At 38.8% G+C, this 144179-nt stretch overlaps 2 long non-coding RNA genes and 2 pseudogenes across 2 annotated transcripts; 2 read left to right on the top strand and 2 right to left on the bottom strand.

The window, feature by feature from the left end:
* LOC139363961 (transcription factor NF-E4-like) overlaps window positions 1-6971 on the top strand; it is a 7775-nt pseudogene extending 804 nt beyond the window's left edge.
* A 5427-nt stretch (window positions 6972-12398) lies between these two features.
* On the top strand, window positions 12399-12966 carry LOC112423191 (large ribosomal subunit protein uL13 pseudogene; annotated as a pseudogene).
* Window positions 12967-61598: 48632 nt separating this feature from the next.
* LOC105499362 (uncharacterized) lies at window positions 61599-138092 on the bottom strand. The gene is made up of 3 exons (XR_011624292.1): window positions 137993-138092; window positions 100369-100511; window positions 61599-61738 (listed from the first exon to the last, which is right to left on the bottom strand). It is a non-coding gene; the product is annotated as an uncharacterized lncRNA (long non-coding RNA).
* LOC139363614 (uncharacterized) lies at window positions 103426-126099 on the bottom strand. Its single transcript, XR_011624291.1, has 3 exons — window positions 126029-126099; window positions 124996-125108; window positions 103426-103950 (listed from the first exon to the last, which is right to left on the bottom strand). It is a non-coding gene; the product is annotated as an uncharacterized lncRNA (long non-coding RNA).
* Window positions 138093-144179: the final 6087 nt, after the last annotated feature.

The raw sequence follows: 144179 nt of genomic DNA, 5'->3' as shown, positions 1-144179 counted from the left end.
CTTCAGCTCCTTTCCCACAGCTTCAAAGATTTAGCTTGAGAGTTACTTGAATATTTTAAGCTCTACCTCCCAGAGATAAAGCCATCAGTAAATTTCACAAGATTCCACATGTAACCTTTAGTCATAGATCAATATGTAATAACATACTTTTAAATGTAGATCACATCGGAGAGGCCATGTCTACACAACAACAAACAGATGTTTTGGCAAAGAGAAGACTCTTACTATGTTTATAAGTAACAGTATCTCATGGTGAGAACCAGTTCTGACTCTTCCCTCATCTCTGTTTTCAGTTTTATTTTAAAGCATTTGTTTCTGATACAGAGAGGTAAGTAAGAGGTCTTATTTCTCTTTTTCTACTTTATTCTTTTCTGTCACAGCTTCTAGACAGTCCCAAAGGGAAATTTATCAATGCACATCCCTTTATGTGTCACCTTTCTACAATAGATCCAATAGGGAAGTAAGAGGCTTTCAAAAAGCCAGGTTTCCTTTTAAAGTTGGCAAACAACATGCAAAAGAAAAGCAAAATGGGTCGAGTCAAACAATTTAATGAATTCAATATGATGAATGTTTCGAGTGGTTTCTGTGTATAGAGCACAATCTTAAGTACTCTAGGGATAAAAACATCTAAAAATATATCCTTCAAAGATTGTAGCTTTGATAGAGATAATAGTGCCCACAAAATGTTCTGTTTGCTCTCCTGAATTTGTCAGCCCCTTTGTAGTTAGGCAAGGCTGTGTGGCTAGTCCTGCCAATGATCTGTGGGTATAAGGCCAAAGCATGGCTGGCTCTTTACCCCTCTGTCTCTTCTCCCGTTGCTTGACACTCACTAAGGCTATTTTAGATGGGATCATGCCACAGTGAGAAAGCCTCTACCACCTGGAATCCTGAGTACCTGGATCAGATCTTCCCACTGTCTCATGTCAAACATATAGTGTTACAAATATTTTTTTTTTTCCTCCAGTTAAGCACCCAGCTGATGTCTAAGCAGGGCCAGAAATCTAGTCTGTACTCTGCTCTCCAGGCTACATACTCTTGTGCAGAGCTCTAACTGCCAGGGAAGGGGTGCCTTTGTCAAATTTGCACAAAGAATCTTCAGAGACTGTGGTTGACCCTGGCAGGAAACACATATTTTAATTTGATTAAATCCTCACAGCATCTACAGTATACCAAACACAAACTGGTGGGGAGAGAAGGGTCTTCAGAAAGTGCCTCAAAAAAATAATAGCAGTCTTAATTTTAAATCTCTTGTGAAGAAAAGTTTGAAATCTCTTCTGAAGAGTTAAAAAAAACCTATTAAAAAGTAGATGTAAAACAGAGAACAGAGGACAAAGTACTATAAAAATAGTGGATTTTTTTGTTTGTTTTTACTCATCTCTAAGACACAGAAGACATAAAAGCATTCAGGTTCTATGGAAAAAGCAAACTCAAAATGCTGTGTGATAACAAAATATGTTTTTATGCATCTCACATCTACAAAGTATATCTAACCACTGGGATCACAAAGTATTAAGGCAATTAAAGGATCTGCCACCTAACATGATATTACCACATGATTAGAAAAAGCCTGTGTAAGCTTTCTTGCCAAGTCCAAGTCATCAGCAACATATGAGTTTATTCTCTTTTTATGTCAATGTTCCTAGAAATAAAGTATTTTCTCAGTGATACGGTAGAGAAATTATGGTTGTCTGGGAATTTTCGCTTCCCTCTCTTTCTCCTTTTCTCCCTTCCATGAAGAGTGATTATGGACGCCAAGGCCTCTTTCCTGCTACTTCTCTGGCATCTCCCTGCATGCAAAAAAGAGGAATGATGCAGATATAGTCATGCAATATAGTGGATAAATAAGTTATTCCTACTTAGTAGATGTAATAAAAGTCATACATTTTAAAGTGCTGCCTTTTGTACATGATAAAACTCAATAGGTGAAGGATTTCTATTTGTCATTTAATGTCTCCATTCCTAAGCTCTTCTCTCAAGAGCTTTCCATACCACTTGGGCAACATGCTTCCATTACAACCCAGCCCACTAAGAAGCCCAAGCCAAAGATTCATGTAAAAATCACCCTCAAATGTCCTCCTGGTGTGCAAGTCTTCAATGGCATTTTTATCTGTATTTAACCAATATTGCCTTTCAGTCTCTTTGTATTGATATATTTATGGCTATCATAGCTGTATGCATTGTAACTAGATGAATGGAACTAAGTTTATAACGATCAAAACCGTCTTTAAGTATATGTTGTCAATATTTCAAAATGTTCTAAGCACAGAGATGAGTGTACACTCCAAAGCAATTTATGGTTTTTAAATTATGAAATACTTGAACTAAGGACAGATTGCTGATTAATGAATGTTTGTAAGTAGTCTGAACTGCAGAGGTAAAAAAATACAAATAAGTCAGTTGATGCAAACTGTGTATTTTAAGGAAATACTCTTTATCCTGTTGAGGACAATTTCTTCTTGAATATCGAAGGCACTGGGACTAAAACCAGACGCATGAAGTCCACACTTGAAGTTGTCAATGAAAAGAGTCAAACTCTGTAAGATATTTTAAGAGATTGATTCTGAGCCAAATATAAGTGACCATGGCCCATGACACAGTTCTCAGGTCTTGCGAACATGTGCCCAAGGTGATCAACATACAGCTTGATTTTCTATATTTTAGGGAGACATAAGATATCAATCAAATACATCTGAGAAATACATTGATTTGGTTCAGAAAGGTGGGACAATTCAAAGTGGGGGCTTCTAGGCTATAGGCAAGTTTAAACATGTTCTGGTTGACAATTGGTTGAGCTTATCTGAAGACCTGAAATCAATAGAAAGGAAGTGTTCAGGTTAAGATCCAGGATTGTGGGGAATAAGTTTTATTGTGCAGAGGAAACTCTCAGATAGCAGGCTTTAGAGAAAGCAGGTTGTAAAATATTCCTTATCTGACCTAAAAGGGTCCCCGTCTCTTAGTTGATTATCTGCTGGATCTGGAAAGGAAGAAGGAAAACAAAGGGGAAAGGGATTCTCTATAGAATGTGTTTTTTTCCCACAAGAGACTTTGAGGGGCAATTTCAAAGTAGGGCAAGGAAATATATTTTGGGGTAAAACATTTGATTTTCTTTCTTGTTATGCCAGAGTCAGACTGGAAAGTAAGTCACCACATACAGGGTTAAATAAAACCCATCTGACAAGAATTTATGTCCTGTAGGGCATGACTTCCCAGACCCCTTAGATAGGAATTTGGGCAAGATTTAAAAAAAAAAAAAAAAAAAAAAAAAAAATCAGAGCTTAGTCCTCAGTTCCCGCTCTTGGTTAAAAGGCATTCCATAGAATGCACATGCAGGCCAGCAAACAGCAGCAGATCCTACAGCGCTAGGAAGGCTCATTCCGAGAGTTGTCTAATTTGACCATCTAGCAGGGTCCCACAGTGCTAGGAAGCCTTGTTCCTGGAGTCCTCTGATTTGATGGTAATAGTTTGAAGCATTAGCGATTTGAAATTAGGGGAAGGACACGGCCTGACCTGATGTAATAGCCAATTCTTTAAGGGGTGAAATGGTCAGGCTTACGGTTTAGCCAAAAAAAAAAAAAAAAAAAAAGCCGGATCACATCTATTTTCTGAGCTATCATTACCTGGGTCTTTAATTGTGCCTTTCCTTCTGCTGTATTTGGCATAACATTTACAAGAAAATGTCTATCATAAAGACAGTGAAGATTTGGGCATCCAAGGTTATAGGTGGACTCAGAGGGCAATTAACAACCCCATCGCCAGAAAGAAAACCCTGAATGCATCATCATATTCTTTGATCAGATCCAAAATGTGTTTACCTTCCTTATTAAGGGTTATTTGAACCCTACGATAAATCTGATTTGGAAATTGTGGGACCAACATTGAATTATAATTTAATAAATTTAATCTCTTTTCTGGCTAGTTTATCTCCATAAGTATAGCATCCTGAGGAAGATGTAAATTAAATGCAAGAAACGCCTGGTCCTTGGTATCTAAATTATTATAGACTTGTTAACAGCAGACAAATCTATTCCCCCACCCCCACTTTTGTATTGCATCATATACTGGTATTTGGGAGACAAAAGGTTTTGTCACATGAAAGGTCATATAATTCTACAGTGTCATTTTTTTTTCTTGGCAGGACTCCGTATGACTGAGGGCCTTAAGGGTCAAAAGATTTATAGCCAATTAATTGTTCTAGGCCAGGTAAGAATGGATGTAGACAGGTATTCATTACTTCTGAAAATTATTATTTTAAGTAAAGTTTTAAAAAACTGACAATACTGTGGCACTGTGAAATCCATCATCATATTTATGCTGAAACCAGGTTTCCTTCAGGCTCCTTCTAGCTAGTGAAATGTTCTCCCTGGGGCCTGAAAGCTTAAGATAATGAATAAGTCTCCCTTTTCAGCCCCAGTCCCAAGGTGCAAGATGACTTGCGCAAGCAGTGAGTGTCAGCAAGATAGCAAAAGCAGGAAGAGAGCTGGCAAGAAGACTTGTACCCCCTGAAGATCAAGAGAGAGGCATAGCAGTTACATCAGACTGAGACACCTCCTGTTTATAGGAGACTGTAAAACCCCTGCCCCGTCCTCATTTGGGGGTGACACCATTTTAGGCCTCAGCCAGCCTGCACCCAGGCACTCACTAAAACAGAGTGTTGCTCTACACCGCCTTGTGTTTTTGTTGGTGCACTTTTGGGGTTCGAACCAATACAAGAGCCTTGTGTCTGGTGCCGAAACCCAGGAGGGGCTCCAGTCCATGTCCCCGGTGGACCTACCCCTCCACCCCAGAGAGCAGGTCACAGCAGCCAGACAAAGGAAGCTCCTCAGTCGTCTCTCTGTGCATGCACATCAGTCATTGATCTCGCCTACTGGTAAGTTTCCCCGGGAGCCCGGTTAACAGGAAAAAATCCGCATGGCCTCTTTTGGTTTCTCTGGTTTGAAAATCCAGTGTTGGTCCAAGAACGCTCCCGGCAGGTGCCAGGCACTCGCTGATCATCTGGTTTTAGGGAGAGGCCTCTAAGTCATTTGATCCCATTCTGGGAATGAAAAAGGCAGCGGTGACAATTGCTCCTTTTATTGTCTCCCTCTGGCTGTCCAGGATGGTCTCCTTTTCCCTGTTCTCCCAAGCTGACCCTCTGTTATGGGAAATTCCCAGTCTTCCATTCCAAAGGCCAGCCCTCTAGGTTGCCTGTTAAAAAAACCTACAAACCTTAGGCCTCAGGCAAGATATCTGCCCTAAATGCCTTGTCTTTTTTTGCAATTCAGTCTGGACACAAAACAAATTGGATAATGGGTCCAAATGGCCTGCAAATGGAACATTCGACTTTACAATTTTAACTGCTTTAAGCAATTATTGCTGATCATTGGAGAAATGGGGAGGCCTTTTTGTCCAGGCCTTTTTGCACTCAGATCACAATGTGACCTCTGCAATTCTTGCTCACCTGTTCAAATCCTTCTCCATTCTTGCCACCCAGATCACCTTTCTCCTCCCGACCACACCTCTTTTTCCTCCATTGATCCAGCAGACTGCTGCCTACCCCTCCCAACCCCTACCTCTCCTTCTCAACCATCTTCTTTAACCCCCCAGCCTCCTCTTTATCTTCTCAGCCGCTGTCTTCCTGGTAGCCATTTTCCCAGCCGCCATCTTCCCAGGCAGGAGTATCCACTTCTTTTTTCTACACCATCCCCTCCTCAGGACAATTCTAGGATTGCCTGTACCCATTCTTCTCCCACATCGCCCTCTCATGAGGCTTATAAACCCATCCTGCCACCTTTCCCCTCTATCTATCCTCTACTGCCTGTTCATTCAACCCTACTTCCCCCTTCAAACCCTCAGCAAGAAGGACTTCCAGGTTCTTCCTTCTCTCCCACCCATACTCAGGCGCCATCTTTGGCCCATGCTCTACCCTTACTTCAGTGCCTGTGCTGCAGTGCCCCCTTTGGGAAGTAGCAGAAACAGAAAGTGTTGTTAGAGTTCATGTTCCCTTCTCCCTCACTGCTTGCTCTCAAATTAACGAAGGACTTGGTTCATTACCAGAAGACCCTACCTCTTACATTAGAAAGTTTCAGTACCTTACCCAGTCTTATGAACTAACCTGGCATGATCTCTATGTTATGCTCTCTTCCACCCTCACCCCAGAAGACCTGGACCTTATCTGGACCCTAGCTCAGGCACATGCTGATACATCACCAAGCTCCTGCCCTACCTACTGGTGCAGAGGCAGTCTCCAACCAGTATCACCACTGAGTTTATCAAGATGGAGCCCCTGGATGCCACCATCGAGGCCACATGATTGTGTGTCTCCTTGCAGGACTCAAAAAGGGTGCCCATAAAGCAGTCAACTATGAAAAACTTTCAGAAATCACCCAATGTCCTGTCAAAAACCCAGCCCTTTTTCTCTCTCATTTAACTGAAGCCATAAGAAAGTACACCAACCTAGACCCAGCTAGCCCAGAAGGAACCACTTTTAAAACTTTGGTTCATCTCCCAATCCATATCCGATATTTGATGCCAGCTTCAGAAGCTTGACGACGGCCCTCAAATCCCACAACGAGACCTTCTGAATTTAGCCTTCAAATTCTTTAACAATCATGATGAGGAAAGTAAAAGGAAAAAACAGGCAGATTTTCAAATGCTTGCCTCTGTCATCAGGAGCCCCACAGGGCCATGGGGCCACAGCTCCACACGGAAGCCTCCTAGCAATCCATCTCCACCTGACACCTGTTTCAAGTGTGGCAGTGAAGGCCACTGGTCCAATCAATGTTGAAACCCAGGTAAGCCCACCAGCCTGTGCCCCCTCTGCAGAGGACCCCACTGGAAGTCAGACTGTAAGCAGCCCCCACAAGGACCACACCCATCCCTTCCTGAGCTGGCCGAAACCTACTCAGATCTCAGTGGCCTTGCCACTGAAGACTGATGGTGCCCTGGAATGGATGCCCCAGCAACTACCATCTCTTAATTTGAGCCAAGGGTAACCCTGATGGTGGCAGGTAGGCCCGTATGTTTTTTGAATTAATACTGGGGCAACCTAATCTGTTTTATCTAATTTTTCAGGACCCACCCAGTCCTCCCAAGTCTCTGTTGTGGGAATTAAGGACCAGTCTCCAAACCCCGAGGTCCTCTCCACTTTTCTACTCCCTGCACACCTTTTCTTTCACTCACTCTTTTAAGTCCTGTCCTCATGCCCAACTCCACTCCTAGACAGAGACATCCTTTCAAAACTCCAGACTATTCTCTACTTCCACATTCCCCATAGTACTCAACGCATCCACCTAGACACCTCTGGTACTTACAGCTTTCTTCTACTCCAACCTCCCACCCTAAAACACGCAACCTTTCCTCATCCCCTATCTGTACTTCACCCCACTGTTTGGGATACTTCTACACTCTCAATCACAGAACATGACACCCCCGTCCACATTACCCTTAAAGAGCCCACCCAGTTCCTATCACAGAAGCAGTATCCAATCCCCCAAGCAGCTCCTCTAGGCCTAAAGTCTATCATTTCTCACCTCCTCATCAATGACTTACTCTGCCCAACAAGCTCCCCTTTTAACACACCAGTTCTACCTGTTAAAAAGCCCGATGGAACTTCTCCCTTAGTCCAGGACCTCAGGCTCATTAACCAGGCTATACTCCCAGTATGTCCCATAGATCCTAACCCATATACTTTACTTTCTGCAATTCCCTCTAACACCACCCATTTTTCTGTTCTAAAACTAAAGGATGCTTTTTTCACAATTCCTTTACACCTTGCTTCCCAAAACCTCTTTGCCTTTACGTGGGAAAACCCCACACCAACATTTTGTGTCAGCTCACCTGGTGCATACTACCTTAAGGTTTTAGAAACTGCCCCCACCTTTTTGGACAGGCCCTTGTTCATGACCTCTGTACCTTATCCCTAAAACTGTCCACTCTCCTTCAATATGTTGATGATCTGCTCCTATGTAGCTCTCTCAAAAGGACTGCAATGCCCATACTATCTCTCTTTTAAATTTCCTGACAGAGCGGGGGTACTGGGTCTCCCCTTAAAAGGCACAAATATGCACCACTTTAGTCACCTATCTAGGCCTAGCACTTACTCCATGAACCTGAGGGCTCACAACTGACCGCATATCCCTCCTCCAATCCTTCCTGCCTCCACAGACTAAACAAGAAATTCTCTCTTTTCTAGGACTAGCGGGATATTTTAGACTCTAGGTTCCCTCCTTTGCTCTATTTGCCAAACCATTATACCAAGCCACTAAAGGCCCTCTCCAGGAGCCTTTAAATGCTGCACAGACTATTACCCAACCTTTCCATCTACTGCAGAAGGCTCTCACCTCAGCGCCTGTCCTCACTCTCCCAGACCTCACCAAACGTTCCTCCCTTTATACTGATGAACAGCATGGAGATGCACTAGGTGTTCTAACTCAGTCTAAGGGATCCACCCTTCAAGTTGTTGCCTACCTCTCCAAACAATTCAAAGTCAGTCTTCAGATGGCCTGCCTGCCTCCAAGCATTGGCGGCAGCTACTGTCCTCACCCTTGAAAGCCTAAAACTATCTCTTCATGCCAACCTAACAGTTTAGTCAACCCTTAACATCAAAGACATGCTAGCTCACCACAGTGTACTAAGTCTCATCTGCCCCACGCCTCCTCCAACTATATGCTCTATTCGTAGAAACTCCCCACATCACCGTGCTAACCAGTTCCCATCTAAACCCGGCCATAATCTTACCTGAAGCTACAACAGCCAAAGACCCTACATGCTTCTGTGTGAACAATGTTCAAACCTTTCTCATACCTTTTCCAAACCTAACAGACCAATCCCTTCCAGATGCCTCCTTTACTTGGTTTGTAGATGGCAGTTCCTTCCTACATAAAGGATGCCAGCATGCCGGCTATTCTGTAGTGTCACCCCAACACTATTGAAGCCAAGCTGCTCCTCCTAGGCACCACCTCCCAAAAAGCTGAACTCATCACCCTCACTCAAACTCTAGCAGCCAGACAACAGATCAACATATATTCAAATTCTTGTTATGTGTTCCACATAGTACACTCACACTTGTCCATCTGGAAAGAACAGGGTTTTCTAACTGCAAAAAACACTCCTGTCATAAATGGCTCTCTTGTCAGCAAACTACTTCAAGCTGCCAGGCTCCCACAGAAAGTTGCCTTCATTCATTGCAGGGGTCACCAAACCCCAGACAATACTATATTAGCTGGAAATGTGCTAGCAGATCATGTAGCCAAACAAGTAGTCCTACAATGCATGCAAGCCCAGTTTCTGTCCCTTTCCTTGTTCTTTCCTCTTTATTCCTCAGAAGAAAAGGAAGACTTCCAAGCCCAAAACATTCAAAAGCAAGGACCATGGCATGTCAAGGAAGGGTGCTTCATTCTTCCTCACTCTCAAAGCCTTCCTCACTTCCAAAGCTTCAACTCTTTCCATGTTGGTTACAAACCTCTCTTGCAACTTCTCCACCATATTCTCACTCGTCCTTACTTTTCCAGCCGTGTTTGAGAAATTACCCAGTCCTGCTCTATCTGGCACTCACACAAGGGCTCCCTCCGGCCACTGCCTTTTCCTACCCACCAAGCCTGGGGCCAGGTACCTAGCAAGATTGGCAAGTATACTTCACTCACATGTGGCCTGATAAATGGCTCCACTATCTTCTAGTCTTTGTCTGTACTTTCTCTGGATAGGTAGAAGCATTCCCAACAACTTCAGAAGGTGCAAATGTCATCACACAATCTCTCATCATGCATATAATTCCCCATTTTGGTCTCCCAACATCCATCCAGTCTGATAACAGGCCCACCTTCATCAGCCAAATTACCCAAGGCGTCTCTACATCCTAAGGTATAAAATGGGTTCTCCACATACCCTACAGGCCTCAATCTTCAGGCAAATTGAAAAAAATAACTGTCCTTAAAGCCCAACTCAGCAAGTTCACTCTAGAAAACTGCCAGTTGTGGACAAAAAAAAAAAAAAAAAAAATCTCCCTTTCACCCTCATGAGACTCCACTCAACACCAAAATCACCCTCTTTTTAAAGTCCCTTTGAAATCATGTATGGCCAGACTTTTGTCTTAGGGCCTCCACCCTTAGCAGACTCTGAGCCACTCGGGAGTTACCTCCTCTCCTTAATCCAGACACGGTCTTTCATTCATGAAGCAGCAAATGAGACTGTGCCCCTCCCTGTCAACACCTCCTTGTCCTCTCAACATAACTGTCTTGTAGGACAGACGTGTTTATCTTCCAACCTGACCCTCACAAAAAGCTACAACTGAAGTGGACAGGCCTCTACACTAATACTCAGCATGCCAACTGCAGTGAGAGTCCAAGAACTCCCCCACTGGGTCCATCGCACATGAGTCAAGCTCATGCCCAAGGTTACTCCTTCCTCCGAAACATTAACAGCAGGCAACACCCTCAGAGTCCCTGTATATAATAACCTAAACAACAACAACAAAAGGATCCTTAAAGGTAGAAAGAAGCCAAAGATGGCAATAGGAAGAATGGCCTCCACAGCAGATCATCGAATATTACAGTCTTGCCACTTGGGCTGAGGATGATTCATGGGGTTATTGCAACTGCCATATATATGCTAAATAGAAGAATTAGACTAACGGTGATTCTAGAGATAATCACCAACCAAACCGCCTCAGCCCTGGAAATGCTCGTGTAATAACAAAGCCAAATGCATGTGGCAATTTATCAAAACAGGCTGGTACTAGACTACTTATTAGCAGAAGAAGGTGGGGCCTCTGGTAAGTTTCATATCTCCAATTGTTGTCTTAACATAGACGATAACAGAAAAGCAGTACTAGAAATTGCTTTAAACATCAGAAAAGTAGCCCCTGTACCAGTCCAAACCTGGAAGGGATTGGACCCAACAAATCTTCCAGGAAGGTGGTTCTCTAATTTAGGAAGATTTAAAACGCTGGTAGGGACAGTAGTCTTCATCACTGGGTTCTTCCTGTTTCTCACCTATGTTATCCCACTAATAATAAAAGCCATTAAAATTCTTGTTGAAACTGCAGTTAGCTGCCAGACAATCTAAATGATGTTCCTGCTACAGCGACACAATGGATACCAACCTATCTCTCAAGAATACCCCAAAGTTAAGTTTATCTTTTTCCAAGGTGCCCACGCCACTCCTATGTCACATTTAAAGTAATGACAAACCCATCCCTTTTCCCTTTTCGATAACCAAATAGACAGGAATGAAAGATTCTCCCCGGGGCCTGAAAGCTTAAGGGAATGAATAACTCCTCCCTTCTCAGGCCCAGTTCCAAGGTGTAAGACCACTTGTGCCAGCAGCAAGCATCAGCAAGATAGCAAAAGCAAGAAGAGAGCTAGCCAGAAGACACGTACTCCTGAAGATCAAGAGAGACTCCATTTGGGTACTGCGTAGCAGTTACATCAGACTGAGACGCTTCCTGTTTACAGGAGACTATAAAACCCCTGCCCCATCCTCATTTGAGGGTGATGCCATTTTAGGCCTCAGCCCGCCTGCACCCAGATCCTCATTAAAACAGCATGTTGCTCCACACCACCTTGCGTTGCTTGTTGGTGCACTCTTGGGCTTCAACCCGATACAAGAGCCCTGCAGCTAGTTGCTGGGTATGGAAGGGATACTAAGGCAGGTACATTTCTGGGAGACATGCTAGATGTGCCTTTGGAAAAATGTTTGTAATTCCTTTTCCAGAAAAACAAACAAACAAACAAATGTTTTGTTTTGTTGACTGAGCTGAGTAATGCCAGGCTAGTGGCTTTTTTTTTTCTTTTTCTTTCTTGAGATGGGATCGCACTGTGTTGCCCAGACTGTAGTGCAGTGGTGCAATCACGGCCCACTACAGCCTCCTACCTCAGCCTCCCAAGTGGCTGGGACTGCAGGCAAGTGCCACCACCCTCAGCTAATTGTTTTTGTATGTTTTGTAGGGACAGGGTTTTGTCACGTTGTTCAAGTAGGTCTGGAACTCCTGGGCTCAAGTCGTCCACTTTCTTTGGCCTCCCAAAGTGCTGGGATTACAGGTGTGAGCCACCGTACCTGGCTACTGGCTTCTTGTGGTAAATGGTCCCCTACAGCCCTGGAGGTCAGACCCTGCACAGCCCCTGTAACTTCACACCTTGGCTTTGTTCTTCATAGCAGAGTAGGGAGCAGGAAATATCAGAACTCCAAGAATTAGGAGGGTGAAGTCCTAATCCTGCTGTTCCCTCTGCACAAGGTCATCTTGGTTCTTTCTATTATTTTGGCTTCTGTTTCCTCATACGGACAATGAGGATTGAAATTGATCTGTGGTTTTCAAACAGGGTTCCAGGGAAATCTGGCAGAGGTACCTCAGGGGTGAGGGGGCCCCATACCCTTCCCTGTTTCATCTAAAAACAGGGAACTCTTTTCCCAGGTGGCTGCTGAAGATGGTGTAGGGGCAAGGCCTGGAGCTCTGTGGTTGAAGCCATCTCCTGGGCTTCCTGACTGCCATGGTAGCTAAGCTGGCTGGAAGGTGGTGGTCATATGCTGCAGGGGCATTAACATTTCTGGCAATGTCTACAGAAACAAGTTGAAGTACCTGGCCTTCCTCTGCAAGGGGATGAACAGCAATCCTTCCTGAGACATCTACCACTTCCTGGCCCCACCACTTCCTGGTCCCCATCACTTCCTGGCCCCCAGCTTTATCTTCCAGCAGACTGCGAGGCATGCTGCCTCACAAGACCAAGGAGGCCAGGCCTCCCTGGACCCTTCAAGGTGTTTGACAGCATCCCAACACCCTATGACAAGAAAAAACAGGTGGTGGTTCCTGCTGCCCTCAAGCTAGAAGTGCCAGACAGTCACAGCCACCCTGGAGGAGAAGAGGAAGGAGAAGACCAAGATCCACTACTGGAAAAAGAAACAGCTCATGAGGCTATGGAAACAGCCGAAAAGAATGTGGAGAAGAAAACTGACAAATATACAGAGGTCCTCAAGACCCACGGACTCCTGCTCTGAGTCCAATAAAGACTGTTTATTCCTCAAAAAGTAAATAATTCAATCAATAAAGCCGACAATAAAACCAAAAGGCAAAGTTGCAAGATCAACTTATTTTTAACTTTTATGTGTTGAGCTACTGTAAGCTTCATTTGTGTTAGACTTAACAGCAATTAGCTATACACAACATAAACATTGTTCTGAAAAATAAAAAATATAGATAGAAAGATTTATCTCCACAACTCATAATTGGGAGTGTTATACCCAGGAGGCTTTGTTACAAGGTATTTTATCCTGTTAGGAAATATTTCCCTTTAATTTTATAGTAAGCAGAAAAATTTATGGTTGGGGTGGATGCAAAAGTGACACATAATAGTTTAGAAGGCAACTAAAATTGTTTTACCAGCTGTTTAGGCTTTTTTTTTTTTTTTTTTACCATCTTTTTGATTTGGAGGGTTTGATCTTGACCCAATTTTATCCCTCAAAATGGTCTCTTACAATCTTATGTACCCACCTCTTCCACGATAGTACCTGGGCCTAGAGGGAGGCAGCTTGTAGAGTTTTGGCTGCAGAGCATTAGCAGTGAAACAGGTCTGGGGTCAGCGGGATGCCAAATGAGGGAGATTCATATTTCTGGTTTTCAGAATACCATGATTTTGGTTTCCTTGGAAGTAAAACAAGGAGAGATAAATAACATTTATAGTTTGACAGTTATAAGAGTAATTCATATGTTAGAACAGAAAAAGAAACCTATTTCATTAGAGCACCAATGACAAATATACAGAAAAATTATAATCTGGTACCTTCTAGAGGATTATTGTAGCCAAGAAAGAATGAATTAATCTGCACCTAAAAAGTTAAGGCTGAAATCTAGTATTGAATGTCACGCTTTTCCCTTAAAACAATTTTTTTTAAACTATTACTGAACTCATGCAGACAACTATACTGTTATAAAATTACAATCTAAATTTTGGAGAATTCAGAAAGGTAAATTCGCTTACAAAAACATACTTTACCCAAATAACTTAAAAAAAAAAAAAAAAAAAAAAAAAAGATTTTCCTGACCCTCCTTTAACCACGGCAGCAGCTTTTAAGACAAGATGTTTGTTTACCTTGGAAATGTTATTTACAAACCAGATAGACATATAGAATTTAGCAGCTTTTCACAATTAGTCCTAGGAAAAAGGCTCTCTACTTATTAGGTAGCAAGATTTATGTAAACTATTTTTTATTTGATCATGGAACTCTTTGGGAAACATTTTTTCCATTAGTATAGGGGTAGCTTCAGTTAACATTTCATAGCAAGGTAGTAAATGCCTCATCAAGTAGAACTTATCTAGCTCAGTTGGTGTTATTGAAAAGTACTCATAGTTTTTGCCATCAGCCCTGATAAATGTGTTACACAAAAGGCTATGCAGTGGAGGATTTACATGAGCAGACTGACAGGTCTTCAGTTTTATAGTAATAGAAAGGGGAAAACATCCCTCAATTAGATATAGTAATCATTTTCATAAGACATTTAGGTAAAGGGGGTTACAGCTACCTTACATAAAGTGTGTCTAAACATTTTATACTTCTATTAACCTATAAGTTTTTATGTTCTGGTCCCAGGAAGCCCTTTTTGTTTTTGCCCTAGACAATTTTACCTTTTCTTGTGAAAAGGGTTTGGGTTCTCATCAGGGAGTTGCATCTGTAAGACTCATGAGGGGCAGCAGACTTGATAAGGCTTCTTAAACAGATCTATGATTCTGTGGGAGGGGTACCCATGCAAAAGGGGCCCTCTTAACCCCCAAATTTGCCATGACCCAGGTAATAGACCTATTTGGTGGGAGGATAGTCCAGTTATCATAAAGCTAGTCCAACATGGCTTGCATATGAAACTTATTAACTGCTTCATCTGGGGTATTTCACTTGGTATTTTATAGGGAGAGTTGGGCAGTCCCCTTCTCAAGGCAAGTGGACCTTGTAATGGCATTATCTGGTCTACTAGGCTGATAGCTTTCTCAGGAATAACCCCCTGTGCATTTGGATCACATATACTCAGTAATCATTCAGTAATGAACTGTGGGTCCTGCAGTAATCCAGGCAAGCTCCTAAGTTCTCTGGCATTTAAAATTAAGAATTTGGTCCTTAAAGTGGTTATTTTTACAATCCACCATTTTTAAAGAAACTGAATGATACCAATCTAAAAATGGAACAATTCCTTGCATTACACCCTTTGGTTTTTAATAGTTACTTGGTTTTACTGTTCTCCCATATCAACTATTTTCTTGGTAACCACAGGGCTCAGAGTTAACTTTTGATGCCCTGGCTTGTGTTTTTCTAATTTATTTCATTTTATCTGTATAATTTTCTTCATTATAAAGCAACTCTTAAATAGTTTCTTAACAAAAAAAGTAACATATTTTTGAGAATTAACATCCTTGTGTTTATAAAATTCTAACAAAGGCACATTTCATGCTTTTACTATTTTAACTTTTTAGTAACCCAAATTTCTGTGGGAAAAAGAAAACAAGCATTTAAACATGACTTTAAGGTTTTTAAATTACTGGACAATTTTGAGATTAAATTTAGCAAACTAATTTTTACCAAAGATTACCAAAGTAATGTAAATTAAAAAACATCTGAGCTAGCTTTTACTAATCTGAAAAGCATTTACATTTTTGTAAGTTAATTGATTAGAGGTTTTTCATGCAGTTAGGTATTGAAATATCACCTCTACATGACACATATAAAGTTAGAGATATAACAGGCATGCACAATAAAAGACATGTTCAAAACATACCTTATTTGCCTGATTTTAGAAACAATTTTTCTCCCTTACTGCAGATAATTAGTAAAGTTACAGGAGCCAAAAAAAAGGTGAAGGAGAGAGTCATCATTCAAGACCTTTTCAAAAGAGAAAGCTTGTCACTTTTAAGATACCAACCTGAAGAATGTTAAAAAAACAGATTATGGCATTTAAAAATTTTTAAATATCTTGTATTAAAAATAACTCTATTTGTCATAAAATTTTGTTTTAAGCAATTATTTAGTTTTGTATTTGTGCATTTTTTAATATTTATTTCTTATTATTATTATCCTTTAAGTTCTAGGGTACATGTGCATAACGTGCAGGTTTGTTACATATGTATACTTGTGCCATGTTGGTGTGCTGCACCCATCAACTCGTCAGCACCCATCAACTCGTCATTTACATCAGGTATAACTCCCAATGCAATCCCTCCCCCCCCTTCCCCGTGATAGGCCCCGGTGTGTGATGTTCCCCTTCCTGAGTCCAAGTGATCTCATTGTTCAGTTCCCACCTATGAGTGAGAACATGCGGTGTTCGGTTTTCTTTTCTTGCGATAGTTTGCTGAGAATGATGGTTTCCAGCTGCTTCCATGTCCCTTCAAAGGACACAAACTCATCCTTTTTTATGGCTGCATAGTATTCCATGGTGTATATGTGCCACATTTTCTTAATCCAGTCTGTCACTGATGGACATTTGGGTTGATTCCAAGTCTTTGCTATTGTGAATAGTGCCACAATAAACATATGTGTGCATGTGTCTTTATAGCAGCATGACTTATAATCCTTTGGGTATATACCCAGTAATGGGATGGCCGGGTCATATGGTACTTCTAGTTCTAGATCCTTGAGGAATTGCCATACTGTTTTCCATAATGGTTGAACTAGTTTATAATCCCACCAACAGTGTAAAAGTGTTCCTATTTCTCCACATCCTCTCCAGCACCTGTTGTTTCCTGACTTTTTAATGATTGCCATTCTAACTGGTGTGAGATGGTATCTCATTGTGGTTTTGATTTGCATTTCTCTGATGCCCAGTGATGATGAGCATTTTTTCATGTGTCTGTTGGCTATATGAATGTCGTCTTTTGAGAAATGTCTGTTCATATCCTTTGCCCGCTTTTTGATGGGGTTGTTTGGTTTTTTTCTTGTAAATTTGTTTGAGTTCTTTGTAGGTTCTGGCTATTAGCCCTTTGTCAGATGAGTAGATTGCAAAAATTTTCTCCCATTCTGTAGGTTGCCTGTTCACTCTGATGGTAGTTTCTTTTGCTGTGCAGAAGCTCTTTAGTTTAATTAGATCCCATTTGTCAATTTTGGCTTGTGTTGCCGTTGCTTTTGGTGTTTTAGACATGAAGTCCTTGCCCATGCCTACGTCCTGAATGGTATTACCTAGATTTTCTTCTAGGATTTTTAGGGTATTAGGTCTAACATTTAAGTCTCTAATCCATCTTGAATTAATTTTCATATAAGGAGTAAGAAAAGGATCCAGTTTCAGCTTTCTACTTATGGCTAGCCAATTTTCCCAGCACCATTTATTAAATAGGGAATCCTTTCCCCATTTCTTGTTTTTCTTAGGTTTATCAAAGATCAGATGGCTGTAGATGTGTGGTATTATTTCTGAGGACTCTGTTCTGTTCCATTGGTCTATATCTCTGTTTTGGTACCAGTACCATACTGTTTTGGTTACTGTAGCCTTGTAGTATAGTTTGAAGTCAGGTAGTGTGATGCCTCCAGCTTTGTTCTTTTGACTTAGGATTGTCTTGGAGATGCGGGCTCTTTTTTGGTTCCATATGAACTTTAAAGCAGTTTTTTCCAATTCTGTGAAGAAACTCATTGGTAGCTTGATGGGGATGGCATTGAATCTATAAATTACTTTGGGCAGTATGGCTATTTTCACAATATTGATTCTTCCTATCCATGCGCATGGTATGTTCTTCCATTTGTTTATGTCCTCTTTTATTTCACTGAGCAGTGGTTTGTAGTTCTCCTTGAAGAGGTCCTTTACATCCCTTGTAAGTTGGATTCCTAAGTATTTTATTCTCTTTGAAGCAATTGTGAATGGAAGTTCATTCCTGATTTGGCTCTCTGTTTGTCTGTTACTGGTGTATAAGAATCTTGTGATTTTTGCACATTGATTTTGTATCCTGAGACTTTGCTGGAGTTTCTTATCAGCTTAAGGAGATTTTGGGCTGAGACAATGGGGTTTTCTAAATATACAATCATGTCATCTGCAAACAGGGACAATTTGACTTCTTCTTTTCCTAACTGAATACCCTTGATTTCTTTCTCTTGCCTGATTGCCCTAGCCAGAACTTCCAACACTGTGTTGAATAGGAGTGGTGAGAGAGGGCATCCCTGAAAGACCTTTTTTTCCTATTTTAAAAAATCTAACCCTAAGCAGTTGTCAGCTAAATGGTCTTAATTTGCATATTAAAGGCAACTCAGGTAAACATCAGATAGCAAAATTAGTCTAGTGTGCTAGAGGGATATTAAAACGGATTCAATTGTCAATTGAACATAAAATAATATAAGTCTATTATTATAAAGACCTTTAAATATATACACACATATACACACACAAATACAAAGTTCCCATAGCTATTACTTCAGTACTTTAGCCATGAGATAAATACAATTTTGCCAACTTGCAAAAACACTGTTAGATCCGAACAGTGGTTTTTATCTCAGTAGAAAAGCTACAGCAGATTTACAGTAGGCAGAAGAGAAAATAGAACCTAGGTATTCTATAGTTTGCAGGTCTACCCTAGGACTCTTTTTCCCTAATGTAAACGTGCACAGAGACTGTATTAGTTCCATTTTACATAAACTTTGTCAAGTAGAGGTGCCATAAAACCTATGAAGTGCCCGAAAGGGGATCATTCTCCTTGTTTTGTACTTATTCTTAAATCGTTTCCCGCTTTTTTTGTTTGTTTGTTTGTTTTCTTAAAAGGAGAAACTGAGCTGTTGCCTGGGGTTATTCTGAGTGGATGGATGCGTGCTCCTTGTGGACAGGACTCCACAGTGTGTCACTACTGAGTCATTTCCACCCTCTGACATGTCTCAGTTTCTCTCTCCAGAGGTCTATGACCTATGAGAGGGCTCAGAACGCTGGGTGATCAGCCCTTATATGCGTTTCCTGGACGAGTAGTTTTTAAATTAATTCTTGTTGGGGATTTCCCTGCAGGGCCGCTGCACATCGTGGGGGATCAACCCCCCAGACACTCCCACGAGGCTCCTGGTCACCCAGGGGCGCCTTTCAGCCAGGAGGAGCAAATGTCGTTTCTCTTTGGAGATGAAAAACTTAGTCTCTCATTTATCTGTGAAAGCAACAGTTCCATTCCTCATGCAAATGCACACAGAAAAACCAAATCAAGATAAATTTTAGGAGAAAAAGCAATAGAGAATTCCCTTTAGAATGCATCTCCAAACTCAATTATGATCCTTAAACATTTTCCTAGGAGAAAACCAGCTCAGAATAAATCAAAGACTATCCACTAGGGGGGTCCAGGGCTCAGGAGGGCTTACCAGTTCCACCAGAGGAGAAACTCGAAGTTGGACAGGCTTCAGTGGGCCCCGCTGGTACCTTAGCTCCGAGTTTGGGCAACTCCTTGTGAGTCCTTAGTCTTCTCTGAGGCCCCATGTGTTTGGGCACCAAATTATTGTTGATGTAAAGAGTCGAATTCTGTAAGACATTTTAAGGGATTTATTCTGAGCCAAACCCTCAGGAGGTCCTGAGAACATGTGTCCAAGGTGATTGGGGTAGAACTTGGTTTTATACATTTTAGGGAGGCATGAGACATCAATCAAATACATTTAAGGAATACATTGGTTTGGTTTAGAAAGGTGGGACAACTCAAATCAAGGGCTTCCAGGCTATAGGTAAATTTAAACATTTTCTGGTTGACAATTGGTTGATTTATCTGAAGACCTGAAATCAATAGAAAGGAAGGGTTCAGGTTAAGATCAAGGATTGTGGGGAATACATTTTATTGTGCCAAGGAAGCTCTCAGACAGTAGACTTCAGAGAGAGAAGGTTGTAAAATATTTCTTATCTGACTTAAAAGGGTACCTGGCTCTAAAATGATTATCCCCTGGGTCTGGAAAGGAAGGAAGGAAATCAAGGAGGAAATGGGATTCTCTATAGAATGTGGATTTTTCCCACAAGAGGCTTTGTGGGGCAAATTCAAGGTATGGTAAGGAAATATATTTTGGGGTAAAACATTTTGATTTTGTTTCTTGTTATGCCAGAGTTAGGTTGGAAAGTAAGTCATGATATGCAGGGTCAGCCCATCTGATGAGAATTTATGGTTTTTAGGGCATCACTCCCCAGACCCCTTAGATAATAATTTGGCCAACATAAAGAAAAATCAGAGCTTACTCCTCAAAGTGAAGAAAATAATTCAGAGGCAAACTTGCTGAGAGAAATCATGAAATCAGATAATCTGACTTAAGTTTGTATTCCAAGTTCTTATTTTGCTTCAGCTAGTCTTGAATTTGATTATAAATCTGTGTTGGGGGCTATTTTAAGTGACTACATATATTTTGAACATACTACTGTTCAAAATATGCTTGAAATAAAATTTTAGAAAGTTTAATAGTACTTCAAAGTGTAACATAAAGTAATGTTTATTCATGAATACATATTTAGGGTTAATAAAATAAGGAAAAGCCTTAATAAAAGATTCTACATTTGCAAAGATACTGAGTGTAATTGTGAAGCAAAGATTGAGATTATTTTGAAGTCAAAACAATGTCTTGATTTTCGAAACATAAAGATCACTATTGAAGACGTTTCTATGCAGATCATTTCAAACAAAGCACAGAAAGGAAAAACATTATTTAGTTTGGGATTCTCTAAGGAAGTTAAAAAATATATACTGGAAATTATACAAATCAGAATTTGTGAATTATTGTTTGAGTTATCCAAATGCAACAGCAATACTGGGACATGTTGTTGGGAGGATCTCAGAGAACGAAAAGAGGAAGAAAGAGATAAAAAAGAGTAAAGAAATGAGTAGTCATCACTCAGCCAGCTCATGGAGTCTTTGTGCTTCAGTGAGTCCAGATCCAAGAAAGCTATTGCCTGTCCTATCACTCAAACTCACAAAGGCTCAGTTCCTGAAGACCTAAAGCAGATGTATCATACTTGTGACAGATCCTGAATAGCTTGTGCTTCCTGAGAGGGGGATCAGGAATGTTTCCAGAGTAGCTTTTTGTTTGTTGGTTTGTTTTTTGAGATGGAGTCTGGCTCTGTCACCCTGGCTGGAGTGCAGTGGTGTGATCTTGGCTCACTGCAACCTCTGCCTCCCAGGTATAAGCAATTCTCCTGCCTCAGCCTCCCAAGTAGCTGGGATTATAGGCACCTGCTGCCGTGTCCAACTAATTTTTTTTTTTTTTTTTTTTTTTTTTTTTTTTTGAGACACGGTCTCTCTCTGTCATCCAGGCTGGAGTGCAGTGGCACGATCTCAGCTCACTGCAACCTCTGCCTTCCGAGTTCAAGCGATCCTCCTGCCTCAGCATCCTGAGTAGCTAGGATTACAGGCACCACGCTAGGCTAATTTTTGTACTTTGCGTAGAGACAGGATTTTGCCATGTTGCTCAGGCTGGCGTGGAACTCCTGGGCTCAAGTGATCCACCCGCTTCAGCCTCCCAAAGTGTTGGGATTACAGGCATGAGCCACCATGCCCAGTCCAGCTAATTCTTCTATTTTTAGTAGAGATGGGGTTTTACCATGTTGGCCAGACTAATCTCAAACTCTTGACCTCAAGTTCGTCCACCTCAGCCTCCCAAAGTGCTGGGATTACAGGCATGTGCCACTGCACCCAGCCTCCAAAGTAGCTTTTATTGACTTTATTTTGCTTTTCTCACCAGCCTTAATATAAGTATTGGTATTTAGGTGATAGGATTCCTACAGTTGACATGTATGTTGTTGGCATCCCAGTTTGTACTGGTTTGCACATTTTATTCCCAGTTTAAAAGCAAGAGAGAAAGAAAGAGACTTAAAATTCAGTCATCAAGTGATTGAAAATAAAATGAAGTCCATTCCACCTAAATACCTACTATATTCACAGATATGGTTTGGCTCTGTGTTCACACCCAAATGTCACCGTGATAATCTCCGCATGTCAGGGGCAGGACCAGGTGGAGGTAATTGGATCATAGAGGCTGTTTTCCCATGCTGTTTTTGTGATAATGAGTGAGTCTCACGAGACCTGGTGGCTTTATAACCATCTGGCATTTCCCCTGCTTGCACTCATTCTCTCTCCTGCTGCCCTGTGAAGAGGTGCCTTCATGATTGTAAGTTTCATGAGGCTTCCCTAGCAGTCTGGAACTATGAGTCAATTAAACCTCTTTCCTTTATAAACTACCTAGTCTCGGGCAGTTCTTTATCACAGCATGAGAATAACTAATACATTTATAAACCACCTACAAATGGATTCATCAATTGATTGCTTGAAACTGACAGCTATGTTCTATGTCATTTGTGGTGGTGACTAAAATTTACCACCTGGATGCCTCTTCAATGAAGAAATCATTGCCTCAGCTACGGTTTGGTTCCTTCAATGAAGGAACCAAAGCCTCAGCTGAGGTTTGTCAGAAGACAATTAGAACTGTCATTCTCTTCAAGGACTGTCTCATTTGCAAAGTCTCCTCACTCAAGGTCATGTCATTCCCGGAGCAGTTGACAGCTAATAACAACTTCTTGATACAGGAGCATAAAGGCTTGGCTATTTTGGCCTGATGAGGAATACCTCTCAAGGACCTTTCTGGCTTTAAAGTTCCTCAGGCCTTCATCACAACTTGACTTGTCCCTTGGATAAGTGTTGATTCCAGCATAGTCCTTAGTAAATATCCTGCACACTAAACTCAGTCCCAGAGTCTCCTTCCAGGAGAACTGAACATGTACTCATAATAGATTCACATTTATGGGGCTCTCCTTTGTCTTACAGAAGCAGACAACGTGAAAAAATGCATGCCCTTAGTAAGGGGCAGTTCATCCTTCCCTATGAAAATTATCCAACTTTCCTAAATTTATTGGCCACCCAAGCTCTCAGTGTCTCTACTTTGTGCTTCTGCTTGAATATTGTGGCAGGCAAAGTCATTACTGTGATTAATTTAGTTAAAGTGGGACAGGAAATGGAGATGTCTTTGTAACTACCAGTATAATAAAAGTCTTTCAAGTATTTTAACATAATAGAGAAAGAAAGTAATCTCTCTGATCTGCATGAAAAGCTGTGCTGGAGAGTTTTTATATGGCCACATTCTCCAAGTCAGGCTATACTGATTAAAAAAAAAAAAAAAAAAGAATAAAGGTGTTAATGAGCCTAAATCCAACTGTTCTGTGAATCTGAGCTAATTGGGTGACAAACACAAGTTTGTATGCACCAAGAGAAAGAGAGAGAATCAGAGAGAGGGGAACAAAGAGAGAAAAGAAGGAAGGAAGAAAAAAAGGACAGAAGAAAGAAGGAAGGGAGGGAAAGAAGAAAAGAAAAATGGGTGGGGGGAATAAAGAAAACACCAAAAGTTCTAACACCCTCAAAATTTCAAAAGAAGTCATAACCCCAAATGCCTAAACAATCAAGGAATTGGTGTAAATGTATGACATGGGCTAAGTATGTGATCAGCACAGAATGTCAGGGACTGTGGCAAAGTAGAAATTGACAGCCCCATCCAAAAGGAGCAGCCACTTTTTACCTCCAGCCCACTGCTTTCTTGGAATAAAATAGAGGAAGCGTTGCCAGGTCTTTCAATTTTGTTAAAGAAGACATCAACTCAGAATTTTTATAAGGTTTTTTGGCTTACAAAATATCCTGAAATCCACAAAAAGTGCCTTTACAGGCCAGATGTTGCCCCGGAGCTGTAGTTTGCAAATCCTTTCAGAATACTGATTATAATATACTGGTGACCTTTTGATCACATGTTTCTTAAGGCATATGCAAATCAATCTTTTTGAATGTTATCATATTTTAAATCACAAGAATTTCACTATTCAATATAAACTCCTTAAAGATGTACCTGTTTGGTAAGTTTATTTTTATTTTTATTTTTTAAAGTAAAATGTCTTCATGCTGTAGTGGGATTACTTGCGGATCCCTTGGATAGACCAATCAGAAAAGAAGTAGTCACATTTCTAATGTAATGACATATAATGCAAAATCCATCTGGTGTGGAGAGGGGCAGATTGAAGGGGCATTCAATAAACCAAAGAGTTTACCTTATGCAGAATATTTCTCTCATTTTCTATTTCTAGATGTAATATCACTTCCAAAACATCATTAACAATAACTCATTAGTCGAGCTAAAACCAAACTATTCAATGTCTTGAAAGAGCATAATCTATTTTTAAATTGAGATATTATTCACGTAACCATAAGATACATCCTGTTACAGTGTACAATTCAGTGGTTTTTAGTATATTCGCAAAGCTGCATAGCCATCACCACTAACTAATTTCAGAACATTTTCATCACCTGCCCCCACTACCCTGAAAAAGAAAAAAAAAAACTAGGCTTATTAGCAGTCACTCCCCTTTTCCTTTGCTCCCAGCCCCTGGAAACAACTAATCTACTTTCTGTCTCTACAGATTTGAGTATTCTGAACATTTCATATAAATGGAATTATATATTTGTCCTTTTGTGTCTGTCTTCTTTCACTTAGCAAAATGTTTTCAAGGCTTATCTGATTGTGGCATTAATCAGACCAGTTGACCTTTGAACAATATAGGAGTTAGGGGCACTGAGCTTTGGCACTGTCAAAAATTTGAGTATATCTTTTGACTTCTCCAAACTTAATTACTAATAGCCTGCTGTTGACCAGATGTCTTTCTGATATCATAAACAATAGAAACAATATACTGCATGTTAAATGTATTACACAATACAATTGGTAAAATATATTTATCTTACAATAAAATAAGCTAGAAGAAGGAAAATGTTATTAAGAAAATCACAAGGAAGAGAAAATGTATTTACTATTCATTAAGTGGAAATGGGTCATCATAAAGTTCTTCATCCTTACTGTCTTCATATTGTCTGAGGAGAAGGGGCAAGAGGAGGGATTGGTCTCATTTCAGGAGTGTCAGAGGTGGAAGAAAATTTGTGTACAGGTGGACCCTCACAGTTCAAACATGTGTTGTTTGAGGGCAAAGTGTACTTCATTCTTTTTTTATGGCTAAATAATATTCTGCTGTATGGCCATACCACTTTTTATTTATCCACTCAATTGTTGATGGACATTTGGATGGTTTCTGCTTTGTGGCTATTATTAATAACCTGAGAACATTTGTATACATGTTTCCATGAAGATATATGAATTCATTTCTCTTGGCTATATACTTAGGTATGGAATTGCTGGGTCATATTCAGTCAGGAGCTTTTTCTGCTGATGCGTTCCTGGTCTTGCTAACTTCAAAGAACAAAGCTGCACTTCGTGGTGAGTGTTCACAGTCCAAAAAGAGTCCATGGACCAGGATAGTGAGCAGCAGTGCAGTTTATTGAACAAAGTGAAAGGAAAGCTTCCACATGGTGGAAGGGGACCCAGAAGGGTTGCTGTTGCTGGTTCGGGTGGCTAGGGCTTATATTCCTGTGTTACCCTCTCTTCTTCCTTTCTTTTTGTCCATTGAGAGTGGTTCTTTTTTCAATCCTCCGTCGGAGTGGTTAATTTTGAATCCTTCACTTGAATGGTTAAGAACTCAAACCCTGAGTCACAGGGGTCTTTTGCAAAAGTCCTCAAACCAGCCCAGGAAGTCCTGCCAACTCCACCCCTCAGTCCCCCCTCTCAATAGGAGAGCCCAACTGCTGTTGGGGTGTGGGACAATGACCACTATAACTGCTTCCTGCTGAATAGGGGCATAGAAGAGACCCTGCAGCTGAGGTTTCCTCATGAGAGGTGGTTTTGGTGTCAACATCTGGGTATGGGCTGGCAGGCCAGTCTAGGGGTCCTTGATAATAGGTGCTGGTTGAAGGCATCCGAGGTTCCATCTGCAGTACCATTTGTAGTTTCATTGATTCTATTCATGAAGAAATGAAACAGATGAGGGAATTGAAAAGACATGGGCCAAAAGTTACTCCTAGAATAATCATAAGGAGGGGACCTAAAAATGGAAGAAACCAGGGGAGAACACACTGTGAGAACCATGAGATAGCTTCAGTTATCCCACCATGTAGTCTGCTGCCTCTATCCTGAAGTGGTTTAATACCATATCTGACTATGCCTGATTTATTGACATAAAAACAACTCTCCTCATTCAGAAAAAGGTATGTCCCTCCCCTTTCAGTAGTGAGGAGATCTAGTGCTTGTTGGTTCTGGAGAACCACAGCTGCTAATGAGTCTATTTGGTCCTGGATTTGAGTAAGTTGGACAGAGATTTCATCTAGACTTTCTCTTAGTTCTTTAGAGGATGTTAAGGACACTGTGAGTCCAGTGATTCTGGTTCATAGGGTGGTAGTAAATCCTAAACCAGCCAATAGAGGAAGGAGCGAGATTGCTCTTGGCTGAAGCTTAGCGTGAATGGGCACAGTTACTGCCTCTTCTGAAAAGGAGTAAGTCACAGGAGGTACTGTGTAGGCTAAAGTACAAGTTCCCATCCAGTTGGTGGGGAGGCAAACATAGAAGGATTTCCACACTCAAAGAAAACTCCTTGCCAGGGTTCTATATACCCCAAAGCTGAAAATCTAATAAGGGCTGAGCTTGGTCTGCATTAATTTCTCATTCCCATGATTTGACGGTTCAGGACAAATGGGCCACTCCTAGTGGTTGGAGCTGCATCGAATTTGACAAGGATATATTATGGGGTTCCTCTAAGGCAAACCGAGGGCTAAATACATTAAGAAAAACTCATGCTCTAGGGACAGGAAGCAGGGAGCAACGGAGTTTTAACCCTTCACCTGTAAGGGAGGGACAAAGTCCCAGGAGGAGAATATCCTGGACAAAGGGAAGTCTGCCTCATCAGTAATTGCTTGTTGTCTTGGCCTCTGCTGGGGGAATTATTTGGCTCGGGTTGGTAAATGTTAAGGGATAGGTGACTGAAATGGGATCTCCAAGGAGCTCTTGTTTATTTCCACAAAATGTGGGAGTACCAGTAGTGGTACTGTAGGAATTAGAATATTTGGACTCTAAACCCAAGGCAAGTGTATAGTTGCAGCCAGCCACATGTCCCACATCTTGTGATCCTGGGAACACCTGACAGGAGATACGAAGGAGTGCAGGTGAAAAGAAGGAGGTTACTGTGCCCATAAAACCTATGATTGGGATGACTGATATGGTGAATTGTCAGAGAATGGTGGTGGCTGCTTTTAAGGCTGCTTGAGCCATTTCAGGAAAATTGGACCTACCACTAGGATGAAAAAATCCTGGGCCTTTTTAAGTGTTACCTATGTATAAGGTCACAGAGGTTTCCACCCTTATGCTGAGAGGCTGGAACTGCTGTACATAAGGGGGAATTATGGTTCATGCAAACCCATCAGGATGAGTTACTCCAGCTGGGATGTGCTTCAAATGAAAACCAGGAGGACATGTTTATAATTCCCTCAAAGTTAGGGGAAAATATTGAGTGGGAAAAGGTTAAGACTTAGGCAAACGCAGAGAAATTTAGGATATTAGAATACGTTCTGTTTTTAAAACAAGAACTGAGGTAGAGCTTATGAGCACTAATTACTTTCCTGTGCTTTTTCCTTCCAAAAGAAGATATGTAGGTCTTCCAATGGCTCACAGGTGTAAGAAGGTTTGTCTGGCTGACTCTTAGATTCCTGAGCTGATGATTGCTCAGGTTTTTCAGGTTGCCATCCAAGGTTTGATTCGGGTGTGATGGATCCAAGACTCTACTCCAACCACCTTGACTGCAGTCGCAGAGGAGAAGATAACCGAATATGGTCCTTCCCACAGTGGATCTAGGGATGGGGAGTCGGAAGGGAAGGACTTGACTAATACTAGATCCCCAAGATGGAACAATTATTTTCCCTTTTCTCAGTGGCGTCTCTCAGGTAATGTCTTAAGGATTTGTTGGTACTTAGCCAAAGAAGTTATGTCCTTGACTAAGTTGGCAGTTTCTTGATCAAGGAAGAGGTTGTTTGTGAGAAAATGTTGTTCATATAGCATTTCATAAGGACTGAGTCCTATCTTGTGGGGAGAATTTCAGACCCTTAATAATTCTACGGGTAAGATGGTAGTCCATGGGAGGTGAGTTTCTTGTGTTAATTTCCTTAAGTGCATTTTGAGTGTTTCATTCATCTTCTCGACTTTCCCTGAGGATTGTGGTCTCCAGGCATGATGAAGGTGATATTTTATCCCTAGTGTCTTGGAAATTCCCTGAGTCACTGTATCTCTGAAAACCGGGCCATTATCACTTTGTAAACTAAGGGGAAGTCCAAACCTAGGAATTATTTCAGGAACCAGGGCTTTGATTACCTTCTGGGACTTTTCTATCTCACAGGGGAAGGCTTCAATCCAATTTGTGAAGGTATCAACACAGACTAATAAGTATTGAAGTCCCCATGACTTAGGCATATGAGTGAAATCTAACTGCCAGCCCTCTCCAGGGTAGTGCCCTGTCCTTTGTTCTCCCTGAGGGGCTTCAGGATGGACCAAGGGGTTATTCCTTTGGTACACTTTGCAGGCTTTGACTATCTGCTGGAGAGCTTTAAGGAGGTCTTGTCCAGTGAACAGAGATTTGGTCTTTTGATGGTTATTCTTAATATCCATATGGAATGTTTGATGAAGCATTTTTCCATTGATTAGCTGAGGGTATGAGCACCTTTCCCTCCTCTGTAGCTAGCCATCCCAAGGGGAGAAAACTATGTCCCCATGAAAGTCCTCATTCTGTTTCTGCACGGGATACTGGGACCTGGTCTCCCAAAGGAGATTATCCCATACCAGGGGTCCCTCCATAGGTGTTTCTAATGGAAGATCCTGTCTTGTGGTGACTTTGGCCTCAGCTTCTGCCTGGTAATTTCCTTATGCTTCCTTTCCTTCTCCTTCCTTTCCTTCTCCTTTTTGATGGCCTTAGCAGTGTAAGACTGCCACTTCCTTGGGTTTTTTCACTGCCTGTAATAATTTCATGATTTATTTATGGTATTTATTGGGTGTTCCTCCAGAAATTAGGAACTCTCTTTCTTTCCATATGGCAGCATGGGCATGTGTAACTAGATAAGCATATTTGCTGTCTATATACACATTTATTCTTTTTCCCTTTCCCAGCTCTAAAGCTTGGGTAACTTTCACTAGTTCTGCTAACTGGGTGCTGGTCCTTGGGGGAAGGGGCTCACTTTCAAGTAACTGCTTTATCACTAACTACGGCATATCCTGCCCTTCATAATCCCCTTTCTACAAATGAATTTCCCTCAGTATATAGGTTGAGGTCAGGGTTGGTTAAGGGGACCTCTAAAAGATCCTCCTGGACGGCATAAGTTTGGGCTATGATCTGTTGACCGTCGTGTTCTATTGGTCCTTCGTTTTCTGGGAGAAAGGTAGCCGAGTAAAGAGGTGCACAAGTGCACATCTGAAGCACTGGTCCCTCAAATAATAAGGGCTGGTGCCTAAGTACGTGATTGTCTGACAGCCACAAACCTCCTTTGGCAGTTAGCATGCTGTTTACATCGTGAGTAGTCCATACAGTGAGGTCTCTTCCTGTATTATTTTGATGACCTCTGATACTAAAATGCCCACCCATAGACAATGAGGCCAACCCTTTGTGACCACATCAATTTCTTTACTCAAATAAGCTACAGGCTGTATGGTAGTCCCTTGAGTCTGGGTAAGGACTCCAATGGCTAGTCCCGTTCTTTCTGTGACATATAAAGAGAAATTTTGTCCCATACGTATATGCAAAACTGGGGCTTGTGTTAGGGCCTGTTTTAGGGTTCTGAAGGCTGCCTCTGCCTCTAATCCCCATTCTATCAAATGGGTGTTAGCTTTTTGGGTCTCCCTAATTAGAATGTAAAGTGGCCTGGCCATTTCACCATATCTGGGGATCCACAGTCAGCAAAAACCGGTTATTCCAAGAAATCTCGCAACTGTTTTAATGTCTTAGGGCAAGGATAAGCCAGTATAGGTTGGATACGTTCTTTGCTGAGGGCCCTGGTTTCTTTAGCCAAAAACAGCCCCAGGTATTTGACCTGCTGTAAACAAAGTTGGGCCTTTGATTTAGATACTTTGTAACTTCGGTCAGCTAGAAAGTTTAAAAGGTCTTGGGTAGCCTGATGACACAGGGTCTCTGAACAGGTAGCTAGAAGTAAGTTATCCACATATTGAAGAATTAGGGTACCTGGGTGCAAGAAGTGACTTAAATCTTGGGCCAATGCTTAGCCAAACAGGTGAGGACTATCTCTAAATACTTGGGGCAAGACTGTTCAGGTGAGCTGAGTTGTTTGATCTGAGGGATCCTCAAAGGCAAACAGGAATTGAGAGTCAGGGTGTAGAGGGATACAGAAAAAGGAATCTTTAAGATCCAGGACTGTAAACCACTCTGCTTCTTCTGGTGTTTGAGAGAGTAATGTGTACGGGTTAGGTACAGCTGGGTGTAAAGAAATTATGGCCTCATTAATGAGCCTGAGGTCCTGCACTAACCTGCATTGACCATTTGGTTTTTGTACCCCTAGAATTGAGGTGTTACAGGGGCTGTTACAACATCTTACTAGGCCTTTGGCTTTTAAATGTTTAACGATACCTTGTAATCCCTTTTGAGCTTTGGGTCTTGGGGGGATTGTCTTTGGTAAGGGAAAGAGATGGGGTCTTTTAGTTTGATTTGGACTGGACAGGCATTCTTTGCCCATCGAATTGTTCTTCTAATGCCCAAACCTCAGGATTGATTTATTCCTCAAGTAGGGGACAACAGATAGGTGTTTTGTTCCCTGTATTCATATAGATGATAACTCCTGCTTTGACTAACATGTCCCTCCCCAGTAAGGGTGTGGGATTCTTGGGCATGACGAGAACGACATGAGAGAAAATAAGTTTTCCAAGTTGCAGCTAAGGGGGTGGGAGAAACACCTGGTTACAAGTTGTCCCAGGATCCCTTGGATGGTAACAGACCTTGAGGACAACCATCCAGGGCAGAAGGGTAGAACCGAGAAGGCCATGCCAGTGTCCAGGAGAAAGTCAATTTCCTGGCCCTTGATGGCCAAACTTACCCAGGACTCTGTGAGGGTGATGACATGAGCTGGCACTTGCCCCAGGCACCCTCAGTCCTGTTGCTGGATCATCTGGTTGGGGGATTCTGGCCCAGAGAACCTTCATCCTCTGGGGCAGTGTGGCTTCCAGTGATCACCTTGACATAGTGAACATGGATGAGGGGGTGGCTTGTTTCTCATTGGACAATCTTTTTTAAAGTGTCCTTGTAAACTGCACTGATAACAAGCCCTGCTGGGTGATTGGCCTGTTCCATTTTTTCTCCTTTCTGAACCACCAAGGTTTGTTTGACTGAAGGCCATGATGAAGGTCGCGGCCTTTCTCTTATCCTGCTTTTTCTTTTTGGTCTGTTCCTCTTGGTACCTATTATAGAACACAAAGTTGCCAGGTTTAATAATGCCTCAAAATTTTGCTTGGGGCACAAGGCTAACTTTTGGAGTTTTTCTTAATGTCTACAGCTGACTGAGTAATAAATGTGTCCTTTAAAATTAACTGGCCTTCAAGGGAATCTGGTGACAGGGGAGTATAATTTCTCAAAGCCTCCCTCAGCCTTTTGAGGAAGGCAGGAGGGTTTTCTTCCTTCCCTTGAGTCATAGTAGACATCATTGATTAGGCTTTTTCCTAGTTCTTAACCCTTCTAGGATACAGGTCAGTAAATGCTTGCAGCTCCAGTCCCCATGATCCAAGTTAGGGTCCCAGTGGGAATCCATACTAGGAACTGCTTGCTGTCCCATAAGAAACCACTCTCTCTCCTCTGGTACCCTTCTATCACTTACTTGACTGAGGCACCAGGTAACCCCAAACTCTCAGGCTGCTGTTAAAGCAGAATTGTTCTCATTAAAGGTTAGGGTCTGATCGAGCAATAACATGAAATCTCTCCTATAAAGTTCAAAAGATTATCCCAGATCCTGTAGGACATCTGTGTATCTATCAGGGTCATCTGAGAACTTTTGTAAGTCTGCATTAATTTGCTTTAGATCAGAGAAGGAAAAGGGAACATGTACTCAGGCTGGGCCAAATTCCCCTCCTATAGCCTGAAGAGGACAGAGCCAAGGGCCAGTGGGGTCTCTTGGCTCTTTGGAGGCTCTTTTATTTGTTCCCTTTTTGGCCATAGAGGCCAGAGAGGGATCAGCATTAGTAGGAGAAAGAGAAGTGGGGTGGCATGGATATGGGAGTAGACTTTGAGGACTCCCTGTCGGGTGCAGGTTGTACGTCTTACACAATCGTTTGTTATCTGTTAATAAGAAGAAGGTCTGAACATATGGTACCTCGCTCCACTTGCCTTCTCATTTACAATATAGATCTAGTTGCAGGATGATATTATAGCTTCTACTCCCCTCAGGTGGCCATTGTTCTCCTCCTGGAAGAGGATATTGTGGCCAGGTAGTGCTGCAGAAAAATATGAACCACTTCTTCTTCAATGTCTGGGATCAAATTGGTTCCAGTTACTCAGAATATACCTCAGGGGTGACTTTGCTTTGGAGGGAACGTCTCCCATATTAAAGGAGAGCATAGGGATGCCTGCACTCCTAGTCATTCCCAGTGGACACTGGTACTAGGTGTCCCCTACTGTTTTAGTGTCCTTTTTCCAGGGTGCACAATCACCCATGGAACCCTGCTTATCAGCTTTAATTGTGCTTACTGACATAGCTGCACTCTTTTCCCTCCCTTCTTAGCCACAAAAAACGAGGGCAGGCTGCTGGGTTTATTGGCCTCTTACTAGCGTGCCTGAAACAGTTTTGTTCCTGTGAGTGGATTCTAAGTCTGAGGCATATTCTTAGGTGGTTAATGAGGCTCTAGTTAGCATATTTCTGAGCACGAAACTGCCCCAATAAGATAAACTCCTTAAAGATTGTACACAGACATAGCAATTTTAAGGTGGGGGGCAATGGGGTGTTGGGCCAAGGCTGAAATAGCATCTCATGTACTAGCCTTTGTCCCCACTTTCCATCATAAGAATATGACTTTTGGTCTCCCCGTCAATGGTCTATTATATTACTTAACTCCCACAGTGTGAGCGGTACCCCGAGTGGAAGAACTCCACAGTTAGGATTGCTGATCCCAAACAAGAGAGACGATAGGTGAAATGGTTCCCAGTGAAGTGGGGATGACAGAAAGATAAATGGCCTAAGCCTTCCAGTAACCATTGGCACACACTATATTGTCCTGGGTGTTGTCTTGGTTGCTGAATATGGGGAACACGCCCTGCACATTTGTATTGTTGCCCATCTACATAAGAATAAGCCATGTGACACCAGGAATATGGATCTGAGGGTTGCCATCCTAATTGTTTTAGATTCCTAATCCAGAGGGGTTTTGTCCCGGGGTAGAGAAAATACTGGAAGAGAGGATCTTAAGAAAGTCTTCCCTACAGACTTTTGGACCCAGGAGGCATGGGTCTAGAAGGGTGGGTAAAGTGCATTTGGGCAGATGCTTAACAAAGGTTTCACACAGCACCATGATCTTGACTGGGTAGTACTGGGAGCTCAGCACTACTGTTTTCCACCCTTGGCTGGCCCTCAGTTCAATCCAGAAAATGCAGAGAAAGTGGGAACTGGTTCCAGGCAAATCAACGCTCCCAACTCAGAAGGGTCAGGGGTTGTTACAGACCCATTTCCCAGAAAGACTTACACCCGTGTCTTTAGTCTGGCAGATGTGCTTGTCGCTTTCAAATGGCCAACAGGTGTCCAGTGTTTGCCCCTGATTCTAAAGAAAAATAGAGCAGAGTAGCAAGTGAAAGAGGTCCAATGTTGAGGTTCCAAGATGGCCAAATAGGAACAGCTCCAGTCTGTAGCTCCCAGAGTGAGCAATGCAGAAGACAGGTGATTTCTGCATTTCCAACTGAGGTACCAGGTTCATTTCACTGGGGCTTGTCAGACAGTGGGTACAGCCCACAGAGAAGGGTGGGGTATCGCCTCACCTGGGAAGTGCAAGGGGTCAGGGAATTCCCTTTCCTAGCAAAGGGAAGCCATGACAGATGGTACCTGGAAAATCAGGACACTCCCACCCTAATACTGCACTTTTCCAATGGCCTTAGCAGATGGTACACCAGGAGATTATACCCCGTGCCTGGATCTGAGGGTCCCATGCCCACGGAACCTCACTTACTGCTAGCACAGCAGTCTGAGATCTAACTGCAAGGTGGTAGTGAGGCTGGGGGAGGGGCGTCCACCATTGCTAAGGCTTGAGTAAGTAAACAAAGTGACCAGGAAGCTTGAACTGGATGGAGCCCACTGCAGCTCAAGGAGGCCTGCCTGCCACTGTAGACTCCACCTCTGGGGGCAGGGCATAGCTGAACAAAGGCAGCAGAAACTTCTGCCCACTTAAATGTCCCTGTTTGACAGCTTTGAAGAGAGTAGTGCTTCTCCCAGCATGGAGTTTGAGACCTGAGAATGCACAGACTGCCTCCTCAAGTGGGTCCCTGACCCCCAAGCAGCCTAAGTGGGAGACACCTCCCACTGGGGACCAACTGACACCTCATACAGCTGGGTGCCCCTCTGAGACAAAGCTTCCAGAGAAGGATCAGACAGTAACATTTGCCATTCTGCAATATTTGCTGTTCTGCAACCTCCGCTGGTGATACCCAGGCAAACAGGGTTTGGAGTAGACCTCCAGCAAACTCCAGCAGACCTGCAGGTGAAGATCCCGACCGTTAGAAGGAAAACCAACAAACAGAAAGGACAACCACACCAAAACCCCATCTGTACATCATCAACATCAAAGATCAAATGTAGATAAAACCACAAAGATGGGGAAAAGCCAGAGCAGAAAAGCTGAAAATTCTAAAAATCAGAAAGCCTCTTCTCCTCCAAAGGAATGCAGCTCCTCACCAGCAATGGAACAAAGCTGGACACAGAATGACTTTGACGAGTTGAAAGAAGAAGGTTTCAGATTACGGTACTAACAAACTTCTCCAAGCTAAAGAAGGATGTTGAAACCCATTGCAAAGAAGCCAAAAACCTTGAAAAAAGATTGGAAGAATGGCTAGCTAGAATAAACAGTGTAGAGAATTCCTTAAATGACTGGATGCAGCTGAAAACCATGGCATGAGAACTATGTGATGCATGCACAAGCTTCAGTAGCCAATTTGATCAAGTGGAAGAAAGAGTGTCAGTGATTGAAGATCAAATGAATGAAATGAAGTGAGAAGAGAAGTTTGGAGAAAAAAAAGTGTAAAAAGAAATGAACAAACCCTTCAAGATATATGGGACTATGTGAAAAGACCAAATCTACATCTGATTAGTGTACCTGAAAGTGATGGGGAGAATGGAACCAAGTTGGAAAACACTCTGCAGGATATTATCCAGGAGAACTTCCCCAACCTAGCGAGGCAGGCCAACATTCAAATTCAGGAAATACAGAGAACACCACAAAGATACTCCTCGAGAAGAGCAAACCCAAGACACATAATTGTCAGATTCACCAAAGTTGAAATGAAGGAAAAAATGTTAATGGCAGCCAGAGAGAAAGGTCGGGTTACCCACAAAGGGAAGCCCATCAGACTAAGAGCAGATCTCTCGGCAGAAACTCTACAAGCTAGAAGAGAGTGGGGGCCAATGTTCAACATTCTTAAAGAAAATAATTTTCAACCCAGATTTCATATCCAGCCAAACTAAGCTTCATAAGTGAAGGAGAAATAAAATCTTTTACAGACAAACAAATGCTGAGAGATTTTGTCACCACCAGGCTTGCCTTACAAGAGCTCTTGAAGGAAGCACTAAACATGGAAAGGAACAACTGGTACCAGCCACTGCAAAAACATGCCAAATTGTAAAGACCATTGATGCTAGGAAGAAACTGCATCAAGTAGTGAGCAAAATAACCAGCTAACATCGTAACGACAGGATCAAATTCACACATAACAATATTAACCTTAAATGTAAATGGGCTAAATGCTCCAATTAAAAGACACAGACTGGCAAATTGGATACAGAGTCAAGACCCATCAGTGTGCTGTATTCAGGAGACCCATCTCACGTGAAGAGACACACATAGGCTCAAAATAAAGGGATGAAGGAAGATCTACCAAGCAAATGGAAAACAAAAAATGCAGGGGTTGCAATCCTAGCTTCTGATAAAACAGATTTTAAACCAAAAAAGATCAAAAAAGACAAAGAAGGCTATTATATAATGGTAAAGGGATCAATTCAACCAGAAGAGCTAACTATCTTAAATATATATGCACCCAATACAGGAGCACTCAGTTTCAAAAAGCAAGCCCTTAGAGACTTACAAAGAGACTTAGACTCCCACACAGTAATAATGGGAGATTTTAACACTCCACTGTCAACATTTGACAGATCAACGAGACAGAAAGTTAACAAGAATATCCAGGACTTGAACTCAGCTCTGCACCAAGTGGACCTAATAGATATCTACAGAACTCTCCACCCGAAATAAACTGAATGTACATTCTTCTCAGCACCACATCGCACTTATTCCAAAATTGACCACATAGTTGGAAGTAAAGCACTTCTCAGCAAATGTAAAAGAACAGAAATTGTAACTAACTGTCTCTCCAATCACAGTGCAATCAAACTAGAACTGAGGATTAAGAAACTCACTCAAAACCACCCAACTACATGAAAACTGAACAACCTGCTCCTGAATGACTACTGGGTACATAACGAAATGAAGGCAGAAATAAAGATGTTCTTTGAAACCAATGAGAACAAAGATACAACATACCAGAATCTCTGGGACACATTTAAAGCAATGTGTAGGGGGAAATTTATAGCACTAAATGCCCACAAGAGAAAGCAGGAAAGATCTAAAATTGACACCCGAACATCACAATTAAAAGAACTAGAGAAGCAAGAGCAAACACATTCAAAAGCTAGCAGAAGGTAAGAAATAACTGAGATCAGAGCACATCTGAAGGAGATAGAGACACAAAAAAAACAATGAATTCAGGAGCTGGTTTTTTTTTAAAAGGTCAAGAAAATTTATAGACTGCTAGGAAGACTAATAAAGAAGAAAAGAGAGAAGAATCAAATAGACACATTAAAAAACGATAAAGGGGATATCACCACTGATCCCACAGAAATACAAACTACCATCAGAGAATACTATAAACACCTCTATGCAAATAAACTAGAAAATGTAGAAGAAATGGATAAATTCCTGGACACATACATCCTCCCAAGACTAAACCAGGAGGAAGTTGAATCCCTGAATAGACCAATAACAAATTCTGAAACTGAGGCAATAATTAATAGCCTGCCAACCAAAAAAAGTCCAGGACCAGATGGATTCACAGCCGAATACTACCAGAGATTCAAAGAGGAGATGGTATCATTCCATCCATTTTTAGAAAACCCCATCATCTCAGCCCCAAGTCTCCTTAAGCTGATAGCAACTTCAGCAAAGTCTCAGGATACAAAATCAGTGTGCAAGAATCACAAATATTCCTACACACCAATAACAGACAAACAGAGAGCTAAACCGTAAGTGAACTCTCATTCACAATTGTTTCAAAGAGAATAAAATACCTAATGTAAATGACAAGTTAATGGGTGCATCACACCAACATGGCACATGTATACATAGGTAACAAACCTTCACGTTGTGCACATGTACCCTAGAACTTAAAGTATAATAAAAAAGAAAGAAAGAAAGAAAGAGGTCCAATGTTACTCACCACTTTGGAAATCCTGGACAAGCCCTCACAATAAGTCAGGAGTTTTTTTTGATGGGCTCCTGGTCTTGCTAACTTTGAAGAATGAAGCTGCGGACATTGGTGGTGAGTGTTACAGCTCAAAAAGAGTCCACAGACCAGGAGAGTGAACCGCACTGCAGTTTATTGAACAAAATGAAAGGAAAGTTTCCACATGGTGGAATGGGACCTGGAAGGGTTGCCATTGCTGGCTCAGGTGGCTAGGGCTTATATCCCTGTGTTACCCCCTCCCCTTTCTTTCTTTTTGTTCATTGAGAGTGGTTATTTTTTCAATCCTCCCTTGGAATGGTTAATTTTGAATCCCTCACATGATTGATTAAGAACTCAAAACCCTGAGTCACAGGGATCTTTTGCAAAAGTCCCTGAAATGGCTCAGGAAGTCCCTCCAACTACACCCCTCAATATGGTAACTCTATCTTCAACTTTTTGAGAAACTTCCAGACTATTTTTCAAACTGGTTGCACCATTTTACAACACTATTAACGTATGGAGATTCCAATTACTTAATGTCTTCATCAACACTTGTACTGTCTGTCTTTTTTATTATAGCTATCCTTTTATATTTTTTATTTTTTGACAAGGTCTCATTCTGTCACCCAGACTGTAGTGCAGTGGTGTGATCACAACTCACCACAGCCTTGACTCACTGGGCTTAAGCAATCCTCCCACCTCAGCCTCCTGGGTAACTGGAACCACATCACCATCCCTGGCTATTATTTTGTAGAGACGAGGTCTCACTATGTTGCCCTGACTGCTCTGGTACTCTTGGGCTCAAGAAAACTTCCTACCTCAGCCTCTCAAAGTGCTGGGATTACAGACATGAGCCACCATGCCCAGTCTGATTATAGCTATCTTAATGTTAGGGTGTGAAGGTTAGTTCATGGTGGTTTTAATTTGAATTTCCCTAACACCCAATGATGTAGAGCATCTTTTTATGTGTTCATTGGCCTTTTGTACATCTTCTTTGGAGAAATGTTTGTTCAAATCTTTTGCCAATTTTTAATTGGGTTGTTTTGTCTTTTTATTGTTGAGGAATATATTGTCTTATATGAGAAAAATTGCTATTTTGTTGTCTTGTGAAGATCACATGAGTGGATGACCCTCTTGGTTACTGCTATATAGAGCAAGAAGATGGCCATTGCCCTGGAATTAGCTATTACTCAATTTTGGGGACTTTATCTAAACTGCTATGTCTTGTTAGAGAGCTAGTATGAGAAGTTAATCATGGGGAAAACAGTAGATCCACTTCCATAATGCATCCAGAGGTTTCCAGGATGTAGTCTCCAAATGTGATTCTTTAAGTTAGGGAAACCCATTGGAGTGAATTAAGACCATAAGAATTAGTAAGAACTAGAACAACAATGAGGTCTCCAAAATAATATTGTCCTGAGGAAGGCAGGCATCTAGCTTGTGATTCAGGCTAAACCTTATGTCTGGGGATTCACTAGCAAAAGCTAATTTCAGCTTTCTGGAAAAACTACTCTACTTAAGTGAGTATGACTGGGGGTGGGGGGAACAGCTTCAATGTGAATTAGTAGTACAATGACCTTAAACCTAAGGTAACTATGTAATTTCTTTCCCCAAACTATGACACCTTTAAATAGGAAAGGAGTGGCATTAATAATTTACCAGACCATAGGAAAAATCTTGTCCTCTTGCAGTGATGCCCCTGCTAGTCTGGGATACTTCTGGAGATGTTGGTCCCCACAGCACTTCATCCTTGTGACATCACCACAAAAGGACAGGCTTTTGGTGATCAATGAAGAAACAGTCCCTAACAATGACAGCACGTGGAGGTGAGGACCAATGGCAGTTATTCAACTGGCATTTAGAAATAGGAGAAACTGGCTTCCTGCTCAAAAGGCAAATGACTATTTGCGCACTTAATTGTATCCGAGTGTGTGGATCAGATCATGTTAGTTACAAACACACAGATGCCAAATTCATATATATATATATAGAGAGAGAGAGAGAGACAGAGTGAGAGAGAGAGAGAGAGAGACAGAGTTTCACTCTTGTGACCTAGGCTGGAGTGCGATGGTGTGATCTCGGCTCACTGCAACCTCTGCCTCCTGAGTTCAAGTGATGCTCATGCCTTAGCCTCCTGAGTAGCTGGGATTACAGGAACCCGCTACCATACCCAATTAATTTTTGTGTTTTTAGTAGAGATGGGGTATCACCACATTAGCCAGGCTGGTCTCGAACTCCTGACCTCAGGTGATCCTCCCGAGATCACACCATCGCACTCCAGCCTTGGTGACAAGAGTGAAACTCTGTCTCAAAATGTGTGTGTATATATATATATGAATTTGGCATCTGTGTGTTTGTAACTAACATGATCTGATCCACACACTCGGGTACAATTAAATGCACAGTCATTCGCCTTTTGAGCAGGAAGCCAGTTTCTCCTATTTCTAAATGCCTTGGCCTCCCAAAGTGCTGGGATTACAGATGTGAGCCACCACACCCAGCCTCATATCTTAAAAAATATTTGTCATATTTACAGTAGTTCCTATGCAATATAATGTCAATAAAATGTTTGCATTTATAGGAAACTTTCTATTTTGCTAACCTTTGAGCAGTTCAAAGCAATTTAGGTCAATTAATCTAAAAGCACACATATCCTAATGATCTGTTTTTAATGTGTATTTCTCAATGTAAAATACTTATATATGATTCATCAAGCTTTACCTCATTTGGATTAATTTCTCTTTTTTTTTATTACATTCTTATTAAAGACTTTATCCAAAACACAACATTTATTACTAAAAGGAAATAGTCAATATATCAAATTATAATACCTTTTTACTGGAAATCTTTTACTTATATCTCTGAAATTCAAAAGTTACTGAATTTTATAGTATAACTCTTAATTAAATTTACATTGCTAAAATTTTTAAGAACTTAAAGTTTATATTTCAATTTCTCTGGTCTCCTGATCATGACTATTAATTTTACCTAATCTCCCTTGCATAACACAATTTACTTAACAAATGAGATTACTCTCAAACATTTCATTTTCCTGTGGTTTAAAAATAGCATTTAAGTGAATGCCTTCAGTTGAAAGTATTCAGGTACCCTACATCCTAGGAAAGGAGTGTCACTGCTCGTAACTCGCATGTTCCTCTGCCTTTCATTATAATATCTGTTATAGGGAAAAGTCAAAGCACCAATCGTTACAATTTTATCAATCACAAGAAAGCTGTACTTTGTCTACAGCCTACAGCCTTTCACACTTCACTGGTAAGTATGTTACGTGTATGGATAAAGAGAGTAGAAAACAAGATGAAATACTGCCAGTGCAATTACCAAGGCTGATTTGCACTTTGCTAGAGTGCAACTCCCATGAAGTATTAAGATATGCATGCCAGCTTTGGGATTATCTTATTTAAAGGTCACTTTAATTGCCTCTTTTTCACTAAGTGGGGCCCCAGTTGCTTTCTGGTAGTCCCTTAAGTTCACGTTCCTTGCTGAAGTTGATTTGGGACACCCATTTGTTCCTTACATTAATGGACTTATTGGACACAATCTGGGTCACATGTTCCAGGAAAATGGGCCTAAGTATGTCTAACACCCAAAGGTTTCAGGAAGGCCTAAGTATGTCTAATACCCAAAGGTTTCAGGAAGGCCAAAGTATGTCTAACACCCAAAGAATTCAGCAAGTCCTAAGTATGCCTAACATCCAAAGATTTCATGAGCCTCTAAGTTGGTTAATTCAGGGTTGTCACCACTTGTTTAATAAACTTCAGGACAGTAATGGTTTTCTCAAGGTTTGGTTGAACATTTTGAATCTTCAAAAAATAGCAAAACAACCTGTGTATCAGAATGTTTCACAGCATTGCCCAAATTTCCATGTTTGCTGTTCCACTGAACCAAATGAAACTGCAGCATGTATCTACTTATGAACAGAAGAACCTGCTCATGGAGGTGGCCCCAGTGCAGACAAAACATAAGCTGGCAGACTCAGTGAGTGATTCTTCAGTGAGCACTGATTGCCAATCGTCAAACTCTGCATTGACACAGTGACCATTGTTGTGATCCTGCAAGCAGAAGTTTGGGCATAGAACAAACACAGAAGTTTAGGAAAGGGTCATGCTTGGCTATTTTTAGTTTTGAGATCAATAGAGAACTGGCAATCTTCATTGGCAACATAGTGAGTGTCGGACCCACACTTTGAGCTGTCTGGCACATGTCTGTGTAATGAGACCTGGTCTCACTAGCGATTAGGTTCAGAAGGTAGCACTTAGCCCAAACCAGCTCTGCTCCAATTCCTTCAGGATGAACCCAATTTTCCCCTTTTAGTTTTTTTTATTATTATTATTTTTTATTGGAGAGTGGTTGGGGTAGATAGTAGTAAAAATGAACCCTTGCCTACTTTTTAACACCTTACCAAAATGTTAAATACATTACCATGTACTCATTATTTTGTTAATAAACCAACTTATCATCTCTGAACTTTGTTTTTCACATCAAAATTGTAAAATAATATGAACCATGAAATAAAACTCAAAATGGACAACACTGGCTCCAACGTTGGTGCGCTCTTTAAGCAATCCCAATTGTTTACATTTGTGCTCCATGTACACACAGTTGTTTTTTCAGACTTGCACATTTCTCTTGCAAGGGGGCATCCAGCTTTTCTATTTCCCTGGTGCTTTGCTCATTCTGGATATGCTGTTTCAAAGGCAAAAAGGAACTCTGGAGTCTTGGGAGCCTCTACCCACTAGAATCCATGAGGTTGCTTTCTGACGTTAAAGTTAAGTGGCAATTGGGTGAATAAGCCATATTAAGAGGGTTCTAGTCTTGAAGGGACTGAGTGTATTTGTGGCCGGGAGCTCTCAGCTGTGTCTGCTTGAGATTGTCTATTATTCCCATATTCCCATATGACATGGACACCCTGAAGGAGATTAATATTTACTACCACTCTCAATGTTGAATGAAGCAGTAAATACAGGAACAAGCAAAGCTTCGCAGTCGTGTTCTCAGTGTGCTGTGGCTGGAACCTCAGTTACAATGGCCTATAGCGAACCGCTTTAGTGTCCATTACAATAAAATAAGGACTTCTGGTGAATCTCCAAAGTTTTAATTACACTCCTTTCTCTCTGTCTCCGCAGGGTACTATTAAGTGTTTTCATTTGTCCTCTCAGTTTTACTTAGGACACTTATATGCTATTGTGCACGTTGTAACAAAATGTGTGGTCTGCATTGGCAAAAGTATATGAGCATATAGGGTATTTTAGACGAGGCTTCAAGCTTTGTAAGAGGAAGCTCGTCTTACTCTTGGCTTGTGGATACCCAAAGGCGGGGTGTCACTGTGAAAGCCAGAGACGGCAGTCCAGCTGGTGGTGGTGGTGTTCTTTCAATACAAAATCTTTTCTTGGCTCCTTTTCTTCTTTATGTAATGTTATTTATAATTTGAAAAATATTGTATACATTTCAAACAATAGAAAATGTAAGTGAGAATTGAAGAATTCTCACAATTTCACACATCAAGAGAACAATAATAAATACTTTAAAATATGTTCTTCTGGATCCTTTTCTGACATCATATTGCATGGCTGAATAGAATTCCATGTTAGGAACACATCAGAAGTAAGCATATTGACTGAGAAGTGAGTCAATATGGAGGCAGGCTGTTTGGATCAGATCTTGGTCTTCTTCTTTACTGTGTTATCTCTGGGCAAATTATTTCACTTTTCTATGCTGCAGTTTACTCAGCCATAAAGTAAGGTTAATAATAGTTCTTACTGCATAGAATTGCTGCAAGTATTAAGTGCATTAATACAGGTAAAGTACTTAGAACATGCCAACACATAGCACGTATGTAATAACTCTCATTTTCATTACTCATATACACACATATATATATAAAGAGAGGCATATTCTTTCTTTTTTTTTCTTTTTGAGACAGAATCTCGCTCTGTTGCCCAGGCCAGAGTGCAGTGATGCGATCTCGGCTCACTGCAAGCTCCGCCTCCCAGGCTCATGCCATTCTCCTGCCTCAGCCTCCCGAGTAGCTGGGACTACGGGTGCCTGCCACCACGCCCGGCTAATTTTTTTTGTATTTTTAGTAGAGATGGGATTTCACTGTGTTAGCCAGGATGGTCTCGATCTCCTGACCTCATGATCCACCCACCTTGGCCTTCCAAAGTGCTGGGATTACAGGCATGAGCCACCACACCCAGCCAATACATAGGCATATTCTTATTATTGTTGGACATTCAGGTTCACAGTTGTCTTCTCATAAGTAATGCTATATTAAACTTTCTAGTAGTTAAACCTTGAGCACATCCTTATGTCTTTAGTATAGACTCCTAAAAGTTGAACTGCTGGTACATACATTTTGTGTTCAGTGCATTTTGATTACCAAAATGCTTTTCAAGAAGGTTACCATTTTATATTCTCATCAGTGTATATGACTGTCCATTTTGATTTTTTAAAATTAAAATTTGAAACTTTTTTGTCAGAGACAAAAAAATTGTATGTTATTGTGAATTTAATATACGTATTTCTTTTATTATTTATTCTATCACTGCTCAGCACTGCACTCCCAGCACCTAGCATAATATCTGGCACAAAGTAGATGGTTGAAAGGGAAAAAATGTATAGACATTGAATATATGTGTATATACATGTATACATGCATATGTATGTGTGCTTACACACACACACTCTTGCACATACACACACTGTACTTGAATTTTCTGTTCTTATTTTCATGACTCATTTTAGCAATGGATATGCCAGAACTTTGGAGCACCAGCTGAGCAGCTCCAGCTTCAGGAAAGGGGACAGCTCACTCAGGAGGATTCATAAACAGCTGCCATTAACCCCCCCAGTTTTTATGTGTGCAGCTCTGTCTAAGTGGTTGTGTCCTCCTCCGTGACTCATAAGAGCATCTGTGTCTGTTATCGCTGGAGTCCCACTCCGAAATGTGTTACCTTTTACATATTTAAGTCCCAGCATACCACTTACTTCTTGTATACTTTAGGCAAGCCAAGTATTCCCTTGGAATTTCAGTTTTCTTGTCTGTAAAATGGGGAAAATAATGCTTAAGCCAACTATGTCAGAGGGTTGTAATAAAGTGAGTCCTGGGAAAGTGTGAATTGCTTTGAAGAGGTGGAGGAGTGGCACAATGTGCTGTGGAAGGGGCACTAATGGTCTCCTGTGTACTGCTTGATTCAAGGTCCATGACAGAGTAGGATACTTTCTCTTCTCTTTCAGATTGCCCATCATGGGCCAGGCACCAAAGATTAAAAAGAAATGAATCGAGTGAAATAGGATTTAGTGGTTTATAGAAAAACTCTAGGTCTTTGACCCAGGATGTGTCTAGGACTTAAGTTTTTGTCAGGAGCAAGTGGATAAACTGTGGCGAGATGTTTCAGTGTTTTTCTTCCAACTGTGTACATTTTTACTGCTTCCGTGTTCTTAATGTTTCAAAATGAATGGGCACAGAGGAACTAAAAAGCAGTGTAATTCTGAGGAGAAAATTACGGAAAGGACAATATATTGTCCAAGTTTTTATTATAGACTTAAAAAATCATGCCGTACCTTGTCATATCACTTCAGAAAATATTGGAAATTAATTTCATTTTCTTCCCTATTGCTTCTCAAAAAATACTGCTCTAAACTTTAAGACATACCCTAATCTAGCGTCATGAAAGAATAGGATAAAAATTTTCAGCCGATTCCAAACTGATCAAACTTGCCCATTCTTTATGGAACTGTATTTTGACCTTCTAGTTATTGAATTTTGCCCCCTTTAGATATTGAATTACAGCCAGCTCCACAGTGAATTACAATTAAAGTTAACAGACAGTCTTAAAATTAGGAAGCCTGGTCAAGTTTTGAAAGGCACATGCCAAGTAAACGAGGTTTCCAAGTGCCCCTTGCCTCCAGGTATGGAAACATTTTTCATCATGACTGCGTTCTGGGGCAGGTCTCAGCTGGGAAAAGTTTTGTTTACAAAAGAAAAGAACAAGCAGCAGTTTCTGAAAGGGAGTAGCTCTGTTGAATTTACATGCAAGTTCCTTACCCGGACAGAAAAAACACATCATCTTGTCATTTGTTCTCCACCTGCAGGGATTGTTCTAATATTGTTGGGTTGGGCAGTCAGGACCAGGCCATTGGCAGCTGTCATGCTGGCTGCTCACTATGGCAACCTCAGAATGAGCAATTATGGAAAATGCCTTTTATTCACCTTCTCTTTGTCTCCTCCTCTCCTATTCAACTTTTTTTATCCCTAGCCTCCTCTGAAAACCTAGCTAAAGAGAGAAAAAAATTAACAATACACTGTGTTCTAGGATTATATTTCTTTCATGTTGGCTGACATCCTAACACCTTGAGCCATGGGCTGTTCAAAAAGGATTAACAATGAAAGGTCATTTCTGGCCAATACTACAATGAGACTCATCCAACAGCAATATAAATGTGGTCAAATACTGTCCCGGGAGTTTAGTGCTTCTCCAGATCTATTCCATCCAGCATTGCTTGGGGCACTGTGTCGTGGAAGATGTAGCCTTTCCAAACAGAGAGAAAGGCAAAATCACTGGAGGGGTTTAAAAACAGAAAATATCTTTTCTCAAATGGAGATAAACCCTGGACATTAAGAATCTTATCTAGTACAAAAAAAGAAAAAGAAAAGGCACAGCATCATTTGTTTTCTCAAATAAATGATTTTATTTCTTTCTTTTTTTTTTTTTTTTGTACTAGATAAGATTTTTAATCAATCTTTCCTGGATGGCAGGCTAAGGTTATTTTTGTTAGCCAGTATTTTGGGTTTTCCCCTTAGATATTTTTAAGCATGACATTAGAACCTCCTGTGAATGACCGATAATAAGATCGACCCAAGAAAAGAAGCAGATAATAATTGTCAACCTATCAGCAAGAGAAAAAGCCCATGTTTTCCTCATTTTCAGCTTCTTTAATTATCAGGAACTCTTTACACCTCCAGATGAAATTGAGGTTCTCCTGTACCACGTCTAGTTTATGACTTTGCCCAGATTTGCTGGGTTTTCCCTGCCCTGGGGCTTCAACTGCTTGCTCAGTGGAGTATCCCAGCAGTTGCTGTCTTGGCCTCATGTACAAACGCTGCAGGTTGTCTCAGGATCCTCTGGGGTGAGAATCGGGCTTTAGCCTAACTTCAGCAAACCTGCTGTTTCAGAGCCCACAACAGATGTGATCCAGTCAGACTGAACTTTTGGGTGGCTCTGGCTTCTCTACGACTTCCAGACTCAGATGACAAGAGTGAAATTTGCCCATAGAATGCAGATAAATCAACTTGGAAAGGGTGGATTTTGATCAGTGAGAGCCAGGAAATGGAAGGAACCAGACCAGCAGATGAACTCCTTTGCTTTCATTTTCCTGATGGACTGTTCTGGCATGATATGTACAAGAAGATGTCCTGTATGCCTGAAGAACCTGCTGTGTGTGTGTGTGTGTGCACGTGCATGTGTGCGTGTGTGTGTGTGTTTTAGGCTGTAGCCAATTCAGAAATTTGCCATCTAGTATTTGCTCTCCTTTCTTCCTGCTTTATTCATCCTTATCCCCTGTTATTGTTGTTGAGGGATTCCACCTTCCAATGCAGCTGACGCACTGCATCTTTGTTGCCAGCTCTAATTTTTAGGAAACCCAGACTAAAACACCATCAATAAGACAGTAGTTGTATTTTAAATTTCTGAATTATGAGAAATTACATGTTGCTAAAATACATTACATTCAATTATGTTTTAAAATAAGGTAATAGTCAAAACACAATGAAATGGAATCAAGAAATTGCTAATATTTGAGTGTTCTTGACCTACAAAAATGACCATATCATGTGGTCTAACCTAATAATATTTATGCTGGAAGCAATGCAATATGGTGGTTAAGAGCTTAGGAGTCATGTTGACTGAGTGCAAATCTGTTCTGTCACTAACTACCTGTCTGACATTGAACAAGTTATTAATTCGCTCTAGGTCCCAAATACTTTACTTATAACAAGAGGATAATATATAGGCTGGTTGTAAAAATTAAATTACGTAACACATATAAATAATTTATAAATTTTAGTTATTTTATATAATATAAAGTATTTATTGCATCCATAGGTAATGTGTCCTGTATACAGAGATTTAAGCATCCTTTAAAAAAATCTATTCTGCCCTCCCATGACTTTAGGCCAGGCATCTGTGCCCCTGAGGTTGGAAACCATTGACTCAAAACATATTTATATGCCACAGATAAACAAAATAATAAAAAGAGTGTGTGACAAATTACTATTATGCTTCCCCTTCTGCACCACTAATTTCAGTTCTGTTAATTGATTCATTTTTATATATGAATATTTAGGATCTCTACTAATTTTCTTAGATTATTATTGCTTGGGTTTTTGTAAATCACTTTCAAAAATATTTAGATGACACAAATTATTTGTCTTAAAAATATTAAATTAGGCCATTCCCCAATTTTCCACGGCTACTTTCCTCTACCTGTAGGCTAAATTTAATTTCATTCCTCATTTTATTACTAGATGAACAACAACAATGACCTAAGGTAATAGAGTAACACCTATCTCCATGACACACTGAAGAGCTTCTGAGAATCTGATCAACCTTTGAGTACATACTGCGTTGTCCTATTGAACATTTACCCACTTAGATTAGGACATTTTCTAATAATAACCATAGGTAATATTATATAGTTCTATATTATTTTCAAAGTCTCCCTAATATTACATGAATTGATCCTCACAGCACATCTATGATGCTTTAGTCAAGCATTTCAGCTGCAAATAACAGAAACCTATGTCAAACTTTAAGAAAAAGAGGACATTTCATTATCATCAACATCAGCATCTCATGAAATCCAAAGGGCAACCAGCCTCCAGAAAGGCTGGAACAGGGACCTGGAAGGCCAGGAAGAACAAAGGTCAGTATTCTTGTTTTTTACTCTACTTTTCTGTGTGCACCTGATTCATTGTACCCAACTTTGCCATCAAACTTTCCTAATTTACTTCTCCTCTCATCAAGTGACCAGCCCAGCTGAATTATCGTTACTCAGTTTCAATTCCAAATTACCAGGAGAATGTAGCTCTGATCACCCCAATTTGAAAAGGTATCTTTTCCTAGTTCTGTTGTATTTGGCCAGCAGTGTGGAGCCATCTATCACAAAAATGATTGCCACGGCTCACCTGTGGGTAAGGGGGCAACTCCAGAACAATGAGGATGTAATAAGTTAAGCAGATAACTCAAAAATGTGTCCACTATTTTTGAGGGAATTATAAGTGTTTCTGCTTTATAGATGAGAACACTAAATAAAAGGTTGAATCCTAGGGTGAGGTAGAAAAATCAGAAATCTACCCAAATATTTTTACTATAAATTTTGTATTTTTTTAGTTCTACTACTTAACCTCCCTGGAAGCTGACACAGAGAGAATTATCAACAAAACTACAGCAACCTTAACTGAAGTGGTAATATAATAATATGGATAAAATAGTCCACTTAACATTCTTTGAAAGAGCCTAGAGTTGGGCCTTGAGGAAACAGACCATGTTTGGTTGTCGAAATCTGGAAGACTGAACGAAGCAAAAATATTCTGTGAAATCTGATGATGGAGAGACAGAAAGAGGGGAAGGCTGTGGTAGAAAAAGGTAATACATGTCACCATATATTTGCCTTTTAATGGAATCTAATTCAAGAAAACACTTGTATCTATGGGTAACAGTAGTTTGTACTTTCTCCAAACATAAACTCCCATGTTTTGGAGATGAAGAGAGTCTAACTCATGTCTCTAAGGCATCTGATTTCCATTAAGCACATCGCCTGATTCCTTTGAGCACACAGTGATCACTTATGAGCTTTGGGCAAAGTTCTGGTCCCTCCAATGCTTGTTTTCATGGTTGATATAGACCATACCTACCTGACTTCAAACAATAGGATGATGGGTTCTCTACAAAAACATCTAGGTAAGCATTTTAGCTGCATAATGCCAAAAAAATCCTGGAATTTGGAAAAGTTCAGCTGATTAAGTTTTGGGTTTTGAGATTTTAGAAAGTCTTATTAATACATTCTCTAAGAAAGTGTCCTAATTCATTTTTTAAAATATGCAATATTGTTTGAAACATCTGAGCAACAGTCTCAGACTTGTAAACAAGATTTTGGCTGTCAGTGCTATTTAATTTAGTCCAAACAGTATTGGACTAAATTACATCTCAGAGATTGTATATTTGTGGGGAATATATTAATTAATACTTAAAAATTAACTAGTCCTTTAAAATGAGTATGTTTGGTAAACCTATATTTCTCTTCTAAGGATACAAATACACACATACAAGATGTATGCATACATACATACAAACATACACACACATATATACAGGAGTAGGCCATACTCTCTTGGATAGTCAGTGCTAGAACAAGACATTAGTATTACATTCTTGGTAGTTAGTTTTCAAATTAATCATGATATTGGGCTGCCCTTAAACAATAAGGAAATGTCATCATAACCCCCATCTGGGAAAAGAATGCCGAGTGAAACTTAGGAAAGCCTGATGGTGATTTCTACACATAGAGAGAGTGAATGAAGACGCTTGAAGCTGCTGGATTGAAATACTGAAGGGGACAGGTTACAAGAGCAACCTGCTTTTTGGTGTCTTATACCCTAAGAGTTATTAACAGAATGCAGCACAATGGGAAAAAAATAAATGCTTTCACAGCAAAATGCTTCCTAGTGCTACTAAGCATGTCTCAATTTAGCACATAGGCATTACTGATGAAATTTAAAAGGGCAATACTATTTTAAGAATCCAAAATTTTCTTTTAATTAATTTTTCTTTTTACTTGACGTTCCAAGATACATGTGCAGAACATGTAGGTTTGTTACATAGGTTTACACGTTTGCTACACCTATCAACCCATCATCTAGGTTTTAAGCCCAGCATGCATTAGTTATTTGTCCTGATGCTCTCCCTTGGGTCGCCCGCAAACCCTGCGACAGGCCCCAGTGTGTAAGTTGTTTCCCTCCCTGTGTCCATGTGTTCTCATTGTCTTTTTATAAATTTTAAAAAGACTGTTTTTAAAATATGGAGCCAGAAATGTTCCAGGTATAATGGCATGTTTATGGTTGTTTAATGAATAAATTGAACAGGTAATAACTTTATGCTTGCCTAACAGTATACAGTTTTCTTTTTATAATCGCCATTGATCAGAAGTGACATTAAAACTAAAATCAGGTTGTTTTTGGGGGGACAGAGCCTTGCTATGTTGCCCAAGCTGGGCTTGAACTCCTGGGCTCAAGGGATCTTACTGCTTTGGTCTCCCAAGAAGCTGGGCCTACAGGTTTACACCATTGTGCCTGACGATAGTTATTTTTATAATCAATAGTTTACTTCCAATATAATATAACAAAGTGGTTGGAGCCCAACATCATACAACTGATCTTATTAGCAATTCTGTGTACAGTGTTTGCTTTTAAGATTTTCTCCTAATTATGTAAGATAGATAGCACTGCATGCACAGACAACAGTGTGAGTTACGAGGAAAAACCCACCGTATAAAAAGAATGTTTTTCATTTAAATTGTTTTGCTTTTAGACAGCTTGACTTACTCAAAAGCAATAGAAGATCCTTGACTTCATTTCTATTTCAAAGCACAATCACCACTTAACATCTGTTTTTTTCTGGGCGGTTGAAACTATCTTGCTGACTGCATGACTGCAGATGAATGTTTAAAAAATCATCCAGTAATGTGCAATCTCATTTGAGGCAGGCACTATCATGTCAATTTGAAGCAATTGTGAATAGTCCTTACTAAATATTTCTAATGCCATTTGATAGGTGTCACTGACTTTTAAGAAAACCACTGAGCCACTTCCTTTCCTGACCGTGTTTGGAATTACTGTACACATCTTTTTCCTGGCCTCTGGCAGAAGCTTGTGATGTAAATAAGTTCATATGGCTGGTTGGAAAGGAAGAAGGTGTGTATTACTAGACGAAATACATCAAAGGGTGTGCATGGTTTCAACCAAAATTAAGAACAGGAGTGCCTTAGAGAGACACTCCTGAAATTCCTCTACAGACTATACCCTGCTTTGAGGAATACTTTTTCTCCCTATTCATGCTCCTCCTTCCTGTCTCTGTTTCCACCCGTATTCTAAAACTGTAGTGAAACCAGTGTTCACTATAAAAATAGTTATGAGGAAGTTTGAATTACCAGAAGATTTGAATAAAAGGGATAATGATATGCCCATGTCACAAACGAGATCCTAACAAATTTTTTTTTGTTTTGTTTCATTTTGTTTTGTTTTTTCAGAAGCTTCCATATGTGACTACTTTTTAAATTCTCTCCCATGGACACATTTATACCTTAAAACTTTGTCTTATCATTTCCTTAGCTACAGGATGAAAGAGAGTTTCAGAATTCTTTCAACACTTTTCAGAAATGACATGATGTGTGGTACAGTTCAGGTCACTATGCCTAAATCAAATGTTGTGTGTTTGTAGAAGCAATTATGAACTTTTAAGATTCTATTCTTACAGAAGTACTTAATATATAAGATGAAAACCTTCTAATCCTTCCTCCAGAAAGAGAACCACTCTCAATATTCACTGCATATCGTCATTTCCCAAGCAAAATATTTTTTCTATACAAGTACTAGAATATGTTATTACATCCTCTTTTTACAAAGTTATTCTTTGATCATGATTTCTAGCAAAAATCCACAAAGACAAGACTATTTTCACCCTTTCCCATTTGATTTTCAAATGGAAAAAGAAAACTTCCACATTCCTTTTCTTGTGCTTTTTTTTTTTTTTTTCTCTTCCTTGATCTAATTCTATTGTTTGAAGAAGCAGGGTCTTTGGTGATGGAATTCATAGACGTTTCCTGACATTCTCAAAAAATTCTATTCAATATTAAACTATAGCATTCATAACTAACATTTTTTTCATTCAGGAGAATTTAATAAATACATTCTAAGAAAGTTTGCTATAAAGAAAATTGCTGGCAAGTGAAACAAGCTCTCTTCTGATTTCCATTTAAAATTAAATGTGCCTAACAAAGGATTAAAATTTCATAAACCCTTTAAAGTTACATTTAAAAGAAAGGGGTTAATTTTGTGATTAACATAATTAGCACTCAATATAACATCATGAAAAAATATATATTGACCAGCTTAGTTCTATTAGGATTTTTAAGAATGAAATGCTTGTGTAGTTCTCTGCCTAATAGTACTTCCAAAAGCATGGCATAAATAATATTCACAGCAAGTTTGTCCTTTAAAATTTATCACCAACAAAGAAGAAAGTGACCTGGAATAGAAGGCAGGAGCCCAGGTATACATCTTTGGCTCTGCTACCAGCTGTTTGCATTTATCTGAGAAAGTAATTGAGCTTCCAAAACTTTGATTTCCTTATCTATAAAATTAAAAGCGTCAACTGAATTTGTTTAAAGATGTTTTGAAACACTTAAATCAGTCGATTACTGATCTTGGTGAAAACTGTGAGGGTCATCTAGTTGTTATAACAAAACATCCCAAATTCAGAGGCTTACCACAAGAGTTTATTCTGTGATCACTATGTGACCAAATCCAGTGAGCCTGCTCCTGGAAGCTTTCTTCCGTGTATATATTGAGGAACTGAGGTTTCTCACATCTTGTGGCTCTTTCATTCGCTAAACCTTGAATTCCTCTGCACCCGATTCACAAAAGAAAAAAGACAAAGCAAAGAAGGACAATCACTTAGTAAAAAACCTTTCATAGAAATAGCACACCTTATGTTTACTTAATTATAGCAGATTACATTATCCCACCTAGCTGCAAAGGGGACTGAGAGATGTAGTTCCTAGCTGTGCTGCCACTTTTCAGTGACAATGCTACATTATGGAAGGTGGAACACAAGTTTTGGCAGACAACCCCACAAACACCATCCTAATTAGAGCCCATGATTCTATGTAATATGTAATGGTGGGAAAAGAAGTAATGGTGTTGGGAAAATTCAGTGAGTACCAACATACTCAAATGGCTCCTATATTCTAGCAACACCCCAAGGCACAGCTGATGGAATAGTTTCAGGAAATACGAAGTTTTACTAATACACTGTAGAAAGTCAGAATTTGAGCTAATATCTGCCCTGCTACAGAGTCTGACAGGGATCCTGTGCTCTGCAGCATTTCATCCATCCAAAAGAGTCCTACCATTTCCAGTAGTAAGGCACATTGACTCTATTTCCATCTTAAACCTGAAACCATTTCAGCCAGCTCTCTCCAGTCTTCCAGCAATTATGTCTTACAAATTTCCTTGCTTAAGGCTGGCTGCATAATCTGTTGGTTCCAGTGCAAAATGAAGACCCAAGGGCCCTTAGTCAAAAAAACAGGAAAAAGGTGCCATTAAAAGTACTAAAATATCTAGTTTTTTCCTTTCTCCCAGTGATCACTCTCTCTTTGGCATGTTTTTTGTTTGCTGTCTAATGCTATCCTAAGTCAAGAAAAATTAAAATTTTAACTTATTAGCATAAATTTTACCATTCACCTTCACATTGTGTCGTATGCCAATTTTAAGCGTAAATATAAGAGCATTTAACTGGTAGGAGATCTCCAAAATCACCCAGTTCATATTTACTGGCTCAACCCTGCAGGCCCTTTGAGCTGACCAAAAAGGGAAAATGCATATCAAACTCAGGAAGGTTGGAAGCCAGAAGAGAGACTCCCCAAAACACAGAACTCCCCAAAACACAGAACCAATGCCTGGAGCAGTCTAAGCCACGGGTATACTTGCTAGAGAGAGTAGACGTCCTCCACCCTACTCCCACCCCTCACTTCCAAGCCCTGGCTGGGCTCCCGGTCCTGAGACATGGGGCACAATGTGCTGTGCTATCTCAGGTCCCACCAGCCACCCTTGGAGAAGTCAAGTTACGTATCTCCCCTTCCCACTGGCCTAGCTCAGGGCAGGCAGGTGAGTTCAAGAATCTTTAAACCTTTCCACCCAGAATCGCTCAGTCCCTAGATCAGGGTAGGCAACAGGCTGAATGCACCAGAGTTTACCAGTGCTGGAACAGCGGCCACCAGAGCTGCCTCCAGTTGCCACCAGCCTCCCACCCAGTCCTCCCGTATGTCCAGCCCAAGCCTCCCTGGTTCCTCCACCCCAACTCCATGTCATATTTCACCTATAAAACGCAAATTCAGAAATAAGATAATTAAGAATTTCAGGACTGCAATAGACAAACATGAGGTCCTTTGGAGCATGGGCCTTGCACAGTCCTGCTGGCCGCAAGTCCCGTGAAGCGAGCCCGACCTCTACTTCAAATGAATCAGTCTTGAGGAACGATGTGTCTTTCCTCCAGCCAGGATGTAAATAAGCCCTGAGACTCCACGTGAACCAGCCTTGCCAAGGAGTCTCACTCAAAGAAACAGTCCTGTAAAATAACCATGAGTAATGAAAAATAATTCCATTATTTGCTTGTGTTATGCAAAGAGAATTTAACTAACAACTCAAAGCAACAATTTTTCAACTCCTAGTCTTCTACTTTACAATTATCTCTCATTCAAGTTTCTCTATAGTCATTTATTCTTCTCCTCATTTTCCTCTTTGCAGCAAAATATGCACCTGACACCAACCCCATAAAGCTTTTGCTCTCTTCCTTCCCTTCTACACACTCTCTCAGCTGTTGTGGAAATCAACTCAGCCACTTGGTTTTCTTTCACTTTTTCCTCTGCTTTCACTGTTACTAAGGTTCTCTGACCCAAAGGGGAGCCCAGAAACTGATGCAAAGGACAAAAATCTTTCCCTCTGACAAGAGTGGGAGCAGGGCACAGACTGCACATACACTTTCGGCAATGATATGTGTCCCAAGTACATATTAATAATTCCATCACACATGTTGACTTCATTTATCCCCTAGAAGAGCTCTTGATGCTGTAGCCTCTAAACAGCAGCTCTCTCTCTCAATGAATAGTAGAAGCCACAAGCACTAAGTTTAAAGAAAACCTAAGGGTTCAGGTATGGCACCTGCTAACTATGTGACACTGGATGGGTCATTTAATCTGAGCCTTTCATTTCCTCTGTGGTGCGTATAAACCAGTATTTGGGGGTAATCCAGGAAGCCTAAGGAATGGACTCTTTCTCAGTCCCATACATTAATTTATATATTAATAAGTAATAGCAATTGATCTTAAGCAAATGTGTTTCAAGGAAAAGAGGGGGGCCTGAATTAAAGAAAATAATGTCTTTTTGGAAGAGACACTGGGGTAGTAATAGTTTATCAAGGCTTTCTGAACTTAAATAGAATATCTCCAAACACCACTTCCTATTTTCTATTTTCCAGTTACATATTTCTGATTAATGGTTTGACTCTCAAACTTTCCGATTAATAGTCTGACTCCCAAATACCTTGATTCCAGGAGACAGGACATAACTCCCAAGCACACCGACGAGAATTGATGTGTCATATTATAAATTAAAATTCTGGCATTCTGAATTCATTTGTCCCCTAACAAAGGGTATACATTGTGAGAAATATGTTGTTAGGTGATTTCGTGATTGTGTGTACATCATAGAGTGTACTTACACAAATTCAGAATTTACCCCCAAAAATCTTTTTTTAATAATAAGTTTTTAGCTTATTGTAACTTTTTTACTTTATAAGCTTTTTAGTTTTTAAATTTTTTGACTCTTTTGTAGTAATACTTAGCTTAAAACTCATGTTGTAAAACTGTACAAAAATATTTTCTTTCTTTATATCCTTACTCTATAATCTTTCTTCTGTTTTTTTTTTTTCTTTTTTTAAAAAAACTTTTTTGTTAAAAACAAAGACACAAACACACACATTAGCCAAGGCCTACACAGGTTCAGGATCATCAGTATGCCTGTCTTCCACCTCCACATCTTGCCCCACTGGAAGGTCTTCCGGAGCCATAACATGCATGGAGCTGTCATCTCCTATGACAATGCCTTCTTCTGGATACCTCCTGAAGGACTTGCTTAAGGCTGTTTTACAGTTCACTTTTTTTTTTTCTTTTTTCAGTAAGTGGACAAAGTATACTCTAAAATAACAATCAAAAGTATAGTTTAGGCTGGGCGCAGTAGGTCCTGCCTATAACCCCCGCATTTTGGGAGGCCGAGGCAGGGGGACCACCTGAGGTCAGGAGTTCAAGACCAGCCTGGCCAAAAGTGGTAAAACCCCATCTCTACTAAAAATACAAAAGTTAGCCGGGCATAGTGGTGCACACCTGTAACTCCAGCTACTTGGGAGGCTGAGTCGGGAGAATCACTTGAACCTGGGAGGCCGAGGTTGCAGTAAGCCAAGATTGTGCCACTGCACTCAAGTCTGGGTGACAGAGCCAGATTCTATCTCAAAAAAAAAAAAGAAAAGAAAATACATAAACCAATAGTATTTTTTTTATTATCATTACCAAGTATTACATACTGTATGTTACTGTATGTGTTATAGTTTTATAGGACTGGAAGCACAGTGGGTTTGTTTACACCAGCATCATCACAAACACATGGGTAATGCATTGCACTATGATATTACAATAACGGCTAGGACATCACTGGGTGATAGGAATTTTTCAGCTTTATTATAATCTTATAGGACCACCTTCGTATATGTGCCCTGTCATTGACCAAAAGGTCGTGTGGCACATGACTTTTTATCAGCCTTGTGTGAATTTAGGTAGTGTGAGACCATTGCTGAAATCCTGATCATTTCAGAGTATATACAATTCTATAAGTTATTAACTTGATAAACCGAGTACAAACTTGAAATGTAGTGACTCACTACTCAATATTTCTAACTGAATTCCACCTGATACCTTAGCAATATGCAAACCTGGATGACTAAAAGCTAACTACTAGGTTGCTGTAAAAATTAAGGAGATAATATATGTGAAAGTCTCAAGAACAAAGTCTGACATATACAGTTGCTTCAAGTTTTCATATAATAGATTTTCTTGTTTACCCAATTTGCATTTGTTTGAATGTGTGATCATTAAGACTACAAGGATCATTTGGGTTTAATTTCTGCTTCTAAAGGAAGAAAAAATACTCTGTGTCTTATGCTCTAACAATGGATCTGGAATCTTGTTTAAGGTTTTGATCAAGTTAAGAGAAAAAAATAAAATTTCAGAACTTCTGCTACTTTTTTGGCATGTGTTTTTGTTTTAGGTTAACAAATATTCTTAAACATTTTGTGCTGTAAAATGGTAGTCACCCACATTAAAAAGTCTTTTATCTTAAAATTTGCTCAACAATATGCCGGGTTAAGAGTAGGGTACAGAAAGCAAAATTATATTGCATAAAAAAATAACAATAATTTTGGGGCTGGAGTCTAGCAGGTAGACTGGGACCAGAGACAAGAAGATGAAGGCCAGACAAAACTTAAGGAGGGCATATAGATGGTAAAAATGTGGGAGGATAGAAATTTGTTAATGAATGTTAGAGCATGATGATTAACATTCTATTTCGCATTTTGTCTCTTCAGTGACACCCTGTAATCACTCCACTACTGTCTCAGTTTGGGCTGCTGTAACTAATTACCATAGTGGCTCAAACGAGTTGGTGGCTCAAACAACAACTTATTTCTCATGGTTCTGGAGGCTGAAAGTACAAATTAGGGTGCCAGATGGTTGGGATTTTGGTGAAGACCTTCTTCCTGGTTATGTCCTCACGTGGTCTTTCCTTGGTGCTTACAAGCAGAGAAGAAGTGAGCTCTCTCGTGTCTCTTCTCATAAGGATATTACTAATCCCAGCCTGAGAGCCCCACCTTCATGACCTATTACCTCCCAAAGATTCCACTTTCAAAAACCATCACATTGGAGATTAGGGTTTTCTATATATAAGTTTGGGGGAGATAAAAAACATTCAATTCAAAGCAATTATCCTCAAAGTAAAAGTCTGCTACACACCCAGCCTCATGTCGTTGGCACTTTGGGGAGTTGAAATAATCCAGGCAGTGAGTGTCCAGAAGGAAGCAAAGTGGTGTGGAGAAGGGGGAGAACAGCAGTCACATAAGCCAAGATTCAGAGCAGAGACAGGGAGTAATGAGAAGAAACAACCACCCCATGAATCCTTAGAGATTTTGGAGATAAGGAATGTGGTAAAGAATGTTCATTTCTTGGTTGGCATTGGGGCTGGACAGGGTGACCTCAGTCATCTGAAAATATTGTAAACATTCAGGCAGCTGATAATTAGGTTCCCACTGTGGGGCTCAGCATCCCAGAATGTACAGTGCCTGTTTGTCTATCGTGGTGATGGTGATAATGATGAAGGTAGCAGAGCCACAGCTGTGTGCTCCACCCTCTGGGCATCTTGGTTCTAAAAAAACCGCAAACACGCACACGCTTATCTATGAAACTGAGACAGATGCTCCTGGCCTATTCAAATAAACACATACTTTAATCAGTCATCTTTCTGATATGCAAAACTGTAAGAGTTATTCATGTTGCTTTATTTTCCAAGAATTTATCCATGCTGACATGCTCTAGTGTTAGATAACAATGTTCTGTAGGATTTATCTATATTGAATTTTCAGAAACATTTTTTCAATGTATTTCTTCCTCAAAACTTTATCTCTGCAAACATCTCACTTAACTTGGACCTGCAAATATGGATTTGGCATTTGATGATACCTAAACTGAGTAGCTCAATGTGCATTAGGCAAACTGAATTATTTCAACGTGTCTGACTTTATCTCTTTTCTCCCGTCTGAGTCTCTAGGTTTGAAATATCCCCTTCGCCATTTTTATTACATTAAATTATTATCGAGGAAGGCCTCTGCCTTTCCTTCTCAGCTAGCCATTCTTTCAGAATCCAATCTATCCTTATTTTATCAGACATAATTCTAGATGTGTAGACAATGGCTCAGGTGAAAACTCTATCTTCTTAAAATAGTTGAAAACAAAATAAAAGGCAGTATTACTCTTCCTTCATAAGTGACATAGAAGTCCTTCCATTTGGGTTGGTTGCTTTTTTATTTTCCTTTTCTTCTTCTTTTTTTTTTTCTTTTTTGGAAGGAATAAAGAACAAGGGGATTGAACTTTTAAAAAGGAATCATTGGGTGATGTTGGGCAAAATGAAAAGGAAACTCCTATGATAAAAAATTTTTGAGAATTGCCTGTGTAATACACTAAAACATTCTTTATAGACCGCATATATGCCTGCATCTTCGAAAAGTATCTTAGAGGAGAATGGAAACTTTTGGTGTTCCAAAGCTCAACTTTGACATTTTAATTATTTCCTTTAAAAAATCCACCCATTTGATGAAAAGACAAAGGACTATTGTTGTTAACTTACCAAAGAAACTTACTAGAATGCAAAACATGGATTATTGTATTACTGCTTATATAGTAATTTTATTTTTAGTTTTTCATTATCTTCATCCCTACCTGTCCTAAAGTTTTGTCTCTATCAGCACCAAATCTCAACCTTTTTTTAACCCCTAGTACTTCCCCATCAATAATCCAGTCACCTGAGATGATTAAGATATACTTATTTTATTACCAACTCAATCCACTAACAACTCAAAGCAAAACCATTAATGAACAAATGTCTTCATGTCCCCAGTTGAAACGCTTGTGTGCACATTTACACACACATATGCTCACACACACACACACACACACACGCTTCTTTGCATCATATTCTTTCCCCACTACCCAATACAAAAGCTTGTTCTATGGGACAGGCGATGGGAAGAAAGAAGATTTTGTGACAAATTAGAAGTCAAGTTAGTCAACAAATCATAATCTCTGTCTTTTCGTGTTATAGGCTTTGCTAGATTAACCTAATCAGTATGAACTAATACAACTTTGCATTGTCTTGGCAAGATGGAAACAGTTATAAAGTATAAATTTCTACTAAAATTCTCACTAAAATAACACACCCTAAATTAAAACATTTGAACTCCCACAAGCACAGATAGATACATCTTTCTCTGGGATTCATAACATGGTGCTTGCTGTACACTTGTTGCCAGTTTCTTTCTGTATTTTAAAAAAATTATTACATTGTATGACACGTTATTGTATTGTTCATGGAATGTATTTTTCTCAAACACGTTACTGAGGTAGGACCAGCTGCATCATCTGCAAGGCCCGGTGAAGAAGAAAATACAGAGCCCCTTGTTCAAAAATCTAAGAATTTCAAGACAGTAACATCTGAGCATTAAGCCAAGCATCAGACTCCCTAAGCAATGGGCTCTGTGTGACTGCACAGGTTGCATGCCCATGAAGCCAACCCTGCTCTAAGGGCAACAATCTATTTATTATTCATATTTGTAATCCCAGAAAGTGTTGCACACAGAATCTGAGAGTAAGCCCTTAGTCAATGAATGCTGAACCAATAAATAAATTCTGACATGCTACAGAGAAAAGTAGAATTCATTTGATATGAAAAATAAGAAAGTGCCCTCACTTTACATTTTACTTGGAATTCCTGGTGGATGAACAAGGGGTAAATTTAATCAATTAAAGGACATTTGCTGCCTTTGCACCTAAGTTCATTTCTATTTACTTCAAAGACTCTTAAAAAGATAAAAGTAATAAAAAAGAATTCCAACAGTTGCCAATCTCCACAAAACTGGATTTGGATACTTTGTTAGAAAGCAGGGGATTCACAGCAATGATGTATCTCTTTCCATACTCAGAGCCCTCCTCACAGTATGAGGAGGTATGTAGCCACCACATTCCCAGACCCACCATCCTTGCCCCTTTGAGAACAATGCTCCACCTTCACAATCTTGCCTTGTCTTTTTATCCCTGTAAGTCCCACACTGCAATCCCAATGGTTGCTCACATTCCAGAAGATAATGAAATTTTCAGCGAGTATGTTTTTTGGCTGTCTATTGACATTTGACTAAGGATTTGCAAGTCTAACCTCCATGTGCCAATTGGGATTCTTCTATTAGTGTTCCAACCTTGTTGACTTGAAAAAGCTGCTTCTCAGCAGAGGGATGACTCTGGTAGCAGCTGTCAGTTAGATGCCCATCAGAGCCACCACCTATATACAACTCTTCATTTGCTAGAGGAATGAGAGGATCAGCTTACAAATGTAAGAATACTCACCAGCATCTAGAGCAGAATCTGCACAGAACTGTCTGGGCCCTTCCAATATGGTCCATTACTTTCTTTTCTGTCAATGTCTCCAATGTTTTTGGCTTTGGGACAAGACCAAAACTGGCACTGGGCAAACTTAAATGGAGCAGGAAAAGCTGTTCTCGTGGTATTTATGACCTGATGGGAAACATAGAGTACCAGACATTTCATGGGAAATCATCTTACTGAAAGATTTCCAGTACAGATGTGCTGGATGTAAAGAGCATTTGGGGTTTGAAGAAGTGTGTTTCCTCTTAGATACTTCAATAGACCTGTGTGGCAAGTCTTTTGATTTGAGCTTATTACTTGCCTAGATCAGACCTTTCCAGGTTCCAAACCTCCAACCCATACTGGATGACTCAGAGGACTGGACCTGGGTTATCTGAGTTGTCCTGCAATGCAACAGAAAAACCTGGCACAGCAGTCTTCCAGAATGATATTTTCTTGGTTAAGTCTGTGAGAAATAATCAAGTAGGAAGGAATATCAGGGTGATTACATACAGCTGAACTTGGAGGGAACGCTGTTAGAAACAGGATTTCAAAGACTTGAAAGAAATTTCATAGGGCATTATTTAGTGAGTAGAATCTGTAAAAATCGCAACCTATAGCCCCCTTATTTATGCCACACATTTTCACCCATCCCGAGCAAATGTTCAGACACTGCTGTCATGGCCCCTTCTCTCCTTTGAAGTCTAGTCTTATTTCCACTCCATATTAGCCCTTTTTTAGACATTATTTTTAACTGTTCTCCTCACTCTGGGTAACTTGATGGGTATATCTCCCCAAGGGACATAAAACATCTTCACATTCATAGAAAAGGGCCTGAACAACTATTATTTATAGTGAGATAAAATCAATTTTCTAAGTTTTCTGTTGGTATTTTTGGTGTACGAGAGACTGCTGATAAGGCCAACTTCAAAAATAAATAGTTAATGAAACTAAACCAAATGTACTAAAACATTGGACCAAATTCACTTTGACATTTATTGAATATTTCAATAACTGCACATGTGACCTCAGTAGAGCTTCTAGCATGCAAATAAAGTGTTTTTTTTTTATTCTGGACAATTTTCATATTGAGATCTTCTAATAAATCTTGTTTACTCCTGCTTAAGTGTTGCTTTTCGCAAGTCATTAAGTATATTCTCTTGTCATCGTAACCTTAAAAGTATACATGCATCTCTATCTACAGGACAGATGATCTTCTCTCTCTCCTTTTTGCTATTTATAAATTCTCTTAGTAATGCTATATCTCTAATTGTAAAAGTACACTTACATCCAAGTCCAAAAAATTAGACCCAAGCCTAGTTTGAAGGCGTTATATTGCCTAATATAAGATCTTTCCAAAGTACATTTATAATTAAAAACTGCTTCACCTGTGTTCTTCTCAGTAGGCCATGTACCAGTTCTTTTCCAAGACATGTGATTGAGTCATACATTCATGCCAGGCACTCCCATGCATGCATGCAACTACATTCCTTTCCGCAGAGAAGATACATGTGCCTACAAGTCACTGAAACAGACATGCCCATCACTCAGTATTCAAACTTTGGCTTTTCCTCGTTGCTAAAAGGCAGACATTCGTAGACCATTTCGGAAAGGTAGAAGTTGACTTGCTCATTGAAACATACAATATATCTGTGATTTACATCAGAGAACTGCAAAGTAAATCCACAATGAGGCATCATCTTACACCAGTCAGAATGGCTATTATTAAAAGGTCAGAAAAATGACAGATGTTGGCATGGATGTGAAGAAAAGGGAACACTTACACATTGTTGGTGGGAATGTAAATTAGTTCAACTTCTGTGGAAAACAACACGGAAATTTCTCAAAGAACTAAAAATAGAACTATCATTCAACCCAGCAATCTCACTACCATGTATCTACCCAAAGGAAAAGAAATCATTATATCACAAAGATACATGTACTTGTATGCTTATTGCAGCACTATTCACAATAGCAAAGTCATGGACCCAACCTATGTGTCCATCAATGTTTTACTGGATAAAGAAAATGTGGCACAGATACAACGTGGAATACTATGCAGCCACAAACAGAATGAAATTATGTTCTTTGCAGCAACATAGATGGAGCTGGAGGTCATTATCCTAAGTGAACGAATTCAGAAATAAACAGAAAACTGAGTGCCACTGTTCTTATTTGTAAGTGGGGCTAAATAATAGGTGCACATGGACATAATAAACACTGGGGATACCAAAAGTGGGAAAAGTGAGGGGGGAGTGAGGGTTGAAAAATTACTTATCAGATACGATGTTTGCATTTGGGTAATGGGTACACTAGAAGCCTAGTCCCCATCAGTATGCAATATACCCATGTAACAAACAAGCACATGTACCCTCTGAATATAATATAAAATATATGTTTAAAATTTTAAAAACAAAATATATATATATTCACACAGATGGATATATGTGTATAAATTACAGATATATATTTATATATGGTATATATTTATATGTTTATGTATATATACACATATATAATGTATATTACATGTATATTTATATGTATGTCTGTGAGTATGTGTGTGCATCTTCCCTTACTAGAAAATCCTTTGTAATCGGTTGTGTTTGTAATTACTAACCATCAAGAGTCATGGACATTTTCTTTGTATAATACCTTTTCCTAAGTCAGTTTCCCTGGAAACAGAGCTACTGATTAGGATTATTGTGCAAGAATTTACAGAGAAAATGACATCAGAAGAAGGAGTAGAAGAAATGCAAAGTAAGGCAAATGATCTCTCTCTTTTATTTTGGCTATTAACAAGATATTGTGTCATGGAATGCCTGTAGCTCTAATTGCAAAAGTCCAGGTTGAGAGGCGAAGCTAAGCAAAGATATAATTGCAGCTGGTGACTCGCTTCAGCCTGATCCCATGAGGAGCTCCAGAGCAAGAATTGTGCCATAGAATTGGTACCATCTTGAGGCAAGGAAGCCATATTTTTGTATCCAATATTAGCTTTCCAAGGAAGGGAGTCATCTCGCAGGGAAGAGGGCTCCCATTTGGCTGGGAGCCAATCTCCAGAGGAGACAAGTGACCAGCATTCACAGCAGCTGGGAGTTAAGTGTACCTTTCTTTGATGTGGATCTGAGGAGGACACCAGCAACACCACTGTAGACTGAGCAGCACTGCATGCTGCTCAGATCCACTTGATTCTCACATTACCTCCCGTTCTTCCAGGTACAACTTCTCCAAGATTTATACCACTGAAACATTCTGGGAGAATTCCAAAATGAAGGTTGATAGATTAGACTACAGTCCCAAGGGCTACAATTGATTCCAAGGTTGTACCTGATACTCATTGTCTCCTCCTCCGCCACTCAGGGCATATTTCCTTTCCTTCAGCCAGCATTTGTGTTGGTCTAGGTGGTTTGCTTTGTAGGCCCTCATCCCTGTGGAGTCTGAATCCCTAGTGACTATGTCCTTATCAGACTGGGCTTACTATGGTTGCATTTACACCTAAAAGTGGACATGAGAAAACCAAAAGATGCCACAATCAACTTAATGACAAAAATATTCTCCATACCTCTATTATATAGCAGCAGCCAAACCTGTTGATGACTGGGGTAAATTACCCTCTAATAGGTAACTATTTTCTTAGCATGCTGGTCTACTACCATGAGAAGCCCCAAAATGACCACACAACAAGTGTTTATTCAGATTCTTAATGTGCCTTCTAGGGGAAGAGTCCCTCCCACCCCAGGAACCAGGACTTCCACAACAATAAAGCTTATGGTTGCAGGAATGAGAAGCACAAAGTCTCCAAGCGGTCAATGGGAATGATGTCGAGTAGAGCCACTTCTACTTACACCCTTTGGGTCTCCAAATTTTATATACTACCTATTAGGGACAGAACAGCCAAGGACCTTTGGCTTAATGTGCATACCACATATTGCAGGATAGCACCCCATCCTTGCAGAGTGTCATCTCCAAGTTGGTATCTCAGCTGAGAAGAGGTGATCCCATTGGTTTTGGGATGATGTAGTGTGTGTTAGAAATGTGGATCCCATGGTCATGTGGTCACCATCACCCTTCTGCCACTAAAGCTGTCTCCTTTTTTCAAGGAAGCATCATGTGAGCTCCCATGTTAGTATATGAGATACTTCATGAATCCTTGAATTGTGATGCTGGCCAAGGCATAAAAGGTGACCCCTCACTGGAATACAAGATAATCTTGTCAGAATGAATCACTGTTCCTTTAGGGCAGAAGGGGATCCAAAGTAAAAACTTGCCCCCAGGTAGCTGCTTGGTCTCCTTGAGAAATGATGTCTTAGTAGGGACTCACCTTTGGTCTTGGTGTCACTAGACTGGATATTAGTAACAGCAGTAATTTGATCAGCCTTCATGACAAAGAGAGAACCCACAGCCTCACTCTCTGCCACTAGGTCCACTCCATTCAAAAGCCCATTGCACAATCCCTGACACGGCTGAGAACAGAGGCAAACTGACATCTATCTTGCCCAATTTTTTTTTTTTTAGCACCCCTTCTGGACAAAGTTACTTACACTTTGTTACACCAAGTTACTCATACTTTGTGCTCTATATTTCTATAGGTCCAACCCCATGCCTCTTCCTCAGACCTCCTTATCATTGACCTTCCAGTCTGGTTCCTTCCAAGTTCCTGACCAACCAACTAAACCATTTACCACTGTCCATGAGTTTATGTATATTCAACTAGCTAAGCCATTCACCATTGCCTACGGGTTTAGGGATATCTTAATCTTAGTCCACTTCCCATTCCAACAAAGGAACTAAAAGAGATCACTCACTGAAGAGCTGCCCATTTGAAGAGTTCTCTCTCACCACTGTCACTTTGCATGTGACTGTAGTAGAGCAGCAGTGCATTATTAGCTTATACCCACATACCAACATGACTGATTCATGAACAAAGCTCAGGCTCTTGCCTCTTCCATTAGCCACTGAAAAGAAAGCCCCAGAGAACATAGCTATGAGCTGAGAGAGAGGCAAAGGTGAAACACTAGCATGTGACATGGAAATAAGTCTCATGCAGCCTACTTTCACTCTCTGAACTATCTCAAGCCCCATCCTGGATCTACTACTAGCATTTTATCTGGGCCCAAACTTATTACTTGGAGTGCTGATAGTATCCAACTCATAATGAAAAGACATGGCTGAATGGGTGCTTGTTAACACATGAATAGATGCTCAGCTTCTACCAGGGTCTAATAGCATGCCAGGGTGTTTTTCAAATGATGTGTAATACTCTGTGGCAGACGGCATAAACTTGCTCCAGAATCCTGTGCCACGGTTCTCTTACTGTGACTTTCCAGGGGCTCCACGCAGTGTTTTATCTTTCTATATTTTTAATTTTATTTTCAGTCAGCTTTCTCAGGTTGAACAGGCATTACTTTTCTACTAGATATACCTCTACAACCATAGGATTTGCCCAAGAGGCAGCACTGGTTGCTCCATAGCCTAGACTTGCTGCAGAGTCCTTTCTTGCTCTGAGATCCACTCAGAACTAGCAGCTTTTCACCTTGTAATAAATGGGTCACAGAAGTATTCCCAAGTACAGAATATGTTTCCTCCATAACCCAGAGAGGCCTACCAAGGAATGTACTTCTTTCTTAGTGTTAGGAAGTATAAGGCACAACAATCTGTTCTTCACGTTGGATGAAGATATTCCAGCATGCCTTATAAGACTGGAACACACAAAAAGGTCACTAATGTGACAGGCCCTTGAACTTTTTTAGAACTTATCTCTTTCCCTCAGGAGCATTACATTTACCACTTCTTGCACATCAGGTCTAATGAACAAGATATCAATAACATGGATCAGTAGTGCAATGTTCTACAGAAAGTCCAGATGATTCAGCGATCTTCAGTTTATAATGTGACAGATAGGAGAATAAACATAGGCCTTGGGTAAGACTGTACATATGTACAGTTATCTATCTCATGTGAGTGTGAATTGTTGTGATCATAATTTCTGATGAGTATTGAAAAGAATGCATTTGTCAGCTTCATCACTTCATACTACATAAGGAGGCAGTGTTGCTGTGCTCTCATGAAGATACCAGTTTGACACAACAACTGCAATTAGTTTTCTTTAGCCCAATATCATCCTGCCATAGCCATCAGGTTTTTTTTGTTTTTTTTTCAGGAACAAGACTAGTGAATTAATTGGGGATATGACAAAGATGACAACCCCCTGCATCTCATACATTTTTAGTCTTCCAACCTCTTCAAAAGTGATGTTGTTTTCACTTACGTTTTTGGTCAAGGTGGAAGCCATTTCAGGTGCTTCTACCTGGCTTCTCTGACTACAATAACTTTTATTTAAAGGTTGAGGAGCTAATGCGAAACTTCTGCTTACTACCAAGTATGTTCATTTGGTTTATGTGTTCAAAAACAGAGGAAATGACCAGGAGGTAAGCCTTTAACCTCAATAAACACACTGAAATAGACATGGTCCAAGACTTTATCTTTTTATCTGGCCCCCATATGCCTCTAGTCAAATAGGGGATGATTGAGGGACTTTTGTTCTCTTGGTATGAGGATCAGCTCAGACCCCGATCCATCAGTCTTTAAACTGTTAAGGCATGTCCCTCTCCAAAGGGCCTAGTTTCCCCCAGAGGGAAGGACTGAGTATATCCCTACTGTATGACTTGTGGGACTGCTGAGTGTTTTTTGTAGATATCTGGCCACTCTTTCAGTTGACAGATTCTATGTCTAAGCATTGCCTCAGTATGCAGACTTGACAATAAAGTGTGGCTTTCCATTGTGGTAGCTGCCCTCTGCTTTCTACTCATACATTTATTATCTAATTCGATTGTGCACACATATTAAGTAACATCATTGTTGGCTGCCCATCTATCTTGCCCCTAGGAACATTTCTTGGCTTCCATTCCAAGCTTCTGCTCATTATGATACTTAAAATTGCCTTGCTTCTCTTAGTTAAGTGCAGCTACCTGGCTATTTCTGGATCCTAACCCCCATGTCTGTAACAGCATCTCCTATTGAGGCCCAGTGTACAGAGGACAGCCACCTCTAAACTTCTCAAAGATACTAGTTCTTCTTCACCAGCACATTTCTTATTGCTTTGATAGATTTTTCCCCAAGACCTTTCAAGGAATAGACTCAAATGGTGGCTTTTCCAGCCTTATTTAGTAGCCCAAATTAGCATGGTCCCTTCTCCAAATTTTTAATACCTTTCTTCACAGTCTGCCACAGAAGTTTTGGCAGCTTTACTTCATTTAATGAAGAACAGCGTTTGGAAAACCGTAGCCTTTAAGCCAAATCCAGCTGGTTTCGTTTTTCGGTAAGGAAAGTTTTATTGAAACAATTTACTGGCCACACCCATTTGTCTACATATTGGCCATATGACCTTCAAAGCCTAAAATATTTGTTACCTGACCCGTTACAGAGAAAGTTTGCTGACATTTGATGGAGGGCATTACTTTTCCCAATCTTTCCCATCATTGCTTTCCCACCATCCTGGTAAAGCATTAAAACTGCCCGTTGGCACTTTACCAAAGTGTTAAATCCTGGGTCACAGAATGGTGCCCCCATTTCAGTACTGTATTCCTTCTGCAGTTTTACTCCCTCATTCAGCTGGCATCTTCAGGAGTCCCAGGCACTATGTCCTTTGTCCTGTCAGTACGTGTTAACTAGGTCCAGCCACTGTTTTGGTATTTAATAACCTTCTCCTTTAGCAGTCTAGCACTTTCCAGTTTAATTTTACTGAAATTTGACCCATGTTATGGGCCTGGTGAGCAAAAGGAGAAGTAGGAACAGTTCTTGAGGAAGGCAAGCATTTTCCTAAAAAGTTCCTGTCTGCTCTGAGAACTCTACATGGTCTTCATGTAGAGTTCTACGGGGAAGAGGGAATTTTATCTTCCAATAAAAGTGATCAATTCTAAAGACCTGGAGAGGTCAGGGAAATCTGGGGTTTCAAGATGCTCAAGTGAATCTACCCAGATAGTCCCACCTTGGGCTTTCACTCCCATATCAGAGCTCCAACTTTGGCTTATGAAACTTCCCTAGGTTGGGAATTCAAGTTTCTCCAAAATTTTCTGCCTCTTCCAATTAAGTTCTGTTTCAAGCCATCAGTTTTGCTGCCCTCCATTTACAGAAATTAGGATTTCTTTAATTGCTCCTAAGAAAGCCCTCTGACTCATATTTACATCAAACTATGAATTAATAGATCTGAGATTATCATGATCTCTAAATCTACAACATTTAGGAAAAGCAAAACAATTCCATGGCCCATACATCTTTTCCATACACTCTTTTCCATACATCTTTGAAATGCCAGAGACATTTGATTAGTCGGTGTCCCCCTGCCAGCTCACCATGGGTGAACATCTTAGCCAGGAACTATCATGGCTCCACCAACCCAGGATGCACTACCATACGGCCAGTGAATAATTCAACTCCAGAATCCCATCTATAGGGTTTCTTTCTTAGGACCGCTCCCAGTACCAGTGTCCTAGAAGCAGAGCCTGAGACAGAAATTCTTCTATGAATGATTTATTGAGATATTACTTTCAGGAGAAAGGGAGTAAAAAAAGCAGTAAAGGCCTTAGTAAAACCAAACAAAGATAGTCTCCTCTGGAGACCAGCTTCATTTGATTTATAAGGAATTCTGCAGTATAGATGAATCTAGATGAATCACAGGTTTGTTACTTCCTCAATGGAGGGAGTTTGTCCTGACCCTCCTCCTATTCTCAGGGGGTATAATGTGTCCAAGGTAAAGCAGCTCCCATTAGGTTGAGAGTAACTCTAGAGAAGGAGGCTGCTGTGAGTCATTAGGGGCTAGCAGTCATCATAGCTGAGGAATGGGTATGCAACCACGTAAATGGGATCTGGATGGGAACCAGGAGAGTCTACTATATACCTGAAACTAAAGAAATAATGCTGGTTGCTTTGAAGAGCAGTCTCCTTGGGGCCCCGATGCACACCTTTCAGATTCTGTGTCCTCATGAACACTGGCTATCCTTACTTGCCATTTGGACCAAGGTCCACCCTTAGCTATGGGAGGAATGAAGGTTTGGTTTGGACTTTAGGAATGGTAACCAGTCTCTTGATAATTCTAATATGGGTTCATTTGTTTTTCATAAATGAAAGACCCCTGAAGGTGTAAACTTTCTTGACCGGACCAAAGTCATCAATGCCTTATTGTGAATTGTTTTACTAGATCTTTAGATTGGATCAGTGTTAGAGCAGGTGTTTGGGAGAAATGGAAAAGAAGGAGAGAAATTTGAGGCACAGACAGTAACCTTAGCATGTCAGGTCCTTGAGGAAGACCTATAAAAGCAAAGGACAGCATAAGGAAACTACATCTTTGATAAAGACTGATAATTAAATGCATCTTTGTGGGAAGGTAGAAAGGAGTAAAAACAAAACACTATAATTCATTTGGGCTTGATTTTGGTAGGCTGGACTCAAGAGGAACCTCAGTTTATTCTGAAGGGTAAGAACTATTTCTGATCTTTAATAAATTATTCTTAGTTTTCCCGTAATAGTATTACCCAGAGAAAAGGCAGGTTATTCTAGCTTATAGGACCACTAAGAAAATGAGAGATGTCTTTTGGTAGAATTTGTTTTAAATACAGGGAACTGACACATTCACTTTATTGCAATAAATGGAACAAAAATAGTGACGCTGATAAAACTGAGCCCAGACAAGAGTAAAGTGTTGTAGGTACACCAGGGAAAGTTTCAAGAAAATGGCAAGTTGAGAAAAATCACTGGGAACCAAAGGTACTGTCTTGAAGTTACAAAAATATGTTGGATTCAAGATTATATAAACTCAGAGAAGCTGTAGCAGTTCTGGGGGGTTCCATCAGGTCCCAAGGTAAGTAATCATGAGGGCTCTTGCTGATTTGAGAAATTCTTTGGTCGTATGGTTGATCACAAAGGAGACTTAGAAGGAAGACATGAGACAAAGTAAAATTTCCAAACAGTCTCACTGCTGAAGCCAGTGCTAAGTTTTTAGCTTTCTTACTGTGTGTTGAGTATTCCTTCTACCTACCCCCACTCCATTTTCCCACATCCTTGAACATGTGACTATCCTTTATTCACCGCTGGACTAATTGTGTATGGAACCTAGTCTTACTTGTTACCTTGATAGGAATACAAAGAAGGTCAAAGTCATTCACCCAAATGTTGTCCCTGACTGTGTATCATGATATCTATAAATAATTGAGCAAATTAACATCAGAGAAATAAGTTAAAGAGAAGTTCTTTCTCAACAAAAGAATGTTTTAAGTTAATGGGCTGACCATCTTGTTTAAGAGTGAAGTAAGGATGTAAATGTCAATCAGTCCCTGACTTCACTTCAATATTTAAGGCTTATCTATTTAAATCCCCTCAGCAAATTTATTTTTAAGTAGAACCAGTAAAATCTACTTAAAAATTTATTTTTAAGTAGAACCAGTAACTAAAATGACCTGCCTACTTACCATTTCAACTTCTCCTACATCTAGTGCTTTCTTTTTTTTTTAATCAAAGAATCATGCTATACAAAGATGAGGAAGATTTAGAGATGCCTTCTGGAGTCCTACAACTGTTGTTTGTTTCTCTAAGTGCGGAGAGAGCAAAGTGAACATTTGAGCTGGGTCTCCATGCATGTGGACGATGCCAGGAGTCAGGAAAGATGCTAAGGATGGTATTCCAGACTGAAAAAAAAATGCCATGGTCATCAAGATAGAGAAGGAGAAGCATAGAGCATATATAATGTTCAAAAACATCTCTGGGGCCAGGTGTAGTAGCTCACGCCTGTAATCCCAGCACTTTGGGAGGCTGAGGTGGGTGGATCACCTGAGGTCAGGAGTTCGAGACCAGCCTGGCCAACATGGTGAAACACCGTCTCTACTAAAAAAAATAAAAATAAAAAAATAGCCAGGCATGGTGGCAGGCACCTGTAATCCCAGCTACTTGGGAGGCTGAGGCAGGAGAATCGCTTGAACCCGGGAGGCGGAGGTTGCAGTGAGCCGAGATCACGCCGTTGCACTCCAGCCTGGGCAACAAGAGTAAAACTCTGTCTCAAAAAACAAATAACAAAACCAAAAAAAAACCTCTGTAACCCAGATGTTATCTAGGTCTTCTCACCCCTTTAGATAAAATAAATTCAACACCTCAGCCCACATCGTGTAGAAGTCTAGTGCCCTACTTTCAATTTCCAAGAGTAATAGTATTATGGATGTTTGAATCTGAGCTCCTCTTTCTTTTAAACTAGCTGAGTTTAGGGATTTTTCTGTTCATCCTGTGCAGGTTACTCCCTAGTCCACATTATGTCATCCAGCTGTGTCCTTTAGTTCCTTCCTGTCAATTCTACCAAAAACAACAGCAACAAACACACACATTAAACCTCTGCATATGTTGATTTGCATATGTGGATGCAGAAGATCTTTGCTATGCAGCATGTGACCCACAGACCAGCAGAATCAGCATTGGCTGTGAGTTTGTTAAAAATGCAAATTCTCAGGTTTTACATCAAGCCTACAGAATTGGAATTCAGTTTATATGCACATTAAAGTTCGAGGAGTACTCAGGCTAAGTGGCATGAAGTGAGATTATGTATCTTAAACACTGAACTTCCCTCTTATAAGTCTTCGGCTGTATCTCCTCAGTTTTTTCTTATCAATAAAGTCACACTAAATATTGCTTTGACTTCTTTGGCATCCCTATTACATTATGCCTTCCCTTATTAAGGATTGTTATCAAAAACTCAAGGCCTTATATTTCTATTTTTTATAGGGGAATTTAGCACTCAGTCTTTTTCTGTCACTCAGTTTCTGGTCCATATTTGCATATCTAATCCTGTGCATCAGATTCATAGATCCATTTCTTTGACAAAATACACTTTGCTTAAAAGAAAATACTGGTTTTAAGCATTAATTTTTTTCTCTCCAAAATAACTATAGCATACATATATGCAGCTATACTGTGGATAAAATAAGTCTCCCAAGCATTATAACTACATTTCAAAAATTCTGTTACATCATTGTTACCCTCTAATGTAATCATTAGCCCAGTCTTCAGGCTTCAGTGACACCAAATCATTCTATCAAACTAGGTATCCTACATGCATTACAAAAATTAATTTGGGAGCCTATTAAAATCAAAGCATTCCTAGTTCAGTTGTGTCGTTAATGTTTAACAACTGACTCTTTGGAAAATAATGTATGTAGATCTAGGAACTTCTCCCAGGCATTACAACTCCATTTCAAAAATTCTGTTATATCATTGTTACCCTCTAATGTAATCATTAGCCCAGTCTTCAGGCTTCAGTGACACCAAATCATTCTATCAAACTAGGTATCCTACATGCATAAAATTACGAAAATTAATTTGGGAGCCTATTAAAATCAAAGCATTCCTAGTTCAGTTGTGTCATAAATGTTTAACAACTGAATCTTTGGAAAATAATGTATGTAGATCTAGGAACTTCAGTGTTTGTCAATGATGTAATTCCTTTGCTAAATGAGATAATAGCTTTTAAATACTCTAACATTTTGTCAATTATTTGTACTATTCACAATGCAACAGATATAACACATTTTAAGGTTTAATCTGCACTATCAACATTTTCTCCATCACTTTCTTATGTCTACATAATCAAGAAGCAATAAATCCAGCCATGATTTTTAGTGTTTGCTAATTTGTATGGTGTAAATACACCAACTATGGCCAATTTCAATCTGGTAACATGACATCACTGAATGTGGAGTTGGGAAAAGATGTGCAGTGGCGTATCATTACACAGTATTTTCACTGTGCAGATACAGTAAATGAAAATAATCTCAAGGTATAGATAATAAAATGTAGGACATCATGAAGAAATAATAACTTATTTTTTAGCTTCGTTTTTGATGTAAATTTATTTATGAGTCTACATAATTCAAATTATTATTATTATTTTTTTTTTATTTTTATTTTTTTGAGACGGAGTCTTGCTCTGTAGCCCAGGCTGGAGTGCAGTGGCCAGATCTCAGCTCACTGCAAGCTCCGCCTCCCGGGTTCACGCCATTCTCCTGCCTCAGCCTCCCGAGTGGCTGGGACTACAGGCGCCGCCACCTCGCCCGGCTAGTTTTTCGTATTTTTTTTTAGTAGAGACGGGGTTTCAGCGTGTTAGCCAGGATGGTCTCGATCTCCTGATCTCGGGATCCACCCGTCTCGGCCTCCCAAAGTGCTGGGATTACAGGCTTGAGCCACCGTGCCCGGCCCATAATTCAATTTTTAACAATGGCTCTATGACATCAACCAGTTTGCAGAATTCCTGACATTTTAGCAATGGACTCTGCTCTTGTGAGCCAGTACAACAGAGCATTGCTCCACCCATGCTCAATTCCTAATCAAGTCAGTTATTCTCTTACCAAGGCTTAAACTAATTAGTTTTTCCTGGTGTCTGAACGTCCTTGTTCAAGTTTAAGAATGTAAAATCATTTTCTACATTGCCAAGTTTCCATATTAAGTAATTTGTTGATAAACTCTGTAGCCACTATAAGTCTACTGGAGGTAATGAAGTGAATAAACCCTCAGTTCCAAAGAAACCTTGTAAAGAAAACCACATAAACATACATCCATTTCAGTCTGTGAAAAGAGAACTTGCAGGGTGTATGGTTGGGTTTTCCAGAGACTGGTTTGCGATTGTCTTCCCTGCAGTGCTTATCCTTATTGTGACTGGCTCCTGTACTCTCCACAGATTAAGTGGTCTGGGTTGTCAGTTTTCATTCTACCTTAGCCATTCACTAACCTTGTGAGCATGATGGGACAAGTCCTTTGATTGTTGGTGTTTTCTGAACTGTAAAATAAGATAAATAATGCAGAGTAAAACTCGCATGATTGTAGAAGGATTTCCTATTGATTGCCTAAAATTAAGGCAGTTGGGACCCATATCACTTGCCCTTGGAAACATAAAAATACAACATTATAATGTGGGTTTTGTTTTTTCTCCTTTTAAAAAAGAGCAAAATTATGATAATCTTATATGCAGTGCTCTAAGACAGCAGCGTCTGATAGACCTTTCTATGATGATGAAAATGTTCTCTATCTGCTCCGTCTAACATGGTAGTTCTAGCCACATAGAGCTGATGAGGACTTGAAAAGTGACCAGTGTGAAAGATGAACTAATTTTTAATTTAATTTAATTTCAATTAATTTAGATTTAACAAGCTACTAGTGGAACTGGTAGCTACTGCATTGGATTGTCCATCCATCCTTGGTCACTGGATACTTATATTTTGAAATCCTTGTGTGGTAGGTAGCACAAAGACCTATTTGATTAATATAAATATGTGTAAAGGAAGTGTTTTTTAATAAGTATCTATACATAAATAGATTTTATGAACCAGAGACAACCCCTAAACAACTCTAAAACTAATGAGTAACCAAATTATGATATGTAGGACATAATTTACCTTCTTTGGCATGTGAAATATTGTATGAAAACCTTTTTCATACAATGAGAGATCTAAAGAACGGCTTAATGCCCTGAATGTTTAGTGGCTAAATTGGAAGTTTGGAAAGTACAAGCAAGAAAAATAAAAGCAGAGCAACTCTTCAAAGAAGTCACACTAAGTGCCATTGAGAGAAAAAAACCTTTAATTTGAACTGAACAGGTTGGTAAATAAGAAGAATCTCCCTAAGATTTTTTGTTGGCAAAAAAATAGACAAATTCTTAGAACAGAAGCTGTTATTTCCCTTCTATCTCTTGAGAGCTGTCAGTGGTCAGTCTAAAAAGCCTCTGGGACTAAAATAAAGAACTTTGGATGTTGGATGTGCATCCTTGACTTTCAGGTTCATGGAGAGCATTTTAGCTGGCCTCTGATAAATCAGTAGAATTGCAAATTCCCAAAATCCCCATTATATCAGAAGTGACGCAACATTTCTACTTGCAACTTCCCAAGGTCCTCATTGTATCAGAAGTGATATAACATTTGTGCTTCAGCTGTTCTTTCTAATCAAACCTTTTAGAGGTCATTCAAGTGTTTTCTTACTCTGTCCCTCTGAACGTCAATGAGTACTTTCTCTTTCAGATTTAGTTCCTCCTATTCTAGTTGTGGCACTTTACAAATTAGGTGACAACTTTTGTATGCAAAATTGCTTGATTGAGAAAGAAAATTTTGTTCCTAGGAGATGTTTACATGCTACTTCTTATACTGTGGATTTGTTCAGTTGAACACTTGTTTCATACCTTGGCTCTATTTTTTCCCAGAGATGCTGAAATTGTCATTAAAATTGGATTCTGATTCAGCACTGGAACCCTTGCCCATCTAAATCAATCCCCTTCAGAGACCAAAGTGATTGCCGAGTTACATTCCTTAGATATAAGCAGATTATACTACTCAACCCTGACATGTATTTGAAGGCAATGTTTTATCATCTGGAATAATAAGATCTCACCAAAGCTCTTAGAGAGTTCCTGGCTTGCCTTAAATATTTTTCACCCATTTTTAAAACTTTATTAGAAGTAGAATCTATGGTTCAAGAGCCTGACAGGAATGTGAAGAGGGAATTCAAGGGAGTGTGGAAAGGGATCATGAAGAATATAGTTCTAAGATCAATGCACAGAAAATGTGCACTAGATGTGAATCCGTTGGCAGGAAGTATATGGCAATACAAGCCGGATATATTAGTGAATTCCAAAGACAGTGGAAATGTCTCTGTTTTGCATTGAATGTTGCTTGAAATAAATGGGTCACTGGCCAGGGATGTGGACATCCTTTTTGCTATGAACTTTTCCATCATAATGACATATTTTGTAATAGGATTTGACATGTAATACAAACATAGTTCCCAAAGCATGTAATATCCATCTCAGTTACTAATAACACTAAAATTGGTATTATTGTTTCCCCATTTTAAATCTATGTACTGCCTTGCCAATAGCCACCCACTGATTTTTTCATGTAAATGATTTGTGTTGGATAACTAGATAATTCCAGTTTTCATTTTCAGTGCCTGGGGACATTTTCATTGGAATGTAGGTTGCTAAAAAACTGTAGTAGACTAATAACACTAGATGTCTACTTATAAGATTTGGCAAGATATTTTGAATGCACAAAATGATGCAGGTAGAAAATTTTTTAAAATCCATCTAATCCATTTGAGAAAAGCAGCATAGTCAAATAGGTTACACATGAATTTAGGACTTTCATATTCAAACCTTGATTTGGAATGCTTTGGTTAGGTGACAACTTTATTTGTAAACTGCTGAATTCATATTCTAACAATTTTATTCAATAATATAATTCTTGAAGAAGACTACACTGAAATGTACATACTTCTTACATAAAAGTTGTAGTTTTATAGGCAAAGTGGAAAGAAAACTGTTTTTAAATCAGTAAACATATAGCTTTGCTTTCTCTATGCTTCAATTCTACCTTCTACAAAATGAGGACAGGGCTAGTGGAACCATCCTGATGCTGGGAAAATCTGTTCTTAAGAAGGGTTAAAGTTCCAAAAGAAGTGCCCATGCCCTGGCCTTTGCCTTGAATAGTTATAAATATTCACAAGGGAGCTCACCCAGGAAGGGTGATGATATGTAATTCCCTTTACCAAGGTTTGATGGCTCCTGAAGAAGAGGGTCATGGCTCAGAGCATTCTGGTGGTACATCCACTTTCAGCAGGAATTTGGCCAAGTGTACCTACAAGTCCGGAGAAGAGTAGGGGGCATCTACTCATCTTACAGTGGAAATCCATCTAGGTAACCTTTAGGATATGAGGAAGTGAATGTATAACACTCTCCCAGTTCGCCACAGGCATCCAAAACCAACTGAGAGATGGACAGTAGAGGTCAGACAGCAGAAAAGCAAAATGTAAATGTAAACTTTATAACTACTAAAGCTGATGTTGGAGAACATGAATTAAATACACTGCAAAGCTAGTTTTCAAATCTGAACTTCAGAATGAAACTGAAAAACTACAGATTTGACCAGTAAATGAAGATTTGTATCAAACAAGCAAAGGGCAGGAGAACTTGTATGTTCTGCAGTCAGGTGATCTCAAAAAGACAGGGAGATGCTCTCCCAAATTCACCAGTTAGATGAGAAAGTAACTTCTTTCCTGGAAAAAGGTAAATAAAAGGGCAAAAAGAGGCCAAGATTATGTTAATAGAAGCTTCTTGCGTATGAAAGAAAACAGCAGGAATGAGCAGTTTTGAGCTATTTTGAATAAAGATGTTGTATTCACATGGAAGTCTTTGTATGAACACATAGTTTCATTTCTTTTGGGTAAATATCTTGGAGTGTAATTTACTGGGTTGTGTTATAAATATATCTTTGTATAAATCTGTTAAACTGTTTTTCAAAGTAGTTTTACCATTTTACATTCCTACCAAAAATGTAAGAGTTACAGTTCTTCCATATCTTCACCAACACTTAGTACTATGAATCTTTTCACTTTTAGCCCTTCTGGATTTTGATATATAGTGTTGTATCATGTGCTTTTAATTTGCATTTTCCTGATAATGTTGTTGAATATTTTTTCACATGCTTATTGGTCATTTTTATATCTTATTTTTTGAAGTGTATATTGTGAGTTTTCCCCATTTTTAAATGGATTGTCTTCTCATTACTAGGTTGTAAGTGTTCTTCATATATTCTGAATATAAGACTTTTGAAAAACACATGTACTATTAATGTGACGTGTCTTTTAATTTTTAAATCATGTCTTTCACAAAAAGGAAATTTTAATTTGATAATATCCAATTCATACTAATTTTAATCAATCATGGTTTTGATATGCTATTTAAGAAATCTTTGCCTACTCCAAAGTCCTGGAGATTTTTTCCCAGGTTTTCTTCCAGAAGTTTTATACACTTTAATTTTTATGCTTAGGCCCGTGATTCATTTTGAATTAATTTGTGTGTGTGGTATACAAATTTTGTGTATGGTGTGAAGGTTAAGATTCATTTTTTCCTATATGGATATCTAGTTTTTCCAGTGCAATTTTTTGAAAGATTATCCTTCTCCCCACTTAATTACTTTGACATAGTTGTTGAAGATATATTAATATAATATTAATGTATCACTCTGTTCTGTTTCATTGACCTACATGTACATTCCTTTTTTTTTTTTTTTAATACTTTAAGTTCTAGGGTACATGTACACAATGTGAAGGTTTGTTACATATGTATACATGTGCCATGTAGGTGTGCTGCACCCATCAACTCATCAGCACCCATCAATTCATCATTTACATCAGTTATAACTCCCAACGCCATCCCTCCTCCCTCCCCCCTCCCCATGATAGGCCCCTGTGTGATGCTCCCCTTCCCATGTCCAAGTGATCTCATTGTTCAATTCCCACCTACGATTGAGAATATGCGGAGTTTGATTTTCTGTTCTTGTGAAAGTTTGCTGAGAATGATGGTTTCCAGCTGCACCCATGTCCCTACAAAGGACACGAACTCATCCTTTTATATGGCTGCATAGTATTCCATGGTGTATATGTGCCACATTTTCTTAATCCAGTCTGTCACTGATGGACATTTGGGTTGATTCCAAGTCTTTGCTATTGTGAATAGTGCCGCAATAAACATACGTGTGCATGTGTCTTTATAGCAGCATGATTTATAATCCTTTGGGTATATACCCAGTAATGGGATGGCCGGGTCATATGGTACATCTAGTTCTAGATCCTTGAGGAATTGCCATACTGTTTTCCATAATGGTTGAACTAGTTTATAATCCCACCAACAGTGTAAAAGTGTTCCTATTTCTCCACATCCTCTCCAGCACCTGTTGTTTCCTGACTTTTTAATGATTGCCATTGTAACTGGTGTGAGATGGTATCTCATTGTGGTTTTGATTTGCATTTCTCTGATGGCCAGTGATGACGAGCATTTTTTCATGTGTCTGTTGGCAGTATGAATGTCTTCTTTTGAGAAATGTCTGTTCATATCCTTTGCCCACTTTTTGATGGGGTTGTTTGTTTTTCTCTTGTAAGTTTGTTTGCATTCTTTGCAGGTTCTGGATATTAGCCCTTTGTCAGATGAGTAGATTGCAAAAAGTTTATCCTATTCTGTAGGTTGCCTACTCATTCTGATGGTAGCTTCTTTTGCTGTGCAGAAGCTCTTTAGTTTAATTAGATCCCATTTGTCAATTTTGGCTTTTGTTGCCATTGCTTTTGGTGTTTTAGACATGAAGTCCTTACCCATGCCTATGTCCTGAATGGTATTATCTAGGTGTTCTTCTAGGGTTTATATGGTATTAGGTCTAACATTTAAGTCTCTAATCCATCTTGAATTAATTTTTGTATAAGGAGTAAGGAAAGGATCCAGTTTCAGCTTTCTACTTATGGCTAGCCAATTTTCCCAGCACCATTTATTAAATAGGGAATCCTTTCCCCATTTCTGGCTTTGGTCAGGTTTATCAAAGATCAGATGGCTGTAGATGTGTGGTATTATTTCTGAGGACTCTGTTCTGTTCCATTGGTCTAGATCTCTGTTTTGGTACGAGTACCATACTGTTTTGGTTATTGTAGCCTTGTAGTATAGTTTGAATTCAGGTAGCGTGATGCCTCCAGCTTTGTTCTTTTGACTTAGGATTGTCTTGGCAATGCGGGCTCTTTTTTGGTTCCATATGAACTTTAAAGCAGTTTTTCCCAATTCCGTGAAGAAAGTCATTGGTAGCTTGATGTCGATGGCATTGAATCTGTAAATTACCTTGGGCAGTATGGCCATTTTCACAATATTGATTCTTCCTATCCATGAGCATGGTATGTTCTTCCATTTGTTTGTGTCCTCTTTTATTTCACTGAGCAGTGGTTTGTAGTTCTCCTTGAAGAGGTCCTTTACATCCCTTGTCAGTTGGATTCCTAGGTATTTTATTCTCTTTGAAGCAATTGTGAATGGAAGTTCATTCATGATTTGGCTCTCTGTTTGTCTGTCATTGGTGTATAAGAATGCTTGTGGGGGGGGGCGGAGCAAGATGGCCGAATAGGAACAGCTCCAGTCTCCAACTCCCAGCGCGAGGGACACAGAAGACCGGTGATTTCTGCATTTTCAACTGAGGTACCGGGTTCATCTCACTAGGGAGTGCCGGACAATCGGTGCTGGTCAGCTGCTGCAGCCCGACCAGCGAGAGCTGAAGCAGGGCGAGGCATCGCCTCACCTGGGAAGCGCAAGGGGAAAGGGAATCCCTTTTCCTAACCAGGGAAACTGAGCCACACAACACCTGGAAAAGCGGGTAACTCCCACCCCAATACTGCACTTTAAGCAAACAGGCACACCTGGAGATAATATCCCACACCTGGCTGGTGGGTCTCACGCCCACGGAGCCTCCCTCATTGGTAGCACAGCAGCCTGCAATATCGCGGCAAGGCAGCAGGGAGGCTGGGGGAGGGGCGCCTGCCATTGCTGAGGCTTAAGTAGGTAAACAAAGCTGCTGGGAAGCTTGAACTGGGTGGAGCTCACAGCAGCTCAAGGAAACCTGCCTGTCTCTGTAGACTCCACCTCTGGGGACAGGGCACAGCTAAACAACAACAAAAGCAGCAGAAACCTCTGCAGACGCAAACGACTCTGTCTGACAGCTTTGAAGAGAGCAGTGGATCTCCCAACACGGAGGTTGAGATCTGAGAAGGGACAGACTGCCTGCTCAAGTGGGTCCCTGACCCCTGAGTAGCCTAACTGGGAGACATCCCCCACTAGGGGCAGTCTGACACCCCACACCTCACAGGGTGGAGTACACCCCTGAGAGGAAGCCTCCAAAGCAAGAATCAGACAGGTATGCTCGCTGTTCAGCAATATTCTATCTTCTGCAGCCTCTGCTGCTGACACCCAGGCAAACAGGGTCTGAAGTGGACCTCAAGCAATCTCCAACAGACCTACAGCTGAGGGTCCTGACTGTTAGAAGGAAAACTATCAAACAGGAAGGACACCTACACCAAAACCCCATCAGTACGTCACCATCATCAAAGACCAGAGGCAGATAAAACCACAAAGATGGGGAAAAAGCAGGGCAGAAAAGCTGGAAATTCAAAAAATAAGAGCGCATCTCCCCCGGCAAAGGAGCGCAGCTCATCACCAGCAACGGATCAAAGCTTCGCGGAGAATGACTTTGACGAGATGAGAGAAGAAGTCTTCAGTCCATCAAACTTCTCAGAGCTAAAGGAGGAATTACGTACCCAGTGCAAAGAAACTAAAAATCTTGAAAAAAAAGTGGAAGAATTGATGGCTAGAGTAATTAATGCAGAGAAGGTCATAAACAAAATGAAAGAGATGAAAACCATGACACGAGAAATACGTGACAAATGCACAAGCTTCAGTAACCGACTCGATCAACTGGAAGAAAGAGTATCAGCGATTGAGGATCAAATGAATAAAATGAAGCAAGAAGAGAAACCAAAAGAAAAAAGAAGAAAAAGAAATGAACAAAGCCTGCAAGAAGTATGGGATTATGTAAAAAGACCAAATCTACGTCTAATTGGGATGCCTGAAAGTGAGGGGGAAAATGGAACCAAGTTGGAAAACACTCTTCAGGTTATCATCCAGGAGAACTTCCCCAACCTAGTAGGGCAGGCCAACATTTAAATCCAGGAAATACAGAGAACGCCACAAAGATACTCCTCGAGAAGAGCAACTCCAAGACACATAATTGCCAGATTCACCAAAGTTGAAATGAAGGAAAAAATCTTAAGGGCAGCCAGGGAGAAAGGTCGGGTTACCCACAAAGGGAAGCCCATCAGACTAACAGCAGATCTCTCGGCAGAAACTCTACAGCCAGAAGAGAGTGGGGGCCAATATTCAACATTCTTAAAGAAAAGAATTTTAAACCCAGAATTTCATATCCAGCCAAACTAAGTTTCATAAGTGAAGGAGAAATAAAATCCTTTACAGATAAGCAAATGCTTAGAGATTTTGTCACCACTAGGCCTGCCTTACAAGAGACCCTGAAGGAAGCACTAAACATGGAAAGGAACAACCGGTACCAGCCATTGCAAAAACATGCCAAAATGTAAAGACCATCGAGGCTAGGAAGAAACTGCATCAACTAACAAGCAAAATAACCAGTTAATATCATAATGGCAGGATCAAGTTCACACAAAACAATATTAACCTTAAATGTAAATGGACTAAATGCTCCAATTAAAAGACACAGACTGGCAAACTGGATAAAGAGTCAAGACCCATCAGTCTGCTGTATTCAGGAGACCCATCTCACACGCAGAGACATACATAGGCTCAAAATAAAGGGATGGAGGAAGATTTACCAAGCAAATGGAGAACAAAAGAAAGCAGGGGTTGCAATACTAGTCTCTGATAAAATAGACTTTAAACCATCAAAGATCAAAAGAGACAAAGAAGGCCATTACATAATGGTAAAGGGATCAATTCAACAGGAAGAACTGACTATCCTAAATATATATGCACCCAATACAGGAGCACCCAGATTCATAAAGCAAGTCCTTAGAGACTTACAAAGAGACTTAGACTCCCATAAAATAATAATGGGAGACTTCAACACTCCACTGTCAACATTAGACAGATCAACGAGACAGAAAGTTAACAAGGATATCCAGGAATTGAACTCATCTCTGCAGCAAGCAGACCTAATAGACATCTATAGAACTCTCCACCCCAAATCAACAGAATATACATACTTCTCAGCACTACATCGCACTTTTTCCAAAATTGACCACATAATTGGAAGTAAAGCACTCCTCAGCAAATGTACAAGAACAGAAATTATAACAAACTGTCTCTCAGACCACAGTGCAATCAAACTAGAACTCAGGACTAAGAAACTCAATCACAACCACTCAACTACATGGAAACTGAACAACCTGCTCCTGAATGACTACTGGGTACATAACGAAATGAAGGCAGAAATAAAGATGTTCTTTGAAACCAATGAGAACAAAGATACAACATACCAGAATCTCTGGGACACATTTAAAGCAGTGTGTAGAGGGAAATTTATAGCACTAAATGCCCACAAGAGAAAGCTGGAAAGATCTAAAATTGACACTCTAACATCACAATTAAAAAAACTAGAGAAGCAAGAGCAAACACATTCAAAAGCTAGCAGAAGGGAAGAAATAACTAAGATCAGAGCAGAACTGAAGGAGATAGAGACACAAAAAACCCTCCAAAAAATCAATGAATCCAGGAGTTGGTTTTTTGAAAAGATCAACAAAATTGACAGACCACTAGCAAGACTAATAAAGAAGAAAAGAGAGAAGAATCAAATCGTTGCAATTAAAAATGATAAAGGGGATATCACCACCGACCCCACAGAAATACAAACTACCATCAGAGAATACTATAAACACCTCTACACAAATACACTAGAAAATCTAGAAGAAATGGATAATTTCCTGGACACTTACACTCTTCCAAGACTAAACCAGGAAGAAGTTGAATGGCTGAATAGAGCAATAGCAGGCTCTGAAATTGAGGCAATAATTAATAGCCTACCAACGAAAAAAAGTCCAGGAGCAGATGGATTCACAGCTGAATTCTACCAGAGGTACAAGGAGGAGCTGGTACCATTCCTTCTGAAACTATTCCAATCAATAGAAAAAGAGGGAATCCTCCCTAACTAATTTTATGAGGCCAATATCATCCTGATACCAAAGCCTGGCAGAGACACAACAAAAAAAGAGAATTTTAGACCAATATCCCTGATGAACATCGATGCAAAAATCCTCAATAAAATACTGGCAAGCCAGATTCAGCAGCACATCAAAAAGCTTATCCAGCATGATCAAGTGGGCTTCATCCCTGGGATGCAAGGCTGGTTCAACATTCGCAAATCAACAAATGTAATCCAGCATATAAACAGAACCAAAGACAAGAACCACATGATTATCTCAATAGATGCAGAAAAGGCTTTTGACAAAATTCAACAGCCCTTCATGCTAAAAACGCTCAATAAATTCGGTATTGATGGAACATACCTCAAAATAATAAGAGCTATTTATGACAAACCCACAGCCAATATCATACTGAATGGGCAAAAACTGGAAAAATTCCCTTTGAAAACTGGCACAAGACAGGGATGCCCTCTCTCACCACTCCTATTCAACATAGTGTTGGAAGTTCTGGCTAGGGCAATCAGGCAAGAGAAAGAAATCAAGGGTATTCAGTTAGGAAAAGAAGAAGTCAAATTGTCCCTGTTTGCAGATGACATGATTGTATATTTAGAAAACCCCATTGTCTCAGCCCAAAATCTCCTTAGGCTGATAAGCAACTTCAGCAAAGTCTCAGGATACAAAATTAATGTGCAAAAATCACAAGCATTCTTATACACCAGTAACAGACAAACAGAGAGCCAAATCATGAATGAACTTCCATTCACAATTGCTTCAAAGAGAATAAAATACCTAGGAATCCAACTTACAAGGGATGTAAAGGACCTCTTCAAGTAGAACTACAGACCACTGCTCAGTGAAATAAAAGAGGATATAAACAAATGGAAGAACATACCATGCTCATGGATAGGAAGAATCAATATCGTGAAAATGGCCATACTGCCCAAGGTTATTTATAGATTCAATGCCATTCCCATCAAGCTACCAATGAGTTTCTTCACAGAATTGGAGAAAACTGCTTTAAAGTTCATATGGAACCAAAAAAGAGCCCGCATTGCCAAGACAATCCTAAGTCAAAAGAACAAAGCTGGAGGCGTCACACTACCTGACTTCAAACTATACTACAAGGCTACAGTAACCAAAACAGCATGGTACTGGTACCAAAACAGAGATATAGACCAATGGAACAGAACAGAGTCCTCAGAAATAATACCACACATCTACAGCCATCTGATCTTTGACAAACCTGAGAGAAACAAGAAATGGGGAAAGGATTCCCTATTTAATAAATGGTGCTGGGAAAATTGGCTAGCCATAAGTAGAAAGCTGAAACTGGTTCCTTTCCTTACTCCTTATACGAAAATTAATTCAAGATGGATTAGAGACTTAAATGTTAGACCTAATACCATAAAAACCCTAGAGGAAAACCTAGGTAGTACCATTCAGGACATAGGCATGGGCAAAGACTTCATGTCTAAAACACCAAAAGCAACGGCAGCAAAAGCCAAAATTGACAAATGGGATCTAATTAAACTAAAGAGCTTCTGCACAGCAAAAGAAACTACCATCAGAGTGAATAGGCAACCTACAGAATGGGACAAAATTTTTGCAATCTACTCATCTGACAAAGGGCTAATATCCAGAACCTACAAAGAACTCAAACAAATTTACAAGAAAAAAACAAACAACCCCATCAAAAAGTGGGCAAAGGATATGAACAGACATTTCTCAAAAGAAGACATTCAGACAGCCAACAGACACATGAAAAAATGCTCATCATCACTGGCCATCAGAGAAATGCAAATCAAAACCACAATGAGATACCATCTCACACCAGTTAGAATGGCGATCATTAAAAAGTCAGGAAACAACAGGTGCTGGAGAGGATGTGGAGAAATAGGAACACTTTTACACTGTTGGTGGGATTGTAAACTAGTTCAACCATTATGGAAAACAGTATGGCGATTCCTCAAGGATCTAGAACTAGATGTACCATATGACCCAGCCATCCCATTACTGGGGATATACCCAAAGGATTATAAATCATGCTGCTATAAAGACACATGCACACGTATGTTCATTGCAGCACTATTCACAATAGCAAAGACTTGGAATCAACCCAAATGTCCATCAGTGACAGACTGGATTAAGAAAATGTGGCACATATACACCATGGAATACTATGCAGCCATCCAAAAGGATGAGTTTGTGTCCTTTGTAGGGACATGGATGCAGCTGGAAACCATCATTCTTAGCAAACTATCACAAGAACAGAAAACCAAACACCGCATGTTCTCACTCATAGGTGGGAACTGAACAATGAGATCACTTGGACTCTGGAAGGGGAACATCACACACCGGGGCCTATTATGGGGAGGAGGAAAGGGGGAGGGATTGCATTGGGAGTTATACCTGATGTAAATGATGAGTTGATGGGTGCAGCACAGCAACATGGCACAAGTATACATATGTAACAAACCTGCACGTTATGCACATGTACCCTAGAACTTAAAGTATAATAATAATAATAATAAATAAATAAAAAGATTGCTTGTGAATTTTGCACATTAATTTTGTATCCTGAGACTTTGCTGAAGTTGCTTATCAGCTTAAGGAGATTTTGGGCTGAGACAATGAGGTTTTCTAAATATACAATCATGTCATCTGCAAACAGGGACAATTTGACTTCTTCTTTTCCTAACTGAATACCCTTGATTTCTTTCTCTTGCCTGATTGCCCTAGCCAGAACTTCCAACACTATGTTGAATAGGAGTGGTGAGAGAGGGCATCCCTGTCTTGTGCCAGTTTTCAAAGGGAATTTTTCCAGTTTTTGCCCATTCAGTATGATATTGGCTGTGGGTTTGTCATAAATAGCTCTTATTATTTTGAGGTATGTTCCATCAATACCGAATTCATTGAAAGTTTTTAGCATGAAGGGCTGTTGAATTTTGTCAAAGTCCTTTTCTGCATCTATTGAGATAATCACGTGCTTTTTGTCTTTGGTTCTGTTTACATGCAGAATTAGGTTTATTGATTTGCATATGTTGAACCAGCCTTGCATCCCAGGGATGAAGCCCACTTGATCATGGTGGATAAGCTTTTTGATGTGCTGCTGGATCTGGTTTGCCAGTATTTTATTGAGGATTTTTGCATCGATGTTCATCAGGGATATTGGTCTAAAATTCTCTTTTTTTGTTGTGTCTCTGCCAGGCTTTGGTATCAGGATGATGTTGGCCTCATAAAATGAGTTAGGGAGGATTTCTTCTTTTTCTATTGATTGGAATAGTTTCAGAAGGAATGGTACCAGCTCCTCCTTGTACCTCTGGTAGAATTCGGCTGTGAATCTGTCTGGTCCTGGACTTTTTTTTGGTTGGTAGGCTGTTAATTATTGCCTCAATTTCAGAGCCTGCTATTGGTCTATTCAGGGATTCAACTTCTTCCTGGTTTACTCTTGGAAGAGTGTAAGTGTCCAGGAAATTATCCATTTCTTCTAGGTTTTCTAGTTTATTTGTGTAGAGGTGTTTATAGTATTCTCTGATGGTAGTTTGTATTTCTGTGGGGTCGGTGGTGATATCCCCTTTATCATTTTTTATTGCGTCGATTTTATTCTTCTATCTTTTCTTCTTTGTTAGACTTGTTAGCAGTCTATCAATTTTGTTGATCTTTTCAAAAAACCAACTTCTTGATTCATTGATTTTTTGGAGGGTTTTTTGTGTCTCTATCTCCTTCAGTTCTGCTCTGATCTTAGTTATTTCTTCCCTTCTGCTAGCTTTTGAATGTGTTTGCTCTTGCTTCTCTAGTTTTTTAAATTGTGATGTTAGAGTGTCAATTTTAGATCTTTCCAGCTTTCTCTTGTGGGCATTTAGTGCTATAAATTTCCCTCTACACACTGCTTTAAATGTGTCCCAGAGATTCTGGTATGTTGTATCTTTGTCCTCATTGGTTTCAAAGAACATCTTTATTTCTGCCTTCATTTCGTTATGTACCCAGTAGTCATTCAGGAGCAGGTTGTTCAGTTTCCATGTAGATGAGCGGTTTTGATTGAGTTTCTTAGTCCTGGGTTCTAGTTTGATTGCATGGTAGTCTGAGAGACAGTCAGTTATAATTTCTGTTCTTGTACATTTGCTGAGGAGTGTTTTACTTCCAATTATGTGGTCAATTTTGGAATAAGTGTTATGTGGTGCTGAGAAGAATGTATATTCTGTTGATTTGGGGTGGAGAGTTCTGTAGATGTCTATTAGACCTGCTTGGTGCAGAGTTGAGTTCAATTCCTGGATATCCTTGTTAACTTTCTGTCTCGTTGATCTGTCTAATGTTGACAGTGGGGTGTTGAAGTCTCCCATTATTATTGTATGGGAGTCTAAGTCTCTTTGTAAGTCTCTAAGGACTTGCTTTATGAATCTGGGTGCTCCTATATTGGGTGCATATATATTTAGGATAGTCAGCTCTTCTTGTTGAATTGATCCCTTTACCATTATGTAATGGCCTTCTTTGTCTCTTTTGATCTTTGATGCTTTAAAGTCTGTTTTAGCAGAGACTAATTGCAACCCCTCCTTTTTTTTTTTTTTTTTTTTTTTTTTTTGTTCTCCATTTGCTTGGTAGATCTTCCTCCACCCCTTTATTTTGAGCCTATGTGTGTCTCTGCATGTGAGATGGGTCCCCTGAATACAGCAAACTGATGGGTCTTGACTCCGTATTCAGTTTGCCAGTCTGTGTCTTTTAATTGGACCGTTTAGTCCATTTAGATTTAAGGTTAATATTGTTTTGTGTGAACTTGATCCTGTCATTGTGATATTAACTGGTTATTTTGCTCATTAGTTGATGCAGTTTTTTTCCTGGCATCAATGGCCTTTACATTTTGGCATGTTTTTGTAATGGCTGGTACCAGTTGTTCCTTTCCATCTTTAGTGCTTCCTTCGGGATCTCTTGTAGGGCTGGCCTAGTGGTGACAAAATCTCTAGATTTGCTTGTCTGTGAATGATTTTATTTCTCCTTCACTTATGAAACTTAGTTTGACTGGATATGAAATTCTGGGTTTAAAATTATTTTTTTTTAACAATGTTGAATATCGGCCCCCACTCTATGCTGGGTTGGAGAGTTTCTGCCAAGAGATCTACTGTTAGTCTGATGGGCTTCCCTTTGTGGGCAACCCAACCTTTCTCTCTGGCTGCCTTTAATATTTTTTCTTTCATTTCAACTTTGGTGAATCTGACAATTATGTGTCTTGGAGTTGCTCTTCTCGAGGAGCAGCTTTGTGGCATTCTCTGTATTTCCTAAATTTGAATGTTGGCCTGCCTTACTAGGTTAGGGAAGTTCTCCTGGATGATACCCTGAAGATTGTTTTCCAACTTGGCTTCATTTTCCTCCTCACTTTCAGGTGCACCAATCAGACGTAAATTTGGTCTTTTCACATAATCCCATATTTCTTGGAGGCTTTGTTCATTTCTTTTTCCGTTTTTTTCTCTAGACTTCTCTTCTCACTTCGTTTCATTCATTTGATCTTCAATCATTGATACTCTTTCTTCCAGTTGATTGAGTCAGTTACTGAAGCTTGTGCATTTGTCACATATTTCTCATTTCATGGTTTTTATCTCTGTCACTTCCTTTATGGCCTTCTCTGCATTGATTATTCTAGTTATCCATTCTTCCATTTTTTTTCAAGATTTTTAGTTTCTTTTTGTTGGTTATGTAGTTCCTCCTTTAGCTCTGAGAAGTTTGATCAACTGAAGCCTTCTTCTCTCAACTCATCAAAGTCATTCTCTGTCCAGCTTTGATCCGTTGCTGGTGATGAGCTGCGTTCCTTTGGAGGGGGATATCTGCTCTGATTTTTTGAATTTCCAGCTTTTCTGCCCTGCTTTTTTCCCATGTTTATGGTTTTATCTGCTTTTGGTCTTTGATGACGGTGATGAACTGATGGGGTTTTGGTGTGGGCGTCCTTTCTGTTTGTTAGTTTTCCTTCTAACAGTCAGGACCCTCAGCTGTAGGTCTGTTGGAATTTGCTTGAGGCCCACTCCAGATGCTGTTTGCCTGAGTATCAGCAGCAGAGGCTGCAGAAGATAGAATATTGCTAAACAGTGAGTGCTGCTGTCTTATTCTTGCTCTGGAAGCTTCATCTCAGGGTTGTACCCCACACTGTGAGGTGTGTGGTATCGGTCTGCACCTAATGGGGGATGTCTCCCAGTTAGGCTAGTCAGGGATCAGGGATCCACTTGAGCAGGCAGTCTGTCCGTTCTCAGATCTCAACCTCCATGCTGGGACATCCACTGCTCTCTTCTAAGCTATCAGACAGGGGCATTTACCTCTGCAAAGGTTTCTGCTGCTTTTTGTTGATCTATGCCCTGTCCCCAGAGATGGAGTCTACAGAGACAGGCAGGCCCCCTTGAGCTACCGTGGGCTCCACCCAGTTTGAGCTTCCAGGTGACTTTACCTACTTAAACCTCAGCAATGGCAGGTGCCCCTACCCCAGCTTTGCTGCTGCCTTGGAGTTAGATCTCAGACTGCTGTGCTAGCAATGAGGGAGGTTCTGTGAGCATAGGACTCTCCCATCCAGGTGTGGGATATAATCTCCTAGTGTGCCATTTGCTAAGACCCTTGGTAAAGAGCAGTATTAGGGTGGGAGTTACCCGATTTTCCAGGTGTTGTGTGTCTCAGCTTCCCTTGGCTAGGAAAAGGGATTCCCTTCCCCCTTGCACTTCTCAGGTAAGGTGATGCCTTGCCCTGCTTCAGCTCTCGCTGGTTTGGCTGCACCAGGTAACCAGCACCGATTGTCTGACACTCCCCAGTGAGATGAACCTGGTACCTCAGTTGAAAATGCAGAAATCACCCGTCCTCTGTGTCACTCGTGCTGGGAACTGGAGATTGGAGCTGCTCCTATTCGGCCATGTTGCTCTGGGATGCTACATGTACATTCTTATGCCAACTATCTCAATTGCTATAGCTTTAAAGTAAGTCTTAAAGTCGTGTGAGTTCTCGTATATTTTTTTCCAAATTTGTTTCAACAATTTCAGGTGCTTTGCACAAATATCTGTATTTTGGAATCCATCTGAACATTTCTTCCAAAACATCTGCAAATTTTGATTGGCATAAGGTTAAATAAATGGATCCAATTGGGAAGAACTGATGTCTTAACAATCATAGACAGCGTTCTAATCCATCAGTATATTTCTCCAATTATTGAGAATTGAGGTCTAATTTTCATAAAAGTATACAGGTCTTGCATATATTTTGATAGATTTAGGGCTAAGTATTCCATGCTTTGAGTCTACTAAAAATCAAATTGCTAATATGTGCAGACACAATAGACTTTTGCATATTCAGCTTCTATCCAACAACCTTGCTAAATTCCTTTCTTGGTTCCAGAAGGTTTTTGTAGGTTTCTTAGCATTATCTGAATGTGAAAACAATTTTGCTTCTTTTTCCATTATGTATGCCTCTTGTTTCATAGTCTTGACTTTTTGCCATGGCTAAGACATTGAATAAAATGATGAATAGAACTGGTGAAACTGAAGAACCTTGTCTTATTCCCAATCTGAGGAATCAGTCCTTTAAATATGATGTTCACTACAAGTTTCCATAGATGTCCTTTTTAGTTTGAGAGAATTCCCATCTATTCATAGTTGGCTAAATAATTTTATCATGAGTCATGTAAAACCTTGTCAAATATTTTTTTCTGCATCTATTGCAATAATCACATCATTTTTCTATTTTATTCTGTTTGTATAATGAATTATGATTGATTTTCAAATGTTAAACCAACCTTTTATTTCTGAGATAAATCCCAGAATAAAATGATCATGGTGTATTGTCTTTTTTAGACATAACTAGATTTAACTTGCCAAAATTTTATGAAGAATTTTTGTTCTTGAAAAATATTTGACTTTAGTTTTTAAAATATTGTCTTTGATTTGAGGTTAAAGATAATGCTGGCCACCTAAAACAAGTTGAGAAGTATTCCCTTTCACTCTATTTTCTAAAAGAGTTTGTATAATTAGTGTTATTTCATGTTGAAATATTTGGTAGATTTCACCAGTAAAGTTACCTAGGACTGGAGTTTTCTTTGTAGAAAGAATTAATTACAAATTCAATTTCTTTAGTAGGTGTAGGGTTATTGATAATTTAACATTTCTTTTTAAAGCTGTCTTAGTAATACGTTTCTTTCCAGGAATCTGTCAATTTCGCTACACTGTTGAATTATTGGCATGATGTTTTAATTTCTATAGTATCTGTAGTACTACCTTCTCTTTTACTCCTAATATTTATAATTTATATCTCTTCCCTTTCTTCTTGATCAATCTAGCTAGAGGTCTATCACTTTCATTAATGTTTCCAAGCATTCAGCTCTTGGTTAAATTGATTTTTAAAATTTGTTGTCCATATTCTGTTTCACTGATTTCTGCTCCATCTTCATTAGTTCTTTTCTTCTACATTGTCTTTCATTTATTATTATTCTAGCTTCTTAAGAGCGAAATTTTGATTATTATTAATTAATCTAATTAATGTGTATTAACTTCCTAGTATTTTTTTTTCTTTTTCCATGGCTATTTTTAAGGGTCTACTAATTAATTTGTAAGAATTTTCCAGGTATTATTTTATTCTTGATTTCTAATTTAATTTTGTTGTGGTCAGAGAACACACTATTATTTAAATAATTTTATATTTATTGAGACTTATTTTATGTTCCAGCAGATGTTCTGTTGTATTGAACATTCCGTGTGCACTTGAAAATGATTTATAATCTCCTAATAGTAAATAGAGTGTTCTATAAAAATTTATTAGATGTAGTTTGTTGATGGCATTATTCAAGTCGTCCAGACCATTATTGGTTTTCTGCCCATTTTCTAATACTTTCTATATTTTTTTATAATCTGTCGGTTTTATTTCATATATACTACATCTTTCTTAGTAAGTATACACACATTTGGAATTCCTTCTTAATAAATTGATCTTTTTATTAATATAGTCTCACCAATATACGATTAATATTTGCATGCTACCTCTCTTTCACATTTGCAATTTGAATCTGTCTTTATACTTAAAGTGTGTCTCTTGCAGACAGAATACAATTTGGTCTTGTTTTTATATCTAGGGTGACAACCTCTGTATTTTAGTAAGAATGTGTAGACAACTTGCATTTAAGTAATCATCAGTTTGGTCAAGTTTAAATCTCACTTTGCTCTATGGTTCTGATTTGTCCCCTCTGTTCTTTGTTCCTTTATTCCTGACTTCTTTTGTAGTAATTGTTTTATCACCACCATTTACTTATTAGCTATACATCTTTATTTGTTGTGTGTATGTGTTTGTGTGTGTATGTGGCTGCTCTATGATTTGTAATATATCATTTATCTATCACATCTACCATCAAATAATATTCTACCATTTCACATGGTAGACCCTGCAATGTAAGAGCCTGCAAGGTAATGCTTCCAGTCCCTTCTCCAATCTTTTGTGTAAATCTCATCATACATTTTCTCCTACGTATGTTTCTTCTGCAATTTGTTGTTTTTGTCTTAAGATATTGTCAATTATCTTATTAAAATTTAGAAATTAGGGAAAATATATTTGTTTTCTTTCATGTAGATCCAAATTTTTATTTGCTATGATTTTCCTTCTGTTTGACGAATTTTCCTTAATTTTTTTTTAGTAAAGATACTATAGTGATACATCTTCTCATCTTTTGTTTGAGAAATTGCCTGTTTTATTTTCTTTTTTGAAAGAAAATGAAATTTTCTAACTTACCAGATTTATTCATTGTGAAGATTTAAGAGCCTAGATTTTTAAAGATTTATTTGTTTTTTTCTTATTTATGGTGAGAATTTTATCCTAATTCTTACCTTGCTTCTCAGTAAAGTATCTTGAACACTGGTTTCTTTTAAGATTTTTCTTTTTCTATCATAAGTTTTTAGCAATTTGGTTACAATATGCATCATTGTGCTTCTTTAAATATTTATCCTGCTTGGGTGTAATTAAGATTCATCAAATGTGAAAAAATTTTGGTCTTTTTCTTCTATTACTTCCACATTGTTCTTTTTTTCTGGGATTTGTATTACACATATGTTTTGTGTATTACACATAGGTATTACACATATGTTAGATTGCTTGATATTGTCCTAGAGGTCTCATCATTCTTTATGTACTGCAGATCTAATATGAATCCTATACAGTGAATTATTTCAGATATTGTATTTAGTAGTTCTTGAAGTTTGTATTAATCTGTTTCACACTGCTGATAAAAACATACCTGAGACTGGAAAATTTATAAAACAAAGAAGTTTATTGGACTTACAGTTCCACATGGCTGGGGAAGCTTCACAATCATGGGAACACAGAACCAAACCATATCATTCAACCCTGGCCCCTCCCAAATCTCACGTCCTCACATTTCAGAATCAATCATGCCTTCCCAACAGTACCCCAAAATCTTAACTGATTTCAGCATTAACTCAGAAGTCCACAGTCCAAAGTCTCATCTGAGACAAAGCAAGTCCCTTCCATCTATGAGCCTGTAAAATCAAAAGCAAGTTAGTTACTTCCTAAATACAATGGGGGTACAGGAATTAGGTAAATACAACTGTTCTGAATGGGAGAAATTGGCCAAAACAAAGGGGCTGCAGGCCCCATGCAAGTCCAAAATCCAGTGGGGCAGTCAAATCTTAAAGTTCCAAAATGATCTGCTTTGATTTCATGTCTGGTATCCAAGTTACACTGATGCAAGAGGGAGGTTCCCATGGCCTTGGGCAGTTCCACCCCTGTGGCTTTGCAGGGTATGGCCTCCCTCCCAGCTGCTTTCACAGGCTGGTGTTGAGTGACTGCAGCTTTTCCAGGCACATGGTGCAAGCTGTCAGTGGATCTATCATTCTGGAGTCTGGAGGATGGTGGCCCTCTTTTCATAGTTCCACTAGGCAGTGCCCAAGTAGGGACACTGTGTGGGGGCTCCCACCCATATTTCCCTTCCACACTGCCCTAGAAGAGGTTCTCCATGAGGACTCTGCCCCTACAGCAAATTTCTGCCTGGGCATCTAGGCATTTCTGTACATCTTCTGAAATCTAGGCGGACATTCCCAAACCTCAGTTCTTCTGTGCACTCATAGGCTTAACACCACATGGAAACTGCCAAGGTTTGGGGCTTGCACCCTGTGAATCCATGACCCAAGCTCTATGTTGGACCCTTTCAGCTATGGCTGGAGTGGCTGGGATGCAGAGCACCAAGTCACTAGGCTGCACACCACACAAGGAATCTGGGCCTGGCCCATGAAACCACTTTTTCCTCCTAGGCCTCTGGGCTTGTGATGGGAAGGACTGCCTTGAAGACCTCTGACATGTCCTGGAGACATTTTTCCCATTGTCTTGGGGGTTAACATTCAGTTCCTTGTTACTTATGCAAATTTCTGCAGCTAGCTTGAATTTCTTCTCAGAAAATAGGATTTTCTTTTCTATTGCATTGTCAGGCTGCAAATTTTCTGAACTTTTATGCTCTGCTTCCCTTATAAAACTGAATGCCTTTAACAGTACCCACGTCACATCTTGAATGCTTTGTTGCTTAGAAATTTCTTCTGCCAGATACCTTAAATCATCTTTCTCAAGTTCAAAGTTCCACAGCTCTCTAGGGCAGGGGCAAAATGCCGCCAGTGTCTTTGCTAAAACATAATAAGAGTCACCTTCATTCCAGTTCCCAAGAAGTTCCTCATCTCCATCTGAGACCACCTCATCCTGGACCCTATTGTTCATATCACTATCAGATTTATGTGAAAATCATTCAACAAGTCTCTAGGAAGTCCCAAACTTTCCCACAATTTCTTGTCTTCTGAGCCCTCCAAACTGTTCCAACTTCTGCCTGTTACCCAGTTCCAAAGTTGCTTCCACATTTTCAGGTATCTTTTCAGCTGCACCCCACTCTACTGGTACCAATTTACTGTGTTATTCTGTTTTCACACCGCTGATAAAGACATACATGAAACTGGGCAATTTACATAAGAAAGAGGTTTATTTAACTTACAGTTCGATGTGGCTGGCAGGGGGCCTCACAATAATGGTGGAAGGCAAAGAGGAGCAAGTCACATCTTACGTGGATGGCAGCAGGCAAAAAAAAGAGAGCTTGTGCATGGCAACTTCCATTTTTAAAACCATCAGATCTTGTGAGACCCATTCACTATCATGAGAAAAACATGGAAAAGACTTGCCCCCTAATTCAACCATCTATCAGCAGGTCCTTCCCACAACACATGGAAATTATGGGAGCTACAAAATAAATTTTGGTGGAGACATAGAGACAAACCATAGTAAAGTTCTTTTTGTATCTTTGTTATATCTTTCCTGTGTCTCCTCATGATGTTCATACTTTCTTTTTAATCTATTATCTTTATAATTTCATTTTCTCTAAGATTTCTGGGTCTATTTTCTCTGATTGATTTTTCTCTTGACAATGATTTACATGTATTGGCTTCTTTGCCTATCTACTAATTTTTGGTTGGATGTTGGACATTTGTGTGTGTGTGTGTGTGTGTGTGTGTGTGTGTGTGTGTGTGTGTGTGTCTGACATGCTAAGCATCTGGATTTTGTTTTTTTCCTTTAAAGAGAGATGGAGTTTATTTTAACAGGCAGCTAAATTACTTGTATATCAACTGGATTATTTTGAGGCTTAGCTTTTAGATCTGCTAGAATGTGTCTAATGTAGTGTTTACTACAGGGCTGATTCGGCCCATCTATTACAGCTTGATCTTTCTAGGTTATCTACTTAATGCCTCAGGTGTTTAATAAAAACTTTCACTCTAGTTAGCCTACTCTTAAAACTTTCTTGCCCTCTATAAGTTCTAGATATTGTTCAACTCACAAGTCCCTAGTAGTTTTTTGCTCATTTTCATGTAGATTCATTGCATGTACAAATGTCTTAGTATTCAGCAACAGATTCAAGGAAACTCCTATGCAGATTTCTGGAGCTCTCTCTCTGCAAGATATTTTCACCTCTGGTACTCAGTCCTGTTGCTTCAACTGCTGTTAATTCTCTGTTTCCTCAACTGAGTGAAACTGATGTACTTTTTTGGTCCTCCTTCCTATGCAATAATCCATAAGTACCAGGCAGAAACCACATAAATCATTAGGTGTTTTAAATTTGTTTCTCTTCTCATAGAGATCATAGCTTTGTACTATCCGAAAAGTGCTGTTTCATATATTTTCTCAGTTTCCTAATTGTTTATATCAAGCTATAGAAGTGATAAATAACAGGCTAGAACTAGGGTGGGGTCTTTAACACGTTACTTTAAAGGAGACATTCACTCTTGAGGTGGTGCAAGTGCAGGATCATCACCCAAAAGTGAGTGCTTCCTTAAATTTTGCGCCATAAGCGTCTTTCTTGCCACACGTTAGCTCTAGTTTTAGTGAATACATTATGAAAAAAAGCAAAATTATCCAAATATTTGTAATATACATAATAACCAAAAGATGGTATCCATCACATATAAGGCTCTTATAAATCTAAAAGAAAACTATAAAATTAGCTAAGTAGTGCAAAAACAAAACAAAACAAAACGAAAACGAAAACAAAAACAAAAAAACATACGGGAATCACTATTACTCCATCATGATCAGAAGTAAAAGTCTGCACATGTAACATTTTAAAAATTTATACCAGTATACCCCTCAGGAAATATTATACCAATTTAAATTTCATCAGCACTACATGAAAGTTCTCAATTCTACATTCTTACAGATAAGTTTCTCAGTCTTTTAAATTTTTGCTCATTTGATAGGTAAAAATGTCTGTTGTTTTAAGTTATATATCTTGAGTTACTGCATTTATTTTCAAGTCAAATGTATTCTTCTTTCTACAGTTGCTTGCTTAGGATTTTTTTGCTGATTTTCACAGGTGTTGGGCTTGTAGAGAACAAGACTAGAAGTTTTGGGACAGGATGGTTTGGAGAAAAAGTAAATGAATGCAACTATGGGAGTGGACATAAAGCATTGCCTACCAGAATTATTTCTAGAGTGTTAAATTCTATATCAAGGAAGAACCCTCCCTTGTCCAGTAGTACCCTGTGCCTTCCTTAAACCAGCATCTTCAGGATTCATTCCAATGTATACTCTTCCAAACCTGCTGGCACACATGCTTCAGCTTCTTCAGCATAGTATGCCTCTTCTTTTTATAGCAGACTGGCATCTTCCAGTCTGACTATGCTGGGTTTGATTCTTGCTCCTAGTCTCTGAAATTTGACTCTGGTTACCTAAAAGGGAATTTTATCTAGATCTTGATGAAGAAGAAACTCTTGTAAGCTCTGGCTCATTTGAGGCCTTTGCATGATCTTAAAACAAGGAAAAATCACCATTTTCTTTTTTTTTTTTTTTTTTTTTTTTTTTTGAGATGGAGTTTCACTCTGTCACCCTGGCTGGAGTGCAGTGGTGTGATCTTGGCTCACTGCAACCTCCACCTCTTGGGCTCAAGTGATTTTCCTGGACTCAAGCAATTCTCCTGCCTCAGCCTCCCAAGTAGCTGGGACTACAGGCATGTGCTATCATGCCTGGCTAGTTTTTGTATATTTAGTAGAGACAGAGTTTCACCATGTTGGCCAAGCTGGTCTCGAACTCCTGACCTCCAATGATCCACCCGCCTTGGCCTCCCAAAGTGCTGGATTACAGGCATGAGCCACTGCACCCAGCCGAGATCACTCTTTCCTAATGGGAAGCATTGACCATTTCCATAGGACCTAAGATTTTGAGAGACTCTGAGAACTCAGGATTCTGAAGTGAATCTACCCAGATTGTCCCATCCTAAGTCTCAGAGTCCCATTCCTTTCCTATCAATTTCCTGAGCTTGATGTAAAATATCTTCTGGAGGTAAAAATTCAACCTTCTCTCAAGTCTTACTACTCTTATATTAACTCTAGACCTGGTCCTCGACTCTGTCCTCTGGCTGCAGGAGATTAAGGATTTCCTTGAATGCTCGCTAGGAGACAATCTGGCTTGTACATTTTTGTCATGAACTGATGAATAATCGCTCTATGCCTGTCACCACCTCTCCAATGATTCAGTGGTATTCAGGAAGGCCAAACAAGACCACGGTTATTATAGTTATCATTTTCCTCATATACCTCAAGTGCCAAAAATATTGCATCACCTGGTGTGTCCTCTTCCAGCTGTATGCCATCTTAGTTCATCCTGGTGAAAATTTTAACAATAGCACTTAACTTACATGCCAAGGATTATCTTCATTCCACTTACCACCAGTGATGATGTTCACAATGTCAACCTACCAGTGAGTGGTCCATCTCCAAAATTCCATTTTAGAGTATGATTTCCAGGATCCATCCTATTCCACTGGCTTGCATTCATTTTCTGAAGACAGAGATGGAAGGTTGCATGTAGGTTGCTAGGGGAGTACTCCTGTGAGATACACCTGTAAAGAAGTGAAGAAGACAGGAGTGGAGGAAAGGTAAAGGGTTGAGCTGATCTGCCACACAGTTTAACTGAGGACCGCAGACAATCTTCTGAGAAGCTCTGGAGCCATGATGGTTCTTCAGAATTGTATTAAGACAAGATTTTTGGGCTTTTAAATGTCTGAACTTTGACTGCAGGGCACCCCGTGGGAGAGAGAATAACCTTGAGTAAGGCAGTTTCCTTTTGCCAAGGGCAATTCTCATGCACAAATCAATTGTGAGGCTTCAAAAGCTGAAATGCTGAGCAACTGGGTAAGGACCTTGAAGAGAGGATCTAAATGGAACAACAAAGGATGTTTCCCCTTTTTCCTAATTTCTGCCTCTCTGCTACTCAATCATGTGGTAGTGCCTAAGGCTGTGTTTTAAGGATTTATTTTAAGACAACAGAGTAAGACACAGAGCAAAAGCATAAATTATACCAGTTATTTGACTACTGTCTCTCCAAAAACTACTTCCCATACTCTGTTCTACAGTGTTGGTACTGAGACTTCGCAAATATATTTTTTCCAGATTTCTTTGCCAGCATCTTTAGGCTGTTATCTCAACTTCATTGCATCCTTTAAGAGGTATTGGCAACACCCAGGTCACACTCCCTCTTCAGAAGTCTGAGCTCCACAGAACCCCTTCCTTGATTTTTTTTTTTCCTTTTTTCTTTTTTTTTTTTTTTTTTTTTTTTTGAGACAGAGTCTCACTCTGTCACCCAGGCTGGAATGCAGTGGTGTGATCTTCGCTCACTGCAACTTCCACCTCTTGGGTTTAAGTGATTCTCCTGCCTCAGCCTCCCGAGTAGCTCAGATTACAGGTGCCAGTCACCACATCTGACTAATATTTGTATTTTTAGTAGAGACAGGATTTCACCATGTTTGCCAGGCTGGTCTTGAACTCCTGACCTCGAGTGATCCACCCACCTTGGCCTCCCAAAGTGTTGAGATGACAGGCATTAGCCACCATGCCTGGCCTCCCTTGATTTCTTACCCCTAATTTTTCTCTTTTGTTTCCTCAGCCTTAAGAGATGGTGATATGGACAGGAGACAGGGAAATACTTGGTAAAAGAGGGTGGCTACCTGCAAAGGCCCCACCCTCAAGCCTGGATACCCATGGCCCTAAATGAGGACAGGCATTCCTGTTTTCAAATCCAAAAGGTTGCCTTTTGGCCCACCACACCCCCTGTCTTGTTCCCACATAAACCCTGAACCCCAGACTCCAGAAGCAGACGAGGAGACAAGAGACAAGCAGATGAAGAGCAGAGTGGCACAGCAGAGCAAGAGAGAAGGGAAGGAGCTTTTGAGTGCTGAGAGGAGTCAGGCTGGGGATGATCAAAGAGTAGTTCGGCCACTGGACAGCCAAAGTCCAGGGAAAGATCATCTTCCCACTCCATCCCCATTCCAGCTCCCCATCCATCTCATTGAGAGCCACCTCCACCACTCAATATAACCACTGCATTCATCCTTCAAGTCTGTGTGTGACCCAATTCTCCCAAGATGTTGGACAAAAGCTCAGGATACAGAAAGCCATCACACTGGCCTTATGCCCTTGCAAAAAGGCAGAGAGGGTTCACTGAGCTGGTTAAAATTCAAGCCATCTGCAGATGGCAACGTTGAAAGAGCCCAGTGTAACACACCCACTTGGGCTTTGGGAGTTACAGATACCCACCCCTAGACACTGCTGGTGGTGAAGGTGGAGCCCAAGTGCTTGCCTGGCTCCTGCACCTTGCCTGTTTGTGTGCTCCCCCTCCCATAAGAGGTTTGAGCTCCTGGAGGCTGAACAGAGAGTCACACCCCTGTCGCAAGTCCTGCAAGGGTAGGGGGGATGCAGGGAACTCTCCCATCTCAACTGGGCTATTGCTGAGTTTCCCTTCGTTTTTTTTTTTTTTTTTTTTTTTTTTTTTTTTTTTTTTTTTTCCAGCTTTTCAATTCCTCTGAAATTAATCTCTTATATTCAATTTTCTCTGTCAACATACTTCCTGTGATTTGTTTTCTTGGCATATTCTGCCTGAAACAGTTGTTTGTAAAAAGGAAAGAAGGTAGCAGTGTTCCTTGTGCTTGAGAAGAATTTTGATAATTTGGAACAGCTCCTTTGGTGAGTTAGTGCAAGAATTTGTTGTGCTGAACTGAAAACTATCTACATATTTTCAGTAGCACCATTTGTATAATGGTATCACTGCTTCTGGCAGCCAAGTTTTAAGAGGAGAAAAGGCAAACATTTGAGTTGACTAACGGTTTGCTGAGTAGATACATATCAGAAGGGCAGGGGGCAAAGTTATTGAGGATGCTGTCAGAAAGCAGTTTTAGGTCAGATATCACCCTGAATACAGTCCAGTACACAATAAAACTTTTTTCACAGAGAAATTAAACTGTATAAGCCATATAAATGGAACTTGATATCTAACCTTTCTTATACTAGTGCTTAGAAGTGAAAAGACTATACTGTTTTTTTCATCTGTCTAAAGTTTCAATGATGTATTTGTATTATCATATGATCAACTATTTCATAAAATATTTGTTAAGCAAAACTAGTTCATTGCTATGGAGTCATCATTTGGATTCTGTTTAGGTTACATGCAGTTAATAAAGAAATAAATAGCTGAACTCTCTGTTTTGCCTCTTATCTCTCACTTCCTTTGCCAAACACTCAAAGCTCAGGGAGGGTCACTTGAGCACAAACTGCTGCAAATTTCCAGAATAACAGCTGATTCTGTAATCTCAAATTGTGTAATAAGACTCTGGAGAACTACCTTGTCAGAGTTAGGACTGTCTCAGCAAAACTTGCCATTTGCTATTGCAAAATATGATTGAAGACAACTCATAATCTTAGGGTACATAATTAAGGAAACTTTTTCAAATGATCTTCCTGACAAAGATTACAGCCCCATGAGCCACCCTTACCTATACTTCAATTCCTTTAAGGAAGTTAAATCATATGTAGGAAATAATCTCTTTAGGACACAGCCCAGTAGTTCCTCCTCTAATACAGACATTGTTCCTTCAAAGAGCTTGGTTCTTCCCATGGCATCACTTATCACTTATTCCTAGGATGGAACTGAAGATGTTTCTAAGGGTTGTTCCCACCTCTTATCTAATTAATTGCTCTAGGGGAAGAAAAATGTCTTGTCTTTTATTATCCTGAGAAAGCATGCCTCCTTGTTGGCAATAAACACAATTCTTTTAATCAATTAGAGACATTTCTGTTTGGTTGTGGTATTTTGGGTTGGAAAACAACAAACTCCATTTAAATAAAACCAAGAAGAATATTGCATCTTGAATTGGGCTCTTCCATACTCCCTTAAGTTCTTCTATATTCAAAAGTATTTCAGACCAATGAGTCTTTGCTGAAACTGGGCAAGGTGGGAAAGCAAGAAAGCATACTGGAGAACGGCAAAGTCTCCACACCATGAGCAACCTGAAAGATAGTAAAATGACACACCCTGTGAGATTTTTCATATGAATGGCACCATAGACTGGGTGTTGGAAGGAACTTGAACCTGGATTATTATTAACCCAGGTGTTCATGTTATCCATTAGTGTGAAACAAACTACCCCAAAACACGGTGATCTAAAACAACAATCATCTGTTCAGGATTCTGCAATCTGAGGCTGAATGCAACTCAATGTTCTGTTGGTTTCATCTGGGGTCTCTCACGCGTCTACAGTTGTCTGGGGAATTGACTGAGACTGGAAAATCCAAAATGGACTCACTCATACCTCTGGTGCTTCATTTGTCAGTGGATCTCCATAGATTGTAAATATTACATCTTCTTATAATTCTATGTTTTCTTCTTCCTCTTATTCCTTAGTTTCATTTAAGTGAACTATCTCACCTGAGATATTTTTTTCTACCCTAAGTATTCCAAAGCACCCTGTGCATTGGCCCCAAACCCCAGTATCATGGCTGCATTTTAACTGCCCTTTAACTCTCTGTATCCTCACTTCCCACCTGTCCTACTTTGGCTTCAGCTTCTATCCCTACCCTTCTGCTAAGCAAAATACAGATTAGATGTCAGTTTCTTAAGAGTAGACTCTTTTTGTTCATGGTTTTATTCCCAGTTTCTGACATAGTGGCTGGAACAGAATAAGGGATCAGTATGTACCTGTGGAGGAAGTATTACTAAATATCAAAATCATGAATAGAAAGTAAAAATGAAAATTACATTCCACCCAAATGGAATTTCCACAAATAAATAACAGAAGTCATTCAAACAGATGTAGAGTCCAGGGGTTCAAATGCAGAGTCATTACAATGAGGTAATGGCAGCATTTGATAAAAATCCATTGTTTCATAAGCATATTTGATCCAACTAGGCTTCTTCAAGAAAAACAAAAAGTACAGAATGAATCATTTAATAAAGAGAGATGAAGCAATAATATTAGTGTAGAATTTTCACCATGTTTGAGTATATGAAAAACCTAACAATGTCATTTTAAGCCAAAGAGGTTTTTTTCATCTAAGCTTATTTTCACCATTTATGTGATTATAAACTAGTCTCTAATTCTTATTTTCTGGACATCATGATATATAAAGCAGTGAATGAAAAAAAAAAACCAGTAAAACAAGAGAAAACAAGTGGTTATTGTCCAGTCTTTTACTCTCTAAAGTTATAAAACCTTCCCAGGATTTTATATTTTGCACTGAAAGCCTTTTCTCCCAGCTACCTCTTTACCCACTTAGTTAACTTATATTCTTTCTTCAATATTCAGCTAACTTTTCATCCATTTTAAGAAGTCTTCTAGAAATCATTCTGACTGTATTAGGTAATATCACACAGGCTCCCCAAGTACTATCTCCTAGCATTGTGACACCCCGTTAAAATGATATATTCACTCATGATTAGATTACAACCTCCTTGAATGCAAGGAGAGTACCTAATATGCAATAGACACCCAATAAATGTTTGTGGAAGGAAAGATTGATGGGAGACAGACCATGTACGGACCATGTACGGACCACGTACGGACATGGTTACTGGGGAGACCATAGGGTGGTACACTAGGGTCCTGATAATCATTCAGTACAACTGGAAGGATGCCTATGAGTCATGGCTTTTGTTCATCTTGCCTGAATGTGTTGTTCTGAATGTAATTCCACATTCTCCCATCCAATCATGATCCATGAGTCTGCTTTCACAAAGAGTGATCCCCTCAGGGGATGAGGGAGAGCAAGGGCATAGGGAATGAGAAGACTGGGGAGGGAGAATGAAAAAGGAGTGGAGAATAACCCAGGAATCATCCCCTCCTAAGTGAAGATTACTTCCAACCCTTACCAATGATGATAAATTAACATTTATTTATTGAAGACTTCTGTAACATACACTGTGCTAAGCAACCGCAAGCCTTGGTTCTTTTCATCCTCATGAAATGCCTATGAGCTACATGTGCATGAGAAAAACAGCATTGAGTTATATGTTGGGGAAGGAGCAGAAACTTGGATTGAGCTTAGTTCTGGCTGAATCCATCAACTTATGGTCCCTTTTTGCCACTACACTATGTGGCTCCAGCATCCCTAAGGCAGCAAGGAAATTCTTATCTTGCTACTAAAAGCTGCCCGGAGTCTAGTAATAGCAAGTAAAAAAGTTTTTCAAAATATTGGGATTATTATTCTATTGTTTCCTAATAATTTATTTACTTACTTTTACAACAAACACACCCTCAGACTTTGAGGTCTATAGTCTATTTAAGAGATAGAAGGCAAAATTCTCTGTTGAAATTTTAGTCTATTTCCACTTCAGAAGGCAGCACTAGGGTCAATAGTGATCAAATTGTACTTTGTTATTGGTACAGCTAGATTGAAGAACATGGCATGGAATCAAAAGTCTACTTCCCCATCCCAGTACTGAACTTACTACCCAGTCACTGGCAAAACAGATGGACAACCAGGCAACTGTGGCCACTCTCCTAGCCCACCCCCAACTTCCCATCTCACCTATTACCAGAAAGGGTGGCAGTGTGCTTGTTTGTTGATCCTTTTGCCAAATAGAGGTAGGAAAAGGATCAGCTACACAATTTGCAAGGTCCAGGGCAAAATAATATATGAGACCCTTTGGCCAAAATCAGGAAGAAGTGCTGTTAAAGATAATATACAAACCATTTTTCTTTCTTCTGAGACATTGCTCTTAACTTGTGGTTTTATTTGCTACTTAATATATTTCTCAGTAAAGAAAAATGAGAATTTTCTATTATTAGCAGTGCCAAATAGTGATCATTACCAAAAATTATTTTGATCTATGAGCTGACAACTTGTTTAAGAACTCCTGAAATGTTGTTAAATGCAAAGAATTGAAAACATCTGATTGCAAAATCTATTACCAGTTCATTTGAGTCATTCATTTTCTCATAACTAACATTTATCAAATTATTAATAATTAAATCTGTTATCCTTTCAGCTAGAGGCCTCTTGTATAGCATGATACATTAAGAGAGAATAGAAAACTTAAATTATCATGAATTGTATAATCTTTTTACAATATAATTTTTATTTTATTTATTTATTTATTTGAGACAGGGTCTCACTCTGTTGCCCGGGTTGGAGTGCAACTTCAAACCTCCAAAGCTCAAGTGATACTTTCACCTCAGCATCCCCAGTAGCTAGGACCACAGGAATGTACCACCAGAACACTTGGCTAATTGTTGCTGTTGTTGTTGTTTGTAGAGGTGGAGTTTCACCATGTTGCCCAAGCTGGTCTTGAACTCCTGGGCTCAAGCTATTCTTCTACTTTGGCCTCCCAAAGTGCTGGTATTACAGGTGTGAGTCACCATGCCTGATCTCCAATATAATTTTTTAAATAGATTCTTCTTATTTTATATATTTTGAATACATTTTTGTCATGTCTTTAGAGCTGCTGATTTATCATTTTTATCACATAACTTATGTAGAAAGTCTCCAACATACAACTTTATTGGCAAACCCAATAATGGTTGTCAAGTGCTTCCTCTAAGTCAGACTTACTTTCTTGCAGAAAAGAAGCTAACTTCAAGTAAAAATAAATATGTTAATATGAGCTTTATAGACTATAAAATCATGGAGAAATAAATATAAAGGGAACATATTAAAGGTAGATTACAAAAAGCAATTAAGTCAAACTTATTATGGTATAATCCAATGTAAGAAATTCAGCCATTTATAATATGTTTTTAAAAAAATTAATCTCATGACTTCATTTGTAACACATGCAATGTTTTGTCTAACTAAAGTATAAGTTGTTCATTAATCAGGGAGTATAATTGTGTGTGTTTATGTATCACACTTCAGTGTTTGCCTTCAAGGAATAATTAAATGAGAACCATTTATAAAAATCAAAAATAATTTTAGTAATTATATATCATGATCAAAACCTTTCCATGTGGTAGTAAAGGATAAAGGTATATAGAGTTAAAAACTGTTAAGATTAGCACATGGCAGGTACATTTTTTCTTAATAAAAAATTGAAAATATTAAAATATTAATAAGGGATTGAGAATATAAAATGAACATTGTTTAATGTTAGTGTGTTAAATAAATGTTAGTTAATGTTAAACATTAAATGAAATTCATTTTATAAAATGAAATAAGAAAATTGACTAATTGGAATAAGTATTTTATGATAAGATGTGTTATACAAATGTTAACTACCATGTTAAAAAGACACACTGAATCTAAAATAAGTCACATAAGATTTTTTATCTCTTGGTTTTAGTCAAGTTATCTGAAATATTTCTGTAGTCTTATAAAATATCTTACTTACATGTAAAAGAACTACCAGTATTGACATCTTTGGCATTGACTATGCCAAAATAACATTCCAACAAATATCACATCCTAGAGATGAAAATTGAGACTAAAGAATAATTGCTTCCATTTATTGGTATTTCCCCCACAAGAATGTATGTTCCACAAGAGCAGGGATCTTTGTTTTTTTGTTGTTGTTGTTGTTTCTTGAGACAGAGTCTCACTCTGTCGCCCAGCTGGAGTGTAGAGGCACCATCTCGGCCCACTGAAGCCTCCACTTCCCGGGTTCCAGTGATTCTCCTGCCTAAGCCTCCTGGGTAGCTGGAATTACAGGCACGCACCACCATGCCCGGCTAATGTTTGTATTTTTAGTAGAGATGGGTTTCACCTTGTTGGCCAGGCTGTTCTCGAACTCATGACCTCAGTTGATCTGCTGACCTCGGCCTCCCAAAGTGCTAGGATTACAGGCGTGAGCGACTACACCGGACCAGGATTTTTGTTTTGTTAACTGATGTTTCTCATGTGCATAGAATATGCCTGACACTTAATCAGCAGTCAAAAACATTTGTTTAAAGAAAGAAGGAATGTCTTTAAATATTCAATATATTGTATCTATGAGATCAATTCTTAGCAGTGCGATCCGATCCTGGTTCTTTAGGTTATTTAAATTTTATATTAATAGAAATGATAAATTAATAGACATATCCAAAATATTTTTTAAAGTTTGTATCAATCTATCTACAGGACTGTAACAGTTTATAGTCCTTTCAACAAAAAGCTAAATTATAATTTTCCTACATCCTCATCAATATTTGGTACTTTCACTTACTTTTTAATTTTTTTTGCCAATCTGATAAGCACAATTTTTAAAATGGCATTTCATTCTGGCTTAGATTTATTTTTCATTACTTATTACTGATGTTCAATCATCTTTTTATATGTATATTAGTCATTTGCATTTTTCGATAACATGTTTCATGTCATGTTCTCTTTCTTAACATTTTTGAAAGCAGCCTTGATATTCAGGTTTTATATATTTTGGTACTACAAAAATTATTTTGCCTAAGTCATTTGTCTTTTTATTTTGTTTATGGTTTATCTAGTAATGAATAAATATTGTTCCATAAAAGGTGTTTTTCCACTCCTCTTTCTTTTCTCTCTACATCTTTCTTCTTAGGGTCATGGAACTGAGTCTTTGGTTAAATGAAGAAAAGAGACAAAGATTGTGTTAGAGCAAATAATTCATCAAAAGTATGTTGTAAAAGTTTGTCAGTATTGACAAGAGAAAGTTTTGTGTTATCTATTTTCAGTCTGAATGACTTTCAGTCTTATGACCCTCACCAACAATGCAGAAGAATTGAGGAACCTTAAATTACTCCTGCTGCCAACTCACCTACTCCACTGCAGGGAGAGAGAAAAATGAGATGAAGCTGATTGGGAGCTGGGAGGCTGCAGACGGGCATGTGGCAAGGAAGAACAGGGAGGGATATCAGAAAGAAAGGTGATGTTCTTGTCATCCTAGAAGGAGAAGTATACATGCTGATTGACTCTAGCTTTTGACTTTTTTTTTTTTTTTAACTTTTATTCCAAGTTCAGGGATACATGTGCTGGTTTGTTATATAGGTAAACTCATCTCATGAGGGTTTGTTGTACAGACTATTTCATTACTGAGGTATTAAGCCTAGTACCCATTCATTATTTTTCCTGATCCTCTCCCACCTCTCATCCTCCATCCTCCAATAGGTCCCAGTGTCAGTTTTTCCACTCTGTATGTCCATGTGTTCTCATTGTTTAATTCCCACTTGTAAGTGAGAACATGTGGTATTTGGTTTTCTGTTCCTGTGTTAGTTTGCTGAAGATAATGGTCTCCAGGTCCATCTATGTTCCTACAAAGGACATGATCTCAGCCTTTTTTAATGGCTGCCTAGTATTTCATGGGATATATTTACCCCATTTTCTTTATCTAGTCTACCATTGTGGGCATTTAGGTTGATTCCATGTCTTTACTGTTGTGAATAGTGCTGTAACAAACATACTCATGCATGTCTTTATAATAGAAAGATTTATATTTCTTTGGGTATATATACCCAGTAATGGGATTGCTGAGTCAAATGGTATTTCTGTTTCTAGATCTTTGAGGAATCGCCACATTGTCTTCCATAATGGTTAAACTAATTCACACTCCCACTAACTGTGTATAAGGGTTGCTTTTTCTCTGCAATCTCTTCAGCATCTGTTATTTTTTGACTTTTTAGTAATAGCCACTCTAACTGATGTGAGATGGTAGGTATCTCATTGTGGTTTTCATTTGATTTTCCATATATATTTAAGCATACTTATTAAAGACTTGAGGTTAATCACTGAGAATTAGGATACCTTACTCCCAAATCATTTGGAGGACAAAAAGGAACAAATAACTTAATCACATAAGCAGTTAAGAAAAAGAGACAGCAAGAAAGCATATAAAAGATATATGGCTCTGCCATAGTCAATTTTATCAGTAATCAATGTACTCTTTCCTGGAATAAATTTATATTTTAAAAGACAAAGATTCTCCTACTGGAGAAATGTTACAGCCATATGTTATTTTTCAAAAATCCAAATGACACAACATAGGGAATTTGAAAATAAAAGAAGGCAAAAAGGTATTGAAAGCAAAGGCTAACAAAAGGAGAGCATATATAGGGACATTAAAATGAGATAAAGTAGAATTCAGGATAAAAATTACTGAAAGGGGACAAAGATGGATATTTCATATTAATAAAATGTAAACGCCATTAAAACTTTTCTATTGTCATGAATATTTGTGCTCCTAACAACTTAATTTTGAAATAAAAATCTTATTAAAAGAAAAATAAAGCAATTTCATAATCACAATGAGAAAATTTAACAAGTGTATCTTTAAATATTAATTAACAAATTAAAGATATTGAGAATTAAGGATGCAGAATTCAATTGCTTGATCTATAAATTGTGGTAGAACTTTGTACCAAGAAACAAAATACATGTTATTTTCAAACAGACGGAACATTCACAAATTTATCATATATTGGGAAAATTTTAAATGATGACAAATTTCCAAAGTAGAACTCATGCAGACCCTTTTAACTTATTGAAATATAATAAAATTTTATTAAAATCCAGTAAATTAAAATCCAATTAAAATTCTAATTTAACGTCAAAGGGTCAGGAACCAAAAGCTAACAACAAAAGACCAGCAACCATTCCAAAGTATCAGCAGGAAAACTAAGGTCTTCTAAATACATTTTGGATTCAAGAAGAAACAAGGCAGAATTTTTAAAAAATACTATTTAGAAAAGTGGCCCTATGTGGTACAGATTCCTAACCAGATGTAAGTTCCATATAGGAAGTAGAAAAGAGGAAAAGGTGAGGCAGGCAGATTAACATTGGCTGGGCATGTCTCCTACATGGCCAAGCTGATATCCAAGAAAAAAAAAATGCCTTTATTAGAAAAAAAAAGTTGCATAAAAACCAAATAAGCATTCAACTCTAGAAGCTAAGCAACAAAATAAACCAAAGAGAGATGATAGAAAGTAATAAATATTAAAAGGAAAAATAGTAAAATTGATAACAAATATATTGACGGAATTATCAGTAAAATAGAAAGATGATTCTTTTTTTAGAGACTAGTACAGAATACAAAACAAAGGTCAGCAAGTTTGGTCAAGATAAAATATGAGAGAAAAAAATAAATATATCCAAAGAAGATTTTTTAAACTTTAAAAAACACTCTGTCCAACTTAATATCAATAAACCTGAAAATCTGGCAGAAATTAATTTAGGTTTAAATCAGAATATTGAAATGGGACAATTTCTGTTTCAGTTTTCACAAAAGCTCCAAAAGTCAGAAACTAAAAGAACAGGTGCAGTATTTCCAATGTCCAAAGTGAGGCACTAAATGACTTGTGCAGATCCTGCAATAGAGGCCTCTTATTCACACAGCCTGCTGCCAATGAGAAGCTCTGAAAGGGTTGAAGCTGTTAGAAATGAAAGGGTGTTGGCTCAATGTCAGTTCTTTCCCCTGACCCAATGAGGGAAAATGTGTCCCCTGCAGTCTGGGACACACAGTGGGCTGCTACCTGACTCATTCTTGAAAACAGAGCCCAGTGGCAAAGCTGGGAAATTACTGCTTTCTCACTTATGGTGGGTTGTATGCACATAATTCCTGGACACTGTATGGGAAATGCTCAGTGATAATATCATGATGGAGTCATTGGAAGGGATACCATCCATGGTAGTCTCCCGGACCTGCTGTTACAAAGTAGGAAAAACTGGGTGTTTCAAACAAAACAAATGTGTTCTTTCTGGAGGCTAAAAGTTTGAAATCAAGATGTCAGCCTGGCCTGGCTACTCAGTTCCCTCTAAGTCTCTGACAGAACTCTTTTCCTTGACTCTTCCTAGCTTCTGTAATGGCAGTCACTGGAAGCGGTGCAACTGTATCATACAATCTATATAAATATGGATAGCTCTGTTTCCTAGGGCTGCTATAACAAGAAAACTTGCCACAAACTTTGGTGGCTTAAAACAACAGGTATTTATTATCTTACAGTTCCAGAGATTAAAAGTCCAAAGTTAAGTTGTCAGTAGGGCCATCTTTTCTCTGAAGGTTCTAGGGGAGGGTCATTCCTTAAGTCATCCTAGCTTTGGTTTTGCCAGCAATCCTTTGTGTTTCTCAGCTTGCAATAACATCAGTTCGGTGTCTGCCTCTGTTGTCACGTGGCACGCTCCCTGTGTATTTCTGTCTTCTCTTATTATAAGGACACCAGTCATATTGGATTAGGGTCCACCCTAATGAACTCATCTTAAGTGAATTACATTTGCAAATAACCTATTTCCAAAAAAAGGTCACATTCACAAGTACCAAAAGTTAGGGCTTCAACATATCTTTTTAGGGCACGCAATGCAGCCCATAACAACACCCAAGAGCATGCCTCCCAGGGCTGTAAACCTTAGCAGAAACAGATTTGAGATATCCACGCACAGGGAGATCATATGACCAACTGCTTTAGTCTACAGAGGTGCCACAAAAGGCCCTGCAGCATCTCTGGAAAGTCCACACAGCACTCCCAGGGTAGAGTTTGATTTAAACAATGGCCTCAACTTCAGGAAATGAGTGCCAGATGACAGCCGTGTCTTGTAAGTATGACTCTCCTTCCCTCATCTTTCATATACCTTGCAGGAGTCCAACACCACCTGGGGAAATGAGAGCAGAGGAAGAGAAGAACAAGGCAGGGGAACTAGAGAAGCCAGCAGCATACACTTCACTCTGTAGGCTGGCCTGAAGCAGCACTAAATTAGGGAAAGACCCAGCCTTTATTTGCTTTTTAATTGTTACAACAGGCATGACATATTAATTCTAAAATATAACTCTTCTTATAACTGAAAAGGACGTGATTTCTAGGAGTCAGTGGGGGAAAATATGGGGCCAAGGGCAGAGAAGAACTAGACCTACAGAATGGGGTTTTGCTGGGAGCATGTCAAAATGATAATGTTGTTTTGATGATAAGCCATGAGTCCCACTTTCCAGTACTCTGGCATCATATGTTATTTTACTAAATTGGCTCAAGAGGAAGTTGAAATCCTGAAGAGCCTTATAATTCCAGGAGAAATTGTACATGTTTCCAAAGAACTGGCTCAGCTATTACAAACTTTTAAGAGAAAAATTAACATTAAAAACAAATTATCTTTAACTGGAAAAAATGAAAGTACTGAGATACTAATGGTGAGTAATAATACATAAAGATATCAAGTACTTAGAATTTTACATTGACATGTAACCTTCCTAGGAAGGTTACACTAGGCAGCATATTGTAACACTTAAATATCAACCGAGATTATAACAGCCTTTGATTTCACAACCAGTAAAACATCCACTCTAGAGCCTTCCAGTAATCCATTCAGTTATTCAGCCAGCATATTTGTCTCTCACAGAGCCCAAACTGCTTAAAATATTTTACTAGTATGTTTATCAAAACAAACGTAACCCATGTTAAGATGGTTAGATAGGAAGATTAAAGGCTTCTAAGCCCAAGAGGCTTTGACAACCAAGTTTTATGTCTAGAAACAAACCACAGAAATTCAGCTTCTAATGACATGCAAATGAACCTTTAGCAGGAAAAGGAAAAGTCTGATGTCCACTGTAGAGTTGCTGTGTAAAAACTCATTCCTCAATCATATACTATAACCTTTTATTATAAAAATCCTAAGTGGTTGAAATAAGGTTAAAAGGCAGTATATCCACAGTCATGCAATAGCCTCAAGAAACTCTGCCAGTATTAATAAATGTCCTTGCACTTCTGAGTTAACCTATAGGAATACTGAAGATCAATTGTAGTACTTTGCTCTAGATGGGCCCAGATTGATAGCCTGGAACCTTATTAAAATAGGCACGTGGCACCAAGATGTTTCCTAGAAGTGCTCTCACTTCCTAGTGGATGTATTTCATTGTAACTCAGGACACATCAATGATTCAGAGTACTGTGGTTTTGAAATGATTAATATGTAAGGGTTGTAACAATGTGAGTCAGATGAAGAGGAAAAGGTGTGAGGAAATAAAAACATTATAGGAAAGTACACCACACATCTGTGGATATAGTCAGTGAAAAAGAGTATAATAGAGCGTGCAACCTTAGTCATTCACATTTTCTCCTAATCTGGCAAATGCAAATTACTTAGAGGATTCATGTAATGAATCACAAATGAAAATCACCATTGATTTTACTTTACATTATTTTCTTAACATGTTTATTTAAGTCCCAATATGTGCCAGAAATTGTGCTAGGTTCACAATTGGATAGATGATAAGTAGGTAGGTAAATAGATAGGTAGATTAATAGTGTCAGGGTTTGAATGTGTCTGCAAAATTCATACGTTGTAAACTTCATCCCCAGTGCAACCACGTTGAGATGTGGGACTTTCAAGAGGTAATTTGATTATGAGGGCTCTGCCCTCATGAATGAATTCCTGATAAAAGGATGAGGATGTATTCAGCCCCCTTTCCCTCTCTTCCACCCCCTCTCTTTCTCTTGCACAAATATTCTCTTGCCCTTCTGCCTTCTGCTATGAGATGACACAGGAAAAAGTTTCTCATCAGACGTGGGTCCCTCCATCTTCTACTTCCCAGTCTCCAAAGTTGTAAGAAATAAGTCTCTGGTTTTATAAATTACACAGTCTCAGGTATTCTGTTATAGCAGCACAAAATAGACTAAGACAGATAGGTACGCAGATAGAATATGATAGAAGATAGATAGATAGATAGATAGATAGATAGATAGATAGATAGATAGATAGATAGATAGATACTCTTGGCCCTCAAAGAATTCCCAATTCAGGAAAGGCTTCAGACAAGTAAACATTTTCTACTGACTAAAAGTCCAAAGACATAATTAAGCATTCAGGGCCAGAACATGGATTTTGAAACTCCCCTGAGGAATTTATGTGCCCAAGCCATTGAATTGGATTGGTCCTTGATATATTTATAGCACTCAGTGTCAATTTTTTTCCATGAGGCACGAAATAATATTAAGTTCTTAAGTCCCTTAGGGATAACTTATTGCAAGTTAGTAATGTGAATTTAAAATACTCCCTCATTTTGTTCACCTCTAAAATGATGGAATATGGGAAAAAACTCACATATTTTATGAAAGCTGTTTGGCATAGCTAAAATGATAAATTTTTAAACAAATACTTTTAACTCTTTAGTTGTGTAAGATCATAGGTTACTGAACAGCATGATGAGTTATTTTTTTCTTTTTGAAACTGGTACACAGAAAATTGCAATTCATCTCTAACTTAGGAACCACTAAAACTAAGGTCATTTAGAGCAATAATTGCATCTTTATTCAATGTGATATACCTGTAGTACTTAGCACAATCCCTTATTTATATTAAGTACTCAGTAAATATTGGATGAATCAAGTAGTAGAAGTTTAATACTAATAGATCATGTGACTATAATAAAGTAACATTTCGGACAGTGCCAGCTTGCCAAATTTTCAGATGAAAAAAGGAAACTTGCTTTATATGAGTTTTCATTCTTCTCTTCATTCATTTGTTTCTTTGTTAATATATTGATTCATTCAACCCACGGAGTGAGTGCCTATTGTATGCAAAATGCTGTGCGGGGGAAAAAGACAAATCATACAGGGATCCCATCCTCAAAGTTGACAGTCTAATGATAACATATCTGTAACACTTACATAAATACTTCAAATACAAGACACACACATGAAAGGTATAAACCAGTGTTGGCCAATACTGTAGCTACCAACCACATGTGGCTATTGCACACTTGAAATGTAGTGTACCCAAATTGAGATGTACAGTAAGTGTAAAGTATGCACTGGGTATTGAAGATTCAGTAGAAAAAAAAAGATGTAAAACAGCTCATTAATTTTTTTTATTATTATACTTTAATTTCTTGGATACACGTGCAGAACATGCAGGTTTTTACATAGGTACACACGTGCCATGGTGGTTTGCTGCACCCATCAACCCGTCATCCACATTAGGTATTTCTCCTAATGCTATCCCTCCCCTAGCCCCCCACCCCCCAACAGGCCCCATTGTGTGATGTTCCCCTCCCTGTGTCCATGTGTTCTCATTGTTCAACTCCCACTTATGAGTGAAAACATGTGGTGTTTGGTTTTCTGTTCCTGTGTTAGTTTGCTGAGAATGATGGTTTCCAGCTGCATCCATGTCCCTACAAAGACAATGAACTCATCCTTTTTAATAGCTACATAGTATTCCATCGAGTATATGTGCCACATTTTATCATGTCTATCATTGATGGGCATTTGGGTTGGTTCCAAGTCTTTGGTATTGTGAATAGTGCTGCAATAAACATACATGTGCATGTGTCTTTATAGTAGAATGATTTATAATCCTTTGAGTATATACCCAGTAATGGGATTGCTGAGTCAGATGGTATTTCTGGTTCTAGATCCTTGAGGAATTGCCACACCTTTGTCCACAATGGTTGAACTAATTTACACTACCACCAACAGTGTAAAAGTGTTTCTATTTCTCCACATCCTCTCCAGCATCTGTTGTTTCCTGACTTTTTAATAATCACCATTCTAACTGGCATGAAATGGTATCTCATTGTGGTTTTGATTTGCATTTCTCTAATGACCAGTGATGATGAGCTTTTTTTTTTTTCATGTTTGCTGGCCTTCTTTTGAGAACTGTCTGTTCATATCCTTTGCCTGCTTTTTGATGAGGTTGCTATTTTTTTTTCTTATAAATTTGTTTAAGTTCTTTGTAGATTCTGGATATTAGCCCTTTGTCAGATGGATAGATTGCAAAAATTTTCTCCCATCCTTTAGGTTGCCTGTTCACTCTGATGATAACTTCTTTTGCAGTGCAGAAGCTCTTAAATCCCATTTGTCTGTTTTGGCTTTTGTTGCCATTGCTTTTGGTGTTTTAGTCATGAAGTCCTTGCCCATGCCTATGTCCTGAATGGTATTGCCTAGGCTTTCTACTAGGGTTTTTATGGTTTTAGGACTTACATTTAATCCATCTTGAGTTAATTTTTGTATGAGGTGTAAGGAAAAGGTCCAGTTTCAGTTTTCTGCATATGGCTAGCCAGTTTTCCCAGCACCATCTATTAAACAGTGAATCCTTTTCCCATTGCTTGTTTTTGTCAGGTTTGTCAAAGATCAGATGGTTGTAGGTGTGTGGCCTTATTTTGGAGACCTCTGTTCTGTTCCATTGATCTATATATCTGTTTTGGTACCATTACCATGCTGTTTTGGTTATTGTAGCTTTGTAGTATAGTTTGAAGTCAGGTACTGTGATGCCTCCAGCTTTGTTCTTTTTGCTTAGGATGGTCTTGGTTATATGGGCTCTTTTTTGGTTCCATATGAAATGTAGTTTTTTCTAATTCTGTGAAGAAAGTCAATGGTAGCTTGATGGTTACTTTGGGCAGTATGGCCATTTTCACGATATTGATTCTTCCTACCCATGAATATGGAATGTTTTTCCATTTATTTGTGTCCTCTCTTATTTCCTTGAGCAGTGTTTTGTAGTTCTCCTTGAAGTGGCATTTCACATCCTTTATAAGTTGTATTCCAAGGTATTTTATTCTCTTTGTAATAATTGTGGGAGTTCACTCATGATTTAGCTCCCTGTTTGTCTATTATTGGTGTATAGGAATGCTTGTGATTTTTGCACATTTATTTTTTATCGAGACTTTGCTGAAGTTGCTTATCAGCTTAAGGAGATTTTGGGCTGAGATGATGGGGTTTTCTAAATAGACAATCATGTCATTTGCAGAGACAATTTGACTTCCCCTCTTCCTATTTGAATACCCTTTATTTCTTTTTCTTGCCTGATTGCCCTGGCCAGCACTTCCAATACTATGTTGAACAGGAGTGACAAAAGAGGTCATCCTTGTCTTGTGATGATTTTCAAAGGGAAAACAGCTTTTGCTCATTCAGTATGATACTGGCTATGGATTTATCATAAATAGCTCTTATTATTTTGGAATATGTGCAATCAATACCTGGGTTGTTGAGAACTTTTAGCATGAAGGGATGTTGAATTTTATTGAAGACCTTTTCTGCATCTATTGAGATAATCATGTGGTTTTTCTCATTGGTTCTGTTTATGTGATGGATTACATTTATTGATTTGCATATGTTGAACCAGCCTGGCATCCCAGGGATGAAGCCAACTTGATCACCGTGCATGAGATTTTTGATGTGCTGCTGGATTCAGTTTGCCAGTATTTTATTGAGGATTTTCACATCAATGTTCTTCAGGGATATTGGCCTGAATTTTTCTTTTCTTGTTGTGTCTCTGCTACGTTTTGGTATCAAGATGATGCTGGCCTCATAAAATGAGCTAGGAAGGAGTCCCTCTTTTTCTATTGTTTGGAATAGTTTCAGAAGGAGTGGTACCAGCTCCTTTTTGTACCTCTGGAAGAATTTGGCTGTGAATACATCTGGTCCTGGGCTTTTTTTGGTCGGTAGACCACTAATTATTACCTCAATTTCAGAACTTGTTATTAGTCAATTCAGGGATTCAACTTTCTACTGGTTTAGTATTGGGAGGGTGTACGTGTCCAGGGATTTATGCATTTCTTCTAGATTTCCTAGTTTATTTGCATAGAGGTGTTTATAGTATTCTCTGATGGTAGTTTGTATTTCTGTAGAATCAGTGGCGATATCCCCTTTATCGTTTTTTATTGTGCCTATTTGATTCTTCTCTCTTTTCTTCTTTATTAGTCTGGCTAGTGATCTATCTTTTTTGTTAATCTTTTCAAAAAAACAACTCCTGGATTTTTGAATGGTTTTTTCTGTCTCTCTCTCCTTCAATTAGTTATTTCTTGTCTTAGTTAGTTCTGATCTTAGTAATTTCTGATCTTAGTTATTTCTTGTCTTCTGCTAGCTTTTGAATTTGTTTGCTCTTGCTTCTCTAGTTCTTTTAATTGTGATGTTAGGGTGTCAATTTCAGATCTTTCCTGCTTCCCTGTGGGCATTTAGTGCTGTAAGTTTCCCTCTAAACACTCCTTTAAATGTGTCCCAGAGATTCTGGTATGTTGAGTCTTTGTTCTCATTGGTTTCCAATAACATTAATTTCTGCCTTAATTTTGTTATTTACCCAGTAGTCATTCAGGATCAGGTTTTTCAGTTTCCATGTAGCTGTGTGGTTATGGCTGAGTTTCTTAATCCTGAGTTCTAATTTGATTGCACTGTGGTCTGAGATGGTTATGACTTCCATTCTTTTGCATCTGCTGAGGAGTGTTTTACTTCCAACTATGTGGTCAATTTTGGAATAAGTGTGATGTGGTGCTGAGAAAAATGTATATTCTGTTGATTTGGGGTGGAGAGTTCTGTAGCTGTCTATTAATTCTGCTTGGTTCAGAGCTGAGTTCAAATCCTGAATATCCTTGTTAATATTCTGTCTCATTGACCTGGTATTGACAATGGGGTGTTAAAGTCTCCCACTATTACTGTTTGGGAGTCTAAATCTCTTTGTAGATCTCTAAGAACTTGCTTTATGAATCTGGGTGCTCCTGTATTGGGTGCATATATATTTAGGATAGTTAGCCCTTCTTGTCGCATTGATCCCTTTACCATTATGTAATGTCCTTCTTTGTCTCATTTGATCTTTGTTGATTTAAAGTCTGTTTTATCAGAGACTAGGATTGCAACCCTGCTTTTCTTTGCTTTCCATTTGCTTGGTAAATATTCCTCCATCCCTTTATTTTGAGTCTATATGTGTCTTTGCACATGAGATGGGTCTCCTGAATACAGCACACCAATGGATCTTGGCTCTTTATCCAGTTTGCCAGTCTGTGTCTTTTAATTGGGGGCATTTAGCCCATTTACATTTAAGGTTAATATTGTTATATGTGAATTTGTTCCTGTCATTATGATGCTAGCTGGTTATTTTGCCTGTTAGTTGATGCAGTTTCTTCATAGTGTCGATGGTCTTTACAATTTAGTATGTTTTTGCAGTGGCTGGTACCAGTTGTTCCTTTCCATATTTAGTGCTTTCTTCAGGAGACCTTGTAGGGCAAGCCTGGTGGTAACAAAATCTCTCAGCATTTGCTTGTCTGTATAGGATTTTATTTCTCCTTCACTTATGAAGCTTAGTTTGGCTGTACCTGAAATTCTGGGTTGAAAATTCTTTTAAGAATGTTAAATATTGGCCCCCACTCTCTTCTGGCTTGTAGAGTTTCTGCAGAGGGATCTGCTGTTAGTCTGACAGACTTCCCTTTGTGGGTAACCAGACCTTTCTCTCTGTCTGCCCTTAACATTTTTTCCTTCATTTCACCCTTTGTGAATCTGATGATTATGTGTCTTGGGGTTGCTTTTCTCCAGGAGTATCTTTGTAGTGTTCTGTCTATTTCCTGAATTTGAATGTTGGCCACTCTTGCTAGGTTGGAGAAGTTCTCCTGGATAACATCCTGAAGAGTGTTTTCCAACATTAATTTTTATATTGAAATTATAATATTTGGAATAAATAGAAAGTTTAAATAAAATATTTTATTCAATTAAATAAAATATTTATTGAACATAATTGAGTAAGATATTAGAATTACTTAAACCTATTTCTTTTTAACATTTTCATGTGGCTACTAGAAAACATGGAATTACAGATGTTGCTCACACTGTATTTCTATTGGACAGTGGTCATTTCGATATGGTATTATAAATGTTTAGAGATTTTAGCAATTAATTTCAGCATTGAGGAGGTAGGAACAGGGGATCAAAAGGCTTAATGGAAAAGACTTCATTTGAACTGAGGGGCTTTCTAAAGTTTAGACATATGAGGATTGAGAGTAGAGGATGCAGGAGGAACAAACCTGAGTTTGACTGCATCCACAACCACTTCAGGCAACGTGGTGGAGATCTAGCTTTGACGTGTGTAAGGGGCTCCAGGTGGCTTACAACAAACTTCTTTCCCATCTTCCATTTACTTAGATGCTTTCCAATCATCAGAGCACTTTAAGCCACATTTTCACTTTTTTTTACTAGATTCTATGACATAGAACATTCCCTCCATTTTAAAGATAATAAAGTAAAATTTAGGAGATTATCAGTAAAGCCCTCAGGTGAAAAGGCCAGTAAGTGGTCTAACTACTGCACTTAGAACACAACACTTATGAGTAGTTTTCCTTAGGATCTCCCTGGTATATCACACTGCTTCCCTCTCACAGGATTGCGCTTCTCAAAGCAGTCTTGTAACCAATACAACATCCTAGAAGTCCTTCAGGTGAAGTCCACCTTAGGCCCAGGCATCTGCTGTAAACTCCTGGGATACTGCCAGGTCCTACAGTGGCACCAGCTGCCCTGAGACAAACCTAAGCTGCAGAGGCCCAAGGCAGGTGTACCTGAGAAACAAAAGGAGAAGTGAACATCTTGCCTTAATAGTTGTTTAAAAAAAAAAAGAAGAAGAAGAAGAAAAACTGTTGTTGCTGAGTGCCTACTACAGGTCAAGCAGTGTATTTGTCATGTTGTGTACCCTATGTCATCTATATCTCACAGCAACCTTGGGAATAATTATTATTAAACTGCTTCAGGATTGGAGATTCTCCACAATACCTTCCTGGGCTTCTGGACCGTTCCTGGCAAGTAATCCTCAGAATCCCCTGGAGATTAATACTTACGAGGTGTGGGCTGCAGTTCCATGGTCTAAAGTGGTAACTGTCACATCCATTTTGAATGCATAACAATAACATCACCTTACATTTATCAACAGCTGACTATGAAGTATACAATATGCCAAAGATTTATATGATCCACATAACCATATCATGAGGAAGAACCCATTAATTTTCCCCATTTTTATAAATGAACAGACAGTTTGAAAAAGGTGAACTGACTTGCATAAGGTCATACCATGGTAAACTGCAAAGGCGGGATCCAATCCCTTAACCATCTGTCTCCAAAGTCCAAGTTCTTTACTATTGTATTACACTGATCCCTGTTATTCCTCATTGCCCCAAGCAGCCTGAGAGCCATTGAAGGAGGCCATAGGATCTGTACCAACCAGATGAACCTGCAGGAATGCCACACTATGGTATAAAGAAAGTTGAGTAGCTAGTTCATCATTATTCTCCCACAACATTTTGGTAGGCAAGGTGAGGCTGGATCACATTTTCCCTCTACTGGAATGATTTGTTAATTTGATCCTTATAATCAGAAGACTTTGGAATAAGTCTTTCTAGTTTGCCTTAATATCTATTCTAAAGACTGTTTGCAACCATATTGATAGGCCTCTAAGTGTATGTTCATCTACATACAAAGGAACCATGTGACTAGTTACAGATTAAACCACAGGTCAGTGATAAAAGAACAATTCAAATTTTTAGCCACAAATTATTGGCCTACTGCCCAGCCTACAGTATGCTATTGCTTCTCCAGAGATAAGGGGTAATACCTCTGTGTCTGATGCACCATACACTAGACAATCCTGACAATTTACTGTGGTTTCATGCCCCAACTATTATATTACCATCAGCCCTGATGATTGCATAGGCAATGAATTTTGTGGTAATGATATATTCCAGACCTAGGATAAGATAAGTAATTCACACCAACCCCCATGTGTGGGCTCTGACTTCATGGACTAGCAGGGGAGTATTCAGACTTTATATGATTCTACACACGTTTCTGCTGACTCAAAAATGGATGTAAAATATAGAACAGCATGCTGGGACATAGCAGTTTTTAAAACTCCTTTGGGGAGGCTTTGTTCCTAAATCAATAACTGGATGTTACATGTTCGCATGCAAGTATATGCCTGTGTGTGTACAAAATGCTTTGGTTTGGGTGATAGAAAAAGTCATTTGGAAATCACGCTAGGATAATCCCATGTAATTGCTAATGTGATATTAAAATAGTGCTGATTGCATAAAGCTCTTTATTTGACTTAGCTTTCACATATCATTATACTTTTAAGAAATAAAGCCCCAGTGAAATTTATGGCCATATCTGGCTTTTTTCCCTGTGTCTGAGATGCACATAACATGGCAATTTACATTTACTTGATCTTCCATGAAATGGAATATTTACCAGTATTTCAGCAGACTGGACCACTTCCTTAGAGTAAACAGATGATGGAGATTACTTAAAACTTTCTTATAGTATAATAATAATTGTTTTAATTGTAATAAGGTTCACAGGTTTACTGAGTGCTTAGCAGGTACCAAGCACTGTGAGAGGCACTTTACAGACTCCACAAAATAACCTTATGCTATAGATATAATTAATAGCCACGTATTACAAATGAGAAAATAGAGATCTTGTAAGTAGGAATACCAACTCACAAAATCAATTTCTCTAACTACAGAGAACACTCTTTAAATCACTGTGCAAAAATGTTCAAGAAGGTCAGATAATGATATTTAGTCTCTTAGAGATAGATATAAGAGAAGCTGGACTTCTGGAATTAAAATGTTTTAAAATATAATCAAAGACATAATTCCTACTTGGGCATGAGGTGTGCTGTATTTTGAAGATTTATGTTTGGAAGTACAGTCTGATGTACACTCAGTTGCATGCCTCCAAGACAGGACCTACAGAAAACTACCACTCAGACTTCTCAGTTGAAGGCTCAGATCTGATATCCCATGCTAAAAAGGCCACTACTGTCCTATAAATGATACCTGAACAAACTTATGAGCTGTATGTGTCCCAGAACTACATTAAATACAATCTGATTTGCTTACATAAGGTAGTAAAATGTAATAAACTAAAGCATACATACCAAAACAATAGGGTTACCAAATTAGAGTACACACTGTCCTGAGAGCTTCTGAATTTCTCATTCTAGCTACAACTAGTTTACAAATAATTTCTGAATTACAGTCATTTGTTGGCGAGAAAAACAAAAATGCAAATGACAACCCACAAAGTCTAGCTTGTGTTAGAACCATGGCACCATTTATGAGGAGGCGCATGCTTGTGCTTAAACACATATGCGTGCATTTACTTGGATCATATTTATAACTGTAATAACTCATGAGCATGTTTTCCCAGATCTAGGACTAGGCAATGCAACCACTCAACCAACAGCCAAATCTGCAGTGCAGATGTGACCAAAGAATGGCCAGAATAGTGTTAATTCTGCATCGTCCTAACACGCAAGATTGTTCCTTTTCTAAAAAACAAATTTGAGTCTGAGTCCATAGTTTGTAGTCCTTGCCAAGGTTCTCTCAGTACAAACAGCTCCCAAGCTAAATTATACCAAATTTTGAATATCCCTGTTTACCTCCAATAAACGTCCTCCCAGGAGTCCTTTGGAAACATGCACAGGAGCAATGTTCTCTTTTTTCTTTTCCTTTTCCAAATGGTTTCATATACCTGAGTCCTATTTAGCTGCTTCTGTAACAGTAAGGAAATTGCTAATGCATATCTTACCAACTTATAAAATAAACTAAGTTTTCTGCAGACTGTTATGAACAGTCAGTGAGCTACTGTTCATTCCTAAGGCTAACTATAGCTAGATTGGACAAATTGTTTTTCTCTAAGGTTATGCCAAAGCACTCCACTGAGACTCTGCACAATGGAGAAGGGGAGATAGCAGAGACTCTTCTGCCTTAATTTCCTGATCCTATAGAGGCCTCCAATCTAGAGAGGTTTATTTGAATAGGCCTGGATTTTCAAAGGATTGTCTCCATTGTCATGTTCCCCATTCGTTTTCATGCATTTTTATGTCACTATTTGGCCTCACGCATTAAATATTTCAAACACTTAAAATGAAATACTCTTCACCATCAGTTTCTACTGGATCTTTTATTTTTTTAAACAGCAGACATTCTCAAAAAGCAGATACTAAATGATTTCTCCACGTGTTTTGATCACACGGGAATATTTCTCCTAGAGGTCACAGGTTTATTTTTCAAAATGGTCTCACTGTTGTAATTTTCATATTGGCTTCCCAAATGTAGACTGACAATGCATATTATGAAATCATGCTGATATTGCAAAAATCAAAACTCTTTGAGCAGGACTGACCATTGCACATCCTTGATCAATTTCAGGGTTCAGAAAAGAGCACCAAAATAATTGCCTAGTGTCTTATTCATTCATTCATTCATTCAACAAATGTTTCTTAGATTAGTATATCCCATGCCTCAGGTAATGTTCCAGAAACATGATAATAAATTATAGACTTTTATCTTCTAGAAATAAATAGAATAAAACGTGATATGTACATAAACAAATACAGTGAAGTGTTATAGTTGTTATGATTGAACCTCAGAAAGCAATGGGATCCCAAAGGAGATAATAATCAGTCCTACCTTTAAGGAAGGAGAAATGTATCATACAAATGTGTCTTTAAGGAAGGAGAAATGTATCATACAAATGTATCTGAAAGTAAAAAACAAGCGAATACCTAGTTACCTCCTCTGATAAGAAGCAGAATAAAAACTTGATGTAACCCAATATAAGAGAATAGTATAATATCAAAATTTTTGACATTTCTTTATATAATCAAAAGAAGAAGTTAGAAGATTATTCTGTTATCTATTCAAACTATTAATCAATTAATCTGTTATCTATTAATACAATTTCTTGTGTATGGGTTAGATACAAGATGGAATGAATCCAAAACATCAGAGAAGGGAAGTTGAATGTGCTCTGCAGAATTATGTAAAGTGCTGCACACAGGCAGATAACATTAACTTGAGGAAAATATTTTTCTGCTTTCATAGATAATTAGACTGCACTGCCTCTGAGAATTATAGTTTGATCAGGGAAAAATTTAAGTGTGTGTGTGATTGTGTGTGTGTGATTATGTGTGTGTTTCATCTGGAGTCGCTGATAGAAAACTAGATGTATATAAGAAGAATGGAGGCAGGAGGACGTATCTTTATCACAAAACAGTATAGAGGCCCTGAAGTATCCATGGGGAAATGGTATAATCACATATGGCAATGTAAGATGTGTAATGCAAAACTCCAGGGCTTGCTTTTCATGATATGACATTTTTAAAGTGATGAAAGAAAACAACTGCCAACCTAGAATTCTATGTCCAAAGAAAATATTTTTCAAAACTGAAGGCAAAATAAAGATCGTTGAGACAAACAAAAGCTAGGATAATACATCAACAAAACACTTGTACTACAGGAAGTTATTCAGGCTGAAGGAAGATGATACCAGATAGAAATCTACACTTACACAAAGGAATAAAGAACACTAGGAATAGTAAACATGTTAGAAAATATATGAAAATTTAAAAAATTTTTAGAAGATAAATAATTGCTTAAAAGAAAAATAATAACAATATATTATGAGTCTTATAATATGTATAAAATACCACAAAAGATAGAAGGTGAAAATTGACAAATACATTGTAAAGTTCTTACACTAAATATGAAGTGCTAAAATATTTTTTGAAGATGAACTGTTGTAAGTGAAAGATATGTATTGTAAATCTTACTGCAACCACCAGAAATACAAAACAAAGAGTTATTACCAATAAAACAATAATAGAAGTTATGCAATCATACAAAATACTAAATTCAGAAGAAGGCAAGAAAGGAGGAAAGGAGAAAGAAAGGTGTTATAGGATAAACAGAAAACAAATAGCAAGGTGATAAATTTAAACAAAACCACAACAACAATCACATTAAATACAAATGGTGTAAACATTCAAATTAAATTGCAGAGATCATCAGATTGGTTAAGAATCAAAATCCAACTACATGCTATTTTCAAGAAACTCACTTCAAATATAAAGGCTCAAGTTAAAAGTAAAAGGATGGAGACTGGGCACAGGGGCTCACACCTGTAATCCCAGCACTTTGGGAGGCCAAGGTGGGCAGATCTCTTAAGCTCAGGAGTTTGAGACCAGGTTGGGCAACATGTCAAAACCTTGTCTCTACCATAAGTACAAAAAAATTAGCTGGGTGTGGTGATGTGAGCCTGGAGTCCCAGCTACTCAGGAGGCTGAGTTGGGAAGTTTGCTAGAGTCCTGGGAGGCAGAGGTTGCAGTGAGCTGAGATCACACCATTGTACCCCAGCCTGGGTGGCAGGGTAAGACCCCATCTCAAAAAAAAAAAAAAAAAAAGTAAAAGGATGGGAAAATTTATACTATGCAAACACTATGTGTAAGAAAGCTGAAGTAGTCATATTAACACCAGAGAAAGTAAACTTCCAAACAAAAAATATTATCAGGATAAACAGAGACATTTAATAACTATAAAGAAGCTTGAAAGACATACTAATCATGAGTGTGTAGGCATGTAAACCAGTGCTTGAAAATACATGAAGTAAAAACCAACAGATTAAAAGGAGAAACAGATAAATCCACAATTATAGTCAGAAATTTCAATACACCCTCTCTCAACAATTGATAAAATAAGTAGACAAAACAACCATTATGGATAAAAATGAAGGGAAATAAAATACATTCAAGAGTGTGGGCTTGTCTCATAAAATAATTGGGGAAAACAGATCATTTGAATGGAACAGTAGTAGATTTGGTTATGAGATGAAAGGCAATCCCTGGAGTTTGGCATTAGAGAGTCTACATCACCATATGTGACAACCCCATTTCCTAGTTCAGGCGTACATTAAGCTTTCTCTGTTAGTAAGGTGATAAAGATATGTCCACATTTCCCAATTTTTCTTGAATCCCTCTAGTTTCCTATTAGTAACTCTGGACACACACACACACACACACACACATACACACACACACACACACACACACACAAGTTTCCCTTTTCCTTGGGCAAACAATCATAGTACACTTCCCAACCAGGAAAAGTCATTAGTCATATTACACAGCAATTCACAGTAGTGCATTTCCCAAAGGTAGATATGATATTGGACTTCCAATCACCACTTGACGTAAGGGCAAAAGGCCTAGACAGGGCTCTGCTTGAGATCAACTGTAACCTCTGTCGTTCCTAAGAGCACTCTCCAATAAACTTACCACAAGCAAATCTCCATTTTATTGTCTGTTTCTTGGGGAACTGAACCTAAGATACAGGAAAACGGGAAAGATACACAAAATATAGTCAAAACTAGAAAGATCAAACATATCAATATTTAAAGAATTGGTAGGAAAAAGGGGACAGAAGACCTATTGAGAGTGAAAGGCCATAAAGGTAAAGAAGAAATACGACAAGAGAAGGAGAATTATAAGACTGATAGCCAACTATTCAGTAGGCATTTGAATATGAGGGTTGGGAGAAATTAACAATGGATTTGGAAATTCCAGCATAGAGATGTGGCAAAATGTCATGGCAACTTAAAATCAGGATGCACTGAACTCTTGTCTATGTTAAGAATCCTGAGGTGCTTGGAAGTATACTGAAGTCTGCAAGTTACTTGGAATTGCAATTTTTTAAAAAATGGATTTATAGATAAAGAAAATATAGTAAAATATTAATTATCAGATATAGGTATTACATATATAGGTATTCACTGAGCAGTGCTTTCAGTTTTTCTGTATAATTAAAAATTTTATAATAAAATTTTGGGAAGTGGGGAGGACCCATTTGCTTTGACATTGGGTGGTCATTGAAGAACTTTCAGGGCAGGTTTAGTGCAGTTGGGAGATGTGTGTAAGAGATAGACTGCAGTAGGTTAAAAAAGGAGTAGAATGCCAAAAATTGAAAATAGTTGACTTTTTTTTTCCAAGGAACTTTCCTGCTAAGGGAAAGAAGTAAATAGGACTAGAGCTGAGGAGGGATGCAGAGTTGAGAGAAGGTGCGTTTGGTTTGTTTATTTTCTTGTTTTCTTTGCTTTATTTCATTGTGTTTTGTTTTAGATGAGAGACTTAAACGTATTTATGGTTTGTGGGGAAGGAGTCAGTAAAAAGGCAAATTATATATTTTTGAATTTAATTTTCTCAGATTTCCCTAATTCTTAAATTAGAAACTTTTCTATGGATAATACACTGCCCGTGTAGGGGTAAAAAGGTAATATCTTTCCCCACCCCTCACAAGGCTCATGGCTGACACTCCTATAATCAAAAAAGGTTAGCAACAGAAAATCGTAACATTTATTAAATTTGTATTACATAAGAGCCTTCAAAAGTGAAGACCCAGAGAAAACTTGTATTTCTATGCTTAGGTTTGATGAAGAATGGACAGCTGAGTAGAAACATGATTGGACAAAAAGGACATAATGTAATGGTACTAGGCTGAGGTAGAAACCTAGCGGGGCCTGTTTGTGAAGGAGCTTCCAGTCCTCTCTTTGTGTAGCATTCCTTCCCTCTGTGCAGCATCCTTCTCTGTCATTTCTTCCCTGTACCTGTACAGGGCAGAACACCTGTTACATGAGAGTTTTTAGGGAAGAAGGGAGAAGTCAAAGAGTAGTATTTCTAGTTTTATGGCTGGCTTTGAGGAAGAGCAGTTGTAGTTTCTATGATCTGCCTTGGGAAAGAGGAATTCTAGTTTTTATGATCTGCTTTGGGAGAGAAATGGGGAAAGGAGAGAGGAGGGCAGGAGAAGGTCTTGCTTCTGAGGCCCTTTCGATCTCTTTCAGTTCAAAGTACTCAGCATACCAAAGCACTGTACTTTAGGGTATCATGTTCTGAGCCCCAAGATTGGTGACATTTATTGTTAGGGAAAGGAAGAGAGTTAAATAGAGAATAGCAGATCTGGGTTTAGCTCTAACAACTCTGCAGCTTTGGGCAAATATCCCTAAGTAAGGTCTGACTGTGAAATCAGGACCAGTAATGCCCACCTTCTAATTAATAGGAATGTTAGAACTTTATGCAAAGTCTGGTAGGCTTAATTGTGAGTCTTTTAGTCGCATAAGCTTAATTTCAAGCACCAATTCCACATTATTTTGTCATGTGCTTTGGGCCAAGATATTCTCTAAGCCCCAGTTTTCTCAACTGCTAAGTGGGAAAAATAATAATATCTTCTTAAATAGCAAGAGGCAGGTACATAACTTAATCAGTTCTGGCACATATGAAGTTCTTAGCAAACAGAGACAATTATAAAGGAGTTTTTAAAACTCAGTGTTCCCATTGTCTAACATGAAACCAGAAAGGGACTTTGTGAAGATACATGTGAATGGCTTGATAGAATACTTGGCACTGGAACATGAAGTCCCAAATTGAAAATTGCAGGTGCCCAGACATTATTCTTCTTCTCAGACATAATTAACTTGGGCTGGGTTGTAGCTTCTGCCAAGAAAAATGACTACAAGTTTCTCCCTGTCTGCTCATCCTGAAGGTGTCAACGAAAGCACTGCCTGCCCAGACTAGTACCCAGTGGCTGAGATGGGACACCCTGAAGGCAAAAGTATCCTTCTAACCTCCTTCAGCCTCATGATTCTGATGTGAATCTTTGTTTCGAAGAAGAACCGCATTCTCTGAACCATCCTCCTCCTCCTTCAGGAATGTTACAGCTGACCAGATTCCTGCAAAGTGGCATCTACTTCACAGGCAGTTTACATGAAACCTCCAAATCAGACATGCTTTTACAGTCATGAAGTATCAAGAAAATGCTTTTATTCCCTAAGACTCTCAGAATATGAACTCCAGATAATATCAAAGGTAGCTCATTGGGTGAGAATCGGAAATATGAGACTGGCATCTTCAGTATTATGTTGTTAATACTCTAGGAGCAATGAAAATCCACATGTAAAAAGAAACACTCTTGTTAAATAAAAGACCCTAAATTGTGGTTCTCTCTATTAGCTCCCAATGACTCTCTCCCTTCACTCCACCCTTAAACTTTGCAAAAGTCTTAGAGAAAACGGGATTAGACATATCCATTTTAATTTGACCCATCAGAGGACAAAAAATTGTCATAAAGTATTATTGATTGTGCATTGATTGATCTGCTAATTCAGATAACAGAAATTGCATGCCCCACCTCCTGCCAAAAAAAAAAAAAAAAAAAAAAAAAAGTGGCTTCACAAAAGCCAGGATTTGGATTTTTTTCTCTTTATGGTAAGAAAAGGGAGAAGAGACTAAGCCAGGGTGGGCGATAAGTGAAATATAATCTATACATCTTGGCTTACAACAAGAAAGGGCCCACTGGTTTGAAAAATACTGGTCTTTCCCAGTTCCTGGGGAGATTTTACATATATTTCTTCTGATTTAGGGCAAGGTATTAGAAGGACTTTCTGAAGGAGCGGAACTGATTAACTCAAGCTCTTAACCCAGACTGATCCAGAACAAAGGATAAACATACAAAAGAATAAGTTATGATGTTGAGTATGGAGAGAAGGGGAAGTTTATGGTTTCATGGTAGTAATAAACTTAGGACTTTTATTTTCAGCTAAATCCTTGAATTTCTAGGCTAGAAGTTTACCAGCTTGCTGGTCCTCGCCAAAGGGAAGGTGATAAGACATGTTACTAGTTAGCATTTCCTCCCCAATTCTGTAAAATCAGACAGCTGTTTATCTCTCTCTTCTATTTTTTATTAACTTTGTATTTTAATCAAACTTACAGAGAAGTTGCAAAGTTGTTTTATCTGTTACTATCTCTATGTGCATGGTTTTTAAAAAGACTGTCTAAAGAGTTAATAGCATACATTATACCCCTTTCCTGCTAAATACTTCTGTGTATTTTTTAACAAAAGCATTCTCTTACATAATCATAATTATTAAAATCAGGAAATTTAACACTGATATAATTTTATTTTTGAATTCAAAGTCCATAATCCAATTGTCCTGTTTGTCCCAGTGACATCCATTACACAATTTTTTTCAGTCCAAATTTTTTTCAGTACATGCAAGATCGTGCACTGTATTTACTTTTCATCGCATCTCTTCAGCATTATCAGAATTGTGTTTAATGAAGGTATCAACATTTTCCCTGTTTTCAACTGAGAAGCTGATATACTCCAGCATATTAAAAAAAAAAAGTCTTCCAAATGAGATCTCATTTTGCCAAGTTTGGGTCTCTGTGAGTAGAGTTTGCGCTCAGTGGCTGGAGACTCCCACAGCTCTCCAAGCCCAAAATTATTACCCTATATACTCACTCACTGAACGAACCTCTCTTTCCTTCAAGTCATCCAATAACCATTTGTCTTAATCAGTCACGGTCTGCTATAGCCACAAAAGTGCTGACCCATAAAAAACAATCTGTTCAAAAATCAGATTGTTTTCCTTTCAGATGCCATCAACACCCTTGCTATGTACAACAACATGTCTGCCTATCTGGCCAAAAAGGAGAGATGAAGGGAACAAAGTCATGATTACAATTGCAACACCAAAATATTGAGAAATAAACTGTGTGTTCTTGAATAAAATTAAAGTTACTCCCAGCTTCCCATAATCCATGTACTCCTCATTTCTTTGTGTGTGTTTAATAGTTTACTAGACAAGTACAATACTTAATTCTTCGTGAAATACTTGGAACCCCACACTTTTCCCCTTAAATAAAAATTTGTATTAATATGTAATGTTATATTTCCTGAGTTCTTTCCAGTAGCAAATGAATTTGTACCAGAGCATTCTAGAAAATATTAACAAGAAATTATTAGTAGAATAATGTATATATTATTCTATATTCCTATATTTCCTATAATTCTATAGGAAAATCTTTAGTTTGGGTTTTTTGGTTGTTTGCTTTCTTTTCTTCCCAGAAACCAAATGGTATACAGTTAGATCATAGAATTTCACACCTGGTAGAAACCTTAATACCTCAAATGCCCAATCTCCTCATTTACAAATAATGACCATGGAATCCAGAGAGATTAGATGAGTTGCCCAAGGATACACATTAGCTAATGGGAGAGCCAAGACAAAAACATAAATGTTTTGACAGGCTACTCAGGACCCTTGCCACTGTAAGATACTGCAGAAGACAGGTAGGGCTGATTAACACTATGTGAAAAACAAATTTTTAAAACTTAAATTGCATTTTGGATGCACTAGAAAACACTTTAAACAAAATGAAAACCAGGACTTACTCTTTTGTTCAGAGAAGATAGACTTCCCTGATTGACTTGGTTTTTATAAATTTCTATTTTCAGGTGATATGTTTCTTCAAAGGTGGAATCTTAAATGTTTACAGTGATTTATATTAAGTTCCAGGGCCCTTAATAGTTCAGAAAACCTTAAAAGGAATCCCTGGGAATTTAAAGTTAACCATTGTAAATTAACCACTGCATTAGACTGCTATTTCAACTCCACTGAATCAGACCTGGAAATTATTTTCTGAAGGTTCTAGAGAGAGAGAGCAACCCTCTGATCTATACCCAACCAGTAAACATAGTTTGGAAGACATGGGTAAGGCATCCTTAAGACAACAGACACACCTACAGAGGAATGAAAACATTGTACTTGTTGAATAGGTCTGAAGAAAAATTTCAGTCCTAGAAAAAGCTATTACATAAACACAAGTTACATTATTAATACTGATCTACACCCAACTGGGCATTTACCTGAACGCTCACTTTCAGAGAGTGAACTCTGCATCAAACCTCTGAGTCTTCTATGACTGAATATTGCTGCTTTGAGTTTTCCTTGAAATCCTTAGATCTCTCACTGTGGTTGAAACTTTGGCACCAGGGCTGTAAATAGGACCCGCACCACAAGTTTTTCTGGGGGATAAAATGAGAGCAAGCAAGAGGATAGATGCTGGAAAGAACAAAATTTTCTAAGTCCATGCACTTGGTTGTGAAGCCCAGCCAAAAAACAGTCTTTTGATTTTCACCTATTTTCCCATTAACCTGTTAGGAGATGCGCTGTGAGGAATTCTGAAACTAGGCAGACAGGAGTCAAGTTCCAGCACTAGTACTAACTGGGTAATCCTGAAAAATTATTTAACCTTTCTCAGGCATAGTTTTTGTGGTCAAATGGCCACAAAATATCTGTCTATCCTATAGATTTGTGATAAGAAATAAATTTCATGCTCCTGGAAAATACATAACAAATGTAGTTTCCCTGGATTCTATAATGAGCTTTTTCTAGGTTTATGGGAGATCAGAGGGAGGAGCAAAACAGCTTGTACGATATCACATAATGAGTTAAAAATGATAGATGGGATTGTTACTCCGGTATTACTCTGTTACATACAGCCTTTGACTTTCCCTGTGTACCAAAAATGTGACTTTTCTCTCCATTCTAGAAAAATTCTCTTCAGTGATTACATCATTAGATTTCTGTTTCTGGAGGGAAAATCACAAACTCTGAAAAAGTGAATTCTCACTCCATTAGCCATAGCCTCAATAGGGGATTAATGAGTTCAATCAAAATACCGAATAAGATTTATACCTGAGGAAAGGATGAGGTTGGGGGAGAAAGAAATACACGTCTCCTTAGTTCTCTTTACTATGTAAAACATTTGCCACCCCTGGGTTCAAAGATCCTGGAAGTAATTTGCATACACCAAGTTTCCATAAGCATCCTGTGCTGCCCACAGGGCCCACTGACTTGAAGCCAACTGGGAAAATCTCAAGTTACTACAAAGATTGGCGAGTACTGGGAACCTGTTAGATAGCTGAATACCTGTGATTCAGGCTTGTATTCTCAGAATATGCAAAAGTCAAACCGCAAACACAGATAAATTTAATGTAACATTATCTGATGCTAGGTAGTATCGGTTACTAACCAGCAGTATAGAAATACATGCCTTGTCGGGAAAAGCTTTAGTGCTTGATAATTGTCTATGGAAATTTATTTTGACTAAGAAGTGTTCTTTCACATATGTGTTCCCAGAAGCAATGGGATGAATAACCTCAGGAATTTTTCTCCTAGAATCTAGTTCTCAATAGAGGGGAAGAAATACTTCTCAGAGGAAAATCTTTCAATTAGCCTTGCCCAGACAACACAGTGATCTGTCAAATCACATCCCAGCCAAAGTCACTGACTAGATCTTTGAGGATGTTGAGTATTCTCTCTGCAGGATGTGGTCTGGTGACTGGAGTTTAGGTCAAAGTTCGGTTCAATCTATGGCTGTGTCAACCAGTCAGTGACCTCAGGGAAATCTCTTAAGCATGCCAGTCTTCAATTTCACTTTCTACCAATGCCTTTTCAGACTGTTGGGTCAGATCTTTCCTGTCCTCACAGCTGAGATTCAGGTCAGTCTGTCACTAACCTCTAGCATCCACCCCATCCCCTTTGCCAAGACACTCCTCCCTTGGCCTGTCCCCCAACTTCAGCTAAAGTAACACCTAGTTATAAACTAAGTGTCAAACTATTGCCTGTCTGAAAGGAAGGTGCCTTTACTTGTTGGGACACACCTTTTTCAGGCACCCTGAGGCCCAGCAGCCAGGTGGAAGGATCATTGCTACTAAATTCTTGGTGGTCCAATCAACTAGATTCATGTGTAAGGCATTCTTAAAACAACATACACACCTACAGACAGATGAATAGATTGTTCTTGTTAAATAATGTTTGAAGAAGGATTTGAGTCCAAGAGAAAGATACTATATAAATGCAAGCTATAATATGATGAATACTGATCTATAACCAGTCCTGTAGACACTGATTTGCTACCTAAAGATCCTCCTACCAAACACCAAAGACACTGAGCAATATCCTGCCAGATCATTAATTTTCTATTCAGACTAATTCTAATGATCCGGATGACATGAGGTATTAAGATATGGTGAGTAGAAAGGAAGCGTGTTTATACCATGTGGAAAAAAAACATCCAGAGACAAAAAGCACACACAACAATGAAGTTAAAAATATAGCAAGAAATGAGTCCCTCCAGAAAGGTTATTTGTGGAGATGCTTACTATTCTTTTTAACAAACATTTATTGAGCACCTCTTATGTGCCCAACACTATAGTAAGCACTAAACACCAAGATAAACAAGACATGGTTCCTGCCCAAGAAGAGTTCATACTCTTGTACCACATTATTTACACTTTGCAAAGTATGAGAATCACTTGACTACTTGATAAAACTGGAGATTCCCATCACTACCCAACCACATGCCCATTGGATTAACGGTCCAGCAATGAGGCTTGGGAATATTTATGGTTAGCTGGTGTCTCTAATGATTTGATGATTAGCCAGGTGTAGGGAAACACTGGTCTAGTGAGACAGTGAAGCATCTAGTGAATATAAGAGCAATTTTCTTTTTGATTGTAAATAATAATAATTTATGCAATTTCTCAGCAAAGTGAAGATCACTCATCCAATCTCCCATATAAAATGAATGAATGAATGGCTGAAAGCCCACCTTAGTCATATATTCTCCTTGGTCACCAGTACTTAAGACTACACAAAGAACAGAATCAATAAATATTTGTTAAATAAACACTGAGAGAAAGAAATGTCATTCAAATTATTCCATTAAGAAATAGTTCCTATGGAGAATGGCATAAACCCGGGAGGCAGAGCTTGCAGTGAGCTGAGATCCGGCCACTGCACTCCAGCCTGGGCAACAGAGCCAGACTCCGTCTCAAAAAAAAAAAAAAAAAAAAAAAAATAGTTCCTATGTAGTTCAGAATCACAATTTTTAAGTAACATACTTTGATTTTTTTTTCCATAACAAATCTTTTAAATATTTCAAGCATATTCTTTTCTTGGGTTTAAATCTTTTTGGAAAAAAATGTGGGACATAAATCAATCAATAAATAAACAAAAACTCTTGACACTTTTTACCATCGCCACTTTCTATGAGAAGTTTTACTTAACAATTTTTTTAAAGAGTGGGGGGGTTGTGTTTGCCTTGTACAGGTAGTAAACAAGGCTTCTCTACCTAGAAGGCCAAGTAAGAAATGTAGTTATTTCTATTCATTTTTGCCCTTTAAGCTCTGAGCCTTGATTCCTTCCAGAATTAAGCAGATATTATTGCCAGTAATTTTTTAAAAATATTTTCTGATGACTTCTTATTTCCTTCAAATGTCATAATTATATTACAAGGAAATTGTAAGGAAAGCATCCAAACTTTGTTCGGGAGAAAAATTGATAATCTGGCACTGTTAATGGTACAATTCAAGAAACATACTTCATTTACATAGAACATGGGGGAAGGGAAGAGAGGTTAAAAGTGCACAAGAGGTCTTTAGTGACTTTACATTTGAAATCATTGCAAAATTCAAAAAGTAAGTCATTTCTTGAGCCCTGGTTAGTTGAATTCCTTATAAACATATAAGGCAAAAATAAAACTCTGTAACTGTTCTTAGTATCTATTCTTGAATTTATTGCGGAAGTGACCCATCAATGATTCCTGGGAAATAGAGTCAGCACCATCATTTCGTCTTTCTTGAGGCAATTAAGGAGCAGCCTTTTCAGGAGCCAAGAGAGATAGCTGTCTCATGAGTTTCATTTTTTTCAAGTCCCTTGTTGCTATAATTTTAGGAAAAAATGTGTTTAAGGTCACTTACGTTCACGGCAAAACAAGAGCATGTGTGGAGGCAGTGAGTGAGCTGCCCCGCTGTGAGCAACTGGGCCACCAGCTCAGCTTCTGCACTTGGTGATGCTCTTCATCCGCGATCCCACAGAAATGAAATTTAACTGAATCTGAGTCAAATGAGAACTAGAACTCTTGGATCCCTTTAAGCATTTTGCTTGGAGCACCCACCAACTAAAGTATTTTGCTCACTTGGATCAGCAAGGTTGCTTGCTTACTGATTTCACAATGTTCCTCCTCAGAAACTAAATTTGTTTTTGGATATCATCCAGAACCATGTCTCAGGAGACCAGCTAGCTGCCAATGAAGAATCAAAAGCTTATACATATTGTAAAAACATGAAATCAGTATATTTCCATATTATCTGTTTGTTTGTGTGGGGGTTTTTTGTACAAGAATTAGAGAAACTGAAGAATGACCTGCAGCCTAGAGAGAGCTTTGGAGACTCCTGAAGTTTGGCAGTAAGGCATCTTATTATCAAATGATGTCCATTTTAGTGGCACACCCAAGTTTAACCCCATTCCTTGCCTGTACAAACTGACTGAATAAATCAGCCTTAACTAATAGGCTTCCGACTGCCATTAACTCCAACATAGAAAGAGAATATAAATTTTAGGGATCCATGGCCCTTTGGAGAAAGGATTGCCTAAAAAAAGAAAATACGTTAAAATGTACTAAAGTCAGAATGTGGGAATTTGAAAATAATAGCATATTCTTCATCTGAACTTTTCCCTGAATATTTTATTATCTCTATTATGGATCTACTTGATATTTTGTAAATATAGGAATGTTGCTGTTTGAGATTTTCTATGAAAGGTCTTTTAAAAGTGTTATCATTTGTCCACTCCACAGCACTCCTTAGTTATGTCTAATCCTTACCAATGGTACTATTAATGATAAATATTATCAATCAAAATCAAACATCTCTTCATGAACATGCCCTATTTCATGTTTCAATGCCAAACTCTGGTGACATACCTGTTTAGAACTGAGACTCTTATTGGTGTCACATCGTAGTCAATGCTAAGCATTAACTCCCAACAGTCCTCTATTTCTGTTCCCCAGATGCTTTCCTCATGTCTATTGTTATTGTGCACCCTTGCCTTTGGCGACTTCATCTGCACTCACTTCACCTTAGTATGTGTGATAATTTATAATTCTATTCTCTGTCCAGACCATTATTCCATAATATCAATTGCCCATTACTAGGCTGTCTCTGCTGAATAAGCTACAAGCTCCCAATTCCTCTACCCCCTATATTTCCAAGCCTTGTTATATGGCCATGAGTCTCTAACTTAGATGTCATTCTCTCACTTCTCACTATAACCGCCTTATAAGCTTACCACCATCTGCATCCCATCAGAACCAAGGTCTCATAAACTCCTTACCTTAAATACCTTTCAAATTTTATCTCTGTCCTTTTTTCTTTGCTTCCACTATTCTCTTCTAGACATTCCTCACTCTTTCCCAGATGACTGCAATATCTTCCTATTATTCCTTATCTCCACTTAGGTCTTAATCAGTTCTCCCATCCCCACTGCATTGCTGCCAGAGTTTTCCTCCCGAAAGGAAAATCTGATCATGTTACTCTCTTCATTAAAACTCACGATTCAATCTCCTACAGCCTTTTCAGAATTGTCTCTTACTACTTACTGCCTTAAATCATATGTTCCAGTCATGTGAAACTGCTTGCCATCTCAGCATGTACAATGCTGTTTCATGTCCATCTCAGCATATACAATGCTGTTTCATGTCTTTGCCTTCAAACAAGCTTAAATGCCCTTTCCTCTTGATTGTAAACTCCTCTTCTATGTCAGATCGCACTCCTGCTCTGAGATTAAAGACATAGAATCACATCCTCTCTCTGAACACTTCCCTCTAGTCAGATAACATTGAACATTCCTTCCTTAGTATTCCACTATACTAATCACAATCAGAATAGATTCCCAAGTTATTCAATAAATTCAGTCAATAAAACTTGTTTACTATGTACCAGGCACTGACTGAGTGCTGGAGCAAAAATAGCAAGCAAAATAGACAGTATATCTGCCCTCGAGAAACTTAGATTCCAGTGGGGAAGATAGATAATTAAACACGTTACAATGTGATGATGCTGCCTTGCATTTGTTTGCCTTTCTGTCTGAATTAACATGTATTTTTCTCATTAGATCGAAAGTATTTTGAAGGCAGGGCTATGACTCATGCACTTTTGTATTCCTAGAAGCTCACACTAGGGCAGCGGTATAGTAAGCACTCAAAGATTTAGTAAGTAAATGAGTAAATTAAGCCTGCATCTATGTCAAATTTTTATGAATTTTTACATGCTCTTGTAAAAAAAAAAAGACACATTCCCCAACTCCTTTCACATTCCTAGGCTTGAATACAGCTTTCACTATAATTTCAGAGATGGAGAGGTCTCAAATTTGTTTGCTTAGTCTTTGGACTATTCTATTTATCAGACATTTCTTGCTAATACTGAACCAAAATCTTTTTCCTTATGTCTTCAATGTTGGTTCTAATTCTACCCATTGAAAACATACGGGATGAGTCTAATCTCTCATTCAGATGACAACTTTCAAATATATGAAGACAATTACATTCATTCTCTTTTCTTCTGTAGTCATAATACTCCTAGTGCGTTCGATCATTTCTTGCTCCAGGATTTGAAGTTTGTTTTCAGATACGGACACTTAACTTCCTTGGCATGTCCTCCCTTTCGGTTGTGATCTTTTGCCTTTCCTTTAAAGAACACAACATGGTTGGAAGGGTCTGTTAATGTTTTTCTAAAGAGTGTTAGGCATTCGGGGATCACCCAGCAACTGGGCTTGGCAGTTGGGAGTAGAGTGCACTATTATTGCAAGAAAATGTATTGTTTGAAGACCAGGCACAGAATAAATTGCTGTAAATTTGTCCTGGGACACTCCAATGGTTTGGGAAGTAGGCTTCAAGTATTGGAAGACATTTTTTGCTAAAGGAATATCTACCAAATATGACTGTAATGTTCTTGAGGGTAGTATCTGCATGTGAGTTTAGTCCTTTCTAAGGTAATTCCATGTGACCAGAAAATTTGGCAATGATTTACAATTAAAGGATAGAAATGAAGCAATACGCATAAACCTGAAGTTTTTTCAAGATGACCTTCTAGATTTAAGGGAAAATTGAAGGCATTGCTTTTAGAGGATGAGGTAAAGGTGGCAGGTGAACCATAAAACACCTCAAATGATTATAGGTGATCTAGAGTACATTTTGAGGATTTTTAAGAGAGCAATCTTATTCAAAGTGCCAATGGTGACAAAGATGAATTTGTCCTAAAATTGCAGGTCTAATTATCAGCCTATAGATACCTACACAGTAGAGGAACTGTAGCATCTCCGTTTATGGGTTCTACCAAGATCCAACCCAACAAATTGCATATGGAACAACAGAAGTCCCTCTGAAGATTGTTTAATATCTGAATATAACATCACAGTATAATAAATATGCCAATTTCTTTCATGGTTTTATACAGTTTGAATATGCTATTGCGTTCGTTTGGAATGCTCTTCTATTTTGTCTCATATGGGTTGAGTCAATCGTTCAAAATGAAGTCCACATACTGCCACCGAGTGCTGACACTGGGGAAGATTAGATGACAACACAGAGAGTTCAGTGTCCAGAAAGCCAAAAGCCAGTACCAGATGTGCCCTTAAGGCTGCCTTGGGTTAACACCTAGAAAGCCAATGTCACCACCAGCTTCTCCTATTTCTGGCCATGAGCAAGAACATGGCCAGAAATAGGAGAAAAGGCCAAGAACATTAGAGCAAGAAGAATGTAGTGAGCAGTGAGAAAACAGAATGAAAGCAAAGGGAAAAGAAACAAAGAGTGTCCAAGATGGCTACCACCAAAGAGGTTGAAAGCCTCATGGCTATTTTTGCTGGGTATGAGCTTCATTGTTGGCCTTGTGTACAGGCACAGTATTAAGACAAATTCTATTTATATATTTACCTGTCTATTCCCCCCATAGGGTCCACATAATACACAATATGAAGGAGCCCTTTTTTTTTCTGTATTATCAAGGAAAGAAACACAACTTCCTTGAGTCCAGTCTTGTCAAGTCACACTGATTGTGAATGAGTGAGTATCATGTAGTCATAACCTAAATGGGCTCTTAAAAGTCATCTATTCTTGCTCTTACATAATGGAGATAGCATGATTGATCTTCTACCACCTTTGACCTTAGGCAACTATCTTTCCTGCCCATCTGGAAATCTGCAACAGTTTTGTGTAAACTTTCAGTTTGCTATTTAATTCTTTATATATCTATGCCTTAATTCCCAAATCCAGCTGTAATCTTCTTGTGGGTAGTGTCTGCATGCAAGTTTAGCTTGATCTAAAGTGACCAGAAAATCTGGCACTGGTTTGCATGAAACTTTTGTTCAAGATATATTTTGAAGAGAGAAATGGAAGTTAAACATGAAAGATTTTTGTAATGGTATGAATTCAACTTAGGAAAGCCTCAAAAAAAAAAAAACCCTATGAATTCCATTTATTTCTTCTGGAATTAGTTGTTTTTATGAATGGGAAAAATGTAAAAGGTGATTGTTATTACAGTTGAATGTAGAGCAACATGCTCAAGGAGATTTCCATGCACATTTTCCAAAAGCTGAAACCTTAATTATTGGGAAAATGATTGTTGAAAATATGTCTGTAATTATATGCTATTGCTGATAGAAAAATGTGTGTATGCTTATAAGTTCCCTGCCTTGCTATTATTCTATTAGATCATTCTTACTGTTTAATTTCATCAGTGTCACAAATTAATTGTATGTGAAATCTAATCACTCAGTATCCAATATCTTGTTTTTGCTCTACAACAAACAGTCAGACAAAGTCATTGCGACTTTATCCAAAGTAAATATAACTTAGTAATTACTGGAAAAAGAAGATGTTTTCTTGTTTGAAGAAATAGCATTTTAACAAGAAGCAAAGCCACCAGTGATACATTTATGTTTCTGCCTTGGGCAGATAAATGAACTAAATGACCTCTTTCTATCATTTTCAGCCCTATGATTCTATCAGCAAAAGGCTTTCAGAGTCATGTGATAGCATAAGCCAAGACTTCTGGTAATTTCAAAGTCTTTCAACTATTTTCCCAGGAGTTTATCCTCTCTGAGTTGTAAGCTTCATTTCAGAAATATGGGGGGTGACTATGACAAAGCAAAGAGGCATCCCCTTTGGATCAACTTGGAAGGCTGTGTGGGCATGTGTAGGCAGACAGCAGAAGTCACATCCTATAGGTTCCATTTAGCACTCACCTGGTGACTCAGTCCAGGTACTCACTTAATAACAAAGTTCAGGTTCAGGAAACAGTCAAATATCAACCAATGTAGATTTTCTACCTTTAACAGTACCTGACAAATTTGGCCTACTGTGTTTTTGTTTGTTTCTTTGTTTCCTTGTTTACAAAACCCCAAACAGGTAACTTTTTTACTGGATTCTAGTTTCATCAAGTAATCTGCTTTTGTTTACACAAACAACATGGGATGCAAACAAATAAAAAAGACAGACTACATTTTGGCTAAAAAGAACTTTGACCTCATCAGCGTAAGCCAAACACATTCAAATATAATGTACTTATAACCTTCTCACCCCTATTATTGGCTTTAATTCTTTTTTGGTTCTATAGACAACTACAAAAAAAAAAAAAATGAAAGAAAAAGTTCTGGGAGCAAATAATATTATGGAGTTAGAGTTATACTTTTAGTAGTCCAAAGAAATGGTTCACAGATGTACTGCATAGCCTCTTCTGACAGAAGCTCCAGGCTAACATTGATGGAAGAATATATTCCTTCTTTTCTAAGATGGCCCAAGGAATGCACAGCACCATGATATTCTGAGAGGGCTTTCAACAACTTTTAGTCATTTTGTTTGACTCTATGACAGTCAAAAAATTTTTGTCCCCAGAAAATTTCCTTCAATATAATCGTGCAAGAAGTTCAAAGTGAAATAGCTGTGCTTTCTCTAACCTATCTAGTCTTTCCAACGATTTGCTAGCAAGATAATGCATAATTCATTTGCTCTGAAAATGTTTCCACTTCTGCCATAGCAAGCAGTCTAAAGAGGCATACATTTTACAACTCTTTCTGTTTGCTAAAAAAAGTGAGGAATGATATCGTTCATTT

This window comes from Macaca nemestrina, chromosome 6, assembly GCF_043159975.1.
Source record: "Macaca nemestrina isolate mMacNem1 chromosome 6, mMacNem.hap1, whole genome shotgun sequence".
Taxonomy (NCBI): Eukaryota; Metazoa; Chordata; class Mammalia; order Primates; family Cercopithecidae; genus Macaca; species Macaca nemestrina.
The sequence above is the reverse complement of the archived record's forward strand: the minus strand, read 5'-3'. Positions and strand labels throughout refer to the sequence as shown.